At 41.5% G+C, this 103,120-nt stretch overlaps 8 protein-coding genes and 1 long non-coding RNA gene across 12 annotated transcripts; 5 read left to right on the forward strand and 4 right to left on the reverse strand.

Moving 5' to 3' along the window:
* Positions 1 to 1,942: 1,942 nt before the first annotated feature.
* LOC111651091 (cerebellar degeneration-related protein 2-like) lies at positions 1,943 to 6,689 on the reverse strand (the record flags this gene model as incomplete). Its single annotated transcript, XM_023401043.2, has 4 exons — positions 6,237 to 6,689; positions 3,747 to 3,859; positions 2,627 to 2,775; positions 1,943 to 2,107 (listed from the first exon to the last, which is right to left on the reverse strand). Coding segments are annotated over exons 1-4 (506 nt in total), but the record flags the coding sequence as incomplete, so codon positions are not given.
* A 915-nt stretch (positions 6,690 to 7,604) lies between these two features.
* Positions 7,605 to 20,044, reverse strand: recql5 (RecQ helicase-like 5). Its single transcript, XM_023401035.2, has 19 exons — positions 19,840 to 20,044; positions 19,514 to 19,635; positions 18,476 to 18,997; positions 17,393 to 17,489; positions 17,195 to 17,306; positions 16,942 to 17,104; positions 16,774 to 16,856; positions 13,192 to 13,413; positions 12,958 to 13,054; positions 11,628 to 11,664; positions 11,482 to 11,540; positions 10,857 to 10,927; positions 10,656 to 10,749; positions 10,399 to 10,587; positions 9,641 to 10,278; positions 9,510 to 9,555; positions 9,208 to 9,429; positions 9,022 to 9,094; positions 7,605 to 8,921 (listed from the first exon to the last, which is right to left on the reverse strand). Exons 1-19 carry the CDS (start codon positions 19,934 to 19,936, stop codon positions 8,797 to 8,799), a joined length of 3,069 nt encoding a protein of 1,022 aa, XP_023256803.1. The 5' UTR covers positions 19,937 to 20,044; the 3' UTR covers positions 7,605 to 8,796.
* Positions 14,084 to 16,744, forward strand: LOC111651084 (uncharacterized). Of its 2 annotated transcripts, none has more exons than XR_015436903.1 (4): positions 14,084 to 14,630; positions 14,718 to 14,769; positions 15,556 to 15,711; positions 15,799 to 16,744. It is a non-coding gene; the product is annotated as an uncharacterized LOC111651084 (long non-coding RNA). The 2 variants fall into 2 exon arrangements; XR_002760479.2 differs by having other exon boundaries at positions 14,086 to 14,630; positions 15,593 to 15,711.
* A 1,168-nt stretch (positions 20,045 to 21,212) lies between the features above and the next one.
* On the reverse strand, positions 21,213 to 26,945 carry LOC111651089 (uncharacterized). Of its 2 annotated transcripts, none has more exons than XM_023401041.2 (10): positions 26,827 to 26,945; positions 25,245 to 25,314; positions 24,674 to 24,772; positions 24,251 to 24,352; positions 24,020 to 24,154; positions 23,778 to 23,915; positions 23,636 to 23,687; positions 23,520 to 23,546; positions 22,336 to 22,362; positions 21,213 to 22,249 (listed from the first exon to the last, which is right to left on the reverse strand). In XM_023401041.2, the coding sequence occupies exons 2-10, from the start codon at positions 25,302 to 25,304 to the stop codon at positions 21,690 to 21,692; spliced, it is 1,200 nt and encodes a 399-aa protein (XP_023256809.1). In that variant the 5' UTR covers positions 25,305 to 25,314; positions 26,827 to 26,945; the 3' UTR covers positions 21,213 to 21,689. The 2 variants fall into 2 exon arrangements, with proteins under 2 accessions (XP_023256809.1, XP_023256808.1); XM_023401040.2 differs by having other exon boundaries at positions 25,245 to 25,327.
* Positions 26,946 to 28,356: 1,411 nt separating this feature from the next.
* On the reverse strand, positions 28,357 to 35,517 carry LOC111651088 (uncharacterized). 2 transcript variants are annotated; one of them, XM_023401038.2, is made up of 5 exons: positions 35,135 to 35,517; positions 34,517 to 34,626; positions 32,121 to 32,213; positions 31,656 to 31,829; positions 28,357 to 29,564 (listed from the first exon to the last, which is right to left on the reverse strand). In XM_023401038.2, the coding sequence occupies exons 1-5, from the start codon at positions 35,283 to 35,285 to the stop codon at positions 29,385 to 29,387; spliced, it is 708 nt and encodes a 235-aa protein (XP_023256806.1). In that variant the 5' UTR covers positions 35,286 to 35,517; the 3' UTR covers positions 28,357 to 29,384. The 2 variants fall into 2 exon arrangements, with proteins under 2 accessions (XP_023256806.1, XP_023256807.1); XM_023401039.2 differs by having other exon boundaries at positions 31,656 to 31,826; positions 35,135 to 35,516.
* Positions 35,518 to 37,993: 2,476 nt separating this feature from the next.
* Positions 37,994 to 53,972, forward strand: xylt2 (xylosyltransferase II). Its single transcript, XM_023401037.2, has 11 exons — positions 37,994 to 38,144; positions 42,967 to 43,510; positions 45,213 to 45,388; positions 47,082 to 47,284; positions 47,992 to 48,072; positions 48,434 to 48,650; positions 49,041 to 49,217; positions 49,340 to 49,596; positions 49,713 to 49,908; positions 50,266 to 50,599; positions 50,845 to 53,972. The coding sequence occupies exons 1-11, from the start codon at positions 38,013 to 38,015 to the stop codon at positions 51,165 to 51,167; spliced, it is 2,640 nt and encodes an 879-aa protein (XP_023256805.1). The 5' UTR covers positions 37,994 to 38,012; the 3' UTR covers positions 51,168 to 53,972.
* Positions 53,973 to 54,377: 405 nt separating this feature from the next.
* LOC147819449 (ras-related protein Rab-26-like) lies at positions 54,378 to 61,604 on the forward strand. The gene is made up of 3 exons (XM_087172585.1): positions 54,378 to 54,545; positions 59,650 to 59,760; positions 61,593 to 61,604. The coding sequence occupies exons 1-3, from the start codon at positions 54,393 to 54,395 to the stop codon at positions 61,602 to 61,604; spliced, it is 276 nt and encodes a 91-aa protein (XP_087028711.1). The 5' UTR covers positions 54,378 to 54,392.
* A 136-nt stretch (positions 61,605 to 61,740) lies between these two features.
* Positions 61,741 to 72,136, forward strand: LOC111651082 (ras-related protein Rab-37). The gene is made up of 9 exons (XM_023401034.2): positions 61,741 to 62,250; positions 63,356 to 63,466; positions 65,545 to 65,586; positions 66,905 to 66,971; positions 67,277 to 67,329; positions 67,754 to 67,819; positions 68,656 to 68,712; positions 68,786 to 68,862; positions 70,945 to 72,136. Exons 1-9 carry the CDS (start codon positions 62,137 to 62,139, stop codon positions 71,048 to 71,050), a joined length of 693 nt encoding a protein of 230 aa, XP_023256802.1. The 5' UTR covers positions 61,741 to 62,136; the 3' UTR covers positions 71,051 to 72,136.
* Positions 72,137 to 73,659: 1,523 nt separating this feature from the next.
* Positions 73,660 to 99,385, forward strand: nherf1b (NHERF family PDZ scaffold protein 1b). Its single transcript, XM_023401036.2, has 6 exons — positions 73,660 to 74,706; positions 90,273 to 90,443; positions 92,759 to 92,912; positions 95,684 to 95,727; positions 97,703 to 97,822; positions 97,952 to 99,385. Exons 1-6 carry the CDS (start codon positions 74,086 to 74,088, stop codon positions 98,087 to 98,089), a joined length of 1,248 nt encoding a protein of 415 aa, XP_023256804.1. The 5' UTR covers positions 73,660 to 74,085; the 3' UTR covers positions 98,090 to 99,385.
* Positions 99,386 to 103,120: the final 3,735 nt, after the last annotated feature.

Consider the following 103,120-nt stretch of genomic DNA (forward strand, 5'->3'; position numbering starts at 1 on the left):
ACCTCAAAAAACATCATAGTATAGTAAGGCATAAAACTTCATAGTATAGTAAGGCATAAAAATGTCAAAAAATGTCATAGTATAGTAAGGCATAAAACTTCATAGTATAGTAAGGCATAAAACATCAAATACGTCATAGTATAGTAAGGCATAAAACGTGATAGTATAGTAAGGCATAAAACTTCATAGTATAGTAAGGCATAAAACGTCAAAAAACGTCATAGTATAGTAAGGCATAACACATCAAAAAACGTCATAGTATAGTAAGGCATAAAACTTCATAGTATAGTAAGGCATAAAACTTCATAGTATAGTAAGGCATAAAAATGTCAAAAAATGTCACAGTATTGTAAGGTCTAATATCTTCAAAAACGTCATGCTATAGTAAGGCATAAAAACGCCATGAAACCTCATTGTATAGTAAGGCATAAAACGTCACAGTATACTAAGGCATAAAAATGCCAAAAAATGTCATAGTATAGTAAGGCATAATACGTCAAAAAACGTCACAGTATTGTAAGGCATAAAACTTCATAGTATAGTCATAGTATAGTAAGGTATAACGCTACCAAATGTCATGCTATAGCAAGGCATAAAACGTCATCGTATAGTAAGGCATAAAAATGCCAAAAAATATCATGCTATAGTAAGGCATAAAATATCATAGTATAGTAAGGCATAAAAACGTCATAGTATAGTAAGGCATAAAATTGTCAAAAAATGTCATAGTATAGTAAGGCATAAAAATGTAAAAAAACGTCATAGTATAGTGAGGCACTAAAACGTCAAAAAACATCATGCTATAGTAAGGCATAAAACTTCATACTATAGTAAGGCATAAAAATGTCAAAAAATGTCATAGTATAGTAAGGCATAAAACGTCAAAAAACGTCATAGTATAGTAAGGAATAAAACTTCATAGTATAGTAAGGCTATACTAAATGTCAAAAAATGTCATAGTATAGTAAGGCATAAAACTTCATAGTATAGTAAGGCATAAAACGTCAAAAAACGTCATAGTATAGTACATACAATATGTACCTTACAATACTGTGACATTTTTGTGACTTTTCATGCCTCACAGCACTAAGGAATTTTTATAGGGCCGCATCATAGTAGAGTAGTTAGAACTGTTACCTCACAGTTAGAAGTTTGTGGATTCCAACCCTTTCTCTATGGAGTTTGCATGTTCTCACTGTACCTGCGTTCATTCTCTGTGTACTATGATGTTTCATGCCATACTATATATGCTATGACGTTTTTTGATGTTTTAATGCCTTAGTATACAATGACATTAAGACTTTTTATGCCCTACTACACTATGACATTTTTATGCCTTACTATACTGACCTTTATATGATGTTTTATGCCTTACTAAACCATAACGTTTTCATAACTTTATGCCTTACTAGGCTGACATTTGTTGATGTTTCATGCCTCAATATACTATGATAGTTTTTATACCTTACTATATATACTATGACATTTTTATGACTTTTTATGCCTTACTATATTATGACGTTTTTAAGCTTTGCTATACAATGACCTTTTATGTCTTTTTATACTATGATGTTTTTATGCCTTAGTATACTATGACTTATGACATACGTGTCCCTATATCAGGAATGATGTTACCGTATTATTTGCGTATGGGCCTTCCAGAATTTAAATTCAGGTCTTATATGTTAATAAAGTGTTTGGTTGACGGCATTAAAATGCCAATCCCTTTGTTAGGTAGGGGTGGTGGGGTTTTTACGTACCTACCAATGTTCAGACCAAACCTACGCCCTTGAAGCAGCTACATATTAATCTGTGTGAACAAGATTAAATCACAACCAAACCTGACTGCAGAGTGTGGATGTGTCCTGGGAGTGACAAACTCAAGTGCCTTTATGTACATGCATGTTCTACATTAGAAAATAGGCTTCAAACAGTTAGTCACCGTGGTGCAGTGCAGAGCTCTTTGAGGCAGGGGAAGGAGTGAACAGTCTTGCGCCGTTCCTTCTTCTCTCTGCGGACTCTCAGCTCCTCCAGAGTTCGCAACTCCTCAACCCGAGCTGTCAGACTGTCCACCTGACCCTGCAAAGTCTCCATGGTGCCCGTCAATCTGTTCACAAACACACACACAAATGTTTGTACTTGTGCTTGTTATGTCATTAATGACTCAATTCTCTTTTGTCTCAAGATACCATCCTCCTACAGCAGCAATGAGTCACTGTTACTTAACAGAGAATGTGAAGGAGCACATTTAGAAAGAACAAAGGCAGCCACTGAAAAATATTTTTAGCCTTTGGTCCAGTATTTTGATCTGCAAGGAACTTTAATCCCTGATTATGATTATGAAATTGCTAAAGACAGCAAACGTTTTACAAGTGCTTTATAGCTGCAGTGGTGGAAGGTTATCACACAGTTGTTTTATCATGAACAAAAATGTAGAAAAATAAAGAAATTACACAGCGACTTCTTGACTATTGGAGTACTATCGTTTGGTTTATGTTTCTTTGGCTTTCAAAACGTCCCTTTAAAGACTTATGTGATATAATGACAATAATCTCCTTGTCAAAAACGTGTTTTTCCACAGTGGAGAGCAGAAAATGATGAAGACAACAGTCTCAGTGTGGATCACCTGTCTATTTTCTGCTGCGAAGCCTTGCTCTCCAGTACCAGTTTCTCATTGGTGATCTCCAGCTCTCTGGCAGTCACATCCAGCTGCTCATACACCTTTGCGTGCTGCTCGTTCATCTCCCTCAACATTTCCAACTGCTTGGACAGGTACTGAAAGGGAAACAGGTTTAACATTAAAGTGCTTTGATGAGTGACTTAATACAGCTTCAGCAGTGATTTCTAACCAGGTGGTACATTGGATTAAAATATATATTCATGTTCTCAGTCAGCTGTGACACCTGGACATGACATGTTGAAATAAAGAATGCATGAAAACTAACATCTGTGAGCAGATATGAGAGTATGAAATAACTAAAGGGCTAACTGGCGTGACACATAAATAATGGCTACTGTAAATGTGACAGATAAATGGTTGAAACATTCAGCTTCCATTCGATATATTATTGGTACAAATGCAAACTTGACACACTGACAGCTCAATACATAATTTTATATTAATAATAGTTGAACAACAACCAGTTTCAAATCAATTTAAAAGGAACTTGAGTTCATGTGACAGGGCAGGAACCACTGATCAGTGTAAATGTAATGAAATCTAGTTCTTGTTTCTCTGGGGGTTGAATGTACTTAGTATAAGTCACTTTGGACAAAAGAGTTTCCCAAAAAAATTTAATATGATGTAAATTAGTCTGTTCAGCTGTAAGGTAAATCTACAGATATTGACATATATTTTCAGAGGAATGTATAACAGACATTTGCACTTTCCTGCATCATACAGTAGATTCATGTCAGTATCAGATTCTAGTGAGTTTTTGTTTCATGTGATCCCTTCAGAGTTGTGTTGCTGAGCACACTCATCCTCAGCAACACTTCTGACTAATAATGAGTCTTAAAGCTGTGAAGAGGTGACAGTTTCAGTAATTCCGCATATCATTTCATGTTCACAGAGCAAACACTTCTGGTACTCTCTTCTGTGAGTTCCAGATTTTACGATAATTAGCTTGGCACAAAATCAAGAGCGGCCAGTTGATGCCAGGTATTTCTTGTGTAGGATGTGCATGAAATCTGTTTGGATAGCACTGACTTGGGCATGCACGAGACAAAAGGTGAGACAAGCATACCTCTATCTCTTGCACTTGGTCCTCGTTGTTGATGTACATCTGTTGGAGGGAGTCCTCCAGCTCCTTGTTGCGTTCCAGCAGAGTCTTGCCGAGCTCCGCTGCCAAGTGCAGGTCTGAAAGAAGCCGAGACAGAAGGACAGACATCATCAGCAGGAAACAGTGAGAGTGAAGGGGGACAAGATGAACATTTGGTGCTTTTGAAAATCTGCACTCACTGACATCCACCCTGGACATGAATACAGTGTTTTATCACCACAGTGTGTGGCGTGAGCAGTGACAGGAACACACACACATGCATCATTGTAAGTGTAAAGCACCAGGGACTAGATATTTCCATTTCACGTTTGTTAGATTAGATATTAGATATATTTTACTTTTGGTGCATGTGTTATGTTTCCATGTAAACTATCATACATGCCTGAGTGGCGTAGCAAACCCTCGGTTTTATCTGATAAATGTAACAAGCTTCATTAGCTCACACTGTGCATGCGTGCATTGCTACATTTGACTCCAATACTGCAGAGGGAGGCAGGGACATGCTGTAATTTCCTGTTTCAACAATGCAGAACTGATAACAGAACACTGGCCTGAGCTTCTGAGTGATAATGAGCTGAGTGAGTGTGTGTTTGAGTCGAAAGCAGAGAGAGCCTTCACCCCCAGGTCCAGTTCAGTCACAGCACTGTTTCTGTTCCGGAGGGCCGTCACATGCAGAGTCTTAGTTACGTAATTTCTGAATTATGCGCACGGATAAGAAGCTATGTTGAGGAAATATCAATCACCAGGCACCTATGAACACAAAAAAGGCCGTCACATCTGTTCAAAGCGCACTGTTATGACCTTAAAGACAGTCATGGCCTCTTTACATAGGTGTGTATATGACTGTGTTCATATGCTCATGTGTATTTGCTTTCTGCACATGCATCTCTACAATGCTCTCTGATGTGTGACTCTCACGTTCAATCACAGGCCCTCCTCAGATGAAGCTGCAACACAAACATGACATCACCACGCCACGCCATCTGCCCACATGTACTTCATATGTTTGCGATATCATAATGAACACAGGGGTCACTAAACAGCAGAGCTAGGAAGAGAGAAGTTACATAACAGCAGCATCATTTCTGGGGCGAAATGATGCCTGACTATGAATGTATGCAGAATGACGTTTGTTTGGAGCGGTGAGCGCTGACGGCACAAATTCTGCCTCCAATCTGACCCCAAAGCCTGCAATCTTTGATCCCTACTAAGGAGGTCTTGTCTGAGGCTTCCTAATCAGATCAACCAGAGGCTTAATGACTTCAGGCTCATTGCTGAATAATGCTGAGATGAGATACAGATAGCATGGCAACACACACACACACACACACACATACACAGAAATATCCACCTGCCTCTCTTCTCTCTCTCTATGTACAAAGCGATGATGAGACACAAAGCTGCTTTAGTTCTCTGGGTCAGCAGGTACTCAGGAGATGGGGTGATGCTGAGGCCGGCGCTACAGGAGGACACACACATCTCATCTCTACTCTGCGCTGCCCATGAAAGTGCATCCATTTAAGTCATTACTGAGAGAGCTGATAACACTCTGTATCACATTTCACATTAGCAAAAAGGCAACAATTGCAAACACAATAATTATGATAAACTCTGCTTTTGCCTCACATGTTTATTTAAGGTTAAGGGCTTGACAGCAGGCCTGTCTCGAGGTGCTTCTAAAAAATAATAGTCACAAACCAATCACCGTCCACCCTGTTATAGTCAAATCTTTCACATGAACAAGTGAACATGAGGGCTGGGGCCTGTTCCACTGTTGTGGCTCTTGCCGAGTCTTTTCTTTGTTCAAAAACTTCCACGTCTACAAAATTGGGGAAATGTTCTGCATTCTTCTTCCCACAATGGCCGGCTTGTTTTGACCTTTGGTAGGCACACACACGCACACCCTACATGTCACTACCTCCCCACAGATAATCTCTATTTTCACATCTTCTTTGTCATCCATCCAGACCCACAAACTCAGCAGAGTGAACATAAAGTGTTTGATAGATTTGAAGGGAAAAAAAAAAAAAAGAAAGAGAGAGGATAAAGCGAGAGGAGAGGAGTGCTAGGATATTAGAGATGTGGCCCGGCAGGGAAGGAATTGAATCAGAGGCAAGAGTCACTCAGTCAGACTATTCTGGGAAACATCACTGACATGATGAAAATAAGTGGCAGGAGAGGAGAGCAGAGATGGAGGGCAGGCAGCTCCAGGCTCAGTGGATAGACAGAGACTGACAGATACGTGGGTTTACAGTTATCATAGTGCGAGCACTTGTGCATGAAATGTGTTTTTACAAATGGATGTAACCTCCTCCCTTCTTTCCATCCAACCCCTCCTGCATGAATCCATTTACCCAAAATCCAATCCAGGGAGCCAGGGATATTGTGGAAGGGGCATTGTTACACCCTTTGCTCGCGCCACACAAACCTGAGACAGGAGAAATGATGCCTCACCTTGCTCCAGATCCCGCTGGTCGTACCACGGCTCCTCTTCCTCAGTGACAAACTCCTCCATCCTGCCCGCGCGTAGCATCGATGCTGATGAACTTCTCCTCCTCACCGGCGATGTGATCTACTAATTCACAAACGGCTTGCCCGGAAGTGACAACAAACAACAGCGGTGCTGCCTCCCCAAGTGTGTAACCCTTTGAGACAATTACCTAAGGAGAAAATCCCGGCAGCGCACCTGCTTCTGGATCCATCTGCAGATATGAGAGAGACCGAGCGAGCGGAGCTGCAGCCATGAAATGAACTGGACTGAGCCGCAGCTGCTAAAGAGGACCACAGTGCTTCTTCTGTTTGTCTCACCCGTCTTTGATGTGCAGCAGGGCCTTACAGACACAGGCTGGCAGCCCGGCTTCACCGCTCTGTGGCCGAGCGCTGCCGCTGCTGCTGCGTTCAAGCACTGTCGGAAATTCTGCGAGAGATGTGGGCGCCTTAACTCTTTATGCTGCTGCTAGAGCACTGCCTTTTGCCTCTTGTCTTATAACTGATATCTGAGACACCTGAACACTGGTTTGACTCCATCATCACTCGTTGGTGAAGCTCACTGACTTAAAATCATGCGTTTATTTATTTAATGTCATGTCTGTCCTTCTCTGTAATACTGTAGTCCTGCTTGACCCCAGATATGCTCTGTGGTAATTAAACATTTTGGTTTAGTAATATGAAACATTAAGCAAAAAAATAGATTTTGTCTCGAGGGCCTTCCTCAATATTACATAATTATGCAGGACACCCCTATCATTTAAGTTGATACTGTTTTAGTGGTCCATATTCAGAAAGAAAGACATTTTCTAACAATTTAGTGGACCTAAGCACAAAATAATCGGTAATTACAAGCTGAAAAAAGATACATTCTATCTTGAAAGGTTTCTTTTTTCACAAAATAGGGGTTCAATAGCTGATTTCATCTCCCGTGAGTACCTTTTGGCCATTTGGATTTCCTCTGCCAAAGGTGGGACATCAAAAACTAGACTGCATTTAGTTTTAAAATGTGTCTCTAACACCACAAACACTAGTGCCAATCTTTTTCTCAGTGAATATAATCATCTAAAATAATTTACAACCCTTCTACTTAATTGTCTGAATGAAAATACATCAGAAGTCGGAAATTACATGGAGCGCCTGAAGTTAGCACTTATGGAGGTGACGTCACCCTTTATTTGACACATAGACTGTATTTGACATCGTCCCTGGCACCGACGTCTCCTCCCTCCCTCTCTCCCTCTCCATCCCATCCAGAGCGCCAATAAGTTTGATTGTCCAACAGAAGACATGAGCAGTTATTAATCAAGACACAATAAGGGACGTCTCACACTGTTTGTCTGTTCCTGTTCAGCATGGTCTTTATTGTAAACATTTAGGAGCAAAGAGTAGACAAACTATGGCTGTTCAGACTCTATACAGTCAAGTCTCTGTGTCCATCAGTGCCTCAAGTACTCTTTGGGTTTTCCTCCTGTCTTGAGACAGAAGCTATGGCCTCTCACAGTCCTGACAGGCACTATAACATAAAGAGCATTTCCCTCATTGGAAACAATATAGCTAACAAAGACAAAAAAAAACATCCTTCAGCACACATTATCCTCTTGCTAAAGCTGAGAGACAACCTATGACAAATCTGAACTTAGTATATAAGTAAAAGAAAATACATGTCAGTTTTTCATCATACAGTATGTGTCATTTATGTCCATTTGCTTCCTGCTCTCTGTTCTGTAGTCCAGCAGGCAAAGAAAAAATATGTAGCAGCAATAAAAACATAGCACTGGTTTATGTCAAACATTCATACATTGTTCCAGTGTTTTTGTATGCTTTATCCCCATTTACTTCAAAGTATGTATACTTCACATTTGAGTCAACCACTGGCACAATGTTTTTCTAGCCAATGATGGTGGTAAGGCTCTATGGATGGAAGTCAGTTGTTCTTTCGGCTGGTCCACCACTTTGGTCCAGATTGAAATACCTCAACAACTATTTGGTAGATTGTCATGTAGTTTGGTTCAGACATTCATGGTCCCCAGAGGATAAACCATCAAAACTTTCCAGCTCTGTATGAAAATCAACTTGCAGAGACTTGAAACATGCTTTACTGCAGGTATAAGTGCAGGTGGAAAAAGAGAAGAATGCAGTACCACAAAAGTCCCATACAGCATTCTTATATTGTGATATGAAGTCTGATTGCTGCCTGCAGAGGAGTGATGTAAAACTGTATGCTTCGGTCAGCAGAAATTTGAAATGTACACAATTTTCAGATAATGGGGTGAAACATAAAGAACACTTGTCATGTTAGTGCTACCACCGCTCTCGCAGGCTTTAACAGTCAATATTTTATTGCTCGATTATTGACATAAACTACCGTAGCAGCAACCCGCCTGGAAAAAAGCAGAACTCTAGCAGCAAATCAACCATAAACCTGGTCGGCAGGCGTCAGTGACGAAGCCTGAGATTACTGAAACAAGAGGCACTGACAAAGAGGAAGTGCTTGGCCCTAAAAATGGCTACGTTTCCCTTCGCGTCATTCCTTGTTCTCTGTGGTTTTACAGCTGTGTGGTCTTTTAAGGTGCTTCCAGTCCGCCTCGCTCTCGCAGCGCTGGACTCTGCTGAAGAACTTCTTAATGAGAGCTTTGGCTTCTGCTTTAACTGTGGACACAGATACAAGAGTCAGAAAACAGTCCATTGTTTGTAGCTGTGCAAATCTGGGATGTTGTTTATTATTTTTAATGATGTATCCCCTGCTTACCTTGGCCTTTTCCCCGACTCCTTCCTTCAGCAAGAAGGTGAGACAAGTAGCGAGCAAAGGACTTGAACAGCTCCTACAACCACAGAAAGCAACCGCTGAGAATTCATCAGCAAACAAGTCAAGCCCGTCTTTTCATTTCACCTTGCTGCTTCTCTGCAAATATGAAATGATAATTGCCTCTCTCACCTTGGTGGCAAACTTCCCCTGAGTGTAAAAAGGGTCCAGGTAGCGGACCACAATGTCGGCCGCTTCCTTCAGCGTCACCGGCTTCGGTGGCTCGTTCACCGGGTGCAGGGCCCTCTCCTGTACGTTAGGATTGAAGGTTACTCTTCTGGTGCTGCCATTGGTGGGGCGGCTGCGCTTCGCTGGAGGAGACGACTCTCTGTTGGCTTTCATATCATCTGTCAGCTGGAAATATACAGTATGTATCATCATAAGTTACTGAGCAGGAAATAAATCTTACGACTGGAGAGGAAACAGACACCTACCCCTTGTATTAGAGCAGGTTTAGCTTCTTCTTCTGGTTTGTTTTGTCTGTGAGGGGGAAAAACAAAGATGATGAAAGAGGACTTTTCCAGCAAAGTTGTCATAAAATGGCTGAAATCACTCTGCGGCAGACCTTATATCATCTTCCGATGTGTCTTGAACCTGCTTCAGCTCTGAAGTCTCTGTTTTATACGTTTCCTCCTCCTTGTCATCAATTATAACTATTACTTCTTTTTTTATTTCTTCTTGCATCACATCCTGAGTCTCTGATTCCACAGGACTGCTCTCTGCAGCGTCCACAGTGACAGGTGAGTGTTCCTGCTGGCAGGTGAATTCTTCAGGAATCACAGTGGTAGTTTGAGGTAACGTAGTATTAAGTCCCCCCGGCTCCTCCTGGCTTTCTTCTGTTGTTTGTTTCCTTGCAAAGTACTGGGAAATGTTGCGGGTACTTTTTGCCGCTTCCGCCAGCTTCTGCTGCTTCTTGCTCATGGCTTTGCCCCCCTTTGTCGGGCTGTTCATGGAGGCAGCGACTGCATTTGCTCTGGCTCTGATAGACGATGTTACAGCCGAAGATGTATCTGTGTTCATCTCTTTTATTCTCACCTTGACAGATGACTCTCGAGAGCCTCCTGAGCTGTCATTGTAAAACCCACCACTCTCTGACCATTTGTTAGAAGCAGTGTCCAACATGGAGGACTTCAGCAGATCCTTGGCAGTCTGGAAGGGGTTGGAAGAGCCCCTCTGGCCTGCCCCTACCCTCTTACGCTTCAGCTGGAGGAATAATGATAAAACAGATACATGTTTATATCAGAAAGTTAGTCTGCAGCCACAAGAACCCACACTAATTGCTTCTAAACTAGCTGAAGAAAGTTTCTACTAAAGTGATCTTACTGAGTAGACTTCAGATGCAGATGTGAACCCCTGCATCTCCTCAGAAAAGGATGAAAAAGAGGAGGAGGAGGATGCTTCCCCTTTGAGTTTCGACTCAATTTCTCTGGATTCACTGCTGCTGGTAGTCTTGTCACCTTCTCCTCTTTCTCCTCCAGCTGAGGGAGTTGCGCCTTTCTTCAGCTCTGACACCTTCAGAATAAGAGATTTGTCAAGGCATATATTTTCCTTACATGAACAGCAGAACAGTCAGGAGTTACCTTCTTTAGTACGGCTGCTTTGTACAAGTTGGACGACTTGCTGTTCTTGAAGACCTCGTGTTCGAGATCCACCGCCATGGACGGAGTGTCACAGCTGAGAGGTGGAGAGGAGATGAAGACCAAGTCAGGTGTCAATTAATTTTCTTAAGAAAATGAACTATGTATAAAAATGATTCTTGGAGCATGTATCTGCACAATTACTTGAATGTGTCTTCTGCCCCCTGGTGGCCATGTAACGCCTCTTCCAAGAGGTACAGGCAGTGCTCTCTGGCCTGAAATATAAAGTTAATTAACAACTGAATAATTAAAAAAAAAAAAAAAAAACAGTGATAAGATAGAATGGTGTGTAAATAAAGGCTGTAGGTGGTAATAGCAGAAGAATTATAATAATTCAATCAATTACAAAGACATTTGAGTGGGTGATATGTTTGCACACAGTTCAACACCAAAGCAAAAAGGAGCAAAAATGGCTAAACTTTGTGGACATATGAGTTCAGATATGCTCTTTAATTACATCAATTATGTTTCAGTAGAACAGAAAATATCCACATTTCAGATGCTGAAGCTTCCCACTTCTACTGTGCAAAATGACATCGCTTGTAATACATAGGTGGGCCACAGGGGCAGTATTTTATTTTCATCTGCTGCAGTCTCCTTTTCTAAGCTGTAGAAGTGCTGTATATTTACAGCGGTGGGGTTGTATTGCTCAGTTGCAATGTCTCCCTTCACATCTCGCGACACATGAGTCACTGAATTCCTATAGACTTGTTAATGAATGGAGAAGGTATGAGGAATGTGTTTGTGGCATTCAAGTACCCCATTGTACCTTTACAGTGAGCCTGGGGATCCTCTGGCTGCTGGCGTCTTTGAGTAGGCAGGCAGCATCTGCACAGAGGGACACATTGCTTATATGACCGTACACATTGGCCAAAGTATTCATTTATAATGATTTGCTTTCTTTATTTATATTACCTGGGGGAACAAAGTCCTCCCTCTGACCTTCAGTTCCCTAAAGACACACGAGCACAGACAGGAGTCAGTAGCTAGTTCTAGATATTCTACTAAATGAAAGAAACTTCCAATCGAACAGTGCACTTCTGGTATGGTGATGTATTATTTTAGAGAAGTGAAACTGGCACACTTCCTCCATCTCTGCAGCATAACTGCTCAACTCCTGATGAGATTTATAATTAACATCACCCTGAACCTCTCTGCCAAATGAGCGCATTTAAATTTAAATGTATCTTTTGAATTTGAAAAAGACCCCGTGTCAGCTTGACAGTGACTTTAAGAGTAAATTACTCTTGTTTCTAATTGTGACACAGCAGAAATAAGTATTAAAATGTCCATAGAGTATTCCTCACCCACCGCTCCATCTGTCTATCCATATGTTCAGTATGGTTCAGTCATACTTTATTCAAGACATGACTACTGCATATACTGCCATCTTTCAAGCCTGTAAGGGGTGGGTATTTATATATTATGGACGTAACCTGGTAATTCTCTTCAATGTCATTAAAGGTCCCGTATTTTTCACTTTTCCTGTGTTTTATTTGAAGTGTTGATCCATAAGAAGACATACTTGTGGTTTTAAGTACCAAAAACCATCTCAGGTGTAGTTTTACATCTCCTCTCTCAGGCTTCTCTCAGAAGCTCAAACAACAACAGGTCAGTGAGCCATTCACAAGAGAGGCTCTGAGCCTCTTTTGCTTGGGGAATGGCTGAGAGCAGTGACTGCTTTGTTGTGACATCACAAAGTTACAGAAGTCCTGACGGCTCGTTTTAAGTCACAGTTTCTGAATACAGGTGGTGTGTATTTCTCTGTGGACTGAGCTCTTTGATACAAAGAAGACATGGAATTCTCACTTAATACAATATGGGCCCTAATATATTTATATGTAGTTCTTAGCGGTGAAGTGACAATGGTTTCATTAATTTCCATTACAATCATTACTTCTTTGTTGTTTAAATTCTGTTTCTACTACTATACAATTATGATGACATTCCTGTTTTCATTTCTGCTGTGTTGAAAAGTGGCCAACTTCCACTTGGACCTGCTGAGGAATAGTTTTTCTACAGTGTTGTGCCAGTTCCACTGAACATGTGGGAGCGATTTGCTACAAGCCTCACTTAACAGGGGCCCCAACAACCCCCGTCTTTCTGCTGCCCACAGCTGGCGAACACATGTACAGACAAACAATGCAAACAATGTTTGAGTTGTTTTTCTAGCCTGGTTAAGTTTACATTTCTACAAAGGTTTGTGTGTGTTGGTTATATATTATATTATTATATTATGATTCACCTTCCGTAGGTTCATCTGCTGCTTGAAGAGGTCGGAAAACTCCTTTTTCCTCTTTATGACATCTTCATCGCTATTGCCACTATCCCCTTCATCAAACCTACAAGGTGTGACATTAGTTTAATCTACAGGTTCACCATTACTTTATGTTACTTTGAATCCAAACTGAAGAAATATGACATCCATAGTGGGACGAATGAAATCAACATTTCAGAAAATGTCATTAAAGTTTCCTGCCTCTCAAAGCCGTAGCCTTTCTTTCCTCCTCCATAAGCGTCTGACTGGAAACCAAACCGTCCTTTGGGCTCTTTGCTCTGAGCTGCCTCAGTCTTGGTTCTGAGGACAGCCGATTTCTCCAGCTGGGCACGTACAGCTTTAGGGTTACGACAGTAGTCGCAGGCGCCGGCACAGTTTGGCGCCTTGTCACCAAAGAACTTGGAGATGATAGCATGACGACAACTGTTGGGTAGATGAGACAAACTGAGTATTACAAACTAAATACATGTAAGGACAGGAAGGTGACATTGCTCCTGCATGTTAGAATAAATTAGCAAAACAGATGCAAGACATTGTGAAGCTATCTACATGATAGAGTTTGTACTTAAATGGTCAAGACAAATGATGTTTTTGTGCACACAGCAAGCACCTCTCCATCATACACAAGTAGTTTGGTGAGGCTATCTGGTGCATGACTGATCTATTAGATGTTGTGTAACCATCACACACTGACCGCAATCAATGTTTCTATTATGAAATAAGCCAAACACGGCTCCCTCTTCACATGGCATAAAAAATACAGCTGCCTGGCAATCAGAGATAGACATTGCTAATAGACAGGGCAATTAGCCTCTATACTGATATAAAGAATGCATTAGAGCAAATTAAATCTTAATTTGGGAGGTGATTTTCTGTCTTATTTTCCTACACATTAAGGTTTTTTTTGGACACACAACCTATTCATTTCTAACAAGAGCTCACCTTGTTCCTGCATGTTATGTGTTTTATTATGATCCCTGCTTTACATGTGATTGTTTCCACTCTTTCTATAAAAAAGCCTCACACTCCTGTATCAGATCGAGTATTATGTAACACCACAACCACACAGAGAGAGAGAGTGTGTTTGGGAAGCAGCTCATTAAACGAGCCACTTCAACAACATACTAACTACCTTGCTGGAAATGGAAACGCTGTCTCCACAACCATGAAAGAGAGAGGAGCAGTCTCACCAAAGGAGGTGGGGAAAGACAGAGAGGCGCACAAAGAGTCTGTGAAGCAACAGTCACTCCCAGGCAGGACCGTCAGAGAGAAAACAGCCTTGGAGGCAGACAAACTAATGTGAGGAGCACAGCAGATAACTACTCTACGTGTGTCACTACCAAAAAAAAAAAAAACAACAACAAAAAGAAGAGAGGAACCCTAAAGACCGAACTAAAGAAAGAGCAGAAGAGATAAAAAGGCTAAAAGGAAGGAAAACTTCAAAAAGGACAACAGAGGAGCACTGACTGGGATTTGTTTTTGTGTGTAGTCTCACTTTACTTTAACTCCAAGTGCAGACTATCATCTGTACCTGAGGCATTATCCCTCCTAACCCTAATCTCAGCCTGACTGCTAATCTTGGGCAGCATCTGAGCACCTTTCCTCCTCTGGATGATTTACAGCAGTCAGACATTCAGCAGGTAACTCCTTCAGGGAAAATGTCATGTTCATCACTGTCTCCTCCTCATCAACTAGTCTGCTTACTTCTGTTTTGTCATCTTTACCAGTTAGTCTGGGTTGGCTTGGCTGAGTGTTTGAAAACAACAAAGACTCTCATAGGTAAGTGCCTCTCACAGTGAGTGTGTCTGTATCTGTTTGTGTGTGTTTGAGAGACAAAGCACCTGAGAAATACTGCAGGCTGGGAAGAATGACAAGAATGCGTTTGAAAATACAGACTTCTTATGTGCAAACACACAGAGAAAATTTAAACTAGTCTTCTTTAAAATAAGGAGAGAACTGTAGTGACAGAGTACTGTCTGAGGGGGTTTTTCACTGTTTAAGTTCATTAAGTTCATTATTAAACCTAACAAAGAGTTACTGTGGAAAAGTCTAAATTGGGGGTCTAAACAAGGTCTAAAATTAACATCCACCAAGCACTGGCTGTGCAGAAATATAATTTATCAATCGGGGTCATCTGCTACAGTCACTTTTATTATGTTGTCTTACAAAAGCCTAACAGAGGGTTAACCTGTTACTTATGCTGAACGCCCTAAACCACCAGCCCCACCCCCTGTATCATTACCCTGACACACACACTCACTTTCAGACAAACACTTGGCTAGAAACATGCTTTACATCAGTTCACCCGAGGCGGTAAAACTCCGGCCTTCCTCTCACTGTAACCCTCCTACTCTCTCTTAAAATCACAAAACCTCAATTAGGTAAAGAAACTGTTAGTCAGCACAACTTCATCATGTTCATGGATAAACAGCAGCAAATTATGTGCTTGTGCCCCTCCCACTAAGGGCGTCAGTGACAAGCAACAGGAAGTTATATCCTGATGACACTAAACACAGGCAAATAAATGAGACTGTGTAAACCAAATTTAAGCTTGACTATCTTCAGTGTAAATACATCCACCCTGTTTCTGCATCGTCACGAGGATGGATGCCAAAGAAGAGACGCTGAACCTCCTGAACAGGATTTGGGTAAAGTTGCAGGGTCTGCCCAGAGCCAACGCTATAGAGGTGGGAGCTTTCTCCATCCTGCTGACCTTCATCTGTGAGTTGCCGCTCTCTGTCATAACTGATTTTTTTTAATTCTTTAAGACTGAGCCAGTCATGATACTGTTGATTTGCTCTCCTGCAGTGGTGGTCCTGTTCATGATAGTGCTGACCTGCGTGACCTGCTGCTGCTGTCGCAAGACCAAGATGAAGGGACCAAACATCTGAGCAAATGTGCTCCACACAAGGAGAATTTCATTTCATTATCATCAGACATCTAAGCACAGGAGATGGTGCACACACAAAAAAATCCCACAAATGCAGGCTTTCGCTGCAGCACCATGAATCCTGTAGAGTCAATGAAAAATCCTACTGAGAGTCATGGTCATGTAATTCATAGGTAAATATTAAAGGTCTATCTCAGTGGAGCCTCATACCGGGTGTGTTCAGGAGCGCTGAAGAGGCCCAACCCTTGAACAACAAAGCACCTGACAAACACAGAGAAGGATGTTCTGACTGGCTGCCAGACACACCTGCCAAAGCTGCCAGATTTTCAGGAGAATCCACATTCCTTGGAGCATCCCTGTGCTCTACAGGGCAACAAAAATGCCTCTGATCTGAGGAAAAGGCAGAGCCAACCCCAATTGCAACTTTAACAGTGCAGACAAAATATGATGTGGGGAATCGTTTAAAGAAACTGAAGAAGACCAACAGCGGGTTACAAAGTTAGACGTGAAGGGAAAATGCCAAATTTGTTTTTTTAATGTTTTTTCTTAGGCTGACCATGTGTCATTCCTAAGGTATTAGAATTGGCAGTCAGACATGGAATTAGGTAAGATCCGCCTAAGAGGGGGAGCTGTAAGTGTTCCTCAGCATATTCTGTACAACATGGCATAAAGACAGAGCAAGTCTGCCCTCCACTGTACACAAACTGAAATAGCATGTACGTGATCAGAGTTGTGTAATGTATAAACCTGCATGTTGTATTTGTGCAAAGGGCAAAGCCATTATGTAATGATGTCATGTTTTGACGTTTCACTTATTGGCCTACTTGCTTTTATTTGTAAGCAATAAACAAAAAGTGACTTGCATGCATGTGAGCACTGATTTCTTCACTCACCCTTCTTGCTCACAGAATGACACCATGGCTTCAAAGTCTGTAATGGCTGCTTTGTCTGTCTCCTTTGCGCAGCCCCGTTTCTCCTATAGACAAGTTGTTCAGAGATGTTGAGATACCTTGACATTAATCTGACTCCTTACATTTAGAGTCCTCTGTTGCTGTGCTGACCTGTCTGCGGGCCACTTCCTTGCGGATGAGGAAAATAATCTGCTCCTTATCTCTCCGGGAGTAGTATGTGCGACACAAGGAGGGCAGTCCATCTCTACCTGCTCGCCCAGACTCTTGGTAGTAACTGGCCAGAGACTTAGCGAGGTTCCAGTGAGCAACAAACCTTCAGGATTAACAGAGACATCAGCACATACAAGCTTAAATACTGTAGCAAATACAAAACAATACAGCAACAAAAACCTCACTGCCTCACCTGACATTGGCCTTGTCTACTCCCATACCAAAGCTGATGGTGGCTACAATAACCAACACCTTCCCCTGCATCCACTCATTCTGGACCTCGGTTCGATCTCCTGCTTTCAGACCTGCAAAACCAGAAGTCAAACACATCAGCCCCAATCCTGATGTTTTCTAATCCTACACATACACATTAGGAGAGAAACACTGCTACCTGCATGATAAGGCTTAGACAAGACTCCAAGTTTGGTCAGCTGGTAAGCCACTGTCTCGCAGCCCTCCCTGGTCCGACAGTAAACAATCCCACAACCCTGTTCACAAATATCAGATAGTGTGAGAAAAACAGCATTCTCAGGGAAAACATTATCAGCCAAAAATTATTCTTCTGCATCAAACTAGAATTTTATGCTGCATAAATACAGAAAAGGGCTCTATACTCAACTGTTAAATATCACAGCTGAGCCGATGTTGGCACTGAGTCCGTTTCATTGTCCCGTTGTAAAATATTCTGCCTTCAGCACATACTGCATCTTTGTCACACCGATTTGAGTTGAATTTGAGAGTTTTTAGGGCTCAAAACTTATCTGAAGTAAGATGTGACATCTGTCACAATTACACACTGGAGATGCCTCAGATTTGACATAAGGATTGATGTTAAAATCCATCATATTAAATTGCTCCTCTTTCAAAGAAAATAGTCACAACAGGCTTCTCTTCAGGATGTCAAGTATGTATCCTGGGATGAAAAGATTCAGAGAGCTGAGAGCTGATTTGACATACAATGTGAACTGTACCGTTATCAAACCTGACTTTCTGCTGTTTTCCACCTCCAATGTTAAATTATTTAATTATTGGTTGCACATGTCACATCTAAGTTTTGCATGTCACTCTCTCATGCTTCATATTTTATTTCAAATTATTCATTCTAGACTGTCATAACTGTCTGTAAACAGATTTTATTTTTTGTTTCATTTCATTCTTTTCTATTATTTATAATCACCTTACTTTTGCTACATTTTTATTGTAGTATTCAGTACTCAGTAGTATTTAGATAGTAATAGTATTGTCCAGAAAATACAGTATCAGTATGTCCTAACAGAGGATTTGTTTCATTTTGCTTGAATCCACGGACTTTAAATGACATAGAGAAAACCTTAGTCCAACCATAGCTATAATTTTTAGATCCTTTTGTTTCTGTCTTTTCAAATGAGCTGTTCCTTTATGTACTGCTCCAACATGTTAATGTTACTGTTTAAAAAATATAACACAGAGACCTCACAGAGTCCAGTCCACTGACCTGTCCATTAGACCCGCTGTCCAGTGCCAGCGCCTGCTTAATAAAGGCATGGAGGTGAACGTAGGGGTTCGGCAGCAGCTCCATGAAGATCACATCATAGTGCAAGTTACTGCGAAAAACAGGTGTAACGAAAGATAGGGGCAAGCGCAGCCTGAGGGACTGAACAATGTCCTCTTGTACATTCTCGGGTGCCGTCGCTGTCAGGGCCAAGCAGGGAACTCCAGGCATGCGAGCACGCAGCTCACCCAGTTTGAGGTAGTCCGGTCTAAAATCGTGGCCCCACTGGGAGACGCAGTGAGCCTCATCCACAGCCAGGTAGGACAGCAGGCCACGGGAGCACAGGCCTGTCAGGCACGGCTGAAACGAGGGAGAGGCCACCATCTCTGGAGTGATATAGAGCAGCTTCAGCTTCGGGCTGCTGCTCTCCAGGTCGGTCAGGATCAGACGGCGCTCGCCTGCTGGGAGCTTGGAGTTGATGGAGCAGGCGGGGATATTCAGATCCTTCAGGTGCTGCACTTGGTCCTGGGAAGAAACACAGGGAGTGAGCAACACATACAGAGGCAAGAAAAGAAGTTAGTGAACCCTTTGGAATGACCTCCATTTGTTTATAAATGTGCCCTAATATATGGTCAGATCTTCATCTTAGTTACAATTATGAACTAACACAAGCTATTTTAACTAATAACATACAAATCATTGTATTGTTCTTACATGTGAAATGACCTCAGAGTAACAACTAAAGGCTTATTTGTTTGTTTGGGGTTATTGGTGCCAAAGGAGGTTCAACCAGTTATCAAATCCAAGGGTTCACTTACTCTTTCCACCAGAACTGTGAATGTTCAATCTGTGTGCTTAATAAGCACACAAAAGAGTATGATGAGTGATTAGGGGCACTGTTTGTCTACATTTGTGTGAGGATAAAGATTGGATCACATTTAATGACAAATCGATGCAGAAAACCAGGTCATTCCAAAGGGGTCACACACAATCTGGCAGGTGTCTGAAAGGTTTGCAGGACAGCCAGGGATAGAGACTGACCTGAATGAGGGCGATGAGCGGGGATATAACCAGAGTGATACCCTCAGCCAGCACTGCAGGCAGTTGATAACAGAGGGATTTTCCTGCTCCAGTAGGCATGCACACAAACACATCCCTGTCACCTACACACAGACAACAACACCGTGTCAGACATTACTGTCCCCGTGACAACGACAACACTTCCCGTGAGACACAATTCACACTCAGCTTCATGTTATTGAACGTTAATGAAGGTTCCTTGTTGCTGTTAGCCACCTAACGGCAGCTAATTAGCACAGAGCCACAGAGACTGAAACAGCAGTTACATGGACCGCTGACTCACTCACCTCTGAGGACCGCTTTGACAACATCTTCCTGTAGTTTAGACCTGAAGCTGTCGAACCCAAAGTGGGTTTTTAAAGCCTGTTTTAAACTTGTTGTCATCGTCTTTCTCTCATATAACCCTTTCTAACGTCGTCGCACACCGATGACATCATCATATTCTTGCAATATCCTGAAACGGAAAATAAAAGTTGAAAACAAAGAAACAAAAAAAACATGTGTTTAGTGATATCCTAGCATTCATTCATGACGTATATTAAACGTTCTCTTCTTGTTTTATATTTGTATTAATATGCTGAAAACAGGTGCCACAGTTAGAGCTCTCTGATTGGTGCAGCTGGTGCACGACTTTCAGCTGATCACATGCATGTGATCCAGTATGTGGCCAAAAGTACGTGGACATCCCTGTTTTGGGCACCAAAGGTATATATAGATCTCACACTATAGAAATACTCCATTCCAAGCAAGTCCCTTACTCAAGTAAGAATTATCAACAATATGCCCCACATGTAAATATATTTTTCCTATAATATATATTTCATCAGTGTGTTATCAGGCTATTATCGATGCTTCAGCATTAACATGCAAGCAGCATGTTAATGCTGAAACTGGTCAAGGTGAAGCTGATTTTAATACCTTCATACACTGTTGGGTGGTTTAATAGGCTACTGATCATTCAAAAAGGATTGTCATATGATGCATGAATAACAACAACATTTGGGTTGCCAGATTGAATGATCATCAGGGATTACATAATGCAACTGAAGTGATTTTGGCAGAAGAGACAACTTTCAAACAACCATCTGTTCACATGTAATAAGTCACTTTTTGCTTAATGACCAGGAAATCAAAGTGAACCCATTTCATTAGTCTGCTACCTGAGTTAAAAGTGAAGGGAGCCAGAAGACACCTGTCAATATTTTAGAAAAATATTCCACCCAGAATGCTATGGGAGTGTTTTTTTTTTTAAATCCTGTATAATACAACCATGCAGAACAATTACTAAAGCTTACTTAGAAAATAGAGTTCATAAATTACCTCAGTTGCAAGCAGACATTGCTATGCTATCTGAGCTGGAATACTGCTAGCCACAGGTTTTGATGTAATTTAGGAATATAAAACATATACGCACATAAAATAACCCTAGCAGAGACAAGCAAGAGATGAAAGGAGGAATTATTGTGAGCAGAGAGAAACAAGAGAAGATGCTGAGGCAGATAACTGACACCACCTCTTTATTTACCCAAGATAGTGTGAACTAGAAGGGACTGGGTTTGTGTATATACTACATTATCAGTTATATTGCCATATATTTAAGATTCATCTTTTTTGTCTGTTCCACCAAACAAACAGCCCTGCACCAATAAACAGACTAGAATTTAAGACACACATTTGCTTTATTTATTATTCACAGAGTGCATTCTTACTGCAGGATTAATATTGCACAATACAGTACATTAATGCTATAGGCTTTGTTTTAAATGTATGAAAATACATTATGTATGTGAGCAAAGGGAAACATGATAACATGGTAACATGGGTTCAGTTGTTGACAAGAGGCCCATTGAACTGTGTAGTATATTGTCTTATTCTGAGAGGTCCGACCTGTTTTAGTGGACGGACTGTAGCGCAACAGACTCCTTCTACGCGGGCAACATGATAACTCTATAGAGAGAAAGTGGCAGCAACAATCACAGTGAAGCAGTAGCAGCATAGAGCGTGGTCACATACTGGAGCTATTGATGGTCTTTTACATCAGGATCTCTGATTCTGATTACAGTATTACATAACCTGGTTTATTATACTTTAACATGATGTCTACTGGATTTGGAAGGAAGAGGTGACAGAAGGAAGCTCAACCCCAGAGGCAGGATGTGGAGCAGAGACATTGGGTCTTAGCTGCTGGGGACTTGATCACCAGATCCTTGATAATCTCCACTGTACCAAACAAGGGGAACAGCTTCTCAGTGAAGCTCTCATTGTAGGTGTAAATGTGCAAGTGTTTGTCGACGTCATAGAAGGACAGCTGGCCGTGGTCGTAGTCGAGATAGATGCCCACTTTGCGGGGGATGAGGCCCGGCGGCAGGGCAGTGAAGGGCACAGTCAGCGCCTTCAGCTCAGTGCCCCTCTCCAGCCGCAGGGTCAGGTACCCTGTATTGGTGTTCAGCGACTTGAAGCCTTTCCTCAGGGCCGACTCTTTAGCCACGCCCAGCCGCCAGTCCCGCTCACCGACCTCCACCTCCCAGTAGTGGCGGCCAGAGCCGAAGCCCTCCACCCCGACAGCACACCACCAGCCGTCGAAGCGTTGGTGGTAGTTGGGAACATCCTTCCTCTCAAAGCCACAGCGCATCTTCTTCTCGTCACTGGAGATGAGCAGATCTGGGTTGGCTGTGTCCAGATCCAGAGTCACCTCAACTATAGGGACAAGTAACAATCTGAATTACCAAACAGGTTCAGAGGAGATTACGTTGGCTGAAACACTGATAGAATGAATCCTGTACCTGCGGCATCTGAGATCCAGTCCCACACTGCAAAAACAGAAGACTTTCAGAGTAAGAGATGACAGTGAATGCATCAACATAATGATGCAAAGCTAGTTTTACACAATCAAAAAACTGTGTATCTCAGTTTGGAGATATTGGTCATATTACCAGTATTTATGGACTGGAGAGTGGATATTGTGAAGATGAGAATGTTGAAGAAATGAGAGATTGGTTGTACTGAAATTTCCCAGCTCCCAAAACTGTTTTTGATGCAACTTTGTAACTGTAATTACTGTAAATAATTTAATTTTATATTTGTAAACACGAAATTATCTTATCATATCCTAAAATATTTTCTTGTATTAAGGTCTATCACTGTTATAAGCCAGTGATAGAAAATTTTACGTTGCCACTGGATACATCATATACTTGTTTGTTATCTCAGTCTGAGAGAGAGAAAGAAAATAGGGTCAAGAGACAGATAGTGAATCAACAACTGATCTCTCCCGTCAAACAAAATAGAAAAATTAAGCTTCCCCTGCTTCAGCTCAGTCCTTAATGTTCGATCGTTCTCATTAAAATAAAAGTATTCTGAGCAGCATTATTTGGCCTCCGTACTGTTACAGCATTGGGTGCGGGCTGCTTACATTTTTGAGATTTTCAAGTGGGCCATGAGTTGGAAAAGGTTGCCACTGTCCTAAACAAAGGACTGTGGACCAGACAGTAGTCCTGACACATGCAAAAATCTGTACATTGTACAAAATTTTCTCATTGCAAAAAATTAAAAAATGTTTTCAAAAACTTGTGTTTTTTTTTATGTGCATGTAAATTGTAAATCATTTTTTGTTTGCTGTTCACATGGATGTTTGCCTGACCAAGACCCTGCAGGCCAAAATAATGCATCAATTCAAATTTTGGGAGCTGGAATATTTCAGGGTGTGGCGACCTCTCTTTTTCCTGTGTGTGCTCTCTTTTGTCCTGCGCTTGTACCCAGCTGAAGTTGGATGTGCACACACACCCACCTTCTTCGCTACACACCTAATATTGAGCCGTGTGGATGTTCCTATATACTGTACATAAACTGTACAATGCTGTGCAGACTTGTCTAACAGTCTAACTTGAAACCAGTGAGGCAGTTGTATGCAGTGGTTTTAAACATCAAGTTTTCATTATAAATGCTGAGCTAACTAAATGTTACTCACCTGGTTGAGGAACGTAGGATATGGCACCTGAAAGGAGATAGTAACAGATTCATAGGGGTGTGAAATTTTACAAATATACAATAAACTTCAACTTAATTGAGTTTTAATTTACAAACCAATATTCTGAGTCCTCTGCTTCCACATGAGCCACTGCTGCGGGATGGTGTCCTGTGGGAACACACCAAGAGGGCTTCTATTACACCTGAACAATAAATTGATGAAGTGCAGATGTGTGTGTATTCTAACATGGGCTCCTACCTTATCTGGGCGCTGCAGCATTAAAGTCCACATGACCAGCTCCATAGCAGTCAGCAGATTGGGTGCACGGCCCCAACGCCAGGCTGACTGCAGGTCCTCCAGAACCTTTGCCACAGGTTCCCCAGGCCACACACTTTGCTGCAAGATGATCAGTGGGAAAAGAATGTGTCTATTGGGTAAAAACAAATCTGCAGAAATTAGTCCGGTGAACAAGAAACATGTGAACTATGTGAACTTCCCACCTCAGGCTGAGCTCTCACATCCTTGATCCAGTTTAGAATCACATTTTTGGCCTGCATCAGGTCCTGCTCATTAATCAGATCTGGCAGTTTGCCCTCATCCATCTCTGGCCAGCCATCAGTCTGCAGAGGCCTCTTCTGTAGAGAAAAAGATACACATCTTTAGTGACTAAACCTCTATATACCTTAGGCATTGTTAATGTATATCCTGGTCTTTTTTTCACAGATAAGCACCTTGCTCTCCAGCATAGAGGCCCACTGTAGGATGAAAGCCTTGCAGAGAGGAGTTGGCCAGGTGTCATCCTGGTTCCAGATGTGCTCCAGGACTGCTGACCTCTGCAGAGAGAAAACAGGTAGGGAGAAAATAAAATATAATAGAATCTTCATCATCATTATTTCTGATGATAAGGTCACTATGACTCGATTGGTGAGAGTTTAGGGTCCTTTTTTACCAGATTCAACAAAAAGATGGTTTGTAACTAATATTGTTATTTTTTTTTCATGTCATATCTGATTTCATGATTGAATTGTTAGCAATATATTATTGTTTTTAACCTCCTCAGTACAGACAAGTCAGTTCTGAAAGTGCTCCAAACAGATGTTTCCAAACAGGTGAATACATTATGTTGTACATGGTGTATTCTCAAGAGGTTGTACCTGACACACTCGGCTGAGGTCTCTAGCCAGATCCACCACAAACAGCTGATCCTCATCCAGAGGCTCCCTCTTGTCCTTCTTTGCTCTCTTGTGTGATTCCTGCAGGGAAATAAAAATTAAAAAAAAGGATTTTCTGTGGGAAACTGTTTTTAAAAGGAAAAGTTCTCAGCGAAAAGAAAAGAAAAAGACATTTGGAGGACATAAGTGGTGCTTGACAAGTGCCTTAGAAAGTAATAAGGTCAAATTAGAAAGGAGCTGGTCACTCAGCCTGATCAAAATGCACATCATGGCTCTGTTCCTGTCAGCAGAAATAAAGACACCCTTCCCTTCTAGCCTTTCCGCCTCAATTCATCTCATCAGCAACTCTCTGCATACTGTAGCTGTTTCTAGTTAAAAACAGAACCAGGAGATGAGAAATGCGTGCAGTCACATGGTGTGGTACTACAAAAATGTTGTCATGTCAACTGCCCACTTGAGCGTCAAGGTGACCCAGAAACCATCCTGCCAGGAACAAAACAGGTTTGAACATTAAACACACAATGTTCCTTTTGAGCACACCAAAACATGTTACCTTTATCTTGGCCGTGAAGTTTTTGGCCGGCTCCACCATGAAGTGAAAACACTGCATCATCTTGGCTGGTCTGTAAGAGAGTCCTACAGTGAGAAACACAAATAAATGTGACTTTAGATAATCACATGACTACGTCTTATTTACCAGCAGAAGCTCCGCTATTGTCCTTCATGTGATGAAGTCAAACATCTCAGCTTGTAGTGTACAATAAGGTGGTATTTACCACTGCCACTTCAGAATATGTCAACCATTTCAGGACACGTTTCTGGTGGCACACCTTTAAAATTTGGACTTTATGTGGTTTAGCAGAATGTATAATTAGTTTTGGTCTCTGAGAGGGGACACTGTCTCATCAGACTACAGCATGTCATGTAAATCATTGAACATATGATGAAAAAGTTCACATGGCCATTTAGTGAAAACAATACCTCGGAGGTTGACCACAACAAGTTATTAAGTAGGTGAGGGATGTTGTGTCCCTGGCCTTGGCTGGCATTGCCAAATACATAAATGATCCACTACCTGAGTTAATAAAGTCAAATTATCTCTGGTGCGATATGAGGAATGTGTCCAGGAGGTCACATCAGGGGCAGAGACCAGCAGTGATCATTAACTGGAGCAGGACCAAGCAATAAAAAGCAGACACTGCAAAACGTGACAGGCCCTGCACGCTTCCAGTGCAAAGCCTCGGCTGCAACTCTCTCCCTCCCTCTCTCTCTCTCTCTCTCTCCTTCTGTTTTCTCCTCATTCATTTTTCTTTGTGTCATTCCCTCACTTTCTCGCCATTGCAGAGAAATACACGAGCTCAGTCTGTGTCTGGCTGGCGCTTAAGCAGTGAGGATGACCAGTCTAAACGGGTTCTCGTGACTTAAGGATGATGTGGGTGAATTCACTGGCACAAATAAACCCTATCTGCACATTCATTTCACTAATTCTAAGAAACTAATGGTTATCTGCATTTTATTAAACACAAGCATAAACAGCCCTGGTTGGACTATGAATTAAGTTATTCCGGCTTAATATAAAAAAGGACGCTGTTGCCCCATTGCAGCTCAGTCAAGCTCCACAAAACTGCAACACTCTGATATTTGTATATACAGTGGTTGTTTATGCGGTTCATATATTGTGTTATCATACAATGTATGCAGTAATGCTGATTTAAATTGAGCTGAGGGCTAAAATGTCACATTTGCATATATAAATTGACACAATATTGTAATCGCAAGAAAACAAACCAGAGTATGAAAAAGGAAAGGCTCCGCTAGAAAGAATTTATTGATGTCGTGGGAAAACATGACCATGCAGCTTTTGCAGTCAGAGCGACCCAGTTCGAGGCCAGCTGATGACTGCGCATGAGGTAAACACACACCTGCCGTGTGACTTTGCGGCAAATCTGTGTTGTAGACACAGGTAGACTGCACGTCGAAAACTTATCTGTCTGCAGCTGTGCAAGACACACAATAACACATTTCATACATTTATCCTGATAATGTCATCGTATGTTTCCCTTCAGTGCGTCCTACACAACAATACAAATAACATACGGATGATCGTATTAACGTGCACATGACGCACAGCTTACCTTGGTCCTCAGAGGGCTGGTGGAAAAGTGTAGATCTCCTCTTGGCTCAGAAGCGCACAGACTCCAGGACAGTGTTTTGTCTGTGTGCTGCAGTGTCTGACCTTGTTTACATACCAGAGTGGTCGGGAAGGTTCGGCTTTCTCCGGCAGTGACGAAAGCGACTCTCCAGTGGACAAGGCGCGCCGCCATGTTTGTAAGGTGCATATGTTACGCACACTTAAAGGAAAGATCCGTCTGTAGACACAGAGACTTTTAATGTAATGCAAAGTAACTAAGTGCATTTAGTGTAGTTCTGTTTTTAAGTGCAGTCGTGATGTAATTTCCATTTCCCTGTTACTTTACACTTCTACTCCACCACAACTCAGAGGGAAATATTTTTACTTCAAAGCTTTAGTTAGGCTGCTGGATATTTCAGATAAAGGATTTACATATAAAACATTCAGTTTACAAAACATAATGCATTTTGAAAGACTGAGCTACCTGACAGTTCTCAATAAAGTTGTTACAATAAACTGGACTTCAATCAAATGCATCATTGAGATGATATTACACGTTTATACATCAGTAATAATAATTCTATAATACATAATTATATAACTCAGGGGCCATAATAGCAAGATAGAACTTTTCAGTATGAGCCTGATATACTGTAGCCTATATATTCACAATGGTAGCAAGTTAGATACTGCCCCCATCATAGACTCAATATGTGAAATATTATTAACACAGGAAACAGGCTAATGTAATGCTGCTGCTTATTATTCAACAAAAAGTTACGTTCATGTACTGTTTTGTGACTAACTGTAATTGGAACAGAACAGAATTTAAAGTCAAAATACAGATATCAAAAGCGTTATGAGTCTGATAGAAGAAGGTCCCATGTGACTGCATCAAACGTGCAATCAGATGGTGAAATGTTTGTAACATGTTGCATAGGGCACATTTTTATTAGATGATATTGCCAGAGATGACGAGGAAATGTCCCCACTCTTCACAGTGCATAGCCTAATAATGTATGTTTTATTATTACAAACTCCTGTGATTCACAGATAATGGTATTTTTGTCTATTTCAGTCACAGGAGACAAACAGTCTACTGGCTGCAGGCTTTCTGGCAACTTTTCAGGAGCAGAGCAGCAAACTGCGTGTTATTTTTGAAATTATTTACTTACTGATATTTTTGGTTCTGTAGACTCAGTCCCTGACAATTAATGTAAGCAAATAACAGACATATTTTACAAACAGTGCATTTGTGAAGTATAAGTAAATTTTAAAAACTGAACAAAGCTCTCTCTCTCACTCACTCAATCATGCATGCACGCACGCACACACACACACACACACACACACACACACACACACACACACACACACACACACACACACAGTATATCTATGGAAATATCACTATACTTCTTCAACTGGCTACCAGATGTCAAAGGTCAGCCTTGCTATGAGTCTGACTAATCTTTATGTTTGTTTAAAAAAAAATCATAATCAGCTGCTGCTACTGTGTAATCATAACAGTCCATTAACAAAACAATAAAAGATTTTATTACATTTGTTTTCACAGAGAAATAATGTGGAGTCACTTGTTTTTCTTAAATAAATACAGTACAAGACAATGTGCAGGACAAACATTTTGCATGTGAACATGATAAGTTGCAGAACAACTTCACTGGATCACGACAAACAAAACAGGTCTTGACAAGGAACTTGGTATTTCTCCATTGTTTTCATTTCACATTCACTCTGCTGTGGACTTGAAGCTTTTTGGAGAACAGAACAGTAAAAAAGTTAAAAATAAAACTCAACACATAAAATAATAAAAGATATTATGATATAAAATATTTGATAAGGAAGCTAAAAACATAACTGGGGTAAAAACACTTTTGGTGAAACCAATTACATAAGTTGTCTTATTATAATGTCTTGTTATAACTTCATCAAAGGCACTCTCATTAGCACCTTTTTTTTATTTCTCCCCCTCACAGGCTGAACCACATGCTGGAGCAGTATGACATAGCCTCAGTGGGGTACAGAGACATGTGTTACAGCAACTCATCAGGCAGCTCTTTGATAACCTTACAAACCAGACAGTAAGGTCTATGGCTGAGGAACAGCAGAACAAAAGAGGAGAGCAAAGATCAAACACAAATGTTCACTGACATGTGTAATCAGCAAAGTAAGTAGCGATTCCCTTTTTGGTATGTATCTGTAGTCCACAAATCTCTTCTTCCTCTGTCCTCATCAAGATGTACCAGCCACCAGCACAGAAACCATCACTTCAAGTGTTGTTAACAGTTATATGTTCCAGCCAAATGTGTCCTCTCCTGAGGGGTGCGCAGCTCCTCTTTGGTTGCCCCTCAGCTCATGAATCAACATTAGCTTTCTCTCAACATTAACTCAGTCTTGAGGTATCTGAATCAGCTTGTATGAATGTGTGAAGGATCCAATCATGATCAGTCTTCAGCCTTTGTTGTCATTTGGTGACTTCATCTGTATGAAAGCTATCGAGTTTCTTTCTCATTCATAGGCAGCTTGAGAACTTGATCAGTATCACACAGGCAGAACAGTGCCGTTAGTGTCTGGGTTGACTGGATGAGGTGTGTCAGTCTGAATGTCAGGCCCTGTGTCGGTGTAGATACTCTGAGGAGGAGAGACGTCCAGACTGGATGAGAGGATGTTGTACGGCAACTCCACAGACTGGCGGATACTCTCTTCATATGATGGAGGAGGCTGCAGGACATGTGAAAACAACAAGTTTTATCACGTGTTACAATGAATGGTGTTATTTCATTTTATTGTCAGTGGGACACGTTGCAGATTCACCCAGCGCTGCAAAGAGAAAACCTTAAAGCTGCACTGATCAATATCTTCAAATTAAAAGTAGATTCAATTATTATGTTGCATGTGAAAGGTGTTGCTTGTGCTGATAAACCCACTGAGAATTATCACCCAACTCTGTCGTTCCCCTCACCTCTGGGAACCTTTTTTTTTTTTAGCATCTTCCAACTCATTGTTTTGGTTTTAAGACCTGCAGTTTCTCATCACCTTCTTAGTTGACGTGGCAAACTTGTTAGCAAACAGTTGCTCATTTACATATCCACATCCAGCAGACACAACAACATTAGCATCATTTGGATCCTTCATGTTTGTGTCCACCTGATGAGCTTAAGTCAAATATTAACATTTAGCTCTGTTTTTGGTCTCTACCAACTTCTGAGGGAAATGTATGTCTGTTTAGCTTCTAAATGTTCTACTATGTTCACCAGCTGGCCTCTACCTGTGTCTGTCTGCTACTTCATGGCACTATGAGAGCAGTGAGAGTGAACCAATATGGTAGTGGACAGCTAAACAATGAGCTTAAACTCAAAATAGAGCCGTGCACAGCCAAGTGGAGCTGCAGACTCAGGTGATGATTCTCTGTGGGTTCATCACTATGAGCAACCACTTTAACAATGTTGCACAGTTTTGATTCATAACATTATAAAAAAATATAAATTGACACTGCTAGAAGTTGAGTTTCATTTGGTGAGGCTACAATAAATAAATTCATTCACTTGGTTTACTTCTTTAGTCCTCCAGCTCACTTGGTTACACGTGAAGAGTGTACAATCATCATGATTGATCCTTTATTCTATTTTTTCTCACACACTTGAAGTCAGACACAGCATAAATACTAAAAGTGAAAACTCTGCTGGAAGTTGGAAGTTGGAAAGAAAAAAGAAAAGATATTTCCAAGGATGAGTGTGTTGCTTGGAGAACATCCTGAGGCCTGATGTCTGCCCCCAAAAACACAGTGGAACATGTTTGTATTTACATTACCAATTTATCCGTACTCACGTCGGCCGCCTGGAACATGTTTTTCTCCAATACATTATCTTTCTGATCACATCTGGCAGATTCACACTCCCTGACTGAGTCCTCTTATCTTTTAATTGCTTGGGGACCCTCAGGCGACAAGAGCAACCCTACAACCCTGCCCTCTGTCTGATACATGCACCACACATACACACACACCAGGACGAAAAAACTTTTACTACCATCCCGCCTCAGGCCACAGGACAGACAGGGGGAAATTAAGGGGGCATCATTTAAACTCTACTAACAGAGTCTAAAAGGGAGGAGGGGGCTTTCAGTGACTAGTGACGGGTTGACTGGGAAGTTCTGTGTGTGAATGTGCTTTCTGTTTGTGTGTGTGTGTGTGTGTGTGTGTGTGTGTGTGTGTGTGTGTGTGTGTGTGTGTGTGTGTGTGAGAGAGATGGGCAGTCATGCCGGGGACTGTTTAATTAAGGAAAAGGTGGGGAGGTCAAAGAAGAAAAAAAAACAGTAGAAGACAGGATCACAAAGCAGCATTCTCAGGCACTGTTTGCACTTAGGATGCAGGCTTTAATTATGTTTGATGTGCCTTTTTCTCATTACCTTGTTTGCTCAAGCGTTGTGTGAGTCAAAAGCTCAGCGAAAGATCAACGCGGTAAAACCTTGAAACGCGGCTGCCAGCACAATTCAGCAGCGAGCCTTAGATGAGCTGATAGGGCATCCTGTTTACTGCTCTCTGAATGCTGTTTAATCTTTGAACACGCTCTTGTTACAATATTGTATGACAGCGTGGTCATAATAGAAAGCGCCTACTTCTCACCCGTCTCCATTGATAGTGAGACTACATTTGAGCGGCCTCCACAATATCCAGAGTTTAAATGAGCTTTAGCATTCTTTGAAACTAGGAGTAAAATATCTTCTCTATTCCCAAGATTAACAACAGCACCTGACAGTCTTTGTGACTGTATCAATTGCTGTGACACAGCCCTAATCCCTAATATACCCCACCTCAGACACAATGGGTCCATTGAGGCCGAAGCGGTCTGCAATCATCATGTGGATCTGCCTCTGGCGGTCCTTCTTTCGAACGCTCTCGTAGGAGGGCAGCCTCGGCAGGGGGGCCTCCAGTGTGGGCAAGCTGTAGCTGGAGGGCAGGCCGATGAAGAACAGCTGACCCGCCTGCTGAGACACACACAGGCCCAGAGACAGAGGGACGGTTATGAGACACAGGAAACAGAAGCTTTTATACGCTGAGGGTTTGTGAATAATGGCTCAAATGTACACCATCACTGATACCCACTCTAAACATAAAAGCCAGTATGCTGCAGTCATTGAGACATTTACTTCAGAGGTGGGCACTGCCCAAGCTACCCAATGTGTATTGTATAGTATGTATAATAATAGGGAACTGAGAGTGTGTCTATTGCAATAATGTATACAGAATGATGCCAGTTCACTGCTGCACTCTCTCACCTGGGCGTTGTTGTCATCATTGATCTGCGTCTGCTCTAGACAAGAAGATCCCACCAGTGTCTGTCTGCTGCTGTAGTACTGAGGAGGGGCACCCTGTAAAACAAGCAGTAAAGACTGTAACGAGTGCGTCTCCGAACATGGGTTGTTAATCAACCTGTTTCAGTTAGAAGCATTTACCAGTTCATAGTTTAACTAAGTCATCTGCACTGCACCGCCCTGGTGTTCTGTCTGCAATTAGTCAGAAATACACTAATTTCAGCCCAATTGCCCAATGTTCATGCCTTGTTTAATCACTGTAGACACTGGCTGTTTTAGCAATACCATAAATTATCTAATCAATAAGACGACCACTCTCCAATTTCCGTGCCTCCTCCCTGTCCCACCCCCTCTAAAACAAGACCTGTCAGTGTCTCACTGTATGAGGTGCAGGAATCCTGAAAAAAGGCTGCCAGGAAAACTAGGTAATTGCCTCTGGTCTAAATGAGTCTCCTTTGTGTAGGGAACAATGTGATGTCCCACTGTGTCATCTGGGTCCCTAGGCAACAAACCACACCGTGTGGTCTTTTCAGCGTCTCTCTATTCCCCTTGTGACTGCAGCAGGTACCTCTTAACGAGCACACTCCAATACACATTATGGCCTCGTATGTCATTTGGGTCGGCATTACAACAAAGTCAATTTGTTGCCTGACTGAGATTTAAATCCAGCAAGAGGATAAGAGGTGTTAGGGCAACATTTGCTGCTAATACTAACTACTAACGCGATTCCTTCTCACTTAGAGGAAGCAGAAATAGGAGTTCAGCAGTCACACTGAGGAGTATTAAAATATCAGATTTATCATTTTCCCAGGCCACTTTAAACAATGACATCACTCACACTTAGAGTGACGCACTCTAGCGACCTTTGCCATAACCCTCACATCATTTCAGACAGAGAGAGACCACACCAAAAAGGTGATGTCAAAGGTCACGTTCCCTCACTGGTTTGTACTTTTAAGAAGCAAAAAAAAAAAAAAAAAGTCTTCAGGAGAGAGAGAAAAAAAAGAGAGTGGTCCTTTTGTCTCCAGCCATTGATTCAGTCAGTGTGAAAAAGCACAACCGTGTAAAATCAGTGTTGAAGTCGGGGGAGGACCCCAGCGGCAGTGTGCCTTTTTCAACGCCGCAACCTAAAGGAGATCCATTGTCCCCCTTGTGTCCCCAACACCCACAGTGGGGTCTGTCCACTATTCATGGTGCAAACTGAAGCAGGGAAAGGTATGTGACTATGAAGTTGAGGACATAAAAATGTCCCACAGGAACACAATGAGAGAGTGTTTGTGTGTGTTTTTCCCTCATGGAATAACAACATTTAAGTAAATTAAATATCCCATAACAATAAACAAATGACAATAAACCCTGAAACTACAACATGGATGCAGACTGGCACTCTCTGTTTACAAGCTGTCATTTGTATTTCACTGTTCTGACCTGACAGTAAGGTAAGACAGGCCGTGCTGTCTTATCAGCCACACAGTGTATGGATGCAGCTGTAACTAGAGGTCAGCACAAACAGTTTGTACCAGTGAAACGCTCTGTTAGTTCTTTAAATGGGACAACAGACCACTTCCATTAAAACCACAGCTTAACAGAGTTTCCTGCCTGTTGAAGGAGGGTAGTGGTGGTGGGGAGGGTTACGAGTGGTGTCTCTGCAATCTAAAGATAACACTGAAACTTCCCCCCTGGGACTTACGGGGGTGAGAAACAAGTCAGGAAGAGGAAGCAGAGAGAATGGGCAACCAAGGAAAAGTTACCTCTGTGGAGTGTTTACATTTCCTTTTCACCTCATCCTGCACCATCTCCTACAGCTTTACAGACGCACAACCAGTTAGCTGGAGTAGCTAGAGACATATGGTGCGTGCTGTTGGAATTGTGTTGTTTAAAATGTCACACCCTAGTGTAAAAACTTAAAAGATCAGGGTGTTTTGCTTCACCTGCTGTGTCAATGTTGGAGAATAAATTTGATTTTGTAGTTATTTAATTACACTGGTGCTGAACTAGTATCAATATGTGTGGTAAGTGCTAATTCCGTCCAATTCCATTAGAGTTACTGTGGCACTCAGAGATATTTGTGGAGAGCAGCTAGTTCAACTGAGGCAAATTCATTGCCTGACAATGATCATATCGAGTTTATTTTAGTCCTTTTCCCACAGCCATGCAAATTGAATCTGACACTTCTTAATGGCACTGCACTATGGGTGCACATGGTGACTTTGAGCCCAGGTCCTCTCCGTCAGTGTGATCCTAACAAATGTCCCGGATCGGGATCAAAACTGAACATGCAGGTCACTTTAAAAAAAAAAAGAAACAAGAAAGACGACTCAGCACAAAAGGCACTTTCTGCCTCTTTGTTTTCTTCTTACCATATCTGCATGAGGCCCCTGATAGGAGCGGAGTTTGCAGCACTGAGGATCCTTGCGGTAAATAATGGACAGCAGCACAACAATAACCACAAAGAAGACGAGAGAAGAAACTGTTTGAAAGCAGGAGAGAAGGAAGTGTTAGTCACAGTTAATCAGACAGCAACTTGCAGTAGCCACAACTTGAAAAAGAACAGAATCAGGGCCGCTTTTAACAAGTTCAATCTATAGTGAAATAGCTGTTTACTCAGTTTTTATTGACACTTTGAACACTCAAAAGGGTAATTTCCCTCCTATGCTCTACCTGTCTGTCAGGAACAATGGCAGCATGAAAGAAACAGAGCTGATAGACTAATTCTGTCATTATGCAGTGTCACATATCATGTGAGTGCTTTGTGGCAGTCAAATTAGCTATAATCTGTCATCACATGTGGAAAATGAAAATGAAAATATTCTAGTAGCCTTATCATACTGCAGCAATATGGTTAGATTGAAATACTATCCAGCAGGCAAGCAGGTAGAAATCAAACCACAGAGACAGATATTATGATTAAAAGGGAGTTTTCTAAATGGTATCGACTTTGTCTTTAATGTCTAAGGCAGTTTAATGGGTTTACTTACAGGACGCAGCGACCACTGTGAGTTGATCCGATGTCAGCTGTGAGGAGGGCAGAGTTGGACTTGCAGTTGTGGACATGTCTTCGGTGTAAACTGTCAAAGATCCGTTCAGAAATCCTCCTGAGCTCATCAGCCTCAACACCAAGGCTGTCATTATTTGTTTTATTTCACATCAGAGAGAAGAAACGGAGAGCAGCTCTGTTGTCGCTCCTCGTCATTGTCTCTTCAGCTTCCCCGCGGACAGGGTGACAGTCCACATGCGCTCTGAGAGTCAGATCTCAAACTCTGTCCTCTCGGTGTGTGAGTCCACCTCTCCAAACCGCGTGACGTCGCTCTGGCTCTGCGCTGGACGGCAGCAGTGTTTGGTTTGTGGATTGGCACTGGCAGGGAGCAGGAACCACTAATATACATGGATTTTTTAAATGGGTTGCCCCCCCCCAAAAAAAAAAAAAAACTCAGCAAAAAAAAAAGCAGCAAAATAACACGTCTGGCTTAAGTTCCGTGTGAAATTTCGACAACTATCTGATATTGCCTCTTATACTGTCCAGATGCAGGCAAAACTGTCCAGTTTTGTTAAGGAAGTATGTCAACTGCTGCTTCCTCCGCCGTCTGATTCATTGCATCCAGACCAGTAGGTTAACACACTGGATGCCTGAGCTGGAGTCCCGTTACCCCGGAGACTGTGGGGATCCCGTCCTGGGATGATTTCTACACAGACAAAGAGCCTAAATGTTGCATTAGTATTCATGGATGGTAACTATGGAAAACATGTCTTCCTTTTCTACTAAATAACGCACTGCAGATCTGCCCTAAAATTAGGAGAGATAGGATAATGTAACCAAAGGCAGCAGGAGGACAGTGGTAAGGAGCTGCAAGTAAACTTTAACTTGGACTACCCATTAACACTGAGAAATGTCTGTGACTCTTTATTTTATCTTTAGCCTATCTGTATTAACCATGACCTTGATCCTCCACATAGTCTAGCTAGACACTTAAATATGATATCTTACCTGAAGTAGCCTACAGCTAAGACAATAGTAAAAATCCAGCCAAAGAAATCCAGCATTGTGTACAGACTGGATTTTCTACATCTGATATGGAACTACTGCATCATGTCCTTTTAATGCAGAGAACACATTTAATAGGATTGAATAGATCTCTTCACCATGTGCTACACAGATTTGGCTTTGGCCCAGGTTTTATATTATATAACGGACCAAAAGCAGCTCTGTGTGCTGTAAATATTATATGTGAAGAAAAGAAAGTCAGCCCTAACTAACCATATCTGATGATATGGAGATACAAAGGCCTACAAGGGTGAGAGTTACATTGTAAGGTCGCATTGTGTGTATATATATATATATATATATATATATATATTTTTTTTTTTTTTTTTTTTAAAGGATGAAAAATCCTTGATTTAACTGAAGTACTGTTAGGGTCTCAAAACTCTTATGATAAGGCCTTCATGAAACAAACTGAAAGAGTTTTCAGAAAACGGCTTTATCTATAATTGATTTGATATACCTAATATGTTTTTGTTTTTTTATTTGATTCATTCATGGATCTATAAATCACACCAAAGCAAAGACATATTATGCTAAAGTCAGAATGCTTATTTCAGGCATGTTCCTATGAAACTGAAACTGAGGTAATGTTGATAAAATACAACACTCTATAAGTCTTTTATATAAGTGGGTTTATTGTTCTGTAATTTTAAGAGAGAGGAAATCATTATTATTAAAAATATATTGTAGAAGCCCCCTTACAAGGCATATGGAAATAACAGAATTATAGCAATAATAAATTCTGTATCTGACTTGTATTTTTTAAAGATATACATTTTTGCTTGCCCTGAATGTAATATACATAGCAAGTTATGGCCTGAGTCTGGACCTATAAGGTTGTAGCATTTCAACCAAAGAGTAATTTCCCTTATTGGGTTGTTTTATTTGAAGGATTTTAAAAGGAGTAAGCATCCCATATTACACTGCAACAAAGCAAAATCAGAAAATATATACACTACATTTTTCTGTGTAACAGAAGTATCTGGTGGGAAATCCTCAAAGTGTCCTGGAGGCCCGACCAAGGCTGGATTACCAGGTAAAGTGGACAACCACCTGAACCTTAAGGGCCCCAAATGCCTCTTCACTGTGTCAGTTCAGTCTTTTCTGACTACGTAATTTGATTCATCCAAATTTATTATAAATTTGCACCGCTGAAGAACAATATCAGTTAGGATGAGTCCTCCATCCTTCATCTGGTGAAGGGGCGCTGACACAAAATCTAGTTTTAAGACTTCAATTGTTTTGGTTCATACTTGTGTCAAGTAGCCTATAATTAACACACAGAAAACTCATTCCAGGAGAACTGCAAGGCTGCAACCAAGAGTTATTTTCACTCTTGAATAATTGCTCTAACTAAAATAGTTTTTAAATTAAATTTTTTTATCAATGAACTAATCAAGGAAATAACTAATAATTTCAGCTGTAGATCACTGAATGGTTCCTGAGAAAATAATGAAATCGCAGTAAAGAGGGGGGTCAATAGGGTCAGACAGCTAGGGCCCTCTAGGAGGTTAATCCGGTCGTCGTCCTGATGGTCACGAACCACCAGGAGGTTGCACGGTTGACCTTTCCAGTACACCTGGCCCTGCATTAGAGAAGTGCTGGGAGTTTGCTAAGAAACCAAACTCCGCGTACTCAACAAAAGTAGCAGAACGCTTTAAATAAAAATATCTAAATAAATAAGTTAATGGGTCGCGTTATTTATAACTTTTGGAGACAAACTTCGTGCAACCTGAGGATGGCGAGCGACGCCGCGTGCACGCGCAGCTCAGAATGCGCCGTGCACGCGTTCCCCGTCGACTCGAGTCGAAAAGATGGTGGCCAGCGCTCGAGTGCAGAAGCTCCTCCGACGATATAAACTAGCGATCGCCGCCGCATTAACCATCCTCCTGATCCAAGGGCTGGTAGTATGGAGTCTGAGAAGTCTGGAAGAGGGCGAGGCAGAGGTGAGAAACCGTCCCTCCGATTATTTCTGGTATGACTGTGACTCGGTTGCCGTTAGCGCTTAGCTTAGCTCACTGTGTGTTATGATACAGTAACGCTAGCTGATGCTAGCTAAGTTAGCAGCTGGGGGGTGGAGGGGGGTAGCGCTTCTCAGAAACATTTCAGTTCAATCGGACCAACCCTGCCCTGTCTGTCTGCCTCTGTCCACAGGGTTAGACACAAAGTACGAGGTGCTGCATGTTCACAACTATGAACTTAGTGGCTCAGGTAGATCCAGTTGTATGGCAGTTGGCAGGTTTAAGAATCAGCAGCGGTCTTAACACTGGTGATTGTGTGTACATTTCATTTGTAATCACTGTTGTGTTAAGAAAATGTGATGCCCGGCAAACGGAGACAGACAAAGCCTGACTACACAGCTAAGAGGAGGAAAATGTCTATGAAGTGATGCAACTTTGTATGTGACTCAGCTGTGATTCATTGAAACACACAACTCATCAATGTGAGCTGGATTGCCTCACACAGCTGTCCCAGGATATCCAGCATCTGTTCTGCTTTCTTTATTTATACTCTGCTTATTTATATCCACCAGTGGCCTTTCACAGCATCTCTATTCTGTTTATATGACCTTCACAAAGCTTTGACTCAGGGAGGCAGCATTTCCCAGGGATACAGGCTAAACTTAAGCAGAGAGTTGTTTCCTTCACATACCACTGAAATAATTTATTTAACATTAGCCGAGTCCTCCTGTGGGAACCTTATCTCTGAGTCTTCTCTCACACACCTGGAGTGTACTACCTTTAGGCAGTGTCTGTTCCCTCTATATATGGTAAGGTGAGTTGTGAACAGATGTGACCTGTGGAGGACTGCTGTGCGAGTGCACGAGTGGGGTTTTTTTTTTAGCTGCACCAATACTGATAAAGCCACAGGAATGCAAGCTGAAACCTGAAGTGGGAACCGTGCTGTCTCTCTGTCATGATGTGACAAGTGTGGAGTGTGTGTGTAATATTCCTTCCAACATGGATAGATTGCAGATCTGTGTCTGGTGGGTAGGAGACAGGCAGCAGATGTGACAGTGGCTTTAGTGGGGGAAGTTTTACCCTGTCCTCAGCGGAGGGAAAAGAAGGGTCATGATTCTGTGGTCGGTGCTCTCCCTGTGTTGACCGGTAAAATGATTTGCTTCGGTTTAAGCTGTATCAATAAACTCAAATTTTAATAGTCAAGTGCCTTGCCCTTTGCAACTCTGTTAGTATGAATTACACCAGCCTTTATGAAGTAATCCATTTCCTCTGTACACACTAGTACACACATTGTGACAAAACGGGAAATGTGACATGAGATTCACCACATTGCAGAAAAGGTGTTCATTTTCACTTCTATCACCTGTTTGCTTTGTAAGCCTCCAGGCTGTCTGCTGCTTCATCAGATGCAGGTTTAAACATGCTTCAGCAAAGATACAGAAATATGTCTATAGGGGTTTGTGGTTAACTGTAGCTCACCTAGGACTGTAAAGGAGCAGAAGTGCACACCTTTAAAAAATCTCAACACAACTACGTGTTGCGATTTGGTGTCCAGTGCCACACATAAATGTAAGGGAAAGGACATGCAGTAGCACTTGATTTGGGCTCAACATGACACCAAAACCAAACTGAGAAACCAAACAGATTGTTCATATTATTAATAATCTGATTTACATTTTACATTTTTTAAATTAATATTTTAAAGTTGAAGACAGGTGTCATTCATTCCCGTGTGAATGCTGGCTGGGGAAATGTAACACTGCTGCTTCGTGTGTATGTCAGCCCTACACGCAGCATCTATGCAAATGGAAGCACGCAGGGTCTTTGCATGTTTACAGATTCACAGATGCGGAATCAAATTTCAGACTTAAAAATGCACAGAAAATCATCACTTCACCTCGGAACAGTGCATATTGAGTCAGGGAGACTCGCCAATGTAGGCAACATGAGCGAGCGTGGCTGGATTCCTCCATGCTCTGTGGTCTCCGCATTAACTCACAACTGCTCTAATCGGTTGCTTGCTGTGCATGTGTGAACACAGCCATATGCGTTATAATATAGCCCTTGTACAGAAGAATGAAAGGATTGCAAGACAAGAACAAGACTCTGTCATCCTTGTATCATCGCCTGTTTCCCCACGCTCTCCTATAGAGCTGAGAGCTTGCTGCTGCTTCTTGCTTCAGCAGATGCCAATGCTGATATGGTTTCACTCGACTTTAATTGGAAAGTAAAGAGGCTGCCTAGCTTGCCTTTGAATCAATACATTTTTGACATTATGGCGTTAATTAAAAGCTTTGAAAACGAGTGATAAGGAAAAATGTTAGCCCCTGCTGAACGCTTGTCTTCTGTGTGAGAACATTCACTAAAGCAGCCTAAAAGCAAGTAGTGTCTTTATCAGTGTTAGCTGAAAATACGCTTAGACGACATGTTCTTCACACAGAAGTGTTTATATTAATTTTGCAGCTATGAGCCACGACCAGAAAGAAAATATGCCACTGTTGAAAATGTGTGTCTGAAACAAAACTGAGAACAAAAGCAAAACAGATATGGCATTGAAGTCAAATTGACCCTCATCTACCACTGCTAGACAGAATGATTGGGAGAACACTGCTTCAAGCACTTGTCTTATCCTTAATGTTGTTTTTTCTAGCTTTGCTGTTAAACTGCCGCTTTCCAGTAAAGGCTGTTCACATAAAAATGGGTTTATTCTTAGAAATCAGATAAAGTCAGAAATAGGAAAACTCATTTACATGCACTGCAATAATATGCTGTTGTAAAACCACATTTCTTGCCATTGCTTCTTTAGATGGACTTGTTTCAGGTGCAGTTTTTGTTGGACTTTAAATTAGATTTTAGATTCAAGGACACTGCTGTCACATTGATGCTTTTTGTGTCTGGAAGTGAACATGTAAATGTTTAGAATACAAGAAGTTGTGTTTGTGCAGGACAAATCTTTCTTGTCCAGGTGACGTTTTGGGCATCTGCAGAAATCTGACAATAACCAGGTTATTTAAGTGCATGTAAACTCTCGGACATACACTCGCTCTGCAATGACTGGTATGTAACTGAGCTCCACAATGCCTCGTACTGTAATCTGTTCGAGAGTGCAGTTGGCAATCAGTAGCTGACTGTGCTGTATTGGTTGGCAGCTGGTTCATTGGGAGTGTATTATCTGGCTCCTTGTCCCGACCACGCAGCTCCAGTCCCTCTTCTGTTCCCACCGTCTCTGGGCTGTTGACATGCCAGCGGTGTGAGGCGAGAGAGCCGTGTTCGGCCATATCGTCTGACAGAGGCAGAAAGCTCTCAGCCCACTCACTGTTCTCTCTTCTTCCTCCTCTCCAAGTGCATATTCTGAAGGGCTTTTTGTGGGATTCAGTAATCTGCTGTGCCAAAGCTGTGACGCTGTTTGGCTTGAAGATTTTAAAAATGGCCCAAGACCTGTTTTTTCAAAGCCTGTCTTCCATTTTTGGAGGTGCGATTTGTGTTCGTTAAGACTGATTCTCTCCATGCTCTTGCTTTGAAACCGAACTGTGTACCCGGGACATGATGCTGGAAGTGACTCGGATTAGACTGATGATTGTGTTGTGTCCTGTATTGGATCAGTATTTTTACACCATTTTTACATACTCTTTAGAAGAGAACACAAAATTAAGCTGATATCTATTTTGAACTGAAAAGAAACACTTTCCAGCTTATATTTATGCTCATATTAATTTGCTGTTGGGGAAACACATAGCTCAACACATCTCCGAGTTTGGCTCTCCCTTACATAATGTCTTTCTACACTGAACCACAACTGTGTGAAAGTTACTCTGGAGCTAAATTTTCCAACAATGAGATACTTGAACGGTTTTATTACTTCAAAGCAGATGTAAGAGGATCATGTCTTGAAATTTTAGGTAGTATATGAAGTCTCAGTGGATGATATCAAGATGCAAATTTCACACGCAAATCATGAAGCCATGACGATATTCAGTAATGTTGAAGATTTATTGCTCATAGTAATAAAAACAGCTATACATGGCTTGAATAAATGCACACCCCTGCCTTTGTGCAAACAGAGTTTGAGTTTTGAGCCCACACAGAGTTCTGTGTCTCTGGCCCCCGGAGTCAGTCAATCACATTCCGATACTTTTCTTATCTGTATGTCAGAAAGATGAATGAAATATATTTTCATTCACCACATCTCTTTCTCTCTCTCTCTCTCACTCACACACACACACACACACACACACACACACACACACACACACACACACATACACACAGTAGCTGTCTGATGAAATTTTCTACATCACCTCCTCAACGTCTGAGGTGCGTATGAGGCATTTTCGAACCCATGACCTACATGTACATGTGGATGCATTCTTCTTGCAGTTTTGGCCGAAGGCTGCAGACAGAGGTTTTTTGAGGTTTCTATGGTGAATCACTGGGCTCATTATATGTCTTTGAGTGTGTGACTACCCAGAACGGTGCTTTTTGCAGATTAGCTCCACAAAAAGGCAGAGGCTTAGCTAAAAATAACCCAGATCAGAGAAGTGTGTGGGGAAAAAAACAAAACCAAGTAAACACATCCTTCCCTCTGGGCTCTTTCTGCTGTTGTCTCAGTGGAGGTCTTTGTTTACCTTATGTCATTTTTGGATTGTGAATCAATGCCTCTTCTAGGTAGAATTTGTCTAAAATGTTGTTATGGAATGACTGGAAACAGATCTGAATTTAAATCATATTCTTATTCTATGTCCCTCTCTCTCTCTCTCTCTCTGTGTGTCTGTCCTGCTTTCTTCTTCTCTGCTCTCTCTCTCCTCAGAGAAAAACACGACGGTCTAAGCTGCCAGACCACAACAGTCAGGACCCCAAGAGAGACGCAGCACTTTGGGAGAAACAAAACTCTTTGTCAGGGAAGAACAGGGGCAGATGGAGCACCAGGTTGGAGAGGACAGGGGGCACAGCAGCCAGTGCGCTGAGGAGAGGAACCAGCCGGCGAGGAGGAAAGCCCAGCATCAGGCTGAAGTCTCCTCAGGAGCGGGGGATGACCGGGGCTGGAATGGACAGTGTCATTCCCCATGACTTGTCCAGCAGCCGCAACTTCAGCGAGACCCGAGGAGGCACAGATGGGGCGGCTAAGCTACCTGCTGCTGCCATACCGGGGGAGCCGGGCAGCGTAGACGGTGCACACCAAGCTCCCAGCAGTGACTTTGTGCCTAAATGTGATATCATAGGCAAGGACGCTCTGTCTGCCCTGCATCGCGCCGGGTCACAGCAGTGCCGACAGGAGATCGCCAACATCGTGTGCCAGCATCAGGCTGGTCAGCTCATGCCCGACGCACTTCCTCAGTTCTGCCCCCAACTTGGTGAGAACCATTTAAAGTTTGCACAGATGATGTGATAATGCTAAAGGTGCAAGCAGTTACACACTGAGATTTCTGATCACTCACTGATACGTTTTCAATTAATACATTTCTCAATACCTGAGTTTACTGATCAATTAGTTGAACAACAGAAAAATGTTGCAACAGCAATTTTTCTTTAATAATCTGTGATTGTAAACAGAATATCTCTGGGTTTTGAAATGTTGGTCAGACGAAAAAGACATGTTGTTGTGGGCTTTGATTAATTGTGCCAGGCATTTTTCACCATTTTCTGACATTTTGTAAAACAAACAATTGTTTAAACGTAATATCAGTTGTTCAGGAGTTTTTTTTTACCAGGAGCCGAAAATATCCGCAGAGATCTCAAGCTCCCGTAAAACAAACCTGGTTGATCAAATCCTGTAAAAAGACGTTTCAAAGCAGTTTCACTGTATAAAATCATTGTGTCTCAGCCGCTGTTTGGCAGACAACAGACGTGTCATAGGGGCTGCGAGCCGAGCTGCTGACTAATATTTGCTCAGCTTGTTTCTCTGATAACTTTAGATCCATATATCTGATGACTAAAAACCTTCATCTGGTCTGGTCTGCCAGACAACCACAATGCTGACTGATTTAAATTCTCTATCCTCTTGGCTTAAAAGATTTTTAATAAAAATCATGTTAGTGTTTTCATACATCAATAAATGGCCCCTCAATTTTTCTAAACCCCAATTAGGGCTGAGAAATAATTTCATATAATCATACTGACTCTTTCTTCATAAAGACTTATGACAAAATTTTCAATTAGAAATATTGTGGTTTTACAGTTGTTATGCCTAAATAAATGAAATAATATTCCTCCTAGAGCTGGCCACCCGGCTGAGCAATCGGGGGAGAAGGGCCTCAGTAAGAGAGGAAACCAAGAACCTGATGGTCACTCTGGCTGAGCTCCAGAGATCCTGTGTGGAGATGGGAGAAACTTCCAGAAGGACAACCAGTTCTAAGCATCATATCTGGTTTCCTCCAAACACGATGCTAAGAATTGAAGCCAAAAAGTTCAATCTTGGTTTCATCAGACCAGAGAGAAGTTTCTCACAGTCTGAGGTGCTTTTTCTTTTTTGCAAACTTTCCTTCTGGAGGTTTCTGCCTGAAATTCAGTTTTCACTTTGTCATTATGGGGTATTGTGTGTAGATTGATAAGGGTAAATTTTTATTTTTTTCAGTAGGACTCAGTAATGTACATTTGAACCACAAAATGAACATGTCGTATATCTCCATGTGTATTGCACCCACCGTTTCTCTTGCACACCGAGTAAGTTAGACGTCATAGAAATCAAATTGCACATATGTGTCATTTTTTTTTATCCAGTGAACTTGTGTATAGCTTGAGTACACAACTGTAGTATAGTGTTGGGGTTGCTCTGGAACAGATCACACAGCCCACGCCTAGTTGGCAGCCTTTGTGTGTGGGAAGCTTGTTAGCGGGAAAAAAAACAAAAAAAAACAAAAGACAAAGACAGAATGTTAACCCCTTATTTTTAGTCCTGTTCTTTTTAATCTTCAGACATCAAAATTTATGTAACCTACTGAAATCTATTTTTACGCATAGAGCAATGTCTTTTTCAACACCCAGCATTTAAGCTATTATTATTTGAAACTCTCCAGATATTCCTGAATCCTCTATTTCTCCGTCCTCTTTGGCCAGGTGTATCAAATCCAGTTCAGGCCGCTGGCGAGCTGGACAACAGCCTATCCAAAGTGGAGAACCCTGTCAGGGTGGCTTTTGTTCTGATGGTCCACGGCCGTGCTGTACGGCAGCTCAAGCGCCTCATCAAAGCCATATACCACCGTGACCACTACTACTACATCCATGTGGACAAGGTAATCACAGTGCATTTAATACTATATATTCTCTGAAATGTGCTGCCCTACTCATACTGGCATACAGTATTATTTATTCATGCTGAGGCTGAACATTGAACAGTGTATTTGGCTCCCTGCTCAGTGCCGGCTACACTGAGCTCACAAATGCTTTTACCGGTTAGGTCTTCTTGCATTATGAAAGTTAAATTTATCCCACGGGTCTCACAGTGTGGTAAAGGGGATTAGCCTGGATAGAGTAAAGAGTGGTTATTCTTAGGGGCTGGATTTAGTGGAGGAAAAGTCTGCCATCACGTGCAGTTGGAAGGCAAAAGACAAATGTATGGCCGGTGACACTGAGGCAGAGACCCTCAGGTGTGTTGAGCACAGACGGCACAGGAACAGGTGTTATTTATCAGTGCACCTGTGTAGCCGGAAAGGTTAACGAATCCCGGGGAGTTGCCCTGTTCTGCTGCCAAGGGACGGAGGTGAGGCTTGCTGAAGGCAGTGATGAATAAGAAGTCAGTGGAATAGTCACACTACAGACACAATCTCAAAAGCCTGTTTGAGAGATGAGGCTGTAAAAGAGGTCAGGTTGTACTAGAATCAGTCTACCAGCTCCTCTGCACTCCACTACCCAAACCCTTTTCCTTTTTTCCTGCTGTCTACAAGTGAGGACTGTGATTTTAGGATTGTCACTCTGCCTTTTCGCTGCTGCTGCTGCTGCTGCTCTCCTTTCTGAACACAACCAGGATACCCATAGATTCTTGTCCAATCTGTAGGACCTTGAACCAAATGTCCACTCTTTTTTTTTTTGATACAGGACAGAGTGAGCAGCACAGTGTCTGTGCATCACTAAACACCATTGGGCAAATGGCAGTTAATTGGGTGCCAAGTAGCAAAGCGTAGGCACCCATTTTGTCAAATCTTTAATCATGGTTCCCCTGACATGAAAACTTGCTGTTAGTGCTTACAACCATGCTCTTGACGTAATGACATCATGTTTCCATGGCAACTTGTCCACTGGTCTTCTCTGCCCCCACATTGCTGCTTGCAGTTATATTTTCTAAGTGTCTTTTTCTCTTAAGCTGCTCACTTATCGCTTCAGAACCTTTATTAGCTGTGTTTATTTGGAAACATGCCCGTTAATTAGTTGGTAATTAATCTTATTTAGCTGCAAGGGGAAATAAAAAAAAACAGTCTTTTGAACCTACAGATTTTGCTTTCCTGCAGTCTTCAGACAAATGGTCAAACATGCTCATTCATAGTTATATCTCTCACCACTTTTAATGTCTGTGCACAAAGCTTGACAGCTTTTTGGCTCTTTGACTTCCTCCATCTCATCCTCTATTCCCGCTTAATGTTTAATCCCTGCTCTGCAGTTTTCCCCAGACTGTCCGTTTCATTTCTTTCTGCCTTGGTGTCACCTAGAGCCACTTGAAGAAGGAAATAAAGTCAACTTGCTACAAGGCAAAAACAGCTAATTTTGATTTTCACTCTCTATCATCATGACCTGCAGTACAAAGCACCATGTGGCTGTTGTTCCTCTCAGATCAAATTCTCTTTCAACGTGAGCCAGCTTTGTGTGGTTGTCTTGGCACAGTAGCAGCTGGAGATCTGTGGGAACTGCCACACAGCTAAAACTAGATTACATTTGTGATGCAGAAACACAACTCATTTTAACTTTTTGACCTTTTGCTTTGAAATCATCCAGCGATCCGGCTACATGCATCGAGAGGTCCTGCAGATAGCCCAGCAGTTCCCAAATGTGCGTGCCACGCCCTGGAGGATGGTCACCATCTGGGGTGGTGCCAGTTTACTGAAGGCCTATCTTCGCAGCATGCAGGACCTGCTCTCCATGCTGGACTGGAAATGGGATTTTTTCATCAATCTCAGCGCCACAGACTTCCCCACCAGGTTGGTCAGTCATGTGCAGTAACATTACACTCCACAATACACCGTAGAATTATCAAATATCAAAAACATGCTAAGTATCTCTGAGAACCTTTGCACCGGCTGCATTTAGCCTTTACTGTGGTCAGGTATTTCTATGTTATATATGTTTGGTGCAAAATACTTAACCTCCTTTGTATTTTTGTGGTGCTCTCTGGTGTATTTTCTCAAAGTTGTTAAGTTTTGCACAATTTTTCCCGTTTTTGTTGATAATTTTTGTTTGTCACTGATGGTTTAATCCTTCAGTGCTGCGTTGAGACTCGTTTCTCTTTCTGTCCTGCAATGACTGTCTTTTACAACAACATTATACTATAGTAGCAGCCAAAGCATTTGCCGGATGAAAAGAGTACTTTGGTAGCAGCGTTAAATCGATTGTTTTGGTCACTGAATCGCAGAGCTGGCAGTAGATAGACTTTGTTCTTGCTGATCAGTTTTGGCTGGATTTCAGGGGCAGCTCTGAACCCCTATCAGAGCAGCTGCTTGTCCTACTGAACTGTCCCCAGGGGAAGTAGCTTGGATTGCTTGGATACACACAGACATTCTGTCCATCTAATTTTATACTTTTGGATATTATCAGTCAGCACCACAGTCAATCCATCCTTTTATTTCCATACAGCCCTGTAGACCTAACTGTTTTCCTTTTCAATTCTCACCTTCACACCCTCCTACAGGACCAATGATGAACTGGTGGCTTTCCTGTCGCAGCACAGAGACAAGAACTTCCTCAAGTCACATGGAAGAGAGAATGCCCGGTGAGGATGCTAGTTTTAACATACCTGCTAAAAACACAGCTCTGCTTGGCATTTGGCTTAATTAAATGTGACACCTCTTAACATTTAATCCAAACCTTTGAAGTATTTTTAAGAATTTTTTTTTTTGGCAAATTAACAAATTAAAGAGAGAGTTCTGATTATATGTTAATTCTATTCATTTTTTTTTTGACAGAAATTTGAGAACACTTTAACTCCATCTTTTTAATATCTGTGCATCTGTGGAACCAGATAAACTGATTTGTTTTCAAGTTTTTCATCTGCCATTGTTAAATACAGTTTTACTTTGATCAGTGCTGCACATGGGCTCTTCCATCATTTTCAACCGCGCTCTGTGTTCAAGGTTTATTAAGAAGCAGGGCCTTGACCGTCTCTTCCATGAGTGTGACAACCACATGTGGCGTCTCGGGGAACGCAACATCCCAGAAGGCCTGGAGGTCTCAGGTGGCTCTGATTGGTTTGCGCTCACCCGCCGCTTCGTGGAATACGTCATCAACTCCCAGGATGACCTGGTGTCAGGGCTGAAGCAGTTCTATTCCTATGCTCTGCTCCCCGCTGAGGTAAGTAAGCCTTAGGTGGTCTGTTTATCTCCCGTAGTTGAGACAGACAGTTTGATATACAAGTCTGTCTCAGGCTTGTCCTCCCCTGCCAAGTCAGAAGAGCCTAGTAGCGGAGATAATGTAATACTTTAAGCTTTCAGACGCAGCGTGCTGCAGAGGTGCCAGACGGGAGGAGGGTTCACTAGAGTTTATCTGACTGTGTGGTTTAATGTCTCTGTGGAGGAACAGCAGTTTCCTCGCTGTTGTGCCATACAGATGTAACCTTTTGTAATTTAGAGTGGGTTAAAAACTGTTTATGCATACCTTTGACAGTTTACAGAAACTTCATCCCTTTGTTTCATTGCGGAGTGCAGTATAAATATTGTATTTACCCCTCCACTTTCTCCCCAGTCTTTCTTCCACACGGTGCTGGGGAACAGTCATATGTGTGACACCCTGGTGGACAATAACCTGCGTGTCACCAACTGGAATCGTAAACTGGGCTGTAAATGCCAGTACAAGCACATTGTCGACTGGTGTGGCTGCTCTCCCAATGATTTCAAACCGCAAGACCTCATCCGTATTCAGGTGAGAGAGTCAGCTCATGAACATTTTTTTTTTTTTTCCGGCTTAAAGCTTCACTCTCGCGTTTATTTTACTGCGAGTTTGGTTCAGCGTTGTTTTGCTATTTCCTCTTTTCTCATCCACAGCAATTGACCAGACCAACATTCTTTGCCCGTAAATTTGAGTCAACAGTAAACCAGGAGGCCATAGACATCCTGGACACTCACCTCTATGGCCAGTACGCTCCGGGCACCATCGCCATCAAGGCATACTGGGAGTCCCTGTTTGAGCAGTTGGATGGCTTCGGCTCTCTCAGTGATGTGGCTCTCACTGCTTATACTTCTTTCTTTCGCCTCGGCCTGAAGAATCTGGCGACCACTCAGAGCAATGTGGAGGCCTGCAGGTAGACAGTCTGTGTTTTTACTGTAACTTATATAGCAAATGTATTTTCTTGTTAAAGATTCATTTCTTTCATAGAAATGTATGTAATGTAATGATTTATTTATTTCGTCACCTCAGGTTTGAACCAGTGGGCTACCCTCTGTTGGTACACTTGTACTTTTATGATGACCGTTTCCAAGGGTACCTGGTGCGTCAGGAAGCCCAGGCTGTGGGGTCAAAGGTCAGGGAGACACTGGAGATGTGGGCAGTGCCCCAGGCCTCCCTCGTCCTCGAGACGAACCTTAAAGAGTTTGAAAGGCTCAAGAATCTGGAAGTAAGTGCCCTCTGAGGTAGTAGCTTTTACTTTACACTCTTCATTGTTCTTGGGGTGTGTGACTCATGATAGATGCTTATTCTTTATTATGTCGTTAAAGTTTCTATCCTGCAACTTTAAAGATGAATTTGCCTAAGAAAATTGCTGTGTAGAAAGATTTTCTTCCTGATATATAAAAATTGGGGTGGTATTATCAGGGCTTGATCTGACCACAACCGAACTTTGAAGTTTAATCAGTTTTAAAAATATGTTAATATTGGGAGGAAGGCTAGTGCAGAAAGTGCTAACATATTCAATTACCTTGTCCTCAAAAAGCTCACTGCAGACTGTGAATCTTTTGGTCTTTCTCCCTGACAGATTGGCACAGAGTGGGATCCTAAGGAAAGGATCTTCCGTAACTTTGGTGGGGTGATTGGGCCTTTGGATGAACCCTTAGCAGTCCAAAAGTGGGCCCGTGGTCCCAACCTCACAGCCACTATTGTGTGGCTTGACCCAGCTCTGGTGGTGGCAGCATCATACGACATTACAGTGGATGTGGATGCTGAGTACACCCAGTACAAACCGCCGCTGCAGCGCCCCCTGCGGCCTGGGACCTGGGTAGTACGGGTGTTAAAGCAATGGGAGCGCGTGGCAGAAGTTCGCTTTCTTGTCATGCCGCTAACCTTCAAAGATAAGGAGCCACTACGCAAAGGTGAGACGGGAAGTTAGAGCTTTTGACTTTCAGTATGTAAGTTTAAATGATATGGCTCATGATATTGTATCACACTCACTCTGCCTGTTGGTTCCTAATGAAGACACAAACATTTTGATTGTTGACAAAGAAAGAAAAAAACATACCAGGCGTAATTGAAGGTTTTAATTTTAATATGTGAGAATTCATCTGCAGTGTTTTATTGGATCTTTTAAAAGTCCCTTTCCCCTTTTCAATTTCTCCAGAAGAGGACAGCTGGCTCCATGTAGGTCCTCCAGGGAATCAGTACCTGGAGCAGAGTTTCCAGCAGCTGAGCTCCATGTTGAAGCTGCCTCCCCAGGAGTCTGCCATGCAGGAGGCCCAGCGTAACGCCCAGCTCGTGGGCCAGGCTCTTGAAGCTTGGGTGGACAGCAGTGTGAGGAACTTCTGGGTCACAGGTGACCTGTGCACCACGCAGACTTCATCCTGCCCAGCACTGGGACCTTGCTCCAAAACCTCCTGGAGCTCTCTGTCCCCAGACCCCAAGTCTGAACTGGGCCCAGTCAAAAGTGATGGGCGGATCAGGTAGCCCCAAGAGAGGAGGGACTGTAGACTTTAACACATACACAGGAAGACTGAGAGAGAGCTGGACCTACACTGGAGAGCTCCAGCAGAACCTGTGTGAACCGGATATTGTCCCCAAGGTCTGCTCAGAGCTCAAGGGCACATAAACAGGAAACTTCCTGCACTGAGGAGTCAAGATATCCTTAGTGAAGTAATTGGTAATATAGACTTAAAAGAAGAGGATATGACTGCTGGAAAATTTGCACATAGAAGATTGCAAGCGGAAAGCTCTTGTGTCATTGTTTGCTCAATGGTTCCATTGATGACAGATGTATTGTTGTGTTATTTTGCTGGCACACAGGATTTCAGTCGGGGTCGGTCTCGGACGGAGCCCGAAGACAACCCTGTGCACAGTTTTCAGTTTTCCTCTGCTTTGAAAGAATCAGAAAGCAGTTGTCAAAACTCAACAACAGGCTCCTTCGCTGTGCTTCTATCTTCATTTCAAGGGAGAGTGGAACCTCTGAGTCATATTATTGTGCTTATTTTGAAGCATTACTATGTAAGCATATGGAGCAGTCAGCTGAAGTGCACTTTACTGTAAGACTGTGATGTTACGCAGAGGTCACTCGGTCACAGTGTGAGGAGCAGAAGTTAAAGAGTCATGGATAAGGTCACATCACGTGTTCATTTTACAGTAGGCTCTAAGACAAATACCTGCACCATGACTCCCTGTTGCACAGACACATCAGTAACTTGGGTTAGGAAGAAATAAGGAAAGAGAGTGAGTGGGGTTCTTAGGTTTCGAGTCGTCCTAATTTTTAGTTCTGTTTACTGTGACATCATTTTTGAACATGTAATTTTTTTTTATGTATTTGTCTGTTAGTTTCCTGATGTGGCTGTTTAAAGTGTTAGGTTGTCTCTGATGTCCATTGTTGCAACAAAAAAAAAAAAAAGCCACTCCGAGTTGTTTTCCTGGTCATAGGAAGTGCCTAGACAGCTGCAGCAACAAGGCTGCAGAGACAATGTGGTTACGTTCAAAATTCCTGTGAAAAAGTTGATAAAACAATCTCAACTCAACAGGTGCACTGTTTCATGACAGCTGGGCGGAGGAGGATTTGTGGTATTGTCAAAAGCTTCAGAACAAGCAAGTAAGTGGACCTTGAGTTGAGTTTGTTTTTGATAATTGATGTGACAATGCTCAAATCTTCTGAAATAATTTGGAGCTGCAATGAGTAGTCGATTAATCGATTGGTCGATCAACAGGAATCGTCAACGTTTTGATTATTATCAAATGATTATTGAAGTCATATTTCAATAAAAATTCTAAACTAATCATTAGTTGAAGTTGAAAAACAATTTAGTTTTGCTCTTTGGCTCTAAATTTAGCTAAACTAAAGCCAGTTTAACAAAGTGAAGAGAATTTGGATGAAACGTTAATGGAAAAGTTTGACATTTTGGGAAATATACTTTCTTGCTGAGAAAATTGATACCAATCTCATGTCCATACACTAAATATGAAACTACAGCCAACAGCAGACTAAGTTAGCTTCGCACAAAGACTGGAAACAACATAGGTCTGTCCACAGGTAACAAAATCCACTAGCTCCTGTAAAGCCCACTTATTTGTTAAATATGTGTAAAAATGACAACTGGTTGTTTTTCTTTCTTGGTCGGAACCAGTAACATGGCAGAAACCTGCCAACCGTACGTAAAACAAGACTTTTTTTTTTTTTTTTACTCTGGTTCTTTTCAGATTAAACAAACAAGATATTTTAATTTCTAATTTGTAAGATTTAGAGATGCTTGGTAGGCAGATTTTATTATCCTTGAACAGAGACAGTGTCGCCATTTCCTAATGTTTCCAGACAACACAGCACATAAGTGTATTTTCCAAAATGTCAATGCTTTCCTTTAAATGCAAAACTTTCAAACTGCAAACCTGGTTAGACATTATATGTTATACCTCCTGTGTATTAGTTTAAATGCAGTATTGTCACTCGTGTGTGCGTGCGTGCGTGCGTGCGTTGCGTGCGTGCGCGCGTGTGTGTGTGTGTGTGCGTGCGTGCGTGCGTGCGTGCGCTCTGTTTGCCTCACTGGTTGGTTATTCTCTTTTCATTTCTTATGGTGCATTTCAAGTTTTCAAATCCACCAACCAAAAAACGGTACGCGGTACACTGTGTTTTTATTTTACCGTGATCAAGAGAATCTAAGCTGCCTTTACTTAGCCGAAAAGATGAATGGTTTATACGGGATAATAGCTTCCAGAAATGTGCAGATTGATGCCTTTTCAGAGGACAGTAAACCCCCTTATCTGTGTCTTAGTCTTTATCTAGTTTTATGTGATCTTTTATGTACTTAAATAATAGTTGGCCACCATATGAGTTTTCAAGTGTCCTTGTTTACCTTGCACAGTACAGCTGCTTCAGTGAAGCCCCAGTTTTATTGAGATAAGAGATCAGAGTAATCCATTTAACAGATGTTATTTTTCTACACGTTATGAGAGGAATTGTGTGTTGTCTGTTCATTTCCAGTACCCTGTTAAACTATTAGAAACTGCTGACTACTTGTGTTGTAAATGACAGTCCACCTGTTCAACGTCATTTGAAGCAGAACTTCTGTTTTGTTTTTGATTATCTCGGAGGGGGTTGGGATGTTGAGGTTTCCGTCCGTGCTGCTGTGATAACCAGCAGCAGTCTGGCGGCTGGTGAGTCATCCTGGGCTCTGTGGCTCTTATCTGAGTAGAGAACTTTAGCCTGTCGCTGTATGCCTCTGGAAAAGCTCGTAGGATACGCATCCTGACTGGTGACTCAATAAAAAACACTTACATGAAGGTTTTTGTTGTGCTATTTCATTTTATTTTCCTTTCTTTGCATGTCTACATTGTCTATACTGTTTTTTAAAAAGCGATGGAGGGGGTCGGACATGTTTATGAGGAGGAGAGTCTCTCTCCAGGGTGCTGAACATTTCCTCCTTGATACTTCCTTGTAAAACTGCTTGACATGATTTTACTTCATAAATACTGTAAGCTACACCTTCGTGTTGGTCTCAAACCGGAACTCGTTCATATAAATATTTAGTCAGGTTTGTGCATGCTTATCCACATGATTCAATGTTATTGTGCGTCTTTGTTGAGCATATAAACCCGCACAAAAGGAGGGAGAGAGTTGAGGAGCGACAGGCTGGGGAAACGAAGAAGTTTAAACATTTAGTTTATTTTCAGGAGCTCATCTGCCCAGAAAGTCTCAGCGAGATGGATGATACCTTTGCGACACAGAGGCCGGAGGAAATGAGGATGGTTTGCTCGGACAGCGCGTACGGGTCATCTGCGGTGGACACGGACACAGAGGATGGACAGACACCCACATCCAACACCTTCCCTTATAATGAGGATTTAACGCATAAGGTGATTTCTTTTGTGCTACTTTTGATGAGAGTTGTCCAAAAATTCATTCTAAGGCTAAAATAGTCAGACTGCCAAAATTAACCAGAATCACAGGCCCAAAATATTCTTTTTTTATTTTAGGTTCAGTTTTTATCTTCAAGGCACTGGACTTTAACTTCTATTTCTAATGAGTTACCTTGCCTGGTAAATATTATGATCTGTAAGATCTCTGGTTTTAGTAATTCACTCCATCTGAGTCTATATGCCTTATACTTTTGTAACTGTACTCCATATGATGCCAGCTACAATAATTAATATCCATACCAGATACAGTAAACCAAGGGGTCCCCATAAAGTTTAATATTAAAATCAATATAAATGCATCATGAAGTAAAAAGTAATTAATTATGTGTTGATTAATTAAATAATTGGTGACTTTATTAAATTATATCTCATTACTATGAAACTTTATTTCATCATTCATTAATAACTGTTTTATCAATATAATTATTTTCAAGTTTTAATAAAGTCCCTTTTTAATTCATACTGGCATTTTTCTTAATGACACTTAATAAAGTAATTTTTCATGGCAGCGCTGTTGTCCCCTCCCCGTCACATTTCAGCCCCTGCCTCCCTCAAGCAAGCTGAGTAACTTGAAAAGTGTAGCCACTTAGTTTCTGTGAAGTACTTGCATTATTTAATTACTGCATGATTACTTATTTATTTACCTATTGCTTAGTTATTTATTTATTTAATATTGAACACTTTGGGGCTCCATAGTAGACCACTGGTTTCCTGGTGTCCCATTAAAATAAAGCAGCTTCTCAGTGTGACCCCTCATGACAAACTTAACTATACTCTGAGTCCATAGCTGGTCAGCCACAGTGATTTTACCCTCTCAAATGATTAGTTTTAGTATTTTAAGGAGCCCAATGGCAAAAGCGCCATGTTGGGAACCACAATTTATTAGGTACACCTGTGCAATCGAATGCAATCCTATAGAACATCTCTGTAATAAACCCTACAGCTAATGAGTCTCCTCCAGGTTATATGACCTCAGAAATGACAACATACTTGAATCGACAGTTTTCTGACAGTGTCACCAAAAGTGAATACTCTAAGCTTAACAAAGACATTAAGCGCTGTTGTTTTGGATTGCATTGGATTGTAAAGGTGTACCTAATAAACTCATCATTTATATTTAGTCCATGATAAAACATGAAACCAACTTCTGTTACTTATGTAAAATCAAGAATGATTATTACCAAATGACAGCTGCGTTCAAACACACATTTCTTAGATTCTTACAGAATAACACAACAGTTCATGAGTTTTGGTGTTTACAGATAAATCTCAACAACACTGTCTGGATGTTTGACCATCAGCAGATGTTTAAATGTAATTCTGTAAACAGTGCATCATGCCTCTGAGTTGAGTGTGTGTGTGTGTGTGTGTGTGTGTGTGTGTGTGTGTGTTAGTGGGTGGGTGATTGGCTCACATTAAAATCCTCACCTGGATTAGCTTCACCACAGTTACACCACCATCGTTTAGTACATCATTGGTATTCATGACTAAAATCTTGTTAATCCTCTGTGTATCACATGCAGCAAATCAGCAGCTTCCTCACTCAGATGCACAAATCCACGTACACACACACACACACACACACACAGTCATGTTTCCATCACTTCAGAGGACATTGCATCAACTTATATTGAGACCTACCCTAACCATAACCATGATATGCCTAGCCATAGCCCTTACCTTAAACCTAACCTTAAACCAAGTCTTCACCCTAAAATTATGATTATTTATAATAATTTACATTATGGCCATTTGCTTTTTAAAAATAAATAATAAAAATAAAATTGGGTCCCTGCATACACACACAAACAAACACAGATTATATTACGGCAGTGGGTTACATAGCATGTTCCAATATCACATAAAAAGCATTGAATACTTTTGGGACAGTAATTGTTCTGATATCTGACAAACAAAAAAACTGGTTTAATAAAACAACAAGTCTCCACTGGAGATGTGCAGGATCAGTTTGACCTTTTTTCCTTTTTACCCCACACTGGTAACACACACTTTCAAATTACTGACAAACGTTCCTCTACAGACTCACAGACGTTGGATGTTATTGTTTCACCACTGCAGCAATTGTAATGATTTGATCCCTTCATAAACCTCAAGACGCCCCAAAAACTCATCTGTGCAGTATTTGTAAAATAAGTGGTGCATTGTGTGCGAGCCTAGAACAGGCTCCTGCTTCCTCAGTAATTAAATTTGTGGTTATTTTTGTCGTTTTGCCCAGTTACAGCATGCCAGAAAACTACACAGTGTACTAGGTGCAGATGGCTCCAGCTTTTTGCAGGCTGAAATGGGCCAGTTGGCCCTCAGTTATCTGAATAGCCAGAAAACTTTTAAGCGCTCTTATGAGAAGCTGTGTCAATGAGAAACTAGAAAATAAATAGAAATGTCTCTTGTCTAGTCTAAAGCTGCTCATTATTGTACTAGAAGATACTTGGTACACATGGAATGATGTATTTTTCTGAACTCTGATAAAAATCCCTTTTGGTTCAATAATAATTATTAATGTGAAGGCTTAATGTGACGATATCTGTGTTTAATAGCCTGCTTCATAATAACCTTTTCATCTCTTGGCTCTTAGATGATAAGTTGTTTGAAATACCCTGTAATCTTTGGATTAGTGTGTGTGGACAAGTCTTGAGAGACATGTCTCAGTCTGGGTCTGTTATCCGTCCTGAAACTGTGGACAAAATATACATATACAGTTTGATACGCTCTCTGCTGGCCGACCAGGATCTCCCTGAGGATGGATGCTCGTGACTATGTGAGCTACATTACCCTCCTCTGGATTCATTGGACTCTAACAGATATGAGAGTCTTGGGTTTCCTCTCAGCAGTTTCATGGCAACTATCTCATTATGGCAGATCTCTGGGACTCGCTTGTGATGAACCTAAACAACACAGAGAAATCTCATGTTGCCATGGAGACAGATTCAGCATCTCTGCCCTCGCTGTAGGGCCCTCATCACTGTAAACCCCCACCTCCATCCTCACTTCATACACACCCTCCTCAGTTCCCGTGTGCTTCCTGGAGATAAACTTCCTCCTGCTCTCTGCTCTAACAGTGTAAGTCCTGAGAGTGTTTACATGCTATTATCAAAATTTGATGAAGGAACCATGAAATAGTAATATGTTGATTACACACTGGCCAACTAAACACTGCAAAACTTCCCGTTCACACAGTGAGTCATCCGAACAGCAGCTCTCCTCTGGTCTGTGTTATTTGTACTTGAGGGCCAGTTTGTGCTCCACTCCCACTGGAGGAACATCAGTAGGCGATCTCAGCACAACGCTTCGCTTAACATTTCTTATTCAAAAATAAAACAACTGCATCCCACATAAAGATTATGTATGTCCTGAACACTCTGTCTGAAAAGATAACAGTCTATTTGCTGGATTTCTGAAGCTTTTTTCTGCATTTGCAGTATGAAAAACTGTCGCTTCACTCAGCATTTTAGAAAGCTACATCTTCAGTGAGAGCAAACATTCACCTTAAAGGACCCAATTCTCATCCTGCGCATCTGCTCAAACTGTCATGAAGTTATCTTTTCAATGGGAGAGCAAAGCCCAATGTGCAGAACTTGTGGAGTGAACGTATTGTGAGTTGCAGAGCGCTGCATGCTGTGATGCTGCGCTGTATGTGGGCACTTTGAAACTGCAGATAAGAGGCAAACAGCAGTGCTGGCTGGCCTGCTGAAGGAGGGGCAGGAGGAGGAGGGGGTGGCTGATAAATGTCAATAAAAGAGGCAAGCATCTGCTGTGAAGGAGCTCCAGGCTGGACCCACCAGTTCCCAATGAGACGATAACCATGGCGACAAGGCAAATTGATGCCTACGTCCAGCACTGACTGTGGTGTCAAAACAGTAGATCCCTGCTGGGGGGACACATGACCATGAGAAATGATGGTTATCACGCCTGCTTTGGCTGTTTGCTTTTACTTGTGTGCGTGTGTGTGTGTGTGTGTGTGTGTGTGTGTGTGTGTGTGTGTGTGTGTGTGTGAGCTTTGATTTGTAAAAAGTGTTGGAATAAGGATTCAGATCCTTAACTAAAGTAAAACCAGCGATAAAACAGCTTAAAGATAAAAGTCCTGTATTTAAGGACTTTATCAAAGACATCATTATTGTTATTACTGATGCATCACTACTTCATACAGATAGATAGTATTCCAGTGGGTCCAAATATGCAGGTTGGGCCCCTCCAGAGGGTCACTAGATAAATGTCAATGGTCATGAGATAATTAAAAGAAGAAAAAACAAAGTTCTACATCAATTTATATTTATTTGTTAACCTTTCTGTAATCTTTGCTTTTTTTGTAAAAGATTGGAGACTTTTCCCTCCTCGGGTCTCAAACAGTTATTTAAATGAGCCCATCTGAAAAGTTTAGAGGTGAAATGTCTCTATTAATGAAACTGAAAATAACTCATAGACATCTGAAACATGACAGGCCACCAACCAGAGACTGCTTTTGTGATCACAAGTCAAAAAGATTAGGAACCACTGGTTTAATACTAAACATTTTGTATAAAATCTTAATCTGAAAAGTCAGTAGTAACTATAGATGAGTCTAAATTAGCATGAAAATGAAATTCTTCACTGTGTCTCACGTTACTTGAATAAATGTACTTAGTTGCTTTCCTCCACTGCTGGTGAATATGTGAAAAAAAGGAGAAAGAGAAAACAAAGAACAAGAACATTGGCCTGAGATTTAGCAGCCATCTCTGATATAGTGATACAGTTGGAGGCCCACACACACACACACACACACACATACACACACACATTTCCCAGTACATTCCCAGTTCAGCGCTGCACATTGCCCTGTCCTTCTGAAGACGTGAAGCAAACGTCCAGCTGTCACATTACATTACAGACCAGAGGGCTGTGCACTGAGCAACAGATGAACATGTACAGTAAGCAACACTATGTGCCCACACAGTGTACTGGCCTCAGGCGATGAGCACACAGGCAGCAGTGAGGCCTGGATGTAGGCCCTATGTGATGTCGCCTCTCTCTGTGACTCTCTCTGCAGACGATCCTCGTGGGAGACAGCGGAGTGGGCAAGACCTCCCTGCTGGTTCAGTACGACCAGGGCAAGTTTATCCCAGGCTCCTTCACTGCCACCGTCGGCATAGGCTTCACAGTGAGTCCACACTTCTTGTCCTACACACCCTCACACCCTGAATTTGTTTCGCACTCGCTAACCCCCCACCCCACCCCAGCCAGGACACTGTCACTGTGATGGGCTGTTTGTACTGAAGTCGTGACATAACAGCAAAGCAAATCGTCTCTGTTTCTGTGCTGCGGAGTGTATGACTCCCTCAGTGTGTCAGTGAAGTGCAGCATGAATCAGTGGTGTTCTCCAGTGTGGGATGGTGCATTTTCTCACTGCATTCATTACAATCCTTACCATTCTGTGGTGGGGGTTGGGGGGGTGGGTGCTTGATTGAGGGAACATTATTATCTTTAATGATTCCACTGCTATGATTAAATTACTGTGAAGAGAGCACAGCTAATGAATATCATGGCAGGAGGCAGTTTGCTGCTGGATGTTTGTAACAAAGCTGTTTTAAACCACGCTGATTTTCTGCTTTGTGACATGTGGGGAGGGGGAGAGGGTTACGCTGTGTGGCAAGTGGAGGCAAAAGGAGACAAACAGGAAAGATGTATGGTTCATTTAGAGCATGACTTTTCTGCTGTGGCGGTGACACCTTTGGCTTGGTGTCACTGCCATTAGAGCGGCATAGAGGAGGCAGAGATCTGTGAGAGAGTATAAAATTGGCTTTGCCATTTTGTATTAGCATTGGTTTTAGAAAAATGAGCTGCGGGGAAAAAAAATCACTCTACTCACACATTTACTGGATTTAAAGTCATGGGTAGGACGGCACCTGCAAATACACACTGATCATTTTTGTTTTGTCTTCACTTTGATAGGGCTTGGCACAGATGATCAAAACATAGTCTTAAATGCACAAGAGGTGAAAATGTATCCGGTGTTTCTTCAGCATTTATTGTCGTGGCTCAGTCGGCTGGAATAAATTAATATATTTTGCATTTAAAGCTTTTTCAGCCTCTTTGTTCATTCTGAGATGTCTCTCTCCTTTCTACCATGGATTATAAAGCAGTGAGTACAAGGTAAAAATGCAGATGCAATAGCACAGCATATCAAGGAGTTGGCAGTTTAGCTGATATTATCTCAAATGTTAATCACCCTGTTGTGCAGCTTACAACTCTAACTTCTATGCAACCCTGTTCAGAATCAAATCAGTCACACATCCAATGGACTCCATGTACAAACACGTTTGATCATTATACTCATGTCAGAGGGCGAGATGCTGCCTGCAGCTGCCTGTGCAGAGCGATGAGTTCATATGTTTGAACGAAAAATGACATGTCAGTTATGTAACATAAATGATCTCTGGCCATGTGTCATTAGGCCTGTCACTACCACCAGAGAGAGAGAGAGTGGGGAGGAGAGGCTCCTGTCCTATTCTCTACTTGAACACTTGGGGGAGACAAACACTGCAGGGAAAAGATTCATCTTCAGACTTGATCTGGAAATTGAGTCTCTGTGAAACCATTTTCGAAATGTTTGGCATGCTAATTAAATGAAATGATTGGGGGTATTTATAGAATCATCTGTTCTTGACAAGAATAGAAGTGTATTTATTGTTCATTTGCTGTGAAGGGAAAAATTGGTGGCAAAAGAAGCGTCAAAAATAACAAGAGAAAGGAACTATTTTATTATAATATGATTTTATTTATAATACGTTTTCTTCACATATTCTTAAAGGAGCAAATAAAAAGTTTGTTTTTTTGGAGCAGAGATGTGGAATCCCTTTATCGCCCCTGAAGCACAGATTATCCATATTTAGGCTTCATTTCACATTGTGCATCGTGTGTATTTAAACTAACAGGTCACAGTTGACCTGTGTGACTCCTTGCACTCTCATTTTGACCCTGTCTGTGATCCAGCACCACCTGTAGCGGATGAGCAGGCCATCCGCGCTATTGACCGACCCCCGTGCTGCTGTTTGGGGGACAATATCAGTAGCCTGATGCTTCACTCATAAGAAAAGACAGTGTTTGCTGGAACTGTCGACGTCCTCTCATACTTCATCTGCCCACGCCAGGATGCCTCGCTCCGCTCTGCAAAATCTGAGAAATGTTTCCGGCTGCTAGTCATTACAGCTTTCTTGATTGGCGGTGGATGTAGACGCCGACGCGCCGCCGTAGCTGATTGTTCTTTAAGTTTTGATCGTCCGCTTCCGCCTTTTGATAGTGCGATATTAAGGTCTGATTTTTAATTTTTATTTATTTATTTATTTTTCTCTTGGGAAGCGCTTGGTGATCATTGTGTGGCCAAACGCAGTACTATGCGAGCAGAGGGGCTGGAGGCTGGCGGAGACTGGGACTGAGAGGCAGAGATCTCTCAGACACCGTGCGCGTCTTTCTTGGACACATCTCGGAGACAACTGTGGTGTGGCTCTCCTGCCTGCACACTTTACTTGGCATTGCGATGTCCACAGACAGAAAGACATCGTTGACGGACAAGCAGACTAAAAACGGAACGTCAAAATATGTGTTGGAGAGATGCGCTTCTATTAACGAGTATTATGATATTGCCTTCAAGGTGTGTATTTCCGTCTTGCATTGTGAGTTGAATTTATTTTGTTGTTATTTTTGCGGTGCTGCCGGCGGAACAGGTGTTTAAATTTACTGTGGCTGAGGTTTGACACAGAAACAACTGGGTGTACCTGCAGCAGCAGCAGCAACCAGCAGCAGCAGCAGCAGAAACAACATGAATATTGACTCTTCACGTGTGGAGAATGTGCAGCGCTCACAGATCATAAGTGAAAAGCAGCAACTATCAGCTGATTAGTCTGGCTTAATGCATTCTCCTTGTTAAACAGGTCATGCTCACTGTTTGTATACTGCCGACAGACACCAAGTCATCAGCCTAATGGTTTCATATGTATTAAGTCTCCATGAGCCTGGAAATCTCTCGAGGTTGCTTTGTCCGCCTGATATGCAAATATTTGCTGAGGGTGTACTTGTTGCTCTTTACAAACCCTCCCATTAGATATTTACTATAGCAGCACGGGCACACCTGTAACTGCTTTATAAAGACTCTCAGACAAAAGGAAAAGTTAAATTGAAGTTTAATTATATTGCTATCTGTCCATTTACACTGCATGTGAAGCCACCAGCGCAGTGTGGATAACATATGCTTTACATCACTTGCTGCTGGATGGATTGTATAATTACACATCCTGTTGTTGTAATTACATTGATTAGTTTTGGAGAAGGATGCACGCTGAAAAATGATGAGAGTAAAATTACAGAGTTGGCTGCAAACATCTTGAATCCCCTCTCCAGTATTGGCAGCGTGTAACATGTTGGTGGCAGCTCAGCCAGCAGTGGATCACAACACTGTCTCTATACTGTAGCTGTGTTTGTCATATCATTTTAACATTTTAATGAGCTGACACATTAACTGGAAGCTTCCCAAGATAAGTATTTTTGCAACAGCAATATCTGAGTCAAACATCAAGAACCCAGTTGTGAAATATTTTTCTTCACTCAGTTGCAAAATAATTTACGCAATACATCCCTCAACTTTAATTTCCTCCTCTCAGGGGTTGTGATTCTTATTCTATCATCATGTAAAGGCTGTCAGTCATGTTTTGGCCACCTGTAACCTGTTGTCCCTCTCTCCGGTGGTGGGTTTGCTTTAGGTGATGCTGCTGGGAGACTCGGCCGTGGGGAAGACGTGCATCTTGGTGCGCTTTAAAGATGGGGCATTTCTGGGCGGCAACTTTATAGCCACCGTTGGAATAGACTTTAGGGTGAGAGAGTTACTGTTGAGCAGTCTTGACTCACAGAATGACTCATAATATTGTTCATTATTTCTGTATGAGGCATTAATTGTTTGTCATTTGTGTTGTATTCTTGTTACATTTATGAGGCAATACTGAAATCTGAAAAACAACCTAATGATATTTACAGAGAGAAACAAGGGATCCACTTGTTAGAGTGACATCAGACCAATTAACACCTTTTCTCTGAGCCGAACACCTCGTCACTCTGCGATGATAGTACCAAATGTACAAATCCTCTCACAAATCAGTCAAGTTCACAGACCACTTGTGCTGCAAGGCGCCGTGGATGGCTTCATAAATGTCTTGGCAGATGCCTGCCCACGTCCCTGTCTCCTGGAAAGATTGGCTGCAGCTCAACTTGGTCCTGGAGGAGTCACACTGCTGACAGACGAGCTCTTACCTAGTCACATAGTCACATACACCTCATGCACACACACACACACACACACACACACACACACACACACACACACACACACACACACACACACATGCACACTGACTATTTGGAGCCAATTTCTACCATATATCTTCCTCTACTGGGGCTGAACATGAAAATAGGCTAGAGTGAGTGGTCTGCAGCCCCCACCTCCCATTTTCCTCCAATCCTGGCGAAACACTTATACTAATGGCAAGTCAAGTACGGGTGGGTTGAAGAGGAAATTGTGTTGCATTAGCTAGAGTGATGCATTGTGTTCTTTGGATCATGGTGTAGACATAAGGCAGCATACAGCATGTTTGGTGGGTAGAGCTATATGTACGCTGTTTATTCGAAAGCACAGTTTGGCTCCATTCAAGCAGAAGCAACAGGTGCTGCGGATAGAATCCATTCATAAAATGCATTAAAAAAGTGATGTGAAACTGGTTTACACTACAGAAGAATGGTTGTTAATGTAAGCAGTTACCTTTTGTTTTCTTGCTTGTTTATGAAAGGGGGCAGAAGCTGCTTAGAAACGGAGTCATCTGAGAAACAGAAACAGTTGAGTCAATATGCTGAGGTTGTCCTCTGTGCATGGATAGGCAGCCAGGCTGCTGTGGCAGCTTGTAATATGGCTGGTCTATTTTCGGCATGCTTCCTTGTAGCAGTTACTCAGCATGCAGGCTCCTCTCACGTCATAATTGGGGGAAAAATGGAAACCCATGGCAACTAATGCAGCGGTTGAACCATGTCCATTTTGCCAAGGCAGAGGATTCAGCAGGTGGCAGTTCTAGCTGCCAGTGACAGCTTTGCACACATCGCCCAGGTTTCTTTTATTTCCGTGTAGCTTTGTCTGCATTTGTTGTGTACATTTTTGTGCGTTCGCAGGAAGGGCAGGAGCTGTTTGTAATGACCTGTCACTGATATGAAGCTATGTAGTGATTGAGGAAGTGCTGCATTGCAAGTCACACTTCCTTCATCTCAGCCTCTCTCTCTCTTTGGTGGTTTTTGCTCGTTGAAATACAGTTGTGACCTATGCTCGTTGTTGTAACAGGTCATGGTAATGCAAGACTACCAAAATACATTCTTACCCCTATTAAGGAGAACAAAGAAGAATCTTTGGTTTTCTTGTTATGTCTGAGCATGCATGTTATCATACTACATGTTTAACCTTTAACCATAATTCCCTCAGGAGTTTTTTTTGTTGTTGTTGTTGTTGCTAGTTTTTCCCTTTCAGCCCATTCAACAGTCACCACATTTACTCTTTTTAGCCCGTGTGCCTAAACTATTTTGAGCCAATCTTTGCTCTACTGGAAATCAGAGGGCACCCCTACGGGGCGGCAGGAAATTAACGGGGGAGTCAGTTGTTCTGCTGCCAGTTGTCTTTCTCACTGTTGTGTAATTAAGTCTAATCCCAGGACCTTGTTGTTGTGTGGGTGTTGCAAATTACTTTCTCTGCCAGCATTCAAAGCCACTTTTAGTTGTCTTGTTTATTTTGCCACATGTTGTGTCTGAGCTTTTTTAGTCTGCCATGATGTTCTTCATTCATTTCTGTACAGTTTTTACATCACTCCAGTCTCTGAAGCATATGGTGAATTGTCTCTCACAGCGCTTCTCGTTTCTGTAGAATAAAGTGGTGGATGTCGACAACCTGAAAGTCAAACTCCAGGTAAGAGCATGAGCCTTATCAGCTCATCTTTCTGCCAGCCATCTATTAACCTGAATTCACCTTGTTGATTATGTAGAATGAAAATGAATCTGAAAGTAATTTACAAATAGAAGATAACCCAATTTGTCATTGTTTGCACGGCTAATCCAATCAAAGTCTCTGATGTACATTCGGTGCGATATGGTGTAGTGTAAGGGACTCTGTAGGGTTATGTGCCAGCACACTGTTAATCTAAGGCACATACCCTATATATCGTTAAAACCTGTTCATTCAACACTAAGTGGGAGGTGCCAAAATTAGATTCCTCAGCTTGCTCGAGTAAATCCTCAGCTTCTCTTCTCTTGCACAGCACATGATAAAATCCTGTGATTAATTCCAAAGCAGACTCTACCGTTATAGGCCTACTGTCATACAAAGGCAGAGAGCTGTAACAAAAGGTTAAAAAATGAGGGTCCTCAGGCTGACTGGATAAAGTGTATAACCTAAAAACTGCAGCTGCCTTTTGTAAAAAAAAAAATATATATATATGAAGAAAAGACAGTAGAGACATGTTCTTTCCATCTGTCATTTGTCAATATTTACCTATGAATCGACAGTATTGACCACACCAAATTGTGAATGCTATAGAGTCAGAAGCGTTAGCTGTTTTTACTCTCTACAACCAAATGTAGCAACAATAAGATAATTAACCAGGATGTTTGTTCAAAATTTCAGTTCAGAAAGAGCGAGGTGGTGTCTGCTGAAACAGGCTAGCTAGCCTATCCTAGCCAATATATTGCCTCATCAAAATTAATGTATCTCAATTCCAGGAAACAGCCAGGGGTTTGTTTTTTTAAAGTAATTTTAAGCTGTTTGTTTGTTTGTTTTTTAACTGTTTTATTTTAAATAGTCTAATACTCAGTGGCATTGTGGCATCAGTTTTATATGTAAAAAATGTCAATCATTCAGATTCAGGCCTAGACTTAATGTGTTACTGAATTTGAACAATAATGCAGGATTTGCTTCAAAGTTTGATCAGGGTTTTACAATGCTAAGCTAGGCTAATTAGCCCTCCATTTAGCAGAACTAGCTTATTCATCTTTGACCAACTGCCTTATGTATATGAGTTAACCAAGTAGTGATAAATTACCAAGATGTTAATTTGTCGCAATTGATTCAGTACATTTCATTTATAGGAAACAAATAAAAAACAATGTGAATTTAGCAATAATCAAGTTGTTTGTTTCTGCTTTAGTCATTGGCTGTGCAGGATTTGTGATGATGACTGTTCAGGATGTTTGGTTTTCCCACGTTAGCGTAACTGTGGTTTGTTATGCAGATCTGGGATACAGCCGGTCAAGAGAGATTCCGCAGCGTAACGCACGCCTACTATAGAGATGCCCAGGGTAACCATTGCTTTTTACATTTTACTTCCTCATGCTCTCTCTCTCTCTCTCTCTGTGTGTGTGTGCATCTGTGTCTGTGTGTGTGTGTGTGTGCGTCTGTGTCTGTGTGTCTGTGTGTGCGTCTGTGTTTTTCTGTGTTTGTGTGGGAAGGCCTAGTGTACGTAAGGGAGCAACCTGCCTAAGATATGTAGTTTTTATTAGTGTGCATAGAAAGCCTGTGTAGGTGTTGATGTGTGTGTTATATAAGACAGGGTGCAGATAACAATAAAGGCGAAACCAAACTGCTCCTCTATGTCCTTTTACAGCGTTACTTCTGCTCTATGATATCACCAGCAAGCTGTCATTTGACAACATCAGGGTAAGATTACTTTTCCCTCCCTCTTTCTCTCTTTCACTACCTCCCACTTTTACTATCTCTCTCTCTGTACTCTCTCTTCATTTTCACTTCCTGCTCCTAAACCCTTTCAAGCTTAACGCTTCATTCTGTCTATTTACATGCAAAGTACTATGAGGGCCTCAAACATTTTCTCACAGCCCTTTTTGGAAATGACATGATGTTATCATTTGCTTGGCTACACAGTTCCCAGTAATGAAAAGCAATAAAAGTGTTCAAGGATAAGAATGACTCAGTATCACCATGATTGATTGGAGGATGATAATAACAGCACAGCACTGGAGGAGAGGGAAAATGCAGTCTTTAAGTGGTGGTATTTGTTTTTCTTATAGACCAATTTTGCTTTCTCCTCCCCTCCTGTTTCTGTCTGTCTTTTGTACTTTTGAAGGCTTGGCTGACTGAAATACACGAGTATGCCCAGAAGGATGTGGTCATCATGTTGCTCGGCAACAAGGTGAGCAAAGCTTCCTTTTTGTGTTACATAAAAAGATCAGAAGGATAACTGGTCCCTTAGCACAATTTTAACACACTCTTATCACATTCAGACAGACTTGAGAATGCTTAAAAGCCGGAAAATGCTTCCACTGGGCCGCACACACATTAATGCAAACTCTCACTCACTTAGTTTAACGTTTACACATTAAACACTATTAATTGCTCTTTTGTGTCTACATTGATCTGTGTTTCTTTATGTGCACTCTTGCCTGTGAAAAGAACGATACTGCATTTAAAATAATTTTGGTCCATTTACAGAATTGTTGCTTTGGAACAAATGAATGCTTTAAAGTCTTACCCATCACCCAATGTTACATGATCATTATGACCGGGAAGGATACTTTGAAAAACAGTAAATTACTATTCACTTGATTCAAGCTTCCCATGCATGAAACCGTTTTCTGCACAATGCTGCTGGTGATGAGGAGAGTAATTTTCATGTCTCATTGCAACCAGCAGTCATTGCTAATATATCTGAAAGCTCCCTCTGGTGGCGCAGAGGGAACTCACCCTTCTCCAGGGTCATAGATGTCACACAGCAGCAGCTCAGATCATTTGCTGTGAGAGCAGCAGGACTGGTGGCAGCAGTCTGTGGGCGCCCTGCTCTTCTGCTGGAGGTGGGCTTTCTGACGTCTCATCAGTCTAAAAGGAGAGTTCTGGCTCAGCAGCTGGCAGCAGGGTAGCCAGATAAGGGGATGTGCGCACTGACATGATGGTGCATCACTGTAGCTAATGGCATGGTGAATCTGTGACATTTCATCTCTGCCTCGATGACTTTCCACTGCTGTCTTACAGTCGGACATGGCTGCAGAAAGGGTCGTAAAGACAGAGGAAGGAGAGAAGCTGGCCAAGGTAATGTATAATAGCCTCGTGTGATTATATTTTCCACAACAGCACTTGCTCTTTTAATGCTTTTTCATCTTAGGAATATGGTGTACCATTTATGGAGACCAGTGCGAAAACAGGAGTCAATGTGGAGCTGGCCTTTCTTGCTATAGCAAAGTAAGTTTTTTTTTTTTGGGGAATTTTGGGAGTCATCACAATACATTACAAAAAACTATATAACCATAACCCACCGCCCCACCCAACACCTCCCTTTTAACCCTTTGGGCTCTTGACAAACACAAGAAATAATATAAACAGAAAACAACTAACAACTAACAACAGCAATAAAAAGTAAGGTATATTACAAAAAAGATACATAAATTAAAAAAAAATAAAAAAATAAAATGACAACAAAGTGTAGTGTGTGCATGTATGAGTCTTTGCGGTATAAAACAGATTGCTTGGAGATCTGAGCAAAGTAAGTCTTAAAGTCTTTTTAAGTCTGTACACTACCTGCAGCCCAGCACAATCCTGACAGTCTAAGTTAGCAAAAGGCTAATTGACTCTGGTTAGAGATAGGGCATTTAATTCCTATTTTGACAAATCCTAATACTAAATCATAGCATGATATTTTAAACAACAGTATAGTAGCAGTTTGTTTTAACATGACAATGCCATCGTGCACAAAGCCAGGTCCATATAGAAATGTGTTGAGTGTGGTGCGGAAAAACTTGACTGGCCTTTACAAAGCCCTGACCTCCACCCCATCCAACGTCTTTGGGACAAACTGGAGCCAGACTTTATCACCCAATATCAGTGGCTGACCTCACTGATCCGCTTGTGATTTGCTCCCATCCAGCTATTGTGGCTGTGGGAGCAAATCCCTGCACCCAGGTTCCAAAACAGGTTTTTATGGAAAGCCTTCTCAAAAGAGTGGAGGCTATTAAAGCAGCACATCGATGCTCAGAGATTATTTGTGGGATGTCTGGGTGTCCTCATACTTTTGAGTGTGTTTCATGTTGTAATTCTACAGAATTACTGAATGAACATATACAAAAAAAAACTAAAAGTATTTTCGAGTATTCCAAGTCACCCCTCCCCCAACACCATGAACAAAGAGTTCTTATGTAAATGTGGGTGGTTAATATAACAGACAAGAGGGGAGAAATCCCTGAAAGAAGCACATGTAAAGTCTATTCTTAGAGACGTGATTGGTTGATCAGTCATATCTTTATTTTGAGTTAAAAATCTATGTCTCATAACAGTTTTGTTCATGTTTCAGTTACAAGATGCTGGAAAGAAGCGACAGGTGGAAAGTTTTAGATTAGACCTTTCTCTACACCCACCACCCACCTAAATAAGAGATATCCATGAGGAATAAGAATCCATTAACAGAGAAAAGAGAGTGAAAAAACCACAGCTAATACACTTGGGGATAATACAGAGTAGTTATTAGTGCTTTTCTTATTTCCAGAGTCGTCTACAAGTGATCTCCAGAACAAATATTCTACGCCTCAAAAGCTGCGTCTCCTTTTAAAAGAAAAGGTTCTCTACAGTGAACTAATCAGTTTACCCTTCTCATTTTTCTGCTTGTAATAGAAAGGTCAAAACAAACCAAAATGAATCGAATTTCAATTTAGCTTGGGTCATGCTTCTGGAGTAATAAGAACTGAGGTGTGTATTTTCGTTGTATTTGTATACTGCAACTGTCTCGCAGTTTTCTCTAGTTTTGTCCTCTGGGTTGTGTATCTTTATACTTTTCTCTAACGTAGCATTGATGCTCACAAGCCTGAAACTGACTCCTGAAACTAATGCACCCTGATGTTTTTTCAGCCAATTTGATGTTTGTTCCTGTTGACTTGTTATAATGGGATTGTGCATGTTTGAGGCTCCATGTAAATCTCAAACATTAACTGAGTAATTTTTTTTTTTTTTTTTTGACGGACTTCCTTGTGAACACACCTTTCTTATTGAATGGCAGGAAATAATAGGAAAGGGATTGTTACTTTGGCACATGCTCACTTCATGTGATTGGTATTGTAAATGCGAGTTAGATTAGATGATTCATTCATCAGAGGCATTTTGAAAAGCACAAAGGGATGTTTCTCTCCCTCACACACTTGTTGCTTGTTTTATTTCTCTTCCCTTCTCATTTTCTTTATTTGCTCACCCTATCTGTGCTCCATCCCACACATCCACCTCCTCTGTACCTAACTTCCACTCTCTCTCTCTCTATTCTCTCTCTTCTCTCTTTGTCAGGGAGCTGAAGCACAGAGTGACACAGCAGCCGAATGAGCCCAAGTTCCAGATACATGACTACATCGAGTCCCAGAAGCACAAGTCTGGCTGCTGTAGCCTGGTGTAGCTGATGCTGATCACCAGGCAGAGAGACACACACATAGAGAAGGAGAAAGAGAAAGAGAGGGAGGGAGGGGAGTGGGGTCGAGGTAAAAATGTCTGCTCTCTTACAAAAAGCCAATCCCAGCACCAAACCTGAGAAGTGGTCGCCCCTTGACTTCTCCACTGAGCTTTTAGCTGAATGGAAGTGAATCTGGATTGGCTGCCATCCCTTTTATGAAATGTGAATTTAAATCTCTTTTATGTCATGCGTAGAAATGTTTGTGGTCTTTGTGGTGACAGTTGTATCAACTACAAGTCAGGAGTTACAATCTGAAATGCTATATCCATCTACAGGGACAAAAAGAAAACAGATTTATCATTCTGCTCTTGATAATCGGCAGTTTTATACGAACAATCAATACGACTGTTGATGTGGATATAACATTTTGCCATGCAGCTCTTAGTTTGTTTCATCCCAGTTTTACCAGGCTGTGAACTGAATCCCTTTTGGCCTTACAGTCTTCATCGTTATCCTTTGATAATCTAGTGTGTTTGAGAAGTGGACTTCAGTCTCACAGTCAGATTGTAGCTAAAATGATCCCGTCTGTTCACATCTGTACTGCTGTTAGATAGAATAAAGCCAACGTTTTGAGGGTGCTCGACCACTGTGTGTCTGTCTGTACATTCAATTCAGGGCCAGTGAAACTTCATTCAAAGTACTGTACATGTAACTGTGCTGGAGGATCACCCCACCAGGCTACATACAAAGAGATTATTTTCATTATTTTCATGTCTTCAGTTCAGAGTTTTCTCAGCATGCAGTTTGCCTTTTTGCCATTCACACACAGAGATGCAGACAGCACTCCCAAACATTCTTGTGTCTCCTTTAACGATGGATGTTGTTGTCTAGGCTGTACTGAAGCTGTATTTGTTCACGCACCGCATCGTGTAACTCGTTTCTTTGTACAATGTTCATTATGAATGTTTGCTTGTCGAACTTGCTTGATGTCACATTTGTCCCTCTTCTGAGGCGTCACGGTGATCACAAAGTGCCATGAAAAAGTGCTTTGTTATCATATTATATATATATAAAAGTATATTTTGTAATGTATGTGGTGTTATTTTATTGAAGTCAGTCTCATCCGTGTGTCTTTGTGCGTGTGTGCGGAGAGGATGAGTGGGAGCAGTGGGATGTGCTGAGGTGAATAAGCCACTGTGTGGCAGCAGTTGCCCTGTTTGTTCTCCAGTACGTGGCACAGGAAAAAAGTGTTTTATCAATTAGACAGGTTGTAACACACAATACACATATTTTGGAGTCTATTTTATTCCACTGTGTAGGTTCACCGTTTTTTTAAGGGTTGCTCAACATCTGTACCGTGAAGTTTGTGTTGCTACTGTGGGTGCATTGGGTTTGTATTCATGTGCTTGGCGAGGACAGTGGGCATTATACGGAGCATTCATGATTCACTGTACTGGGCTGTACACCTGAATTCAGCTTGCCTCCTCTCCCACTCACATCTATGAGTCACACTGCAGACACATTAAGGTGCCTGTACATTCTCCATCCCTTACTGTGAAAAAATATTCAATTCATTATTTGGATAACTTCCCATTAACAGCTAAACTGCCTGCTATATCTGTCAAACACACAGTAGCTATCAGCACTGATGCTCCAGTAGCTTTAGATTTCCAGGTCAGAGAGTGTTGAGATATCCTGTCACTGTCCTCTTATCAGGTCTGGAAGCAATCTCAGCTGAAAAGTCAAATCCTGCCCAAAGTTGTGGTTCTGCAGCTTCCTGCCAGAACACGCTCTGTTTTCACAGTCATGTCACTTATGTCTCTGAATGGCCAGAAAAGGCTCTGTGTCGACTCTCATCAAAAGATTGTGGACTTTAAAACTGATACTGATCGTTATTACTATTATTATCATTATTATTCAATTTATCTGTAGTTGGGGTTAGCAAAATGCCTAATTTGTGCTTGATAATTACAATTTATTCTTGTCTGAAGAGGGACATTGGACTTGACAAAAGGGGCATACCTAAGTTATGTGACTGTTATCACTGGGGCAAAACTGGCAGCCAGAACTGAAACTTAGTATAACAGCCATCTATACATTTAGTTCAGTTCTGGTTTTATTTGCAGACTAAACACCACTGGAAAAATGAATACAGATCAAATTCTTTTGAGTGTGATAAGGTCACAACATAATCACTGTGGAATATCAGACTCATTGCAATGGATACAGTTATACACACACACACATGAATGGATTGATAGTTTATTCTACCTAGGAGGAAAATTAAAGAGTTTATAGAGAATAAGCAAACTAAACTAAATGAAAAAGGGTTCAAAAAATGGGCGAAAGTGTTGCATCAAAAAGAGTGGTTCGCAGTACTGGGCACAAATACTGTATGTGCCCAATGTGTGAAAAAAAAGCTGCTGCTCACAGAGGAGAAAGAATGCAAAAAGTTTGATAAAACTAATGGCAAAAGCAGTTTGAGAAAACTCTAAGATCCTGTATTTTACTAGACTGTTTTGGTTTAGTGTTTTCTCATCCCACACTCGTCCCATATCTGCATGAACAGTCGGCTGGGCTGTTCCTTGAACGCACCTCCTTCTTCCTGAGTGGCTTTTCTACTTTCGTCGCCACACTGAAAGGGAGCGACTGTTGAGTGAGTTTAACCAGCCTCAGATCAGTCCTCCAGGTCAGGACCCTCTCTCCACGGAGACACAGCCTGATAGCGAGGGCTCCCATTGAGGATTACAGCAGGTGTGAAGATCAAATCAGACATTTGGTTGTTTGTGGAAGTGGACTGGAGAGTGGGGCAAGCACCGGCACCGTTTCCCACGGACTAATCTGCCTTAGAGGGCGGGGGTTGGGTGTGTGTGTGTGTGTGTGTGTGTGTGTGTTGTTTTTTTTTTTTAAGGGGTACCACTCATTCTCACACACCCCTCCTCAGCAGCATCCTGAGCAGGTCTTCTAGTCATTTCCACTGTGAACGAGCAACAGGTTGAGCAGAAGCAGCAGCAGCAGTGTGAAGGCGACTGAAGCCTACCATGCCGAGCAAAAGCCAGTATCTGCGCCCCCGGCTGTGCACGCTGGAGAAGGGGGACAACGGCTACGGCTTCCACCTCCACGGGGAGAAAGGTAAGACGGGGCAGTTTATCCGGTTAGTGGAGTCCGACAGCCCGGCAGAAACCTCGGGGCTCCGCGCCGGAGACCGACTGGTGTTCGTGAACGGGGACGACGTGGAGAACGAGAGCCACCAGCAGGTCGTGTCCCGGATACGAGCCACCGTGGGCCGGCTGGAGCTCATAGTGGTGGACCCGGACACGGAGCAGCTGCTGAAGAAACACAACATGAAGTGTCTGAAGGAGTATGTGACCGACGGCGTCCCGTTACCCTTCGACGAGGAGGAAGAGGAAGAGGAGGAGGAGGAGAAGGTGGTCGTGGTGGAGGAGGTCGGGGAGGTAGACGGGACAGAAAACGGGATCGAGCGGCATGCCAAGCAGGACGAGGTGGAGGAGGAGGCGGAGGAGGAGGTGGAGAAGGTGGCGGTGGTGGAGCAGCGGCTGCGGCAGCAGGAGATGACACCCAGGGAGTCCACGCCGGTCCCGGAGAGTAACGGAGAAATCCACGAGCACGTCGACAAGAAGCTGAGCATCAGCTCAGAGAAGGTGAGAGTTCAAATAAGTGCAGAGAAAAGTTTCTGCATCATGTCTCCTCTCATTTCCTCCTGCCCCGCACTTTTCTTTACAACAAGTCATTTCACTACAAACACTCACATGAGAAGTGCACCGCTGAATGCACTACTTAGGACAGAGAATGGGTGCTCTGTGTCATGGTCAACACTGGAAGCTTCACCCACATGCCCCTTGCTGCAGATGCTGCCAGGCTGGGGGCAGGGTCAGCTGGCTGGACATTTGCTGTGGGTGGAGGACAATTAGAAAAAACCTGGTTCAGCCTGGTTCATGAAAACAGGGACCAAACTAGACTGTGACCCTTCTGTCCTGAACCTCAAACTGTTCCTCGACTGTCCTCTCAAGTAACTTATTTAGTTTGATATTGTTTGTCTGCGGCTGTTTTCCTGTGTCTCAAAGAGCAACCACTTGAAAATGTGAGAGCATTCAGTCTTTTGTTATTACAGTGACGCCACAAGGTTAGGCATTAAGTTGGCAACAATGACAGGCTGCACAAAAGACAGGGAAAACACCCAGAGAACACATGGTGTTGTGTCTTTGCGTTGTGTACTGTAGAAAAAGACCATAACAAAATATGTGACATTGCGAAATACTCTGCAACAAACAACAGGAAATGATTTAGTGTCATTTTTTTGAAAATCTCCCCTAAATGAATCCCACAGTAGGATTTTTTTTTTTTTTCAACCTTTGATCTTTATCTGTAAAACATTATGGGCACAGTCTGACTCCGCAGTGGCCAGTGGTTGCTGTGTCTGCCCTGCTGTCAGTCTGTGCGGCTGTGAGGTTCATTAGAAAGCACTAGAGGAGAAGGGGGTCTCTCCAGTCGGGAACATCTGTGCCCCTCGCCGCTGCATCCTGGATGTTTACCCCCGAGGCTGTTTCTGTCCGTGCCTGACTCTCCTCCTCGGTACATTACTGTGGGTGGGAGTGAGGTGGGAAGAAGTGCACAGCCAGCAGCGTTGGCCAAGAAGCAGATAAGACCCTGCTGTGGTCTTTTCTCTTCATCTCTCCTTCCTTCTGGCTGTTGATCTACCTCTGTGTCACTCTGTCTGTCTTGTGTCTAACAGCATGGAAACAGAACATCCAGTTCATCCATGTGCTGTCCAACTCTGTCCAGAATTTCTGAGACACTAAGCAACCTTTCTGGCAACTGTGTGGTTTGATGGAAGTGAAAATTAATAATAATTAAATTGTTCTCTATCAAGCCCCAAATGAAGCTTTTCTACATGATGTGGTAGTGGTGGGATCACGGACAAGCGTGTAGCTACAGTGTGCTGCTGCTGTGATTTGCTGAAGCTGCCAGGAGGTCAGGGAGGTCAGAAAGGTGGTGACACTTTGAACTTAAAGGGAAAGTGATGATGAGGAATCCTGTAAAAACTGTAAATATTCACACTTTAGAAGCTGGAATTTAAAATCTGTGAATTGTGTTGAATCTTGTAAGAATACTTTGTCTGCATGGTCTTCATATCCAAATTCTGTTTTTTGTTTTTTTTTTGTCAGAGACCATTTCACCATTATTTTGCAAGAAAGCCTTCAGTGGTAATGTGGAGGAAAAAATGTGAAGGAAAACATAAATGTCCTGTCTCCTTCACTGAAATGTCACGCTGTCATTACTGAGTGCAGTGGTTGACATTTTGTCATAGGTGGCCACTCACTGCCTACTTACAGCCTTTTTTTTTTTCACCAGAACTGTGTAATAACAGCTTTCACATATGCAGAGCATGCAGGGCCTTTTGGAGTTATGTTTCTGGTATTTAAGGCGCACACTTGTGCTCAGCGCTCGAGCACTGCTGGGCTGTGTTGTTTGTCCTAGGAATATACAGCGATTGTTCCTGTGTTTACTCTCGATACTCTCTGCAGATGGCCTAATGGACCTGTGGCAGTACAAGTCACACTGGCACGCAACCCAGAGGGAAGTGGCGTCGAAACAAACAATAGCACTCCTAAGAAACGCATTTTCACTGCTAGGATTTCAATTTCAACAGGCTCCCAGAGTTACACACCTGGAGCAAAGAGCAGTTCAAACCATGATGAGCAGTGAGCCCAGTTGGGAATTTCGTTTTCTTGTAAACGCTTTAGTGAGTAGAAAACCACAATTTCAGAAGCAGAGGAAGTTACTTAGGGACAGAAGAAGACACAATAGAGTGTGTGAGAGTGTAAATTGGACTCGAGGGATGCAGATTAGAGCTGCTGTGTCTCTATGTTACAGTCAGAGGCACCTCAGGGTCTGTTTTGCATCCACTCTTTCTGGAATTTTCTCCCTACATCCTGTCCGGCATTCCTGTGCCCGAGCCCTGTGGCCCGGCCAATAACACACACACACACGCACACATTCACAAAAGCCCTCACAAAGCTCACACAGGACAAACACACTCATGTACAGCCTTGTAAGACACACACAGCATTGGTTTAGCAGTCACACTGACGTCCGCACACTGCCCGTCTGGCCTCGTCTTTGAAGCGACACAAAAGAGGGTTCGAAGAGCAACGCCCTCTCCGGAAACCGAGGAGCTTTGCTCAAGGTTGCCATGGTTACGCTGATGTTGTGTGCGTGTGTGTGTGCGTGTGTGTGTGTGCGTGTGTGTGCGCAATCCATGTGGCATGTATGTATGTGTGAGGATGGAAGTAGGCGAAAGTGAGACAGTGCAGGGGAGGTGTGAAAAAATGGATGAGCAGTGATGAAGGTCAAAACATGGAGCTCGGCCCGAGAAGAAAATAGGAGCCACTGTCGTCATAATGGAACAAAACACACAAAAACACATCATCTGTTCCAAAGGTCGTTGTTTCATTTACCAGGCAGTAAAATTTTCTCTCAGCCGTTGTGGAGTGCAGTGAAGTAGCAGCGGATGCTCTCTCTCTCAGCTCATAGTGCAAATCTACATCCATCAGCTCATCCAGAGGAAGACTTGTGGAAACTAATTTACATGTGTGTCTTTTCTGTCTTACTCAAATGTTGAGTGTTTGAGATGGTTGTAGAAAATCTAGTCAAAATTATAGCTGAAATGAATCACTTGATTAATTGATTGATAACAATTGTTATAAACTGAACATCCTTGGATTTGAACCATTTTTTTTAATAATGAATTGATTATTCAAGAAAATAAAAGTCCGATTAATTAATGAATTAATGAAAAATATCATTAGTCGCAGCTTTTGGTCAAATTCCTAACAACACTTTAGGAAAAGCTAATTTTCACACTGTGTTTGTTTTAAAATGCACAGCAGAAAAACAAGAAATGGAGGAGAATTTCATTTTGCAGTTAAACCCATTGAAATGTATTTTCCAGGAGCTGCATTTGTTTAATCACACTGTTTTTACCTCTCCAGTGATTCATTCAGAGAGTGTGAGGGTGAGAAGCGTTTGGGAGTCTTCCTCATCACTGTTGGCTGCTTACATAAGCCAATCTTTAAACACTAATTACAGGAGAGGAAGAGTGGTTGTGTCAGATGAAATTGACTGTGGTTAGATGAGATCTGGTCTTTCCAAGAGTGTGTGTGTGTGTGTGTGTGTGTGTGTGTGTGTGTGTGTGTGTGTGTGTGTGTGTGTGGGTGTGTGTGTATGAGACTCCCTTCTAGTATCTACATAGAAATCACTGGAGGCCTGAAATTAGACAGGAAGGCGACTTTATGTCGATCTCCCCATTGGTTGTCACTTCTCTCCTTTAATCTGCACATTTATATAAAACCTACTTATTAAAGAGCTCAAAGCTTCCACTGTGTTCACCACATATGGACGGCTTATTTTTTTCCCTTGCTTTACATAGAAAGTGTGGTTCTTTAACTGCATGGGACGACACGTTTTCCCTAAACAAATCGTCCTCGAGCTGTTGTGTGTGTGAGGATTCGGTCTGTATTTGTGTACTCTCAAATGTGTGGCCCTCGGTCAAGTTTAGTGTGTGTGTCGTCCTGAAGCAAACCCTGAATTTAGCTGTGTGTTTTCAAAGTTATGACAGCGAAATGTCTTTTCCTCTGCAGGAAATACTCAGATATGGGTTTGGATATTTGTCCGTAGTTTATGGCACCGGGGAGGGTAACATCACACTCATGTGACATTCTCATCTGTGTTCTGTCATACCTCGTTCTGCAGGGTAGAATAACTTCAGTTTTGAGAGTTTACCTTTAACACATTCACTGATACCTGATGTAATGGCTTCAGGAATAGCCTGTGGATAAGACTTTCTGTTAATAGAATAGACGTCAGCGTTCGGTGACTATTTGTCATGCTATAAAGGCAGAAATTACCACACCTAACTATTTGAGCCAGGACAGTCAGGGGGTGTGTTTCTGGCTGCCTGCTGCTGTGTCTGTGGGAGTCTTGGCCTGTGTGCAGACCCCAGGACTTTTGTGCTGATTTCCTGTCATTGTTGTTTTTTTGGAAGATTCCCCCACCTCATTGTCTTGATCCACTTCTCACCCCCCTGGACTGCAGTGAGAGGCCCAGCAGCTCATTGTCAGACAGCTAACTGTAACATTAAGGCAAGATTAACTCTCTCATCTTCACTGTGTATCTGACCAAGAGCAGCAGCGGCGATGAAAACATTCATAGCATAATAAAATGTAAGAGGCATTAGCTCAATAGGATATTCTTTCAGCAACAGACACTGAATCATGGTTCAAAGTAAACAATATCTGCAGCTGATAGTTGCTGTGTTTGCTGGTTATCATCAAAGCCATTGTGACAAAGTCAGGTATTGTTTCCGGCTGTGTTTAGGTAATGGAGTGTGTGTCATTGTGGTTGTCTGACAGGATGAGGAATACATAATGATTCATTCAGACTGGCCGCACGCTTTGCTTGACATTTGCTCGTTCGTTTGGGCATGTGCGGCATTTATATATGTTTTGTGTGGGTGTTTGTATGTACTTGCATGTGCGTGTGAGATAGCTTGGGAGTCACCCTTCCCTTCCCTCCTCTTTGTTGATTGTTGGGCTGCGTGTTTCAGGGGAAATTGTCTGCATGACAAGACAGGGCGGAGGGTGTTCGGGACTTCGTTGTGTTTCCACTCACAGATTTGTGGAGGTTTAAGTGTAACATGTGTAGGAGTACAATCTCAAGTGTGTAACATGTATGAGCTGGCTGATAAGACGTTGAGCTTTGTGATGTTAAATACTGTGATATGAAATATTACATTTTCCTGCTGTCTGAGATTTTGTTTTACCCCTTCATTCAGAGGAAGTCACATAATGCTGCAATGATTAGTTGATTAATCAATTAGTTGATCTTATTCAAATTGTTTTTATCTGACAAAGGGTCTCAAACTTTTATGCTTGAAAAATGGAATTGAAATTGATTTTGAAATTGATTATATAATATAATATTTAATAAAATAATAATTTTCGGTATTCCTTAAAAAAAAATTTACTTCAAAAGTTAAAGTTATGCCATTGTAGGCAATGTTGCAAATCATTCACCAAGACTGCATTATATGATGTATATTATATGATATATAATGTAATGAAAAACAGACCATTTATATTTATCCTTAAAATTGGATTTTATACATTTTATCAGTATCACAGTGTAAATTACATACACTGTAATGTTTTTTCTATATCTCCCACCCTCCTGAGTCATTCTCACTAAGTCAAATGTTTTTAGAGAAACGTGATTGTGAGATAATGTGATTCATTATTTATCTTATTATATTTTATCTTTAGCAGTAATAAAAAGAAATGCACCAAGATAATGTGTATCACCGTGCTGTAATGGAGGAATTAAGATTAAGAAAAGGTAACATATAAGAGATGTGTTTTAGTATTTTATCCCAATATGTCCTAAAAACTGCAGGTAGTGGCCTTATTCCCTGTTTAGTTGGTGCTGAGTTTAATATCTGCCTCTTGACAAATAGTTTTTTTTGTATGTCTTTTGGGTGGGAATCACAGGGAAACTCATGATACAATTCTATCATAAAACATCGCCCAAGATAACACGAGTATCACAACGAGGGCAATTATGTTACTTGCAGTGTTTTGCAAGACAGACACGTACAAGGAAGAAATAAAAGCACCTCTAAACTCATAGAAGACATAGTGTTTGTGTGTGTGTGTGTATGTATGTGTGTGTGTTATGTACAGCTAAAGAAACCTAAAATTATAAAAAATTAAAAAGACAAATTCTATAATGTACTGTATAGGGTATGTATGGGAAATACAGCTCAAATTCATACTACATCCTAATTCTATACAATATATAATATATGGTAATTGTCATAGTACACTGTTTTAGCAGTTGGTATACAAAAGAATCAACATACTTAAACACAACAACAGAAAGCAAAATATGTTTTCTTTCGGCTCCTCCGTTACTTTGTGGATAAATAGTGTCCATCAACAGCACACTCAAAAACCTACCGTATTTACTATGCACACTGTTTGCCTGCTTGTTGTGCAGTGTGAACACACTCTGTGTGTGGGTAAGTGGGATAGATTTAGGACACACGGTTTTTATAAAGGTTTTTAGGGCATTTTTGCCTTTATTACACAGCGGACAGTGGAGCGACGACAGGAAATGAGGGGAGACAGAAGAGGCTGGGGGTCATGCAGCAAAGGTCCACGGCCAGACTTGTGGACATTGTGATTACATGGTCAACATCTTAAACTCCCGCAGCCTCCAGGATGCCCTGGTACCAGCCTTTTTAAACAATAATAAACAACATAAATTCATATAGTATGTACCATTGTTTAAATGTCAGACAGTCATAAACTAGTGAGAGGATGAGCTGCCCGAAGGCACAAGAGTTACGTCTCAAGCAAAGGAAAGATAAAGTTGTACCACATCACAGCAGATCATTATATTGCTCTATTGATTGGGGGTGGAACAAATAATCGATAGCGGCTTCGCGGATCAGAGCACTCTCTCTCTCTCTCTCTCACTGAAACTTCTCGGTGACGTCAGTTCAAACAACAGCACCGCTGTCCCGTCCTCAAGGCCAAGGCCAGTGTGGCAGTGTGGTCAGGGGTGGAATGGAACCTGAACAGCGTGTGTGTGTGTGTGTGTGTGTGTGTGTGTGTGTGTGTGTGTGTGTGTGTGTGTGTGTGGTGGCTGGTGATTGGGTCTCATGGGACGCTGTATGAAGGCTCCACAATGCCACATTCCATTTCCCTCTCCATTCTGCTGAAGGTTCACCACCCCGGCCGGACAATGAGCCGGAGGGCCGCGCCCTGCCGGGGGTGGAGGGGGAAATGAGTCGCTGCTCGCCCTGAAATAGACTCACCCCCCTGCTATCCACCTCTCCACCCTCTGTATATAGCAGAGGCACCATATATTGGGTATGACCAAGACAGAGCAAATAAACGTACAATGTTGATGTGCATATTTACATTAGCTAAAATAATACCAAACCAAGGAAATCCAGCGAACAAAGCAATCACAAAATACTTAAGATTTCATTAAAATGAACCAATATAGTTTGCTTTCCTTGCGTCGGTTTGTTAGTTGATGGTGGTATTTTTGGCCATGCACTTTGTTGATCCTCTGACCTTGCCTCTGGTACTATTAAAAGTTGAACAGTACTTTGGTTAATGACTAAAGTGGGTGTTGTACCAGACCATTGCTGGAACGCAAAAATTTCAATTTACCAGTTGATCTACGTTCCAGCCCTCACCTACGGTCCTGATCTTTGGGTAGTGACCGCAAGATTGAAATTGCGGATACAAATGTACAAACATCCGGAGGGAGCTTCAAAGAGGAACCAGTTGAGGTGGTTCGGGCATGGCAAGGGCCTACCATTTGGCCGTTAGCATATGCCAACATTTGGTATGCTAACCTGTAAAAGTAAGACGATGAACATGAAAAACATCTGTACACAATGTGTCCAACATACAGCCTCATAGAGCTGCTAGCGTGCCACTCTCTTGTAGACTTGCTGTAAACTACCATCACCATCAACAAAATGTATCTAATCTTTTTTATCGTTCTTTGGATTCTGATAAACAAACACACACGAAGAAGATGACTGACTGTGATGTTGAAATGTTTCCTGTGCAGCTACAAAGAGAAACAGCCTCATCATTTTACATTTTACATTTTGCATCTATTGGTAAATTCAAGGATATGTATGTACCAGTCACCCAGGCAGCATCCATCAGAAAAGAAAACAGATTAGATATACGTTTTTATATCGAGAGTTGTCTCAATAATGCAACACAGCTCCAAGGCATACTTTGAGTAAGGGGCCTGACTTTTTTCTTGGTAACTATCAGTCTTTTGCTCCTGCTAATACATGTCCCACTAAAAGATGGATGCAACAAGTCAAGTTGAAGTAACTGGGTAAAAAAATATTCTGAGAAATGCAGAGAATCACTAAATTAATTACGAGGAGAGCTACAAGAGGGGAATTTTTTTAATTAGAAGATCAACTTAACTAATTACACATTAGATTGGTTTTATTTAACTGAAAAGCTTAAGTGGCACTGGGAATAAAATGAACCCTTTTAATGTAAATGTAACGTTGAGTGTGATCACATTTCCACTTCTGCTTGAATATAAAAATGAGGTTCTGCTTTTATGAGACTCAACCCTCTGTGGTAAGTTATCTCAACTTATCTCAACTTGCATATTCTTGCATCATTCTTGAGTGTGATGACCAGGATAGAGGAACTAGGTTCTAAAGTTTGATAGCTCATTGGTGAAGGTCTGCAAGGGTGGGGGGTGGGGGGGGGTCAGGGACAGGAAGACTGGCTTAGGAGATAAAACTTGTTGACTAGATAGGACAAAGAGAGATAGGACAGAAGTTGGCGGTCAGTGTTGGGCTGATTTTAATGCAGTCATGATTTTAAAAACGAAAACTCTTGAGCAAAGGCGCAACATGCAAGATCATTTTCAAAGATCTTCCTGTCTGGTAATCAAAACCACTCCATTTGTTCTTATCAGTGTCTGTACCCCTGCTGTGATGACTTACTTTTCTATTTTCAGGCCTCCCTGCTAAAGAGTCTATTGTAATGGGAACCCTGAGCAGAACCTTTCTTCGGTGTCTTTTGTAGAGCTAGTTTGTCCCATCCTGAAATTGGGGGGGGTGGGGGGGCACAGTACCATGCTTTGTTCCCCCCCTCTGCCTGCCTCGCAGCTGGTTAAATGGTCCAGTTTGAAACCCAACACCCCCATCCTGCCTGAGGGAGTGGTGCACTCCGTACATTCAAGAGGACAAAACTGGTTAAAAAGGAACCAGGTTTACGTCAAACATTTATTAAGCCTCTCCTTGAGGCCGTTAATCTCCGTCAAAAACTACACATGGCAATCACAAGGACCGGGAGGCCAACAATCTGTCATGTCACTGAGTAACCGTGGTGCCTGGCAGTGTGTCACTTTGGCGGTAATTCTTTATGCTGATCAAACAGGCCGAAATCATGGGAGAGCTGCCTTCTCTTATTAGAGCAACAGGGGGGATGAAGTAAGCAGCCCAAGGAGAGAGGGCAATACAGAGGGTTGAAAGAGAGACTGCTTTAGATGACATATCTGCATGCAGAGCTCAGCTGAGTGTGACAGCTTTCAGTTGATGATTTGCAGAACTTCAGGGACGTTATCAGCAGCTGTTTGGACAGAAGAAGAACGTCTGAAAAACATCAGTGATATGTTTATTTAATTATAGGAAATTTTCAGCTTGTGACCTTTTTTCGTGCAGTTGAGTCAGAGACCAGGAGCTGTGCAGGAATGACACAAGCCGGCAGTAATAAATGTCTCATATGTGTGCTTCTTTATTAAGGCCTGCAGTTTCACATCAGTTGTCTGGCCAAGCATGGGGGAAAATATGAAGTAACTGGCAGGCTGAGTGGCAGGGCTGCAGCCTCTGGCATCACTCTCACAGTCACACACTCTCACACACACACACACTCTTTCACACACAGACTGCTCCTTCCACGCCAGAGACTGAATCGCTCACAGCTACAGCGTTCCTCTGTCATACTGAATCAGCATGAGTCTGGCAGATGCAAATCTCCAGTGGCTGAGTCAGAGACTGATGATCATGATGGATTATTATGGAGGTATATGTTGCCTTTTTATACTCTCCGAAGAGCTTTAGGGGATGCAAATCAGGCAGTCTGGCTTGTCAAACATTCACCCGTCAGTAGCTTCGAAGCAAAAAATGGTCTGTCTGTGCTCTGTTGGAGAAATGCTCATGTAAATGCTGATATTTAATATATTTTACTCGCTGGCAGCATATGGCACTTGATGGCAATGTCAGTCTCTCTGTTGGTCCACCACACTGGTTCAGACTGAAATATCAAAGCAACTATTGGATGGATTGCTGTTACATCTTGTAAAGACATTCATGGTCAGAGGTTGAGTCCTCTTGATGTTGGTGGCGGTGTTGTCCGACTCAAGTCCTGATTTTCGGGACTCGTTACTCGACCTGGACTAGAGCACTGATGACTTGGACTTGAACTCGGATGTTTGTGAACCACAGTGTACGACCCCGCAGAAACATCCCCTTTCACAACATACTCACTGACTTGTTCCAACATGCTCATTTGTCAGTAAAACATACAGTAAGGTTGTTAAAACCCATAGCTAGGTCTTCTGATCAAGTTGAGCACCGGAGCCCATCTTTGAATTGGACTCAGACTCAACCTTGATGACTCAGACTCGGACTCTGATTCAGATGATAGGGACTCGACTCGGACTTGTCTTGACTTTCCTCAGCTGTACTTTGTTTGGTGCTAATAAGCTGGCTGTAGCTAAACTATAAATAAACCCACTAAACATCATGTTAGCACTGTCATTGGGAGTATGTTAGCATTTAGCTCACAGCACTGCTGTGCCTATGTACAGCCCCGCAGAGCTGCTAATATGACACTCTTAGTCTACAGCACAATGCCTCATTTTTGTCTGTTTATCGGCTCTTGCTTCATTAAATGTGAGCGTGACAGATAATGAACAGTAGTTAGCAATGTCATCCCTTATCACATGACCCATCAGGTTTGCATCTCTACATAATGGCTACATAATTTCTATCATGCCTCTTGCATGATAGAAATGGACTTTTGGACTGAGCATTACATTTCAAAAATATCTATGAACTTTATTAACCAAAAACAGATTGCGGAGATCAGCGATTTATTTTCGAGTCAAGAGAGAACAAGAACATGCGATTCGAGGTGCTGCAGTTTGGTCAGAGTTCATGTTAGTTGAATTTTGCCTTGGTATCTTATCTCCTGGTTATTGCTGCTTCCTGAGAGAAACCAGAAACATGTCTAAAACAGGGTTACATCAGCCTCTGGGTTGGGAACCTGTAAACTGTGCATCTTAAAAACAAGAGTAACTGGAGCAGCAGATGTAGTGAGTTTTGTGAGACGGTGGTGTGACTCAGAGGTGTGTTTAGAGAATATTAAGATGGGCCCTGGTATTGTTTTGGAGTGATTGGTATTCAAAGCAACTTCTTATTTTTAGTTGCCAAAGTCTGTGCAGAGCAGATACATTAGCTGCCTGAGAGACGGTGTGTCTTAATGAAAGAGGCTGTGGTCTAACAGCAGCACACGCAAGGGTGAAGTTGAAAAGACTTTTGTCTCAGTGGAAAAAAAAATATGACGCAATATTTCTTTCTACATGAAAGAAACTGGTTTCACTTTACTTGGACTGCCCAGTGTTACTTAACTTTGTATCCACCCAAGTCATGTTCATACTGCGGCAGTGATGGTAGCTACTGTTAGATGAATATTAACACCAGTGGATAAGTTAATACCAAGCAAAGTATTATTGGCTCAAACTCAGCTCAACATTAGACAACCAAAATATCATGTTACTGAAAATTATACCTATGTTTTAGGGCAGCGAATCTCAGTAAAACTTATCACCCAGTGTAACGATGGTATTATGACACACAGTATACTGTGAGACAGTCATAAACATCACATCATAGTTTAGTTTAATAGTTTCTTACTATTTTTCACTATTTTTAGTTAATAGATCAATAATAATTATACATTTTTAATAGAAAAAGATATGGCCCATATGAATCAATGATCAACATAATTATTATGTGCAGCCCAGTATTAGATTATTAGGCCCATCTGTATGTTCTATAAACTCAGCCATCTTGTTGTAACCTGCAGCGTGTTTCCAGGTTTTGTTCGGCTCCCTGCACAACGACTTTTCCTCGTCACTCTCTTTCCTTCCTCCTCCTCATCCCACAGAGGTAATGAATGCACAGACAGTCCTGCCAGGATAACCTAAAAATCTGTCTTATTAAAGGAGAATGTTTTATTGAAGCTTTCCCATTGTTTGTGTTTTTAATCTCCATCTTCAATCCATCATTCCTCCCTCCTTCCAGCATTCTCCTTATAAACAGTGTGTTTCGGGTTTGAGGATGATACTAAATGTCAGCTCATAGTTAGTGTTTATGTGGGGGGAGCAGCAGGTTAATCCGTGTCATATTTACCTTGTGGTCGTGCTAGTGTTTGTTTATTAGATTTCAAACACAGTGATGTCATTCTCTTCTCTCCAGCGAGATTAAAATGTCTTTTTATTTACGTTTTACAAATACTTTATCCTCTATGTGCTAACACGTTTTTGCACATATCTTTGGCTGGGTTTGTATATTGATTTCTCTTTCATGTCAGGAAGTTGAGCCAGCACACAGGGAAGCGTACTGAAGGAAGATGTGTCAACAGTTCCTGTTCAACACTTCCCTCCTCAAAGGGAAAGTTTGTGTCACTGACAGAGCGTGTTGATCTCGAAACGCTGTTTTTCTGGGCAGAGAGGAACTTTTCACACAATAGAAAACTGTGTGACTTTGATATTAAAGTGATAAACTTAGAAATAGCGAGACGGGAAAAACTGGTATTCCAAACGAGATGTCATGTCACATTAAGTGTGATTGAAATGATTTGCTTGATGGTCACGGAAGCCTTTTTCTCATCAGTTGGAGAAAATCCATCTAAGCATGAATAGGAGCTTTACATGGTGCATCACACAAGAAGGGAGACCAGTATTCTCACAGCCCTGCCGCAAGCATACGATAACCAAACTAAATCTGAAGAGTTAGCACAAGTAGATGAATTAGTCTGTGTTTTCCCTCCGCATATGATGTACTCACAGACGCTTTAGGGTCTGGAAAGTGCTCTAAACAAAATACAGACTCTGAGAGGAAGTATAAAAATGTTCCTTATTTGTAGTATCAGTGTAAATTTGGGAACACAGATCTGTGAATCTGATTGTATACATTATGATATCAATTTGTAAGTTAAAGAACGCCTCCCTGACTGTCCTGCGGTTTTACCTTTTTAATGTGCCCGTATATCTGCAGCTCATTTTGTAACTGTGTATCTCAGATTTCTGCTGTAACCTCACGGAGAACTTGCATTTTTGTATATTTGTTGATGTGTCAACAAGACATCTGAGCAATGTACGGCAGAAAACATGCGCACGCTCACACACACACACACGCACACACACACTTGACAAGTAGTGGGTCCTTGGTTCCCCTCATGCCTTGTGTGTGTTCAGCAGATTCCACAGATTTCAGACCCGCGTGGAGATTCTTCTGCCCTCCTGTCCTCTCCGGACACAAACCCCCCTCTGTTGTCCCTGCCAGAGCCTCCCTCACCCTCTCTCTCCCTGCGCAGGGATGCCTAATGGCAGCCACAGCGCCCGATGAGTGTCTTGATAATTCAAAAAGGAAATCATCTTGTTATTTCTTTTGTGTTGAGCGCCAGACTTTATGCAAGACTCTGCGATGGCACATCTAGAATACATGACGGGAAGCTCAGTTAGTTAATTCCAGCCTTTGCCAGAAGAAAACACAGAAAAAACAGCACTTCTTTGTTTAGTCTGTGCTTCTGTTTGCATAAAGTAACCATACAAGAAGGTGGTTTTACCTGAAGTTTGGAGGTAACACTTGAAAAGCTGAAGAGCGAGCAATCAAAGGCGACCATTTGTGTATAATCAGTTACCAGCGGGATGAAACGGCGACTGCAGAACTCGTATCAGGAGCACATCTGATCAGCGGGACAAATGTTCAGCACACACTCCTGATGCTCAGCAGGCTCTTGACAGGGTTCTACACGAAGGTGGCCAATCTGCATCAGTGATGAGAGCAGACTGCTGTCAGCAAAACTGCCTTAATATTGAATGTTTTATATGTTTTGTTGCCGTGACAGCAGCATATCTCAAGGGATGACAGTGATGGTCTGTCAGTCAGTCTATGTTTTTGGTTATTCAGTCAGAGATATCGGAATATCTCCCACTTGGTGAAAAGAACAACAACATCTATTAAGCGCTGCCCTAATATTTGTGCTCTCTCGCTCTCTGGTATGTTTTTGTCCCTGGGGGGCCACCGTACAGACCGTCTACACTGATTAACTGATGTGATGTGTGCAGTTTGCTGCTGTCACACCAGATGATTTTTATTTATTCTAATTCTGCTTTTCTAAAAGCTTGAACTGGAAACAATATTAATGATGATAATAATATATCTTCTTCTCAACATGCTTGTGCTTCCCATCTGCTGTTCCTGGAAATGGAACCAAAGATCAAAAGTGAAAAGTCTTTTTTTATTTTCCAGGTGATTTACTGAGAAAAATAGAGAAGTTCATTCTTGGCAGAGATGGGAGGTGTGGAGTGGGTGGAGCGTTAGCTCAGAACAATTGGCTTGCATAATACAGTGAAGTGAAAATCACTCATTGCTAGTGTGAAGTTGTGTATGAGAGAAAATGTTGAGTCAGATGGCCTCAGTTATTATAATGTCCACCCTTAATTTATGTCCAGTCATGTTTTTAATCAATTAGCCTGCTGCCTGTATTTTCTGTAGAAAGTGACTCATTCGCTCTGACTTATTTGTAGAGGTTGTCCATTGTCCATTGAGGGAGGGAGCGTCAGGTCGGATTCGGTCACTCTGACAAAGATTATCCTGACCAGCGAAGTCTCCTGTGCTCTCCTGTATGCCGCTCCGTACACTGTGCTTTGACCTCTTCGAAGACAAAGCCATTAAAGCTCCCTCTGCTAAATAAAGAAACTGCTTCATCCATACAGCGGAAGGGAGGTTCTGGGATCGAGATTGAGTTTTTTCCTGGATGACAATACAGCTCTAACTCTTCCTGCCATCCCAGAGAGGGACTGGACTTGACAGGGCGAGGGGAGGTGGTCAGAGGTCAACGCCCAGCTTCCATTGTGCTTCTCGGAGCCTGGAACGTTCAGGGCTGCGGACCACACCGGAACTGGTCCCTTCCTCTAAAGCCCCCATCTGCCCCCCTACCCAAATTCTCCACAAACCTTCCCAGCAGACCTCCAATCACATGCCTCCAAGACCCTCTTCCTTCCTGGCGAGCAGCTGGAGTCACGTGGAGTCAAACAGCAGCTCCAGTTTACTCATGATCGTTAAAAACACACTGCACAACACATCAGCATGCAGCAGCCACCTGCATGTTCAACCTCGGCTTCATATTTATGGTTAACGATTCACTGGAGCTGTCCGTTATCTTTGTGCCTCTCGTTCTTCCTGAACAGACACCCATGGTGGAGGTATTTTTTAAAAGCTAATGTTGTAATGTTTCTTGAATGCCACATACTGTGTATTAACAAAACCCGTGTTTTCTTCTGTGGTTCCTTTCAGGAGGTGTGTACTGAGCCGCGGCCACGTCTGTGTGTGATCCAGCGAGGGTCTAACGGATATGGCTTCAACCTGCACAGCGAGCGCGCGCGGCCGGGCCAGTACATCAGAGCCGTGGATGAAGACTCTCCAGCAGAGAGGGCAGGCCTGCTGGCCAAGGACAGGATAATACAGGTACTTTAATGGGGTCAATGCTGGAGAACTGTGGGAGCATGCTGGGATGTAAGTCAGTATGGTGTGTGAAGAGGGACATTTTGGAACATTATTATTGTCCTGGTAAGATGATTTTCTAGTCTAGAAGTCCTTACACATTTTTGTATGTACGTAGTATTTCTATAAATCCTGAACAGTTTTCAGGAAGTTTCCTTTTGATTTAGTGACTTTGCTTCATCACCTGCCCTAAATAGTTACAGAGTACAGTTACAGTTACAGTGTAATCTTTATGAGAAGTAACTGATTACAGTTCTTAGAGTTACCCAAAAATATCCATGCAAATAGCGTATCCTGATTGGTCTGCCATACTTCCGCTCTAGACAGACTGTAGTAACTTTTTTCATTGGGATAAAAATAGAGAAGAATGGTGTGGCGTGTAATCAGGCCTCACCTACCTCTAAAGAATGACGTAGAAAGTCTGTTAAAACAAAAGAATGATTCCTGTAATCTAGTACTTCATTTTACATACATAGAGTATGGCGTGATAAAATAACCACAGCTTTTCCACCTTGAATTGATTAAAAAATAGTCACAAATGCCATAAATTCTTCTTGCTTTTTTTTTTTTAAGTGCGACTATTGCATCACAATTTGTAGGCATGGTCTCGTAGCTGCACCGATGTCATCCTTATCTGTACCTCGAAATCATTATAGTAAAACATTTTCTAGTCTAGATGTAACAAAGGGCAAGTTCAATACTGTACTCAGAAGTGATCGGGTCTTTTCCCAGAGTTAACTGTGTGTTCAGAGGAATGCGATGTGGACTAACAGCCGCTGTGTGGGGTCTTAAATCCCCCAAGGGGACTTGGTTGTAACTGTCACTGCAAGCAGCCTCACACTGGAGCAATCAGCTTCTTAACTGGTCTGAGGTCTGCCCTGCCTGCATCATTACAGTGTGGACTGGCCTAAAGAGAGACATGTGTGCGTAAGGGAGTCCAAGTGGCATACAGTGCATGTAAAAAATATGAAAAATGTGAAATGTGAAATATTGAAAAATCTCCAAATTACTTCCAAATGGCTAGTTAGTTCTGGATGCTGTGTGGCTGCTCAAAATGAACTAATTAACATATTGTTTTCTCTAAGTTAGTCATTCAAATGTTTGATAAAAGTTTAAACTATAACACTGTTCACAAAGTTTTCACTTTATGTGTGACAGTCACTTTTTTTGTCAGTTTTTAGTCTTTTTTTATTTACTCTCCTTGCAGTCCACAGATTTGACAACCACAAGGCCATGTGGTTACGATATATACAACCAATGATCCTCCCCACTGTTATTTAGCCAGTAGAAGCAGAAACAACTCACAATGAACGTCTCTGACTCACTCAGTGCAGTGGTTTTTTCAACACGTGGTCAAACTCAAACCAGAGTGGCGGCACGTCCACTAATGTGGACCATCATGCACGCCTCCTTTCGCTCCCTAGCTGAATGTCATTTCTGCCTCCCAGCACGTGAGTGTGAGCGACTGTACGGAAAATATGAGAAGTAGAGAAAAACGAAGAGGAAGAATCAGAGCTGGATGAGGACAGAGAGTGCAGAGGGATTAAACGAACCACAGACTTTCAGGTCTGGGTTAGAGTCTTGCGAGGGGTTTCTAGTCCCCAACAGGGCCCCAAGACAGACACACCACCCACTGGGGAGCAGGGCTTTGTGGGGAGTGGACAGCCATTGTTACTGCCGTTACTGGCCGAGCAGCTATTGTCCAGCTTCCTCTGTGGGACTGGCTTAGACATGCCGGTCCACCCTATGACCTAAACGCACTCACACACATACACCCTTAGAGACATTTCTCACATGCTTTCCCATGGTGATTTTATCCCACAGCGCTCAGCTGGTCTGGAAGGGAACCACCTGACATATTGAGTTACTGTAGTCCACAAAGTACAGCTGTCATAGTGTCACACAGTGAAGGGCCAAGTAAAATGTGAACACGAGGCGGAAAACAGTCGGCTGTCCAGCCCTTTACAGAGTTTGTTTTGCAAGTTAGTGGTTGAAAGTGTGTGTGTGTGTGTGTGTGTGTGTGTGTGTGTGTGTTTGTGCGAGCGTACGTGCATTTCGGTGTGGACACACAGGATATCCTGCACTGGAGCCTCTGGCAGACAAAGTGATAATATTGAGAAAGAAATCCTGACAGTGATAAAACAGTTTGTTCACTTCTGTGTGGGAACAAAGACAGACGGGCCGAAAAAAAGAACCAATAGTGACTTTTCTGAAGGATTTCCCGTCATGCCACAAGTTTTCTAAAAACACCTCAAATAATCCTTTCTTCTTCTCCTCAGGTGAACGGTGTGTCAGTGGAGGGGAAGACGCACTCACAGGTAGTGGCTGCCATTAAAGCCGGCGGGAGTGAGACCCGGCTGCTGGTGGTGGACCCCGACACAGACGCCTTTTACAAGAGGTGCAGAGTGGCCCCCACCTTGGAGCACTTGTCTGGTGAGAGGTCACACAGATAAGACGATTTCACCATCACTAAGAGGCAGGACAAGTTACGTTCCAGCAGCAATTGTGTGGCGAGGACGGGGTGAATGACTGCAATTAACTCGTAATACTTCACTCCAAGGTCATTGCCAGTCAACAGCCGTAGTTACAGACGTGTCGTAGACACTAGTCGTCGTCTCCTCTCCTTTCCTACAAGTTAAAAGTCTGTCCCAGTTTCATGGCTCTACTTTTTCCTCCTCCTTTATTTCTTTCTGTCTGTATTTCTCCCACACTATCCTGCTTTCTTTCTCTGCCAAGAAACACAGATAGACAGGGAGACTGAGCCACATCCTGCCCCCACCTTATGTTGCTGTCCTGTGGAGAAAGTTAATCTTTCAGACATAAATAGATCAGATCAGACTGAACAAGTGTTGTTTGTTACGTGTGAAAGTTTAAATACAGATCTCTTTCTCACAAAGGCTTTAATATATTACACTGCAAATACATCTGAAAATAATTCTAAATCAGTAATGGGACAGCATGAGAAAACATTTTTAGAACAAGGTCAAATTAATGGCAATTGTCTGTCCCTTTCAACTGCATCTTGTGATTTCCATCATGTGATAAGAAGTAATCATTCATGGGTATATAAGTTTCAGGTTTAAGCTCAATAATTACATACGTGACTGATTTAAGGGATTATCTTTTTGCCCTCTATCAACAAAGAGGCATGGTCATCCCAGGGGCTGGTTGGTGTTCAGTGCTTTGCTCAAGGGTCATGGTATATCTACCAAACCCCCCAGGGGGAGCCCTAGTACAGTCTGTGGTTTAATGCCTGTGTTTGAGAACCATCCCCATCAAACCCCAGCAGCTGATCTTCAGGCAGGTGGTGTGTATGTTTTCTCTGCTTTGCCAAATGTCTGACTCTGCACAGACATGGTGCTGTCTGCTGTTGGCAAGGCAACAGCCTGGCTAAGTGGGGAACCCTCTGTATCCAAGAGAGAGCTGTTAGTCAAAATAAGGACACTGATTCTTCTTATAATGATATTTGAGATATTACACTTGTTAGTGTTGATAGTTAACCCTACCCCGTGCTCCTTGTTCATTATCAATAAATTCAGTGTTCACTTAAGTGATCCGACCAATAAAAGAAGATAGAAATACTTGGTTACTAGTAAAAATTCCACTTAAGTGAAAACACAGAAGAATTATAAGCAAACAAACTTAAAAAATGAAAAGTCATGGTAGTGGTCGTGCAGTGAAATGAATCTGCGGAATATTTTCTCTATTGATCGATTGATTTTGTTTATAAAATATCAGACCATAGTGAAAAATCCCTTGGATAATTTCCTACTGACATAGGTGACGTCTTTACGTCTTATTCTGTCTCACCAACCGTCCAAAACCAAAACATATTCATGTTACATTCATGTGTGGCAAAGAAAAAGCATGGAACCATAAACGAATTACCGAAATGATATTTGACAATAATAATAAAATAATTGCTGATTAATTTTGAATGGATTAATTGACAAATCGGTGCAGCTCTAATTTGAACTACTTTATTTAAGGTTAGATCACAATTTAGGGGTCAGCTACTAAGGGTCAAGAGATAAATGTGAGGGGTCGAGAAACTCAGGTTTTGAGAAATATTGGATAAATTTCCATCTACTGGCCTCGAACTAGAGAAGATAACTCATAGCCATCTGAAACATGACAAGAGACTCCAGGTAGTCACCACTGCAGATACATGTAGTGCAGTATAAAGTACAATATTTCCTGTGGCATAAAATGGAAATACTCAAGTAAAGTACCTTCACTGAATGAAACTGCAGATGTTTCATAATAATTTCCTGGACTTTTAAACCCTCTGGTGTTTCAGTGCAGGATTAAAAATAATAACGCCCGACAGGGGAGAGAGATTCCAGTGAGGTGTTTCCCAGGTAACTGCCTGCACTTCACATGCTGCCCACTCAGAGGGCACCTGCCTACACTGACTCTTAACTTCAACACACATTCACACTCATACACACTAACACACACACAGACACACTCTCTCTCTCAGCAGCCTGGCTGGCCAGCACCTTTGTTTGGTTTCCAAGGCGCTCGCTCCAAGTGGCCTCTCAGCCTGGAGCTGGAGCTGTATTAAGACCTGGAGATGCTCCTCTCAGAGTCAGGGGCACAAACACACACACGCAGCAAAGACCCGAGGAGGACTCGAATCTCAGATTAACTCTGAAGGACCAGCTGCTATCTACCATAATAGCTCATTATTAGCTAAAAACACTTTCCGGCTGAGGATCAGAAGGATGGAAGGTAAGGGACAGACCTTTGTGATGATGTCTGTCTGCAGCTGCCACCTGTCAGAGTCAGGTTTATGTTAAAACATGCCTGCATGGGAACATCATTGAATTTCTACAAGAGACCAAACTGCAGATATCTTAATAGGTAAAAGGCCTGTGGCTTCATTGGAGGAGCTGGAGGAGGGGAGGTAGAGAGGACCCAGAGGAGCACCTCATAGAAGATGAACCGTGTATGAATAATAGATGATCCGCTCATACCTGTGCTATGTAATAGAGTAGGTGTTGGTGGAATGAAAGGTGAGCTGCAGAAAGACTCTTGATCTGTCAGAGTGGAGCTCTCTGCTCTGATGGTGTAAGACTGGAGGTATCATGACACAGTGAGGACCAGTGAGACACTGATGCCCACAGACAGAGAAAAGACAGAAAGAGTGTTTGTGTTTTCGGATCGTATGACTGATTCTTGTGTCATCTTCATGCCTGCAGGTCCACTGCCAGAACCTGTCATTAATGGAGGAATGGAGGAGAAGGTAAGATTCACCGGCAGCAAAAATATCATTGGGGGGGGGGGGGGATACAAGGTGACACTTTAAAGTGTGCAGCGCTATCATTTGGTTTGGAAATGTGCTTTAGAGCAAAGCCAGAAGTAGAAGTTGAAGTGAGCGAGGAACTGTCGATCTCCCACTGCGGCCATTTCCCTCTTCACCGATAGAGCCTCTCCTTCCTGGCAGAGAGCAGGACAATAATAGTTCAGCCTTCTGCTTCGAACAGTCTGCAGCTCCTCGTGTGGCACAGACTGCAGCACAGCGGGCCAAGGTCGAGCAGTGTTTGAAAGTAACATGCTGTGGTTTTTTTTTCTCAGGTGTGGTTTGCCACATAAAAGAACTGAGAGGCTGGTGAAGTGAGTTATTAACCACAGAGACGTGGACTGATCGGACTTTTCCTGTCATTGTCTGAACGCTCTGGTCTTAATTGTATTGTGTGGTGTAGAAAACCCCACCCAGCTAGTATTCCATTAACTCCATAAACTGAATTATTTGAAAGGGTGTGACCAAAGACAGAGAGTAAATAAAAAATAAGAATTATTCAGTATATGAAGTAGCTTAACCCACAATTCATTCTGTGGTGTGCTTTAAACCTAAACGCTGCACTTACGAGCTGAGGCGTGGAGAATGTAGCAGCTTCATGTTAATCCTGTTGAAGTATTTGGGTGTAATCCAAAAAGAGACAGAATGACTACCACCACTGTAGGACGCAATGTTAAGCTTAGTTAAGTGGCTGCTGGCGTCACCTTCATATTTACTGTACGAACATGGGAATGATATCAACCTTCTCATCAAAAGAAAGGTTCTTTCTCAAAATGTCAAGCCATTCCCTTGAAATTCTGTACTGTAGAAAACTGTAAAACACACACACTGTATCCCTGTGTGTGTTTGCTTACTTTCTACATCCTCCTTAGCTGTCAGTGACATCACAGGAATGCTTTTTGAGGGTCTCTCAGGTTACCAGAGTGTCTTGTTCCTCAGTGAACACACTAGACTTTTATGTAAATCAGTGTTGATAAGACGTGATAATACCGGACGTGTATGAAGACCCCAGAACACAAACTAAAAGAAACTACTGTGTGCACTGTGGCTGCCTTCCACACTTGGGCATCTGGCCAGATATGCAAAGTGACGCCTGACCCCAGCTTCCCGTTACTCAGGGGCTGAATGTGCAGCAGTGAAGTTACATGTTCCCTGTATTGTTGCGTAACAGACGCTGGTTAAAAGGTTGAAGAGCTGAGGGGGAGGAGGGATGGCAGGAGGTCGGGCAGCAGTCGTGTATGAGGTGAAAGATGTGGTTTTTAGAGGGTGTTCAAAGCCTCACCATGCTATCTTATCAGTTTATTCAAACTGCTACAAAACACAAGGAACAGAAAAATCACTGAATGATATGAAGAGTAAAACCAGGAAGAGTAGCAGGAAGAGTGTCTCAACACTTTCTCAAAACACAGTTTTCATTCCCTTTGCTGATTCAATGACCTCCACCCCAATCATATTCACAGATGTACAAACTTCCATATACAATTGATTCACAGATCAATAAATGTGATATGTTAAACAGTAAAATTATTGAAAGACAAAAAGAAACTCAGAAATCAACATTAATTGCTTTTACACTTTACTTTAAGTTTTACATAGGCTTCACTGAATATACTTTTATTAAACTAATCAGTTGTTAAAAGTTTGAGTTTGAAAAGCGCAGACCATTTCACTGGAGCCTGAAGTTACATTAAACTTGTGCTCAGTAGAAAAAACAACTTAAATCCAAGGCTGCCTCCCTGTGGAGAGATGTGGTACTGCACCAAGTCTGGGGAAAAAAGGATGATAGTTTCCCAGTGCACTTTTCAAATGTGTCTCCCATGCTGAACATTTCTACATGGGCTCGTGGTCGCATCTATATATATCCTAAGCTGTCAGTGCGTGTAATGAAAGAGATGCTGATGAGTGTCTGTGTTCCCAGGTGAATGGCAGAGGGGCCAAAGAGGCAGAGAGGGACTCAAAGCTGTCAGTCAGTCCCTCTCCATCCAACGCCTCATCCAACACCTCGCTCACCATCCCGCCCACAAACACCCCACCTGAGGTACGTTGCAGAAACAAGTCACTAGTAACAATCTTAGTGCAATTTTCAAAAACATAAGGTGCAACGTGTTTTTCTTAAATTTTTTTTTTGCTTTTCCTGTCTTTGCTGTTCCTGTTTTATCTTCTCCAGGGTTTGATCAAGGAAGCCATCCCAGCTCTCAACCTGAGTCTGCAGCAGGTCAAAGAGCTCGCCCACCAGAAACGATCCAACAAAAGAGCTCCACCCATGGACTGGACCAAGAAAAATGAACTCTTCAGCAACCTATAGGGCATCTCAGATCACCTGCCACACACCCACACACACACAGATTTTTATTATAGTGACTTCGCAGAAAGAGACATAAGAAAGACATTTTTTTATTATTATAATGACATTATAAGAGCAGTTTAACTATTGGCAGAAGACAAAATTCAGGCCGTTCTGTAAAATATAGTCTTCATATTACTCTTCATGTTATTATAACCCAGATATTAAACGTATAATGTGCTACTAACAATGAAAGATGCATATGCCAATGAAAGAGAACTGGACCGTGCTGAAAATGTGTATGTATGTGTGTATTTGGCTATTTTTGCCCTGTGAATATGTGGGCATGGTTTCCTTTGTGTGTGTCTGCGTGTGGACCCTTACAGTCTGATGCCTGTGGAAATGAGGAGGCGTAGATCATCATGCTTCATTTAATAATCCGCTCCTCTTTATATTAACATTTAAAGCATTAAAGTGTCGTCTGAATGACAGCAGGACAAGCCACATACTGTAAAACCAGCCTGACAATCTGTACTTCATTTATCTCCAATTTACTCAGTTATCAGTTTAGGGATCAAACATCTGACACAGGACTGAGATATATTTACTTTTGGGTCATTTATTTCAATGTAATTCACTCTAACTTTTTTCTTCTACAGATTATATGTTAGAGCTGTATGATCCTTAAAATAAGATATACACAACATGTTGCTTTCTAACATGAAACTCCTTTTGGGAATCATTTGTGATTTTCTTTTTAGGGAAATATTTACTGATGGCTTTAAACTGGAAAGAACTCTTATTTTAATGTGGGTTATCTTATAAGGTATGTATATATCATATATTGTGTATATTTTTTCATTTGTCACATAAATGTCACTCTCTGAAATGAAAATGATTTCAGCTTAATCCTGTGTCGCTACAATGCCATCCAACATTCCTCCATACATTGTCTGAATATGTGATATCATCCTTTGAATAAATGTGAACTACATTTTATTATGAGTAACTTATACCGTCCTTATACTTTGCCATCATGTCCGCTGTGAATGGCTGCTCAGTTCACATTTTTTAGCATAATGGAAGATTTTTATTGCTCCTTGAAAATGCTTGGTGAAAGATTTTTACACATTTCTATTGATGTCTTAAAACAATAATTATGTAACTTTTAGATCACATATTTCCAAAAGAATGTATGTGCTTCACTAGATTTTATGTAGTTTGTCCAATATTGAGAAAAATGTGATGCTTTTAAAACTGAATGATTGAATTGTATGAAGAGTTGTAGATTGTAATAAATCAGTCATCACAACAACATTATCCTGTGGTGTTGGTTTTTATTCAGATATGTGAAAATGAATGACAGTGATGCCTCATTTACATACAGTAACTTGCTTTATCAGATATGCAGCATTAAATATGTGCACTATTCTGGTCATGCTGTATATCAGTTATCTACAGACTGACCTGATGTGAACACCCTGTGTACTTTACTGTGTGATTTTGCAGATAGTTTGTATTAAAGCAGCTATAATCAATATCTGTATGATACCAATGTACAACGGTTACCATTTGTAAGGTCACTTGCAATGATGAAACCAAGATCCAATTATCCAATTATTATACGACTCTGCAGTTCCCCCCAATTTTATGGCGCTTGATAGAATCTTTCATTTTCTAGCCTGCCACTGTTTTGGTTCACTCCCTCTGATTTCATAGTCATTTTCAGCCTCAGTAGGCAGCTGTTTACAGCAAAAATGAATGAAATGAATGATAATGACTCAAAATGAAAGATAATGTAAGTCTGTCTCTGCTCAATGTGTAAGTAAGCAACTTTTTGCAAACAAGTTTGATAAGTCATTACTGACTCACTTGCAATGCTCTCTGTAGGTCAAAATTGTTGACTCATCTGTCAAAGGCAAGGGCGTAGGTTTGGTGGAGACACAACAACCCCTCCAAAACAAAGAGATTGCCGTTTTAATGCCGTCAACCAAAGGTTTTTTTTAACATATAGGATATTTGTATTTGAAATATAGCTTATATATATATAAAAATAACATATGAAACCTTTTAGAAATTGGAACAATATCATGAAAAATATATGTAGCTTATATAAACATGTATTTTAGTATCTGTTTATATTATACGCATATGTTATATTCATATATATGCAACCAAAAACTTATATATTTGTATATCCAGAGTATGTACTGTATATAAGTCATTATAATATATCCTCTTATATGTGACACATATGTTAACATCACTATTGATATAGAGACATATATGTCATATATATGTCATAAGTCATAGTATAGTAAGGAATAAAACATCATAGTATAGTAAGGCATAAATTTGTTTTAAAAAAAAAACCTAGCATATTAAGGAATAAAAACATCATGTGTATTAAGGCATAAAAATGTGAGAAAACGTCATATTATAATAAGGCATAAAACGTCATAGTATAGTAAGGCCTAAAAACGTGAAAAAATTCATAATATAAGTCAGGCATAAAAATGCCAAAAAACGTCATAGTATAGTAAGGCATAAAAATGTGAAATAACATCATAGTATAGTAAGGCATAAAAACATGACAAAAAACGTCATAGTATAGTAAGGCATAAAAACGTGATAAAAAACGTCATAGTATAGTAAGGCATAAAAACATGACAAAAAACGTCATAGTATAGTAAGGCATAAAATCGTGACAAAAAACGTCATAGTATAGTAAAGCATAAAAATGTGAAAAAACGTCATAGTATAGTAAGGCATAAAAATGCCAAAAAAGGTCATAGTATAGTAAGACATAAAAATGCCAAAAAACGTCATAGTATACTAAAGCATTAAACGTCATCGTGTAGTAAGGCATAAAAATGTGACAAAAAACGTCATAGTATAGTAAGGCATAACATCGTGACAAAAAACGTCATAGTATAGTAAAGCATAAAAATGTGAAAAAATGTCATAGTATAGTAAGGCATAAAAATGCCAAAAAACGTCATAGTATAGTAAGGCATAAAAATGCCAAAAAACGTCATAGTATACTAAAGCATTAAACGTCATATTATAGTAAGGCATAGAAATGTGAAAAAAACGTCATAGTGTAGTAAGGCATAAAAATGCCAAAAAACATCATAGTATACTAAAGCATAAAATGTCATGTTATAGTAAGGCATAAAAATGCCAAAAAACGTCATAGTATGCTAAAGCATAAAAATGTGAAAAAAACGTCATAGTATAGTAAGGCATAAAAACGTGACAAAAAACGTCATAGTATAGTAAGGCATAAAAATGTGAAAAAACGTCATAGTATAGTAAAGCATAAAACGTCATAGTATAGTAAAGCATAAAAATGTGAAAAAACGTCATAGTATAGTAAGGCATAAAAATGTGAAAAAAACGTCATAGTATAGTAAAGCATAAAAATGTGAAAAAAACGTCATAGTATAGTAAGGCATAAAAACGTGACAAAAAACGTCATAGTATAGTAAGACATAAAAATGCCAAAAAAACGTCATAGTATACTAAAGCATAAAATGTCATGTTATAGTAAGGCATAAAAATGCCAAAAAACGTCATAGTATACTAAAGCATAAAATGTCATGTTATAGTAAGGCAAAAAAACATGAAAAAACGTCATAGTATAGTATGGCATAAAACTGTAACAAAAAACGTCATAGTATAGTAAGGCATAAAAATGTGAAAAAACGTCATAGTATAGTAAGGCATAAAACATCATGTTATAGTAAGGCATTAAAATGTGAAAAAACGTCATAGTATAGTAAGGCATAAAAATGCCAAAAAACGTCATAGTATACTAAAGCATAAAACGTCATGCTATAGTAAGGCATAAAAATGTGAAAAAACGTCATAGTATAGTAAGACATAAAAATGCCATAAAACGTCATAGTATAGTAAGGCATAAAAACGTGAAAAAACGTCATAGTATAGTAAGACATAAAAATGTGAAAAAACGTCATAGTATAGTAAGACATAAAAATGCCATAAAACGTCATAGTATAGTAAGGCATAAAAACGTGAAAAAACGTCATAGTATAGTAAGACATAAAAATGTGAAAAAACGTCATAGTATAGTAAGACATAAAAATGCCATAAAACGTCATAGTATAGTAAGGCATAAAAACGTGAAAAAACGTCATAGTATAGTAAGACATAAAAATGCCAAAAAACGTCATAGTATACTAAAGCATAAAACGTCATGTTATAGTAAGGCAAAAAAACATGAAAAAACGTCATAGTATAGTATGGCATAAAACCGTAACAAAAAACGTCATAGTATAGTAAGGCATAAAAATGTGAAAAAACGTCATAGTATAGTAAGGCATAAAACATCATGTTATAGTAAGGCATAAAAATGCCAAAAAACGTCATAGTATACTAAAGCATAAAATGTCATAGTATAGTAAGGCATAAAAATGTGAAAAAAACGTCATAGTATAGTAAAGCATAAAAATGTGAAAAAAACGTCATAGTATAGTAAGGCATAAAAATGTGAAAAAACGTCATAGTATAGTAAGGCATAAAACATCATGTTATAGTAAGGCATAAAAATGTGAAAAAACGTCAAAGTATAGTAAGGCATAAAAATGTGAAAAAACGTCATAGTATAGTAAGACATAAAAATGCCAAAAAACGTCATAGTATACTAAAGCATAAAACGTCATGTTATAGTAAGGCATAAAAATGTGAAAAAACGTCATAGTATAGTAAGACATAAAAATGCCATAAAACGTCATAGTATAGTAACGCATAAAAACGTAACAAAAAACGTCATAGTATAGTAAGGCATAAAAATGCCAAAAAACGTCATAGTATGCTAAAGCATAAAACGTCATGTTATAGTAAGGCATAAAAATGCCAAAAAACGTCATAGTATGCTAAAGCATAAAACGTCATGTTATAGTAAGGCATAAAAATGCCAAAAAACGTCATAGTATGCTAAAGCATAAAACGTCATGTTATAGTAAGGCATAAAAATGCCAAAAAACGTCATAGTATGCTAAAGCATAAAACGTCATGTTATAGTAAGGC

Source organism: Seriola lalandi, unplaced genomic scaffold (genome assembly GCF_002814215.2).
Source record: "Seriola lalandi dorsalis isolate HSWRI2012SDOR001 ecotype SW California unplaced genomic scaffold, Sedor1 jcf7180002053387, whole genome shotgun sequence".
Lineage (NCBI taxonomy): Eukaryota > Metazoa > Chordata > Actinopteri > Carangiformes > Carangidae > Seriola > Seriola lalandi.

Bases quoted from the DNA above. Each gene is read 5' to 3' on its own strand.
- recql5 (XM_023401035.2), bottom strand. From the start codon at position 19,936: ATGACAACAAGTTTAAAACAGGCTTTAAAAACCCACTTTGGGTTCGAC. The intron at 11,665-12,957 runs GTGAATCATAAT...GTGTGTCTTTAG, and splicing joins AGCAGATGAACCTACGGAAG to GGAACTGAAGGTCAGAGGGA. The intron at 8,922-9,021 runs GTAAGCAGGGGA...CTGTGTCCACAG, and splicing joins GAGTCGGGGAAAAGGCCAAG to TTAAAGCAGAAGCCAAAGCT.
- LOC111651089 (XM_023401041.2), bottom strand. From the start codon at position 25,304: ATGATGCAGTGTTTTCACTTCATGGTGGAGCCGGCCAAAAACTTCACG. The intron at 24,155-24,250 runs GTGCTTATCTGT...TTTTCTCTACAG, and splicing joins CCTCTATGCTGGAGAGCAAG to AAGAGGCCTCTGCAGACTGA. The intron at 22,250-22,335 runs GTACAGGATTCA...TTGTCCCTATAG, and splicing joins CTGGATCTCAGATGCCGCAG to TTGAGGTGACTCTGGATCTG.
- LOC111651088 (XM_023401038.2), bottom strand. From the start codon at position 35,285: ATGACAGCCTTGGTGTTGAGGCTGATGAGCTCAGGAGGATTTCTGAAC. The intron at 34,627-35,134 runs GTAAGTAAACCC...GCTTTCAAACAG, and splicing joins CACAGTGGTCGCTGCGTCCT to TTTCTTCTCTCGTCTTCTTT. The intron at 32,214-34,516 runs GTAAGAAGAAAA...CTTGTTTTACAG, and splicing joins AGGGGCCTCATGCAGATATG to GGTGCCCCTCCTCAGTACTA.
- xylt2 (XM_023401037.2), top strand. From the start codon at position 38,013: ATGGTGGCCAGCGCTCGAGTGCAGAAGCTCCTCCGACGATATAAACTA. The intron at 47,285-47,991 runs GTTGGTCAGTCA...ACCCTCCTACAG, and splicing joins GCCACAGACTTCCCCACCAG to GACCAATGATGAACTGGTGG. The intron at 48,651-49,040 runs GTAAGTAAGCCT...CTTTCTCCCCAG, and splicing joins ATGCTCTGCTCCCCGCTGAG to TCTTTCTTCCACACGGTGCT.
- LOC147819449 (XM_087172585.1), top strand. From the start codon at position 54,393: ATGGATGATACCTTTGCGACACAGAGGCCGGAGGAAATGAGGATGGTT. The intron at 54,546-59,649 runs GTGATTTCTTTT...CTCTCTCTGCAG, and splicing joins ATGAGGATTTAACGCATAAG to ACGATCCTCGTGGGAGACAG.
- LOC111651082 (XM_023401034.2), top strand. From the start codon at position 62,137: ATGTCCACAGACAGAAAGACATCGTTGACGGACAAGCAGACTAAAAAC. The intron at 63,467-65,544 runs GTGAGAGAGTTA...TCGTTTCTGTAG, and splicing joins CCGTTGGAATAGACTTTAGG to AATAAAGTGGTGGATGTCGA. The intron at 66,972-67,276 runs GTAACCATTGCT...GTCCTTTTACAG, and splicing joins CTACTATAGAGATGCCCAGG to CGTTACTTCTGCTCTATGAT.
- nherf1b (XM_023401036.2), top strand. From the start codon at position 74,086: ATGCCGAGCAAAAGCCAGTATCTGCGCCCCCGGCTGTGCACGCTGGAG. The intron at 92,913-95,683 runs GTGAGAGGTCAC...TCATGCCTGCAG, and splicing joins CACCTTGGAGCACTTGTCTG to GTCCACTGCCAGAACCTGTC. The intron at 97,823-97,951 runs GTACGTTGCAGA...TATCTTCTCCAG, and splicing joins CCACAAACACCCCACCTGAG to GGTTTGATCAAGGAAGCCAT.